The sequence below is a fragment of the Macaca fascicularis genome, chromosome 7, assembly GCF_037993035.2.
Source record: "Macaca fascicularis isolate 582-1 chromosome 7, T2T-MFA8v1.1".
NCBI classification, from domain to species: domain Eukaryota; kingdom Metazoa; phylum Chordata; class Mammalia; order Primates; family Cercopithecidae; genus Macaca; species Macaca fascicularis.
In genome coordinates, this window is record NC_088381.1 from 31,658,966 (window position 1) to 31,780,861 (window position 121,896).

Genomic DNA, 121,896 nt, shown 5'->3' on the forward strand with positions numbered 1-121,896 from the left:
CTGGAGTGCAATGGAGCAATCTCGGCTCAACGCAACCTCTGCCTCCTGGGTTCCAGCGATTCTCCTGCCTCAGCCTCCCGAGTAGCTGGGATTACAGGCATGCACTGCCACGCCCGGCTAATTTTGTATTTTTAGTAGAGATGGGATTTCTCCATGTTGGTCAAGCTGGTCTCGAACTCCCAACCTCAGGTGATCCACCCACCTCGGTCTCCCAAAGTGCTGGGATTACAGGCGTGAGCCACCACGCCCGGCCACAATTCTTAATCTAGAGAGTTTCAGACAAGCTCCAACCCAAAAATCTGTTTTCCAAGGTAGCCCACCTTCCCACATGGCAAATCTGTCCTTCAACAGCACTGGCTTGGAGAAGATTCAAGAAGCACAAAGGGACAGTTGCTAAATATTGAACTTACCATCTAGACAAGTCTGGGAAGAAACGACTTTCTGAACCACCTAATGATTTAAGTTAAATGGAGCATGAAAAGGAGTGCCTCCACAGTTTACTCAATCTGTAGGATTTCTACAGAGAGCTATACCCAGAATAAGAAATTTTTAAGTAATTAATGCAAAGTTACTTGCCCTGCAGGCATTTGGATTTTAATACAGTGCTTACAGAGGATTTATTCCTAGACATCTTTTTTAATCAACATCTCCTAACCCATCTGCGCTTCTGCAGTGAGGTTTCTAATGCTGAAGTGCTATGACTATTTCCATTTGCTCCATTATAATTATGCAAAACCATGTGTTTTGTTCTGCCTGATCCCAGTTCAATTTAAACGCTGATTAAATTGGAAATAAATTAATGTGGTGCAAGTGTTGATGGAATCATCATAAATCGGCACTTACCCCTGGAAACAAACCATCCTCTAATGAATTAATTGTACTCTTTATTTGGGGAGAACATTAGATGTAATCAAATGGAGTGCACACACATTCACAGGCCCAAATAAATGGGTATGTTACAAGTATGACAGTAAATTAAGTTAATTTCAAGAGGCTCTCTAGCATAGGATACACAGGCTGTCATTAGAAAAATAAGGAGTCCAGTAAAAGAGAAAACATATGATCTGCCTTGCCCATTTGATAACACCTTGTCCTTCCAAGGTAATGTGACTTTCAATCAAAGACAATGGGGATGATTAATTCCTTGATTAATAACAGGTACACATTCAAAGTAATGGAAATTCTAGATATTCACCAGAGAAAGTTTCTGCAGACACCACAGGAGTCTTCTACAAACCAGTATAATGCCACAGGCCCTGGGTTCCTTGCAGATAAAATTTGGAAGCTCCTTAAAGGTATTTTATGGCTCATCGTTATTCTCATGAGGGTCTTATAAAGAGGAGATAGCTAAATTAGCAAGTGCATTTCGACTCTTAGAAATCACGATATTCCAACCCAAAGAGTGAGACAACTCTACCCCAGCTTTTCTGGAGATGAACCTGCAATGGACCTGAAAGGGTGGAGTTCTCAGCAGTTGAGGCATTCTCTGTGCGCCCTGCCTATCTTTGGGGACCCTTGCTGAAGGATGGAAGGGGTCCTTCTAGCTTCCTTCAATTAGAACCCATGAACTTCTAAGAATACAATATTCAAAATAAGGAACAGATGACTTTCCTGGATGGATAGAGCTCACAATTAAGTGAGCAAGTACAGCAACCCATGTTATGGGAATAAACCAGGCCCAGGCATAACCCAGGTTCCATCCAAATAGAGGCATCACAGATACAGGCAATGAGGTGTGCACAGGTAAGGAGAGCAGTAGGAAAAGAAAAAAATGCCTGAACCGTTTTAGAAAAAACCTTCTCAGGCTGGGATGAGTCCAAAATTTAGCACCACGTTTTAAAATAGTTTTGTTTTTAATTACAAAGTCAGTACTTCTCATTTAAAGCAACATCTGAATTAACACAAAAAGAAAAATAACATTTAGAACATCCATAATGCTATCTATTCAGAAAATATTTGTCCTTGCAATGGTATTTGTAATTGTTTAAAAGAAAGATTTCTAAATCTCAGTACTACTGACATTTTGAGCCAAATGATTACTTGTGGTAGGGGGCCGCCTTGTGCATTGCAGGATGTTCAGCGGCATGCCTGATCGCTAATCACTAAAGTAGCACCAACCTCCACCCTGCTTGTAGCAAGATAAACTGTCTCCAGACATTGACAAATGGCCCCTTAGAGGCAAAAATCACTCCTGCTTGAAAACCACTCTTTTAGAGGAATCACATCATACAATTTTGAAACCAGCAATTTTCATTTAATGTATTGCAAGCATCTTTCTGCATCATTAGAAACACGACTGGAGCATCTTATTTAACTAGTCCTTAATAAGTCCTTAACTTTAACCAGTTCTTCTTTTCAATGTTGTGCTAAAAATATAGTGCGTATTTTTGTGCGTGCATATATGGGCACATAATTATTTCCTTAGGAGAGAGAGAGAGAGATATATATATATACACTTCTTTTTTTTTTTTTTTTTTTTTTTTGAGATGGAGTCTCGCTCTGTCACACAGGCTGGAGTGCAGTGGCGCGATCTCGGCTCACTGCAAGCTCCATTTCCCGGCTTCGACCCATTCTCCTGCCTCAGCCTCCCGAGTAGCTGGGACTACAGATGCCCACCACCACGCCCGGCTAATTTTTTGCATTTTTAGTAGAGACAGGGTTTCACCATGTTAGCCAGGATGGTCTCAATCTCCTGACCTCGTGATCTGCCCGCCTCGGCCTCCCCAAGTACTGGGATTACAGGCGTGAGCCACCGCGCCCAGCGGGATATATTTCTCAAGTAGGATTTCTGAGTCAAGTGTTTGTATGTTTTTTATGTCGTTTTTCTTTTAAAACTCTTGACACACCTTGTATCATTTTCTGTTTGTGATTGGTGTCAGCCTCTGTGACTTTTTCTCCCACACTATTCCATGAGTGCAAGGACTGCCATCTGTTCCATTTACTATAATATCCCCATCATGTCTAGAAGTGCCTGGCACATAGTAGCATCTCAATAATATTTACTGAATGGGTGAATGGATAAGTGAAAAAATAGCAGTTAAACTTTCAAACACTTTGCAGGTTGCTAGTTTTGTAACTCACTCATCTTATCCAAAAATAAACATTTGAAGTTGATCCCAAAGTAATAAATTGGCTATAAATATATCTTGCTTTCAGAGAAGAGGGAAGGGTATTAAGAGGTAGATTAAAAGTCCAAAACCTAGATAAGAGCAGTGGCTCACGCCTGTAATCCCAGCACTTTGGGAGATTGAGGTGGGTGAATCACTTGAGCCCAGGAGTTCAAGACCAGCCTGAGCAACATGGTGAAACCCCATCTCTACTGAAAATACAAAAATTAGTGGGCAGGTGGTGGCGGGCGCCTGTAGTCCCAGCTACACTTGGGAGGCTGAGGCAGGAGAATCGCTTGAACCCAGGAGGCAGAGGTTGCAATGAGTCGAGATCGTGCCACTGCATTCCAACCTGGGCAAGAGTGAGGCTATGTCTCAAAAAAGAAAATCCAAACCCAAACACTTGGGTTTCAAGGCTGCAGTTAGAGTGAAGAGACGTTGGTGGAGATAGGGAAGCAATGAACTATTTATTAAACCCCCATGGCTCCAGAGCTTTTTAAAAAAGTCATACTTACTACCCTCATGACTGTAGAGCTCCCTTCCTGGGAAGAAAATAATAAAGACAGAAAGTGGTTTATTTGTTTTTCTAAGTCAGCTAAGACATTCAGAAGATGCTGCTTTGACTAAATCATCTGTGTTTTGGGATGGAAACCCTTCAAAAGGAAATTGAATAGTTCATCTGCACTAACACACTATACCTGTCCATAGCTAACTAACGGACCTTGAACTCCAGTGTCATTGGGGAAACACAAATCTGATGGCAGAATGTCTTAGTCTGTTTGCTGCTGCTAAACAGACGACCTGAGACTGGGTAATTTACAAGGAAAACACATTTGTTTCTTACAGTTCTGGAAGCTGGAAGTCCGAGGTTGAGGGGCTCGCGTCGGGTAAGGGCCTTCTAGCTGTGGCATTCCATGGCAGAAAAGCAAAGGGCAAGAAAGCGCGTGGGAGAGACAGAGCCCATTCCCACAGCCATTTTTTTAAAGGCATTAAACCAACCCACAAGGGTGGAGCCTTCATGGCCTAATTATCTGGTAAAGATCCTGTGTCTCAATACTATTACAGTGGCAATCAAATGTCAGCATGGGCTTTGGAGGGGACAAACGTCCAAACCGTAGCAAAGAGGTTCTGATAAAACGCTTCAACTCATACTCCACTTTCTGCTAGGCCTGTCCACAGATGGTACCACTCACTTATCTTGGAATAAAAACCCCAATGTCTTCCCTGCATATGTCCTCTTCACCTCCTTTTAAAGTTAGGTGGGTGTGTGTGTGTGTGATAAACCACACACCAATGGAAGGGCAAGATGATGATAAGTGCCTCATTCAGGACTCAAGCATAAGTCTTAGCCAGGCCCTCATAACTGGGAGAATTACAGATAAAATACGTAGATCCTGGCAAATGGACCACGCAGTCCTCGCTGTTGAATTCCAAGGTCACATCGACCCAGAGAGAATTAATCAAACTCCCATAAAAAATGAAAATGAGTGTCTCTGTACCCTGTTTTACACCTCAAGGAACATCCAGCTAACTATTGTAGTGCAGTCGTATTAGGTACTTGGAAAATTATGTAACTGCTACTGAAGTTATCCAAGCATCAATCTAAAAATGTTCCCATTATTTTGGTGAGCCGTTTGATAACATCAAGAAATACAGTGTTTCACAAAATGCCTCTTGAAAAGGCACTATTTGAAAACACCTTTACATTAATTGCCTAAACTAAGAAATTCTAGCTATTACATAGATCAGTAGTTCTGAACCTTGGGAACACATTAGAATCACCTGGTAGCTTTTTAAAAATACCAGCACCTGGGCCCCAATCCCAGAGATCTTCATTTAATTATTCTGGGAGAGGCCCAGACACTGGTAATTATAAACCTGCCGGCCGGGCGTGGTGGCTCAAGCCTGTAATCCCAGCACTTTGGGAGGCCGAGGCGGGCGGATCACGAGGTCAGGAGATCGAGACCATCCTGGCTAACACGGTGAAACCCCGTCTCTACTAAAAAAATACAAAAAAACTAGCCGGGCGAGGTGGCAGTCGCCTGTAGTCCCAGCTACTCGGGAGGCTGAGGCAGGAGAAGGGCGTAAACCCGGGAGGCGGAGCTTACAGTGAGCTGAGATCCGGCCACTGCACTCCAGCCTGGGCGACAGAGCCAGACTCCGTCTCAAAAAAAAAAAATAAATAAACCTGCCCCAGATAATTCTAATAATGCAGTCAGGTTTGAGGCCTCTCTCTCAGTGCTACTGTAGCTCATCCTCTGTTGCTGTGACCCAAATCTTCCTGGATACCTAATCTCTAATGGAGACTTCTCAACTCAAAGAAAGAAAACTTGTTCAGTAAGGTAAACACTATTTCTGAGAGTCCATATAACTAACAGTGGGGATGAAATGTTGTCATGTGTGTGGTGCGTGGAGAGAACATGGTCTTAGATTCTTTGCCACATCAGTTGTTAGAAAGACAATTCGAATGGCACACTAGTAGTCAGGAGGATAAGGCAGGAGGATTGCTTGAGCCCGGGAGTTTGAGTTTACAGTGAGCTGAGATGGCACCACTGCATTCCAGCCTGGGTAACAGAGCGAGACCCTGTCCCTGAAAAAAAAAAAAAAAATTAATTTGTTTTTAAAGAAGAAATCAAGTAACACATCAGGCAACTTCAAAGCCGACTTCTCACCTTAGATGAACCCTGACACTTAGCATTCAAACTTTCATTCCCTGGAACAAAGACAGAATTCTTATTGGCAATAATCTCAACAATTTGGAGAACTTGAAAACTAGCACAAGTGCAATAAAGAACTACTAGATTTAAACGGTCCTAAAAGACATGAACTATAACTAGAATATACTTCCCCAGGATTCAAATTTCTCAAATATAACATGAACTAATTATTCTGCTGCTAAATGAGGCAAGCAATGCCTCACATACAGCAGACACACAATAAACGTGTTTAAATCTAATTAATGCTGAAATTGCTCATAAAGTGGGTATTGATAAAATTTAGAATTCTTATTTGATAACAAGATTAGCAGGCATTTCAGCGCTGCCTGTAAGACAGTTCTTCCAACAATTATACTAGAATTAATGTCATTGCTGTACTAATTTTTTTAAGAACAGTAAATTTCAAAAATCATCATTTCATTAAACTTGCTGTCTCAATTACACTTGACCTCAAATGATATCCTGTCAGTCCTGAAAGAACTGGTAAGAAAAAGTATCCATTCTTGTCACAAGAAAAATTAAACTATTCCATAAAATCTATCATTTCCCCAAGACATTTTCTTTTACTGCTAGATTTTTTTTTCCTCCAATGAACAAAAAACATATATTGAGGACCAACCCTGTGCCAGGCAGGCCCCATGCTAGATGCTGTTTAGGATATCGCCTGGTGATTAGGAGTCAGACAGACCGTGCTTGAATCTAAGCTCTACTTGTTAGTGATATAGATCAAGTTATTCAATGTTTCTCATCTGCACAATAAGAAGGGCTAACTTGAAGCGTTGCTGATATCGGGAGACAATATATGCAATATACCTGGCCTCAATTATTGCTCTATCACTGGATTCTCACAACTCTGGGACTAGGGGGTAGTATATCCTGTTTGCAAATGTGTAATCAAAGACACTGAGAGGTTGTGACCTAGATACTTTATCTTTTGAGATGTTTTCCCCCTACACTTTTTTTGTGGGGGCTTGGGGCAGACAACGTCTCTCAAATTTTGTTACCCAGGCTGGAGTGCAGTGGCGCAATCATAGCTCACTGCAGCCTTGACCTCCCGGGCTCAAGCAATTCTCCTGCCTCAGGCTCCCAAGTAGCTAGGACTACACACATGTGCCATAGTGCCTGGCTTTATTTTTATTGAGTCAGGGTCTCACTGTTGCCCAAGCTGGCCTTGAACTCCTGGCCTCCAGTGGCCCATCCAACTTTGCCTCTCAAAGCACTGGAATTACAGGCATGAGCCACCATGCTATTTCCATTGTATAGTCTTGTAATGCATCTTCTGGTAATTCTTGTGTCTTCTAGAAATAGATAAATTGTATCTCTACGGAGTCAAAAAGCTTCTAGCTCTTGTGTTCTGGCAGCATGAAGAATCTGAGAGCAGTGAAGAAAAACTCAGGGGACAGGCAATATTGATTGTGTGCAACTGTAGCTTAACACAGCACAAACAAGCCTTTCGTATCCTCATCTGCTTTGGGATGCCATGCCCTTTTACTTAGGTGAACTGCCTTTAATAGTTGCTTGCTGCCTGCGTTGCATTCTCTGATACCAGAAAAGGAAATATGTGACAAAATCATGAAGTACAGACTAAGAAACTGTATGGGGCAACTGATTAGAATAGCATTCTCACTGGTGTTCCTCTTAAGATTCCACGGCTTGGTGTCAAACCAAATGTATAGATACTTTCTAGAATGTATTATACTAAAGTATGTAACAGTTGGCATTCTGAAAACAAAGAGTTTCTTACAATACTAAGGAGCCAATGTCCTGTATTTTTGTCTTGAAGAAAAAAATGTTTCAACAGATTCTCCCTAATTCGTTCTCCTTATTTCTAATTTTATACTCTGGCTATGGAAGTAAAGAACTATTTCCATCAACAAAGCAAGCTCCAGACAAAAGTTCTTTAAGAAACTTGCCAAAAAAAACAGCTCATGCTGTCTTTCCTGGGATTCCTCGACATATGAATGCTCCAGCCAGACCCAGAAACGCAGCTTTGTTTTACTACCATTCGATAATGATCTAAACAGCAAAATCAGGTATGTAGCCCTAAAGCCAGCACTGCTCCCCAGCAAGCCTTTCCAACAGCGCAGATTTCATTACTGTCAGAGTCACACAGGCTGCTTCTGTTCTTGGTATATCTCTCTGTTGTTAATTTATTCTTTGTATCTTTCAAATTACTGGTTATTTTTAAAATAGACTAATGTAAAACCTAGCATATGTTTACTAGAGGGGAAAACACACTCATTTTCCATTTAGTTGACATTTACTGAGCACCTTCTATGGTCCTGGTACCCAATACCCATGCCTGGGATAGGAAACAGTCCCCGCATTCTTGGAAATTACGACAGAAATGCATTACCTGGGTATGCTGGAGGATGCCTTCCAGTTAAGACAAAAAGGAACTTATTTGCAGGATCATAGGGAGACACAGAGTCAATCAGAGGCTAAAGAAAGAGATCAGGTAACTGGTACCCCAGGGAAGATCATGTGGCAGAGGAATTACCTCTCCCACATGCTAGCTTCAATTGATTAAGATTAAAACAGGAGAGCTTAAATCAGAGGTCATCCTATAGCACCAGAAGGTAGACTCCTATTTAGCATAAGGAATACATTCTTCAGAAGAGGTAATTTCCCCCGTTGTAGAAACAATTCAAATCACATGAAGACATGCAAGGTATAATTTGTGGATCTCCTGTTCAATCCCACAACATAGTAATAAAGGAGTATAGACTGGGAAATCCTTCCAGAGTCCTTGAAATTTAGTTTTTATTTTAAGTGTTTAACGTTGATGTTTTTCCCCTTGTCTTTTCAACACAATTCAGCAAGCTGCCATGTTAACTTTTACGCAAAACTCCTCATTGGATATGAGAATTTACATTAAGCTGTGAGCAATTAAAGTCTGATGTCTTTTTCCAGATCTCCATTTAAAATGTAAATTAAAGGGCAGATGGAAAAATAACTTCCCTTATGTCACTTAAATTATCCCTTAAGATTACAGGAAACTATTCATTTTTTCAAACTAGGAGGAACCAAAAACGTATTTCCCCTTCCCACTCTTCACAACAGAAAATGCTGATGCAATGAGATGCTCTTCTTAATAATAGAACTTTCTGGCTGACTTAAAGGCTAAAATTGACATTTTAAACCATACATGTCCTTGTTTTTGTTAAGTGGATTTCACTCAATTTAGCCACAGTCATCCCCAAACCTTAACAGTCTCCACCCTTCTCCCAAGTCAAATCCCACTGCTGTTGTTAAGTTTTGTGTGGCCACACACAACCAATCCTAATAGCTAACATTTTAACACTAGCTTACTATGATGGTGGCCTTTAACTATTTCACATGTATTAACTGATTGAATCCTTGCAAAGAATTCCAGGGTTGGTCTTGTTACTATCTTCATTTTTTCAGATGAAGAAACCAAGTCACAGTCAAGTGTCGCTCTCTTAGCTGTTATCTGGGCTTGTGAAGACTTGATATACGAGGCTCTGGATAAAATCCTACATAAATGCAGGGAAACAGACGTGTATAAACACAAATCACTAACACCTTGATCTTCTAGTTCTGTGGTAAAGGAGCAGGTTACCTAGTCCTCAAATTCTTCTACCTATATCTTTAAATGGGAATAATGCTATCTGCTTCATGAGATATTGTGAAATAGGCCAATCTTCTCAAACTCTTCTGAACTCAAACTCTTCTAAACTTACTCTTCTAAACTCTTCTCAAACTCTTATAGATACAGAAGTTTATTCACAAGATAAACTTCTACCTAAGGTTTCTATTTTTAAGAAATAAGAATTTTTAAAAATAGTTTTTCTATATTCTGACAAGGTACTGTAAGGTATATGAGTTAAGGATATCCCTTCCCATGATTTCCAATCCTATATTGTTCCAACCTGGGCAACATGGTGAAACCCTGTCTCTATGAAAAAAAAAAATAAGACAAAAATCAGCTAGGCAAGCTGGAGTAAGCCTTAGTACCAGCTACTTGGGAGGATGAGGTGGGAGGATGGCTTGAGCCAGGAAAGCAGGAGTTGCAGTTAAGCCAAGATCACGCCACTGCACTCCAGTCTGGGCAACACAGTCAGACCGCCTCAAAAAAAAGGAAAAAATAAAAAAACAGTTCCCCGTAGTAAACATTTTGCTTTGTTTCACTACTAGCTACTCAGCACAGGCCTCTACCAAACAACCTGAAACAAAGTAGCCTAAAAGTATTATACCATAACAACCTCTCAGATACCATTTTCTTTTTTTTTTTTTTTTTTTTTTCAGACAACATTTTCATGGGAAGTGATCCAAACAGGCTTAGAGGGTTATGGTGGGATGGAAAAAAAAAAAAAAAAAATTATGGCATTTGTATCCATATAGTTTAGAATGAGATCTGGGTTCTCAAAATTCTATGAAATCATGAAAAGGAAGAAAACTGTTTGGATGCTAAACTTAAGATGCAACATCAGCTCTTCAATTCAGCCCAATTTCCCCCAAATTGATGGTCGCAAGGCACGGGCACCTTGCTCCTTCGCTGGCAGTGTAGGACACTTGTTTCCTAATCAAATGTAACTTTTAAAATGTTTATTTCTTTAAAAAATGAATATGGTATGTAGTAAAAACTCAAGAAACTTTACAAATGTCTTTCCTCACATGTATCATTTCCCCTAATCTTCAATCAATAATATTGTTTACAAAGAAAAATACCCAGGCAAAACCACACTGGAACTCAGCTCTCCTAACACTTGGTCCAGGCATTGGTCTATAGCTTTAGTTTTACTACCTAATACTGAAACAAAAAATGAGCCATTACTTTATAATTATGGAAGGCTAAGAATTAGTCATTTATTCTACATTCTACCTTAAAAAAAAATTACGCAAACTGATAGTTACTTAGTATCTTTAACATACTTAAAATTATAAACAATGTAAAAACACAGAAACATTAAGTATCTATTTCTCTTTAATTAAAAGTATCTCCTACTTAAATGGGATGTGTGGAGGAAGATTTCTTCTTCCAGATAATCAATACTTCATCTTTGTTTAGTGCCTTTAAATAATAAATATCACATTACTTTTTAAATGGTTTTATTTTACGTACAAATAATGAACATACGTTGTACCCATAAATTCTACCTTCCAAAATCAGCAGCTTTTTAAAAGAAAACCACATAATAACTTTTAAAAGGCGCTGGGATTCCTCTGCTTCTAGATCACTGCTGGGCTAGAAAAATAAAGTTTGTTCTACCAGGAATCACAAGTGAGAACTGAATATTCTCCAAAGTGGAAATTCTAGAGTGTAGTGGCACTCCAGGCAAAGATTATTCAGTTCTCATCCCCAACATCCACAACTACCTATCAGAAGGGTTAAACCAGGTCAAAACAGTCCAGCATAATTTAGGTTTCATCAAACAATGTCATTATGCTCTTCTAAGATGCAAATAAACCAAAACAGGAAATACTAAAACAAAAATAATATCTGATACTGCCATACAAATTGTTAGTTCCTTTTTGTATCCCCCTCTTCTATAACATTAACAAAGAGAATATTTTACCACAAAGAATATTTTATTTTATACATCACTAGCCATGAATTTTTGCCATTAGTTACTATACAAATGCTGCCTAGTGCCATTACCCAAATGGCATAACCATTTTACATCCACAATTCACTTCTATAGTTATAAGCAGAATTTTCATGATTTACTTAAGTACATCTATCAGTGAAGATTTAACACTGAGATGCAATCTAACATCCGTAATACCTGATGTTATATAGAAGGCAATGTAGGAAAGATGTATTTTAATCACTTTTCATTTAAGTGACCTTATGTAAAAAATAAGATAATTTAGCAGTTCCAAGTATCCAAAGGGTCTTTTCAAATGTACACAAAAGAAATGGTTACAGAGATTTTTAAGGAGCATCTTCCATGTCCACATCCTCTTGTAACTGCTGTACCATTTTCTCTTCCAACTGCTTCCCTTTGCCTTTAATAAAAACAAGTAAAAAATAAACAACTTAATTCAATGTGACCTTACAGAATTCACATCAACACTTTATAAAGGATCCTGCATGTTTTAAAGTAATATAAGCCATTCCTAAGAAATTTAATAACAGCTAAACTAACATAGGTCTTATGATATGTCATGCATCAAATAAACATTCTACATACATTTGCTCATTTCACCCTCCTAACAACCCCCATTTTAAATACGAGAAAACTGAGGCTCCAAGACAGATTAACTTGCTGAAGGTCACTCAACTAGAAAGTCATATAAGTCAAAGCGCTGGCATGAACTCCGGCCATCTGGATCCAAGGTCCCTGCTCTTAACACTGTTCTATCTACCTCAAAAACGATTACCTAAAAAATTAGATAACAATGGTTCCTTTCTGGTGCTTTTTGACTATCAGTTTGTTATCATGTATATGTGAAACAAATGCTCCAGAATTTTGTCTACTTTAATAAAATTTGGTACAAAAATAATACAAGTAGATTTACACAAACGTACTCAACATGTGATTACAGAATTTGACCTTTACTAACATTTCTTTCCCTTTAAGTGATCTACCTAAGTAAATTGCATAAGAGACTGTACTTGGTGTTAGCTGAGTAAAAGAAACAGTAGTCCAAATTTTAGTATCAGAATCACCTGGAATGCTACTGAACAGTGGCTCAGACTCAAAGAGCCTCGGCCTATGTATTTATACTAAGTTCCCCAAGTTGGTAATTCTGAGACCGACCAAAGTTTGAGAAACACTAATATAAAACATTGTCCAAAAATCATCTATAAAACTATTGCTCAAATAATTTTGCTTAACTTGGGGAGATACGGAACATAGAATTCAATGAAGGGAAAAAAAAACACCATATAAATAGATTACAACTGGGAAATACACTGAATAAATTACATTTTAATAGACCAAATCATATCATACATTTACTGGGAAAGATAGTATTTAAAGGAAAAAATACCCAAAGTTAGTTGGTACCCAAATACACAGACCACAAAAATCTAGATTTTTCATTTTTCTTTTTAAAGCAGTAAACTCCTGTGCAACATAGTACTCACCTGCAAGAGGGGCTCGGATAAGATGGATGTTTTGCTTGACTTCTTTGATATCCTGAACTTTCTGTAGCTCTTTATTTTTCTTCAATCTACAACAAAATACATTAAAGCCAAAATTTCAGTTGCTAACACTGCTTTAAGCGGCATCAGTTCACAATACAGCTTCTAAATGTTGTTACTTCAGTTAGCCCCACAGATGGGGAATGGAAACATGATGGCTGCCCTTCTGTTCACTCCCCTTTCTTCTCCCCACAACACCCCCCATCCAGCAGCAGCATCAACACCAAGTGAATAAAGAGCCTCTCAGTTCTCTCACATTATTCCCAAATGGCAAGTGGTGAACATAACCTAAAAGAGATGTATACCTTACACTTATTCCCAAATCTAAGGTAAGGTCACCTGTTAAGCCCTCACAAATGTACATTTTCTTCCCTAACAACTCAAACTTGTGGTTTTCTATTTCGTAATTAGCTCAAAATAGGATTCCTACCCTACCACAACACTTGTTCATGCATTCATTCTTTGTACTTAAGAATGGCACAAAATGGGAGCTCAATATATATTTGCTGAGTAAACGAAGGATGTGAGTCATGAAAAGAAGTAGTGCTTGGCTGGGCGCGGTGGCTCACGCCTATAATCCCAGCACTTTGGGAGGCCAAGATGGGCGGATCACGAGGTCAGGAGTCGAGACCATCCTGGCTAACATGGTGAAACCCCATCTCTACTAAAAATACAAAAAATTAGCCGGGCGTGGTGGCGGGCACCTGTAGTCCCAGCTACTAGGGAGGCTGAGGCAGAAGAATGGCAGGAACCCGGGAAGCGGAGCCTGCAGTGAGCCAAGATGGCGCCACAGCACTCCAGCCTGGGCGACAGAGCGAGACTCAGTCTCAAAAAAAAAAAAAAAGAAAAGAAGGAGTACTCTACTACATAAAACAATCTTTAACCCTTTAACTGTTACAGTGCCTAGATCTTTTCTTCTCAAAGAGATAAATCTCTGTTATATAATTTTTAAAAAACCATTGGGTAATTAAAAGAGCACAAAACACATGATATTCAATAAAAATGCTAACAGACTAGTCCTCAAACATTTTTCTGAAATGCTTTAAAATTTTTAAGCCACAAAGCTGCTGGCACGTGCTTCTTTTCCTTGACATATTCCATAGCAATTAATTTTAAAGCTAATGGTCCTGCTCTGAAAAGAATAGCTGATTCCAAGCTGGGGAAGGGGAAACATCTTGTTACCTATGAAACATGAATGCACTCAAAGAATGAGGAGAACTGTCAAAATGACATAACAGTCTGCCTGAAGGAACTCCCACAGGCCAAACGTGGGCCACTTAGAACATCAAAATAAATAATGACAATAAAGAATTATAACCCAATGTATACCATAAGAATCCATGAATACGGCCGGGCGCGGTGGCTCAAGCCTGTAATCCCAGCACTTTGGGAGGCCGAGACGGGCGGATCACCAGGTCAGGAGATCGAGACCAGCCTGGCTAACATGGTGAAACCCCGTCTCTACTAAAAAATACAAAAAAAGAAAAAAAAAAAACTAGCCAGGCGAGGTGGCGGGCGCCTGTAGTCCCAGCTACTCGGGAGGCTGAGGCAGGAGAATGGGGTAAACCCGGGAGGCGGAGCTTGCAGTGAGCTGAGATCCGGCCACTGCACTCCAGCCTGGGCCACAGAGCCAGACTTCCTCTCAAAAAAAAAAAAAAAAAAAGAAAAAAGAATCCATGAATACACACAGATGTAATATGAGTGAAGGAATAAATCTTGAAATTGATGGAAAAGAGAAAGTTCTTTCTTACATGAGAAAATCAACTAAAAAATGTAGAAGAAATGATGGAATTAGAAAAACCACCATTTGGCAACAATCACAACAATAGTAGTAACTGATTCAGGCAAGACTCTAATGAAAACCAAAACCAGTAGGTACAAGTTTGAGGAGTAATAGGCTTTTTACTGAATCTCTATGTATCTCCCCCAAGAGATGTACTGATTATAAGGAAAACAAACTAGTAACCTTCCAGTGGAGAAACCTAACAGACATCACCTTAATCAAATGATCAAAGTTAACATCACCAGAAAGGTGACATCACGTGCTTCCCGATATGATGCATGAGAAGGGTATGCCATCATTTCTGTGACATCCCTGCCAAAGGCGCCTAAACAAAATCTAACGAGGAAGATATCAGACAAACCCAAATTGAACAACATTCTATACAATAACTTCACCTATACTCTTCAAAACTATCACTGTCATGTAAAATAAAGAAAGATGAGAAACTGTCCAGATTAAAGGAGCCTGAAGAAATATGAAGGACTTTCCACTGCTATGGACGTAATCAGAATAACTGGTGAGGTCTAAACAAAGTTCATAGATTATATAATAGTATTATATCAATGTTAATTTCCTGACTGATAGATAACCACACTGTGTTTAAGAGAATGTTATTTTTAGATTACATACACTTCAGTATACTTAGAAGGAAAAAGCGTTATGGTCTTCAATACACTGTGACAGGGATAAAGTAAATGTAAAGTGCTAGCAGAATATACAAGAGTTCTTCATATTATTCCTGGAAGTTTTTGGTAAGTCTGAAGTTATGTCAAAACAAAAAATTAAAAAAAAAAATACGAATGCCTCTAAATATCTACTAGTAATTACTTTCCAAAAGTTACTCCACATAAATATTCATACCTGTTCATTATAAATTTAGCTTGGCGTTTCTGTTTGATCTCTTCAACTCTCTTCATTGCATCAACTACAAAAAAGTTCATAAGAGTTAGCAAATGTACGCACATTCAAGCAGTATGATCAACAACTGCATTAACAAGCACTTCTTTATTATTCTGATTTAGAAATGAATTTACATGAAAAAAAATCATTACAAAAACAATCCCTACTCAAAAAGCTGAAGGTATATACTCATGGCCATCATCACTCTCAACATTCTGTCTAACAAGTATCATTTCTCTAATTTTTATTTGACAAAAGTCTCTGTTGCTGTTAAATTTTCCTTCCACTTTAAACCAATCCAATGCTTTTCAAATTTTACTATAAAGAGAACTTGGACTATTGACAACTAATCTCATTCTTAACTTGTAATTTCCATGAATAAAGACAGCATCTTTCTGGTTATGAACACTTAAAGTGCCTGGGATATGGTCAGCACATGATATTGGCAGAATGAACCAATCAATCAATACTAATATGTTCTAGACCACAAAAATCCAACTGTTTTAGAAAATGTCTACAGGAGCGCTGGCTAAAAGGGGGCTGAGTTCAACTATGCTCTAAAATCTCTATTAGTACTATCCAATGAAAGACAAACCACATATGAAATTTTAAATTTTCTAGTAGCCATATTTTTTAAAGTAAAAAGGAACAGGTGAAAATTTAATGATACATTTTATTTAACCCAAATTTTCCAAATACTGTCATTCAACATGCAATCTATATAAAATTATTAGTGAATTATTTTATTCCTGTTTTCATATTGTCTTCAAAATCCAGCATTCATTTCACATTTACAGCACAACGCAATTTAGACTAGCCACATTTCAAGTGCTCAGTGGCTCAGACACCACAACTTCTGATCTAGCTCTTTACAGTGTAGTCTGCAGATCTACAGAATAAGATATTTATATAGTCTTAAAGTATCTCCCAAAAGTACACTTATTCATTAAAAAGAGTAAAACGGTAACACAGGATTTCAGGCCCCACACAAACCTGTATCTGAATCTACATTTTAACAAAAACCACCAGGACAATCTTTAAGACCTCTAGTATTAAAGCAACATTTACATAAATAATTCTAAGAAAATGTCAACTATAAATCTGCATATGCTGTAGCTCAGAATTAATAATATGCTGGATATGTAACTTTTTTTCTTTGTCTTTCAGCAAAAATAAGGACAAGTTCTAGTACTCAGAAGCATTTCCACACTTTAAACTTATTTAGAAGGGAAATAAACACAAGTGGCAGGAAAATCCTTTCCAAAGAGTAATATACTCTTTCAAATTTCCAAATATTCCAGAAGATTGAAATATTTTGAACCTAAGAAGCATCTGACTGTACAATTCACAACTACAAAGATATGGAACCAACCTAAGTGCCCATCGACCAACAAGTGGGTAAAGAAAATGCGGTATTTATACATGATGGAATAGTACTCACCCAACAAAAGGAACAAAACAATGTCTTTTGCAGCAACTTGGATGGAACTGGAGGTCATTATTCTAAATGAAGTAACCCAGGAATAGAAAACCTAATACTGTATGTCCTCACTTACAAGTGGTGGCTCAGCTATGGCACGCAAAGGCATACAGAGCAATATAATGGACTATGGGGACTCAAAAGTGGGGGTGGGGTGGGGTAAGGGGTAAAAACTATATATTGGGTACAATGTACACTACTCAGGTGATGGATGCACTAAAATCTCAGATTTTGCCAATCTACAATTAATCCATGTAACCAAAAAAACCACTTGTACCCCAAAAGCTACTAAGATTAGAAAAAAGTTCAACAAAAATAAAATAAGTAAAAAGTTAAAAAAAAAAAAAACCTGAAGACATTAAAAATTCACCTGCAACACAGACAGCCATGAGGGATAAAGTGCAAACTACTTTTCCTGGTATTTTTGAAATTCTAACATACTACTGTTTCTACAGACATCAATACCTTAACAAAGGTTGTTCAATCCATGTCCTCACATAATTTGATAATGTAAGTAATGAACATACAACTCTTGTCAACAGATTAGTTTATAGACCAAATGATATTGAAATATGAGGGGTGTGGAGAATCAATAAATCTCTTAGAAGAATAATATATTGTTCTGGAACAATACTGAAAACAACTTTTATTAATTGTGTAAAACACCAGGAAACAATCTTAAATTCCAAAGACTCTCATCCTATATACCTAGCACTCATACTGTCCACTTAGCAGATCTTCTTAGAAAAAACTATTTTTAGGATCCCAGTAAAAAGGAAAGCAGAATCAGTGCAGGGAAAAAAAAAAAATCTACAAAGCACTGTTTCTTACAGAATTTACAGATGTACAAATGACGGGGGCAAGAGAATGAGACTCTGTAATAAAACCTAACAGAAACAATAAAATAGGAGTACTTAGTAAATGCACCTAGAGGGCAGAGACTGTGTGTGACCTGTTCATCTTTGTATACCACAGGCAGTGCTTAATAAATGTGCAATGAATTAAAAGAAAGTAAGAACTGCAGAGAACATTACCATTACAGCATGTGAAGTCATACAGAACACAGCAGTATTTCTCTCGAGCAATATAACACGAAACTAGCATGGTGGACCATAGAACTGATTATTCACGTATCACTGAAATTGGATATGCACCTCATTTCAACAACCACCTAAATACCCACTAAGTCAAAGCAGTCACAAAATATGTAAAAATGATCTGGAGCTGCCGTCTTCAAGCAATAACAACAACAACAAAAGCAAAGGTCAAAATGAAATAAAACTGAATGAAATCCAGAAATGCTTCAGGACAGGCACAGTGGCTCACGCCTGTAATCCCAGCACTTTGGGAGACTGAGGCGGGCGGACTGTCTGAGCTCAGAAGCTTGCCACCAGCCTGAGTAACATGGTGAAACCCTGTCTCTACTAAAATACAAAAAAAATTAGCCGGGAATGGCAGCATGTGCCTGTAGTCCCAGCTACTCAGGAGGCTGAGGCAGGAAAATTGCTTGAACCCGGGAGGCGGAGGTTGCAGTGAGCCGAGATCACACCACTGCACTCCAGCCTGGGCAACAGAGCAAGACTCGTCTCAAAAAAAAAAAAAAAAAAAGAAATGCTTCAGGACTTTCCAATAATGTCCTTGATAAGGATGCCTTTTGAAATCAATTTAATAATCCTATAAGTTAATCTCTTTAGAAATCCTTGAGTTTGAATAAGTGTTATTTCCTTATCAAATAAACCCAATAAAAATCAATTGCTTTTCAGAAATTAACTCTTCCTCTAATTATAAAGCAGAAGGAAAAGACTTTTAAAAAGGGGGTAGGAGAGACCCAAAGGGTACAATAATTAGGGCTAAGTATAGAAAAGGCAATTCCAAATCTAAACTCCAATTTCTCCACATGGTCCAGGGTAAACAAAGCTTTAGAACAAGCTTGACCAACCCACAGCCCAACATAAATTCGTAAACTTTTTTAAAACATAAACAGAGTTTTTTGCAATTTTTTTTTTCTTAGCTCATCAGCTATCATTAGTGTTAGTGTATTTTATATGTGCCCTAAGACAATTCTTCTTCCAATGTGGCCCAGGGAAGCCAAAGATTGGATGCCCCTGGTTTAGAAGGTGTAAATACTACTACAAAGGTCCACACATTTTCAATTCTTCCCCTGAAGTCTCGTGACTGACTGGAGTACAGAAAGGGATGCCCTGCCTATGATCTATTAGGAGAGTAATAAAGTTTGTGGAATTCTAAGCCTTACAGACTCTGGTTAACAAACCACATCACCCCCACACCCAACACTAGAAATGGCTACAGGCTGCACAAAGGTAACCATGGGAAGAAAAGAAGGCAGGGCCGGTGCCCGGCGTGGTGGCTCACGCCTGTAATCCCAGCACTTTGGGAGGCCAAGCCGGGTGGATCACTTGAGGTCACGAGTTCAAGGCCACCCTGGCCAACACGGCGAAAACCCACCTCTACTAACAATACAAAAATTAGCCAGGTGTGGTGGCATGCGCCTGTAATCCTAGCTACCCAGGAGGCTGAGGCAGGAGAACTGCTTGAACCTGGAAGGCAGCGACTGCAGTGAGCCGAGATCATGCCACTGCACTCCAGCCGGGTGGACAGAGCAACACTTTGACTCTCAAAGAAAAAATAATAATAATAATAATAATAATAATGATAATAATAAAAAGGCAGGGCCAAGGGTCCCAAACATCCAAACATACACAAATGTTGTAGAACCTACAAGCGAGCTTAAGGGATTAACTTTTTCTACATATGGGACTTTTTTCATTAAACTTTCTGCCTACTTCAGGGAAAAAAAGAAAAAACTAGGTATTATTGCTTTTAATTTCAGAAGATTACAACTTCATTTTTTACCTAAGTCAAACACTTAGAAATTCTCAGGACATTTGTAATGATGACCTTAAGCACTACACTTTTTAATTTTAATTATAAGGTATACAGAATACAAGTTTATATCCTAAACTATACAGTCTAAACATGTGAAGTGTGTTAGGTTTTGTGTGTATTTTAACTGTCCCACACTCACCCTAAAACGGTATTTTCCTTCTCTATTTTTTTCAGCTACTTGTATGTTTTTACACCTCTGTGTGGGCACTTCAAGTAGTATCAAAGTGAATAATTACATTATTTTAAAATGAACACACCAGCCAATTGTTAAAAAAAAAAAAAAAATGATAAAAGATATGACTACAACAGAACCATTAAAATGAGGATAAAATAATAAAAGCCAGGCGATGACAAATGGAAAATTCAATATTTAAACAACAAGCTGACACTTAAAGTTATAGTATTATCCCAAACCAGTCTCTCCTCAAAATTATTGGTATTTTTCTGTGACTTACTAGTTTTATTCCATAGCTCTCGCTGGTATTTGATAGGTTCATTTCTACGTTTTTCAAATTCAAATGAATTATCCTGTAAGAGGGAACAGAGGAGATAAAAATAAAGTTTTAAGAAAAGTAGAAAGGAAATATTTCTTAAAACATCTTCCTTTTCATAAGTGTTCTGAGTGAACATACATCAAGATTCACCCGTCAGGGTGATCTCAGAGAATACAGGTTTTCAAACTTTTTCTCCTTTCACACCTCCCTACTGAAAACATAAAACGGTGATTCTCAAAGAGAGAGGAGGAGTCGGTAACACCTCCATCCCTCAGAATGGCGTATGACAATTACAAGGATTACAAACTGAAAAACCTTCCCCATTTCCATTCCCAGATATGATTCAAAGCCAGAAAACTCTGAATTACATTGAACCATATGAAACTGCCATTTTTCACAGATCAAAAAAAGTCAACATCAAGAATTCCATGTCCTTCCTGTAGGAGACAGAAAAAAAGAGAGAGAAAACTTCATATGGTTCAACCAAATATCTATCTGTTATAGCAAAAAGGTATGAAAACTATATATATCTTCAAACAAATGAGGTGCTACTCTGCAGAATATAAGTCAGGCCCTACATTTCTTCAGATCTCCTCCAAAGACTGTTACCATTGCTAGTGGCTGGTATTTTTACAGTTAATGATCCTTTTAATCTTAAAACAATTTTGGAAAAGCTACAGGTATTTCTTGGTTTTCAAATCTATCTGACAGGCATATAAAACAGCACCACCTCTGGATTTAGCTACTATTTCTTTTATATATACACACCTTTATTCGGAGCATAATAACCTCAGCCACAAGCTAAATAGTAATCAGTAAATGTGACTGGCAGTCTTTCCTCAGGCAGCTGCCACTTGCATTTAGGCTGCTATGCTTCTTCTCGTCCAGAATGAAAATTATTTTTGTGACAGTAATTATGATTTGGCCTTGCATCTGGTCAAACGATACTCTTTACATTCACCGCAAAGCTCTGGTATTAAGGAAGCCAGGAAAGGGCTTGATGGAAAATGCTTGCAGATACTGACTGCCCTTTAGCAATAAAAAGGTGGGAAAGGGGTCATAGGTTTGGTGGGTAAAGGAGGCCATGGACGAAGGGGATAGTTTAAAAGATCTTCCTCCCTCAAAGGTAGCCTGTACTGCATTTTCATCTCCTTTCTTTACAGGGACTGAACGTGGACAGCTTCAAAATATCCTTTTATCAATTCAATGTAACAATATAATGATGGAGGCTCACTCCATTAAATTTTCTTCCCCCTTGACTTAGCTCTAGTCCTCCTCACACCAACACTACTAATTTCTCTGCTCTCAGATACAAAGCCCTGCTAAGGAAATCCAGAAACCAATAAATGAGTCTATTATAAACTTCACCTGAGCCTTGACTGCTGTTCAGAAATCCTTTCTCTTAACTTCATCTCAAAATCTTTCAGTAGCAATTCCCAACTTCATCTCAAGCCATTTAAATGATTTTCCTTTCTCTGCAAGAGCTAAAAATAGTAGCTCCACAGAATTACAGTTTTCAGGACCATGTGAGAATGAGATTATTTCCAAAGCCAAATACAAATAAGGCACTTATTAATCATGTTATAGGAGGCCTTGCCATGACTGATTAAATGACATACACCCTTCAAATACTAAAACTGTGAAACGTGTAAAAACTCTATTGATAGCTAACTGTACTCACCACTGTAAGCTCTTTACCAGCCGCTTTCCGGAATGCCTTGGTCCACCTAACTTTGCGAGGATTGCGCTTCTTTTTAAAGTTTTTATGACATTTAGATTTGCAAAATCTGAACACCTACAAGAAAAGTTAAAATATTGAGAAGTCAACATTAAAAACTTTTCTATCATAAGATGTTACTCCTGCTACACAAAAAATACATGCCCTTCTACTTAAACTGCCATTTAGAAATGTGTAAGATATATCAGATTAAATGGAAACAACTATTTTTTGACTGTCAAACATCATCCCAACCAAAGGCTAAGGGCCCTGAAAATATTATTTTAAATTACTAACCATTTGTATAGAATAACAGAAAAATTATTTCAAATAAAGGGAATAGTTTAAGTAAAGTCACTTAAGTCCTTTCTTAATTCAGGATAATTTTCAAAATTCACTGTCTCTATACCTCAATGGGAATAAAAGTTTCAAACAACCATTCTGAAATCTCCTTTTGAGTCTTTCCGTCTTCCTTGTTGAAAGCACAAAATAATTTCAAAAGCAGCTAAAACTGGTGCTCTAATAGATTTGTTTTCAACTTATCCATAGATCTGCCAACAACATTCTTTACTACTTTAACCCTCCATCTTCATCCTAAAAGATTTAATCCTTTAATAGTGCTAACTTACAACTTGATGATGCTTCAACATGTTCCTGAAATGGCTTATTAGGACTCATTTTATAAATCTAACAGTATTATTTTGTTATTTCGTAATGCCTTAGAACACACTGCAATTTGTGTATGCCGCTGGAGAAAGTGGGAAGACAAAAAGTAATTATTTGGGGTTTGTGGATCTTGGTAAAGAAAATTAAGTTGAATTATACCTAGAAGGTATGACAGATAAATAGGTCAAAATAAACAGTACAAACACTTCAAACTAAATAAGCCTGTGTGTGTATCACAAATCATACCACTTTTCACCTTCTATATATGTTGCCCTATGGGGAACCTCAAGTAGGTCACTTACACACAGTAGGACAGTTTTCTTAGAGACTGTTGCTATTAGTTTAATCCGATCCAGGCCCATACCTCCTAGAGAGCCTTCTCCTAAGAGACTAGAGTGAAAGCATGTCTATATCCTTGAGTTAATTTCAAATGGACTAGAAAATATAAGAACTACTAAAATCTCCTGGAGTAGCCTGCTATGAAATCATAAATAAAAAATGAATACATTAAAATCATTGTGAAACGAAATTTCATTTGCGTATTTTCAGCCCAAAATACTATTACCTTTTTAAATAAAAGCCTCCCACATTTAATATCTATTAGATGACCCTTAGGCAAATTCCTTTTTCTACTATTTATCTAGCAGGAGGACTAAACTTGATTTGGCTCCTCTCAATTCCAAATAGATCCAATGAGGAATCTACTTGGTTCCTTATCTAATAGGTATTACCTGAAAGGCACAATGAAGGATCTAAAGAGACTTGGAACCAGAGGAGGTGTGAAGGGGATTCAATCAGCAAATAAGGAGTATCTATGTGCCTGATGTTGTACCAGTGCTAAGGATACAAGAACAATTAAAATTTGGTACTCTACCTTGAAAAGCTTAGTCTAGCAATGTGATAGTCTCACTTTGCGATCAAGAAAGACCGAGATCTGACTAGGATATAAACAATGGGATAAAGCTATAATCATGTATAATGTAACATGTAAACACATATGAGGAAGTGATTAAATCTATGGTGGTGTAAGAGGTGGATGGCTTATGTGTCAGGCAAAGCTTTATGTTCTCAAGTTTCTCTTTTAATTTAGTCCCCTAAATGCTAACATGCTAACAAATGATCCCCCATACCTTGGACTCAAAGGTCTTCAAACTTTTCTTATTCCACTAATTCAACATGTTTTTGTTTTTTTTTTTTTTTTTTTGAGTCGGAGTCTAGCTCTGTCGCCCAGGCTGGAGTGCAGTGGCCAGATCTCAGCTCACTGCAAGCTCCGCCTCCCGGGTTTACACCATTCTCCTGGCTCAGCCTCCCGAGTAGCTGGGACTACAGGCGCCTGCCACCTCGCCCGGCTAGTTTTTTGTATTTTTTAGTAGAGACGGGGTTTCACCGTGTTAACCAGGATGGTCTCGATCTGCTGACCTTGTGATCCGCCCGTCTCGGCCTCCCAAAGTGCTAGGATTACAGGCTTGAGCCACCGCGCCCGGCCTCAACATGTATTAAACCCTCATTAAGACTGTATTTTTCCTGTTTGCAAAGTATGTGCAAATATGGAGAATTAGCATTAATTCTACCCTTAATCCATTTATGCCTAAGAAGAGTAAAAGGTGAAGTTTCTATTAACAACAGTCTCAGAAACTAAGAGAATAAAGGCAGAAAGACTAGTTAAAGCCTGGGAAACATAGCAAGTCCCTGTCTCTACAAAAAAAAAAAAAAAAAAAAAAAAATTTAATCTCCCCGTCTCTACAAAATTTTTTTTAATGTTGGGCATGGTGGTGCACACCTGTAATCCCGGCTACTCAGGATGCTGAGGAGGTAGGACTGCTTAAGCCCAGGAGACTGAGGCTGCAGAGAGCCATGATCACACCACTGCACTCCAGCCTGGGTAACAGAGAGTGAGATCCGGCCCCCAAAAAAAAGACTATGTAAGAGGCTATAATAGTAAGTGCCTAATCTGAACTAGGGCAGGAAAGCAGAAAGAAAGCAAAGACACCATTATTTTTTCAGAGGCAGGATAGGTAAGTCTTGATAACTAGATACAAAAGGTGAAAGATTCAAAGATGACTCTCATGTTTCTAGCAAAACTATTTGGGCACTTAAGAGTGGTATTAATTCACAGAGCAAAAAGATTTGAGGTACTAACGAATTCTCTTTCAGTAGGCCCACTGTGAGGTACATCCAGTGGAAAATTCAGATTTGGAGCTCAGGAGATTTAGACTTGGAAATCAAGAACATAAAAAAGGTGAGATACTTTTTCTTTATTAGTGCTTCAGGCCCTCTATCTTTTATTTCCTCCATCAACTCTCTTCTGGATCCACTGGTCTTCCTTAGGCCAAGCTGACTCCCAACCAACTCAACATTGTCCTTATTCTTCATCAACTTAACTTCCACTGTGTCTACCAAATTAATACCCAGGTCTTGACAGCTCTCACGATCTGTCGTTCTAATTCCAGTATCCAGCTGACAAGCACCCTGGACGAAAATCACAAAATCGTAACGAGATCATGTATAAAACCATACTGCCTACTCTGAATTAGACTCCAACCTGGCAATCTTTTGGTCCATTTTTATAAACTTCTTATCATGTTCCTGAGAGCAAGTATTCAAAACCTTCTACGTTCTTTTACCTTACCACACATAGCTTTGGTCCCTCATTTTCAGCTGAATCCCTTGCATCTAATTAATGGGGTCAATATCTTTGATCTGTTACAGAGATATAAAGTGAAGTCAGACTTGTAATTCTTTAGCATGTCAAATTCACCTTAATATACAGATTCTTAGACCCTCTTCCCCTCCCCTAAAGATTCCAAGCCAGTAGATCTGGTGGAAACCAGGAATCTGTAAACGCCCAGTAATTCAGAAGCAAACTTAAGAAGTCAAATTCTGAGCAACAATGTGTTTCTCTGAGAAAGAGAGGAACGGGATTCATTCTGTAATGACAGGACAAACTCATGTACCATTCAAAACGTCTTTCACAACTAGGACTCATTTAGTATTTACGTTTATACATTTACTATAATTATACTTTGTAGCCCTACGCCCAAGGCTCTATCATCATTTCCAATCCAGTCACTTACTCAAACAAGTGGATTTGCACCGTTCTCTGCCTTTTCTCAAAATGTTCACTTTCCTACCACTTAGAAGGCCCCCTCCGCTCTTTCTCCCGCAAAATTCAGGATCCAAGATAAATATCACCTCCATTCTGAGTCTTTCCGTACGGGACCCTCCCCAACTCACCCGCAGTACCTAATACAGTACTACCTGCAGTAGACTTAACAGATAAGTCTACTATTAAGCAATACGGAACACTTCCATCAACCTCTACACTTTAGTATGGACCTTAGCATAATGCCTGACAGCGTATACACTCTACAAAGTTTACTGGATTCAAGAACGTGGCCCACGTACACGAGTGGCCAAACAGCCCTCACAGACATCCAAGATTCCTGGTAGGCGCCAGCTGGGATCGCTCCTGAAGCTCCACGCTGCCAACGCCACCCAAGGGTGGCCTGGTAGCCAGCGCCACTCGGGACACCGGGAAGGAGAAACGCCCGAAGCGGAACGCTGAGACCGGAGACCCAGTTAAGCCACCCTCCCACGGGAACAGGGGGAGCAACCAGGGCCAAACCCGGCAGACGCAGAAGCACCCGGCACCTAGTCGCCGCGCCCAGGAACCGCGGAAGCTAGGCTGAAGCGCAGACTGGTCTCGGTCGCCTACCTTGCAATCGTTGCGGACGAACATCATGCCGTGTCCAGGGTAGATGGGCCCCGAACAGAAATAACACTTCTCGATACGCATGTTGAACCCGCGTGGGACCCCACCAAACAAACGCCAAGCTTGAAAGGAAGTGACGTAGCCGCGTCACCGGAAGTGACCTTCTTCCCCCTTCCCCCGACCGGAAAAAGGCAAGCGTCCTTAGTTCTCGCGGGTCAGTTAGACGAGAAGCGAACACGACTGTGCCTGCCGCGGCCGTGCGGTCAAAAGCGCTGCCGTTTGACGCAGGCGCAGAGCTGCAAACTAGACCTGTTCGCTCTTACTTTGGGGAAATACGGTTTTGCGCCACCTTCTGAACTCGCTCTCACAGCGCCTATTTTTTTTCTCTCTGTATGTCGGCATTTACGCACGTTTTATGTATCTTTGGTTTGTGCTTTGCTCCGGAGTGCTCTCGAGTGCGCTGTCTTAACTCGTTTGTCTACTGCCTGCCCTAAACCAGCCCTCGATTCTCGTCCCATGGTGACTTGCAGGGTGTAAGCGGCGAAGAACCTGCAATCCAGCGTTGCTTCTTCAAACATTATAATGAAAACGGTTGAGTCGTTGATGCTCCAAGGACTTTACCAGCAATTTTTTAAAATATAAAATCGTGTTCTCCGCCTCCCGCCTCCCATTTTAATTAATATACATATGTAGTAAACAAATACTTTCGGCTGGGCGCGGTGGCTTACGCCTGTAGTCCTAGCACTCTGGGAGGCCGAGGTGGGCGGATCACCTGAGGTCAGTAGTTTGAGACCAGCCTGACAAACATGGAGAAACCCCGTCTCTACTCAAAGTACAAAATTAACCGGACGTGGTGGCGCATGCCTGTAATCCCAGCTGCTCGGGAGGCTGAGGCAGGAGAATCGCTTGAATTCTGGAAGCAGAGGTTGCGGTGAGCCGAAATCGCGCCATTGTACTCTAGCCTGGACAACAGCAGCGAAACTCCGTCTCAAAAACAAAAAGAAAAAGAAAAACAAATACTTTTGCCAGAAACTACCTCCTTTCCTAGACGTGCTGTCTTCCTCCCCAGGGGCAAAACAGTTCCATTTGTTACCTACCAGAGCTTTTCTGTGCATAGGCAAACATGTATATTTGTGTGTTTCCCTGTCTCTACCTCCTTTTCTTTATAATACTAGTTAATATACTATTTACCCTTTTCTGCATCTTGCTGTTACCTTGTCTCCATTGGAATGTGAGCTCCATGAGGGGCAGGGATTTCATTTCGTTTGGTTTGCAACTACATCTCAGTATCTAGAATAGTCCCTGGCACATAATAGGCATTTGATACACATTTTACTGTAAACGGGTATTTAACATTCGTTTTCATATATATATATATGCCATTGTACGAAAGTATTTTAATTGGTCACTAAGCGATAGTCATTCTTATCTTTTGGTATAATAAGCATCTTTACTGACACGCCTTTTCAAGAGAGGGTTTATGTAGAACTGCTGGATCAAGAGGAGCTGGATATAGATATCTAATTTTAAAATTTGGCAGATAATACTAAATTGCCTTCCAAAAGTTTTTACCAATTAACACTCAGCATCAACAAATAAGATGTCTGTTTCACTACACCCCTATGAAAAGTGATCTTTGCCAACCGGAGATGAAAATTTATCTTCTTCTTATTTCAACTTGAATTTAATGACAAATGATGTTAAGAATCTTTCACAATGTTTTTCAACTTTTTTCTGTGAATTGCCTGTTCAGGTCCTACACAGTTTTCTATTGTTGATTTTCAACAGCGCTTTACACGTTAAGGTTAGTCCTTTGCTGAAATGCATTTAGAAATTATTTCCCTATTAATATTTTAAGCTTTGCTCATGGTTTTTTCCATGCAGAAATATGTTGTTTGTATATTCAGATGTATCCAGTTTTTTATGATTTTGGATTTGGTACTTTCCTTTAAACTGCACTTCTCCAAAATTGTTTTTCAAAATGTTTTATCTTACGTTTTGTAGTTTCGTTTTTTTGCATTTGAATTTTCAACTTGTCTGGAATTTAAGTATAAATGACATAGGACTCCAGTGTCTTTCCCTCAGTGCTATATGTTGATAAAGCATCCTTTCCCTCACTCACTCAAAATGTCACATCTATAGCTCCATTTCTGCACTCTGTTCCATCGTTTTACTTGTTAATGTGCCAGTGCCCAAATATTTAAATTATTGTAATTTTTTAAATAACTGGGTTTACCTCCTCTCCCTTTCTATTAGTTTTCATGCTGCTGATAAAGACATACCCTAGACTGGGCAATTTATACAGGAAAGAGGTTTAATGGACTCACAGTTCCACATGGCTGGGGACGCCTCACAATCACAGCAGAAGGCAAGGAGGAGCAAGTCACATCTTACATGGATGGCAGCAGGCAAAGAGAATGAAAACCAAATGAAAGGGGAAACCCCTTTAAAATAATCAGATCTCGTGAAACTTATGCACTATCGCAAGAAGAGTGTAGGGGAAACTGGCCCCATGATTCAATTATCTCCCACCGGGTCCCTCCCACAACACATAGGAATTATGGGAGCTATAATTCAAGATGAGATTTGGGTGAGGACACAGCCAAACCATATCACCCCTCCTTCCTTGTCCTCCTTATTCATTATTTATCTGGCTATTCTTCAACATTTATCTTTTCATTTTAACTCTAGAATCAGTTTGTATAGTTATAATCTTCAAATACACACATTTTTCCTTTTATTGGATACTTTTTCTTGTCTAGTTATTCAACCAGTAATTCCAGAGTAATGTTAAATAACAAAGGCACATACCAGAAATTTTAGTAATAAGCATCTGCCCGATACTTTATTGTCAACCAAGAGACTGAAAATTATTTTACATTTCTTTATTCTTCCTCTCCTATCCTCCTCAACAATTACGGAAGAGGCTTACCAGTCTTTGCAACCTTTACACAATTCCTTCCCAACTCTCAGTTTGTTCCTGCTACTTCACCAAGAAATGTTACACTCTTCCCATACACATGAACACCCAGGTCTACCCTCTTACCTTTGATGTCAGAGGCCACATCCTTTATCTGTGTTCTGAATTCCATACCTTAAGGCTTCATCTGAGACTTTGTTCCCTTCAGTCTATGAACATACTCAGTGCTTCACTTTAGATTGAATGGGTGTGTAGCCAGCCTTAGAACTGTTTTCTTTACACCTATTTTAATGGAATACGAGATTGAACTGAAATCTTGGAAATATGATTCCTTCTCATTTTTCCTTCTTAGGGTTTATGATTCCTAGATCTAAGGGTATGTGTCTTTTATTATTACTGGAAAATTCTCAGCTAGTATGTTTTCATATAGTGCCTCTTCCTTCAGTTTCTCTAATTTCTCTTTCTGGAATTCCAACTAGATATAAGTTGGAGCGTTTTTTCTTCCCTCTATGTCTTTTAACCCCTCCAGGACTTTCTCCTTATCTCTGTTTGCTGAATTGTGGGTAATTTCCTCTGACCAGCCTTCTAGAATTTTCTCTTCAACTCTGTCCAACCTGTCATTTAACCTCTACCATTAAGTTTTGAATATCAATGGCTATATTTTTCATTGTTGGAAGTTTTTGGGGTTTTTTTTTTTTTAATTCAAACCAGTCTGGTATCTTTAATATTGTCTTCTTTTCTGGATTTTTTAGTTCCTTTCATGTTTGTGATTATCTTAAACACTTTGACTTTATGGTCTCCTTCTGATAAGAATATTATTTGAGGTTCTTAAATGCCAAATCCTGCTGGCTGTTTGGTCTGCTGGCCCTTGCTAATGATTGGAGGTAAGGATGAAGAAGAAATAGATTGTAATTTTTCATTGTAATCTCATCCATAGTAGGGTGTATTTTAGCCTGTGCAGAAATGTTCCATCTGCAAACATTTTTGCTGTGCTTCCACCAAGTAATCCAGAACAAATCACTTCTTTAAAATGTTAATTTTTGTTAATTTCTTGATTTGACATACCCAGAAAAATTAGGTATTATATACTTTAACCCTCAACCTGTGTTCAAGCAGACTTGTGATTGTAAATTTTCACAAGAGATTAAGGACATAGACGAGGTCGGCCAGGCATGGTGGCTCACGCCTGTAATCCCAGCACTTTGGGAGGCCGAAGCTCAGGAGTTCAAGAGCAGCCTGGACAAGATGGTGAAACCCCATCTCTATTAAAAATACAAAAATTAGCCGGGTATGGGTGGTGGGTGCCTGTAATCCCAGCTACTCGGGAGGCTGAGGCAGAGAATTGCTTGAACCCAGGAGGCGGAGGTTGCAGTGAGCCGAGATCATACCACTGAACTCCAGCCTGGGTGACAGAGCAAGACTCCATCTCAAAAAGAAGAAGAAGAAGAAAAAAAAAAACAGACCAGGTCCTGGATTTCTGTGCGTTTGGGGACAGAGGGCTGCAGTTTCAGCACCCTATTCTCAATAGGCCCAAGGTTTTCTTTATTAATTCTTTGTAGCCATTATAACAAAGCATCCTGATTACTGATACTGGCAAAACCAAACCAAAAGCAAACCACATTCAGCATCAGGTTGTTGTAAGTCCCCTCTGTTGTCTGTTTTCAAGGGTAAGAAGGTGGTCTTAGGGTATTGACCATATTTTTTTTTGAGAAATCAACAGTACATTTAAAAAAATATGTTCATACTTTATCCAGCATTATCTAAGTATTTTATAATGGAAGAGCTTATTAGTTATATAAACACCTATATTACCAATAACAGAAGACCTGGAAATACCACCATAGAGATTTCCAATTTATAAAAATACCAAGTGAAACACGTCTTAAATAGATTGTTAGTAATCTTGACATCAACTTCAAAAGATCAGAATTTATTTCTCAGAATTTTTTTTTTTTTTTTTTTTTTTTTTTTTTTTGAGACAAAGTCTTGCTTCGTCACCTAGGCTGGAATGCAGTGGCAAGATCTCAGCTCGCCGCAACCTCTGCCTCCTGGGTTCAAGCGATTCTCCTGCCTCAGCCTCCCAAGTAGCTAGGATTACAGTCATGCGCCACCATGCCCAGCTAATTTTGTATTTTTAGTAGAGATGGGATTTCTCCATGTTGGTCAGGCTGGTCTCGAACTCCCGACCTAAGGTGATCTGCCCGCTTCGGCCTCCCAAAGTGCTGGGATTACAGGTGTGAGCCACCGCGCCCAGCCTGATAACATTTTAAATTACTTTTCCAGAATATGTTGTCTTGGCTGGCCCCTCAGTGAGCACCTAATGGAACGTGTATCCCTGAATTTCATTTCCTTTGGCATTACAACCTCTGGTATGAAACTTTGTGATAAGAAATAAAGTTACATTCACACACAAATTTGACAGACTAGACCACTTTATTATAGCTTAATTGGCACATGGTTCACTGAAGATACACTTCACTTTTACATAGGCTTGTAAATAGAAAAATACATTGATGCACAAAAAATATAGTACTTCAATACCAAACTAAAATGATTTCCAAAAAGAATACAGGTTATTTCAATAATTAAAGGTGGCTCTTGTGTGTGCACTATATCATGTATACACTTAATTGTATGTTTAAGGCCAGTGGAATCTATAGCTAATTACTTGGTTGGTTCTTGAAAACTGAAACATGCAAACATTCTTACGTTTAAAGACATTTAATGTGTTATTCTAACACAAATACACCATATAAAATATGCCCTGATATGTAGCTGTAAAATTATGTTGTACTCCACTGAAGTGTTATGGCAACTATAGAAGGCACTGCTGTGTGATTATGACCCTGCTCTTTTTTTTTGAGATGGAGTCTCGCTCTGTCTCCCAGGCTGGAGTGCAGTGGCGCTATCTCAGCTCACTGCAACCTCCACCTCCCGGGTTCACGCCATTCTCCTACCTCAGCCTCCTGAGTAGCTGGGACTACAAGGCGCCCGCCACCATGCCTGGCTAATTTTTTTTATTATTATTTTATTTTTAGTAGAGACGGGGTATCACTGTGTGAGACAGGATGGTCTCTATCTCCTGACCTTGTGATCCGCCCACCTCGGCCTCCCAAAGTGCTGGGATTACAGGCGTGAGCCACGGCGCCTGGCCGACCCTGCTCTTGAAATGTCTAAATCTTTTCCTCACTAGCATATACAATTCAAATGCACAGGCCTCAGTGACTTCTTTGGAATTTAAAAGAAGCCTTCACTTCAAGGATAGAAATATGCAAAATTTTACCACCCATGGCTAAGTATGTTATGGGAGCAGTGGAAGGACAGTGGAAAAAAAAATAATTTTTCATTATACTTATATTTTTCCTTTTTTAAAAATAAATTTAGGGGGTACAAGTACAGTTTAGATACATGAATATATTGTGTAGTCGTAAAGTCTGGGCTTCTAGTGTAACCATCACCCAAATACACTTGTTTTTTTCTAATTACAGTTCTACCAAACATTTGCCACCACAAAATTTATTTTTATTCTTTATTTAAATTATAGTGAGTGATATTTCTTCCTAAATAGCCATTAAGATCTCTGGAAGTTTTGATCTACTTTATTCAAACCACTTTAATAAATAAGACTTTTCACTAAATGAAATACCTTTGAATTTTATAAACAACTTCCATGAAACATATATTAAAACCACCTTAAATTTGGTATGAAGACACTTTGGCAATACAGCAGAATATATGATCTTGGCAAGATCCAGCAAGTACAGTAAATGCTCATGAGCTCTATGAAAAATATAGCTACAGAATACTTCATTTTTCTTTTATTGAACTACAGTACAAATATAACTGCTTCAATATGAACTTCTATCTTCCACCAAATAGCAAACAGGCATCTTATGTAATTAAAAACTAATTACTTCAATTCCACCAATGGAAAAGCAAAACAAGTCGCAAATATCAACAATACAGAGCCTGCTGGTAAAGACAGAGATGAGTAATTTATAAGCTAATTAAGCTGCAGCCTGAGGATGCCAGATCAACATTATAAATATGAAGAAAAAGAAACTAAATATTTACTCATCACAAATAATTCGGCATAAGCACCAGCTGTGTTCAGATGTGGCCAGCACATGGGCCAAGTATAAATGTACAATCACAGTGAACTAAAGCCATAAAATCTAGTTTCCTGACCCTTCAATCAACCATTCAGAGCAATGGGAATATAGCAGGGAGCCAGAAGTCCCACTTTGGTTGCTCATAATACATTAAGCCACCCTGCCCCACCCCAATCCCTTTCCCACCAACAACAAAGTCACCGTGAACATACAATTGGTCAATCCAGTTTATCCAAGGTCTATAGATATGTCCATGATTTGTCTTATATTCATGTTAAATAGAATGCTTACATAAAATTAATACTCAAAGACATTGAGCTGATGTGCATGTATATCCTTATTTAACACTCAAGTGGCTTTAATGGGATTTTAGAATGTCACCTATGACATGAGGCTTTAAATCTGGACTGAAGACTGTGGCAGTTTTATAATTGCATGTAAGATCGTAAATGTAAGACTCTGGGCCTACCTACATTGAGGCAGGTGACAGTACCCTCATTCATTCTACATAATAAATACACTCTTCTGTGACTGCAAAATTCTAAATTCTTGAATGATTTACTATAATAGGCTAAGGCTTTATAAGGCACTTTTGGCTCTGAAATATTTCTCCTAACTCTCAGGCTAAATCTTAAAGAAATATTTCAAAGCTACAACAAATTTATTTTAAAACCAGATGCTTTATTGGTAGGTGTAATGGGGATAGTGAGAAGCAATTTGTACACAATGCCCATTAATCTCTTGCTGTGCCATGTATCAATCATAGAGAAGATCCCAGGCATGGGCCACCTCAACTACTATGTCACTTACTTGACTTCTCAACAGCCACATGCCCCTTTCTCCTTTTCTTCACTTAACTGATCCATAGAGGCATGACCATTTGATCGCACCACTCCTTCAGGAATCCAAGACTTGTCCACACACCGCTCCATTCGCTTCATTATCAGGTCCAGAAGCATCTCAATTGCTTGGCTTATGTTTGTCCCATTGGCAGCACTAGTTTCAAAGTAGGGGATTCTGGAAGACAGAGACAACTCAGGTAACAACATGTGGAGGGAAAGGACAGTGACCTTTGCTCTTGATAATTCAAATTAGAGAATCGATAGAATACAACTATGCAAGGTGACAAACATTTTACCACCCCAGAATACATTAAAAAGTGAAAAAGACAATAAAATACTCACACTGCATTTCTAGTAGATATGCAAAACTGGAAATTTTAGACTCTTCAAAATATCAATTTTCGGTTGGGCACAGTGGCTCACGCCTCCCAGCACTCTGAGTGCCCCCAGGCAACTTCGCAGGCATCGATCCTCCCACCTCAGCTTTCCCAGTAGCGGGGACCACAGGCGCACACCACCAGGCCCGGCTAATTACTGTATTTTTTTGTAGAGACAGGGTTTTACCATGTTGCCCAGGCTGGTTTCGACTCCTGAGCTCAAGCTGCCCACCTGCCTCGGCCTCCAAAGTGCTGGGACTATGGGTGTGAGCCGCTGCACCCGGCCTAGTTGTAAGAATTTAAAACTTGATTCTTGGTATGAAAGCTGTTTAAATTCCTCTATGTGAAAAGTAAAACTTGAAAACTGTTAGAAGAAAAATAAGAGACTATCTTTTTGACATTAAGACAAGAAAGGATTTCTTAATATAGCCACAAAAGCTCAAACCACAGAGAAAAATTTCGATAACAATGTTAAAATTTAAAACTTTGGTGCCACAACATATATCATAAGCAAAGTTAAAAGATAAGCGACGGGCCAAAATACATGATATTTCATATAACTTACAAATGGGTTAACATCCAAAAAAATAATTCCTCAAATGAATTAAAGTAATAAACAAGATAATACGAAATAGACTAAGGATATGCACAGGAAATTCTAAGAAATTACATTTATGAAAAAACGTTCAACCTTACCCAAAATAAGGGAAATGCACATTAAAATAATGGTATATTAACTCACACCCATCAGATTGGCATACATATAAAAATTTCCCAATATCAAGTATTGCCAAGAAGAAGAAAAGAGGAACATGCATTTACTGCTGATGTAAGTATAAATTGTTGTAACTACTTTGGAAAATAGGACGGTAATATCTGGTAAAACTGAAACATGCACGCACTATGACCCAACAACAGCCCTTCTGGGTATACACCTAAAGCAAAGCCAAGGCATGCTGATGGGCAGGAAGTGAGTTACAGGGATACCTGAGACATCAGCAGTCCCTCAGTCCTTAGGGCAACTGAGAAGGTCTTAGGGCAGCCAGAGTCCCTGAACCAGTCTCCTCCAACCTTGAGCAGCCTTATCTATTTATCCCGGTGAGCTGCACAAATATTATCATTTTCTGCAGGTGTCATGCTATGAAAAATATTGAGAAACCCTGTCCTGGAGCAGCACTATCCAACACAACTTCCCACAATGACAGGAACTTTCCATATCTGTGTCATCCAGTACAATAACTACTAGCCACATGTAGCTATTGAACACTTGAAATGTGGCTAATGCAACCAAAAACGTGACTTTTTTTTTTTTTTTTTTTTGAGACAGGGTCTCATTCTGTCACCCAGACTGGAGTGCGGTGGTGCAATTTCAGCTCACTGCAACCTCCGCCTCCCAGGTTCAAGTGATTCTCGTGCCTCAGCCTCCCAAGTAGCTGGGACTACAGGCACATACCACCACTCCCAGCTAATTTTACCATATTGGCCAGGCTGGTCTCAAACTCCTGACCTGAAGTGATCTGTCTGCCTTCCCTCCCAAAGTTCTGAAATAACAAGCGTGAGCTACCACACCTGGCCAAAAAACCTGAACTTTTAATTTTAACTGAAATAACTACATGTGACTAGTGGCTATCATACTGGATAGCGTAGCCCTAGAGAAGCTCTCATATATGTACACATGGCATCGTCTAATGGAATAGATATTGCAGAACTATTTGTAATAGGGAAAAAATTAACCTAAATGTCCATCTATAAGTGCATGAATACTGATATTTTTGTACAATGAGCTATACAATGCTCAAACTGTATCAACTTGGCAAAAATTAAATGTTGAATTAAAAAAACAACTTGTATGATACAAGATCATTTGTGTAAAGAACACAAAATAATTACACATCATTATAAAACCATCTATGTAGTAAAAGTATAACTCCTTGGACTAGAAATATGTAATTTTGACTGCTTTTAACTAAAAGTAACAGAAAATTGTGGCTCAAATTGGCATGAATCACAAGTAGGAATTTATTGTCATGCATAATGAACACAGACCTAGAGTTTCCAGTGTTAACTCGGTTGCCGAACAGTAGAAACAAAGAACCTAGATTCATCTCTTCCTTCTGTTCTGCCATCCTCCACGTGTCACCTTTGTCCACAGTCTGACTCCCTTCATGACCCCAGAAGTTAAAACATTCCAGGCATCACATCTCAACACACCAAAGCTCCAAGGAAAAAGGGACTCTCTTCCTCTGTGTGCCTCCCTCAGGAAAGAGGAAATCTTTCCCAGAAGTCCCTGGCAGACTTTCCCTCATGTCTCATTGGTCAAAACTGTATCACATGCCAATGCCTAAACCAAACTCTGGCGAGAGGAATGGTACACCCCCATCACTGGCTTAAACCAATCAGTCTGCCTGGACTGGGGACTGGCACCTGCCTCTCTTAAGTAGGACGTCCTCTAGAAGCAGAGTAGATAGCTAAAGGAAATTGGGATTCTATAAAGAAAGGCATGAATATTGTCTAGGCAACCAACAACATCTGCTATAGGAAGTAAATATAGTGTGGTTCCCTCTGAGGAGGTAGGAAGGAGAATGGAATCAGCAAGGAATTTTATAAGGAGCTTCAATTGTATCTGTAAGAAAACTTTATTTTTTATTATGCATAATATCGTTTCAGAGTCAATATGATCATTTAATACATTGATATAACTTGTAAAGATGAGTATACTTGGGGTAGCCATAATCTTAAATATTTGTCTTTTCACATAGAACGATTTAAATTTTTCTCTCCTAGCTATTTCAAGATGTACAATAGATCGTTGTAAACTATAGTCACCCGACTGATCCATCTAACAGTACATCTTATTTCTTCTGTCAAACCATATATTTGTACCTATTAATCAAGCTCTCTTCATCTTCCACTCCCTCCTACCCTTCCTGGCCTCTGGTATTCACCAATCTACTCTCTATCTTCATACGATCCACCTTCGTAGCTCCCACATATAAGGAAGAACATGCAACATTTTTCTTTCTGTGTTTGGCTATTTCACTTAACATAAGGATCTACAGTTCCATCCCAGCTGCTGCAAATGACAGGATTTCATTCTTTTTATGGTGGAATAATATTCCGTTATATATATAAACCATATTTTATTTATCCATTCATCCATTGATGGGTACTTAGATTGATTGTGTATCTTAGCTATTGTGGATAGTGCTGCAATAAACATGGGAGTACAGATAGCAAACATCTTTTTGATATATCTGATATATATCTATATATATCTTTTGGAGATATATATATATATCCAAAAGTAAATAAAGCTTACATAAAACTTATGAGAAAACTTCCACTAATATATATATACACATATATACATATATACACATACACATGTATATATACATACACATATATATACATATATATACATGCACATATGTATTAGTGGAATTGCTGGATTATATGGTAGTTCTATTTTTAGTTTTTTTTAAAAAAACATGCATACTGTTCTCCATAGTGCTTATACTAATTTACTTTCCCACCAACGATGTACAAGGGTTCACCCTTTTCTGCCTCCTCACCAGCATCCACTGTTGCCTGTATTTGGGTTGTTTTTTTTTTTTTTTGGCAGGGGTGGGGATTACTGCCTATATTTTGGACAAAAGTCATATTAACTGGATGAGATGTTATCTCATTGGGGGCGGAATTACTGCCTACATTTTGGATAAAAGTCATATTAACTGGATGAGATGTTACCTCATTGTAGTTTTGATTTGCCTTTCTCTGAGTAGTGATGTTGAGCATTTTTTCATGCACCTGATTGCCATTTGCAGATCTTCTTTTGAGAAATGTCTATTCAGATCTTTTGCCTATTTTTAAAACAGATTATTGGTTTTTGCTATTGAGTTATTTGAGCTCCTTTTATATTCTGGTTATTAATCCCTTATCAGATGGGTAGTTTGCAAGTATTTTCTCCCATTCTGTAAGCTGTGTCTTCATTTTGTTGTTTCCTTTGCTATGCAGAAGCCTTTTAGCTTGATATAAATCCCATGTGTCTAGTCTTGTGTTGGTTGCCTGTGTTTTGTGGTCTTATACAAAAAGTTCTTGTCCAGACCAATGACCTGGAGTGTTTCCCAAATGTTTTCTTCCAGTAGTTTCATAGTTTCAAGTTTGATATTTAAGTTTTTAATGCATTTTGAGTTGATTTTATATATGGTGAGAGGGGTCTAGTTACATTGTTCTGCATGTGGATATCTAGTTTTCCCAGCATCATTTATTGAAGAGAATGTCCTTTCCCCATTGTTCTTGGCACTTTTGTCCAAGATGAGTTGTCTGTAAAGGTATGGATTTATATCCGGGTTCTCTGTTCTGTTCCATTGGTCTATGTGTCTGTTTTATGCCAGTACCTGATTTGGTTACTATAGCTTTGTTGTAAACTTTGAAGTCAAGTAGTATGATATCTCCAGCTTTGTGCTTTTTTCTTCAGGATTGTTTCGGTTATTGAGGGTCTTTTGTGATTCCATATAAATTTTAGGATTTTTTTTCAATATTTGTGAAGATATTATTGGTATTTTGATAGGGATTGCACTGAGTCAGTAAATGGCTTTGGGAAGTGTTATTTTAACAATGTTAATTATTCCAGTCCATAAGCATAGAGTATTTTTCCATTTTTGGTGTCCTCTTCCATTTCTCTCATCTGTTTTTATAGTTTTTTTAAATAGTTTTCCTTGTACAGATGCTTCACTTCTTTGGTTAAATTGATTTCTAGGTATTTTACATTCTTTGTAGCTATTGTAAATGAGATTGTTTTCTTGGTTTCTTTCTCAGATTGTTCCCTGTTGGTGTATATAAATGCTAATGATTTCTGTATGTTGATTTTGTATCCTACAACTTTACTGAATTCATTGATCAGTTCTGTTGTTGTTGGGTTTTTTTTGTTTTTTGTTTTTTTTTTTAGTGTAATCTTTAGGTTAGAAAAACATTCTTAAAGCAGGCCTGTGGCAAGGAAGGCCCAGAAAAGTTAAGCGGTCTGATCAACGTCATTCAGCTAATAAATGACAGAGAAGCAAGCAGGTTCTTCCTGTTTTCCTATACAGCTCCTCATATACTATACTACATCTTGTAAAACAAAATAGGAAATGTCTTCTCAGTGTTTAGTTCATAGATTACTGATTTCCAAAACTATTAACTAGAAGAAAAAAAATTGGGTGAATTCAAATTTTGCAACATACTATTTTATTAAATGAGTTTTCTGGACTATAACTTTTTTTTTTTTTTTTTTTTTTTTTTTTTTTTTTTTAGCTTTTCCCTCTTTTTTGCTTCAGGGATTTCTTGCATATTCTCTTCAGAGTGTTCTGGTTTGCCTGAATTGAAACAAGCTGATATATATGAGTCATTTAAAATTGAAGAAAATAATAACAAAAATTATTTCTTGAGCTACCCGGTACTATGTGTCTTACATGCATGATTCACTAAACATAACCCCTACTGTATTCAGGAACACAGTATTCCCATCTCACAAATAATTAAGGCTGAGAAAGATGAAAGGAACTTGCCCAATTCACAATGCTACAAAGTAGTGGAGTTAGGATATGGGTCCACAGCTAATTCCAATGCAGCCAGTTTAACCATAGGTTCTACTGGTTCCAAACTAGTATGAGGGCTTTGAAAATAAATAAATCTTATGCACCACACAAGAAAAAAACGCTGGCTTTGGGGAGTAATCAGAGGTCACTGGCCGCGTTTATCAAAGGCTTTGCCACTTACCAACTCCAGACTATATTTCTGGACCATACACTTGAAGACATTCTGAATTTTACAGCATCAAGATCCTCAAGAGCATCAAATCTTTTTTTTTTTTTTTTTTTTTTTTTTGAGAGAGTCTCACTCTGTTGCCCAGGCTGGAATGCAGTGGCATCATCTTGGCTCACTGCAAGCTCCGCCTCCCGGGTTCAGACCATTCTCCGGCCTCTGTCTCCCGAGTAGCTGGGACTACAGGCGCCTGCCACCATGCCTGGCTAATTTTTTGTAATTTTAGTAGAGACGGGGTTTCACCATGTTAGCCAGGATGGTCTTGATCTGCTGACCTCGTGATCTACCCGCTTCGGCCTCCCAAAGTGCTGGGATTACAGGTGTGAGCCACCGTGCCCGGCCCATCAAATCTTAAGTATACATTTGTTTTGTTATCCAGAGACCTGTGGTACAGGGGTAATTTTTAAATAACTCCCAAAGCATTGCTTCAAAACTGTATGGCTGTTTTTCACATAATCTTGAGAAATCAGTCTTCTTGTCGAAGTCATCCTTTATACATTTGAGATGGTCTCTGCAACAGGATTAATCACCTGAAAAATTCATCTTGCTTTTCAATAAAGCCATGAAAGTCGTGATAACATTGTATTTCCTTCAACCGTTGACTTCATTGCGACCATTTGTGAGCAATCTAACCAAAATGCTCTTGGATATCAAAACAACAAAGCAAAGTTATTTTATCATCTCAGGGAGTCCTGCAGTTGAATTCAGTAAAGTATTTCTTAAATTTATTAGAACTTTAAAGTCCTCCACGATTACTTTTCTTAAAGAATGTTTTTGTTTTTCTGTATTCTCACAGCATGTTAACAACTACGTCAGTGACTCTGATTACAATTTACTTTACTCTTTTATTCTTTCTTGGCCAGTAACAGCTTCTATATGAGAGCTTGGTAAAGTTTTCTTTTTTAAATTCTTAATGCTTTTACAGATCTTTTCAGAACTCTTTCAATTCTGACGTTTCTAAGAAGCATATTTAGATTAGGGGTTCCCAATCCCCAGGCCACAGACTGGTACCAATCCATGGCCTGTTAGGAACCAGGCCACACAGCAGGAGGTAAGCAGGGGGCCAGCGAGCAAGCAAAGTTTCATCTGTATTTACAGCTGCTCGCCATCACTCGCATTACCTGAGCTCTGTCTCCTGTCAAATTAGCAGCATCATTAGATTCTCATAGGAGCACAAGCCATATTGTGAACTGTACATGTGAAGGATCTAGGTTGCACTCTCCTATGGGAATCTAATGCCTGATGATCTGTCACTGTCTCCTATCACCCCCAGATGGGACTGTCCAGCTGCAGGAAAACAAGCTCAGAGCTCCCACTGATTCTACATTATGGTGAGCCGTCTAATTATTATATGCTATAATGTAATAATAATAGAAATAAAGTGCACAATAAATGTATTATGTTTGAATCATTCCAAAACCACCCTCACCTCCACTGGTCCATGGAAAGATTGTCTTCCACGAAACCGGTTCCCGGTGCCAAAAAGGTTGGGGACCACTGATTTAGAGGATATACGTGTAGGGACATAAGGCTATTTTTCCATTATGATTCCTCAGTAATGCTGTCTTATTATTTGATAACTTCCTCCAGGAGGTGATAAGGCCGTGCAACTGAAACTCTGCAATTCTCTGTTTTAGCACAGCTATTAAAAACTGGTTCAGAAACTATCACCTCATTTGAGTGTTTATCCACCCACCTGTGAGTTCTGCAAGGCAGAGTTGCTCCACTAACTCTACCACGCTCATCTTCTGTCATCCTTTTATTTGCTGACTCTAAAATATCTTAATCAGAAAAAAAGTTTGTTGGGAAAAATGACATGGTCTTAGCAGTTTTTAAACTTCCTGCTTGCCTCTTAGTTACTGTCAATCTTTTTTCCTCCATCTTCATCTATCGCCTTGCCCACAAAATGAAGATAATGCATCTCTGTCCCCCGCTAGTCACATGTAATATTTGATTAACAACTTGAAGAGGCAATCCTTTGTGACTGGAGTCAATATGTGTTTATTTATCAAGAATCTATAATATTATTGAGCTAAAATCCTAGGGATAGTTTGTGATGCCATTGCTACAAGAATAGAATTTTAGAACAAGATTTTTCAAAATGTAAATAGTTACATTTTCTTCATTATGATCTTTCTCAGTTATAGCCATTAAAAATCAGTTAATGTCCACAGAACATTTCTTATACTTAAGGAGAGGGCTTGACCATTCTATCACTTTTCAGAAATACATTACATGAAAAAGCAGTTGAAAAACTCAGATCTCCCCCAACAGAATAAATTGGAAATATTTTTAAAAGTAGTTGAACAGTAAACTTTTTAAAAATACTAAATCACAATAACGTATACTTCATTTTAAAAATTCTCTCAAAATCAGTTATAAATATCTTTCCAACTCCAGAGTCTCCAGCCTCATTTGATTCCTTAATTTTCCTCCACGGCTCCTAAAAATTACCTCACCATCATTTTTGAGGAATAAATGAGAAAACATAGTTGAAAGTACTTTGAAAACTATAAAACCTATTCATGGAAGTTATCGACAGCATGAATCAATGGTTAAGAGTTATAACCTCAGGCCGGGCATGGTGGCTCATGCCTGTAATCCCAGCACTTTGGGAGGCTGAGGCAGGTGGATCACCTGAGGTCAGGAGTTCAAGACCAGAAAGCCCGTCTCTACTAAAAATACAAAAATTAGCCAGGCATGGTGGAGGCCTGTAATCCCAGCTACTCAGGAGGCTGAGGCAGGAGAATCACTTTAATCTAGGAGGCGGAGGTTGCAGCGAGCCGAGATTGCGCCACTGCACTCCAGCCTGGGCAACAGAGGGAGACTCTGTCTCAAGGAAAAAAAAAAAAAAAAAAAAAAAAAAAGTCATAACCTCTGGAGTCATGCTGCCTGGATTCAAATCCTGGTACTACATCTGACCGACTGTGATTCTGACAAAAGCTTAACCTCTGTGCCTCCGCTGCTTCATCTGTAATACCAAACAACATCAGTGTCTTCTTGTAAGGATTAAATGAGTTAATATTTAAAGCACTTAACATCAGAACCTGACACATAGTACAACCAATAAATGTTTCCTATTTACAACACAGAATTGGGTTAGGTGATAAAAGCTTATTTGTAATTATGTTGTTTAAAACTCAGAACACAGCCAGGCACAGTGGCTCATACCTGTAAAACCCGGCACTTTGAGAGGCTGAGGCAGGTGGATCACCTGAGGTCAGGAGTTAGAGATTAGCCTGGCCAACATGGTGAAACCCCATCTCTACTAAAAATACAAAAATTAGGTGGGCATGGTGGCATGTGCCTGTAGTCCCAGCTACTAGGGAGGCTGAGACACGAGGATCTCTTGAACGCGGGAGGCAGAGGTTGCAGTGAGCTGAGATGGTGCCACTGCACTCCAGCCTGAACAACAGAGGGAGACTCTGTCTCAGAAAAGAAAAACAAAAACTCAGAATACATCATCCCAAAAATGCAATGTCACTAGCAACATGGTAAACATTAAATTCTCAGTCTGTGTGTTGTGTGAAATAAAAATAAAAATAAATTTGCAGACTAACCAACAAACATTGGTTTAATCCACAATGTAGTTGATCTATAAAATCCACAATACTGCTCTAATTCTGGTACCTGGGACCATGCCTCCCTACATCAGAGATGCTGCACTCAGACCCGTCCTGGCCAAAGTGCTTCATGCCCCAAAGCATTTGCCTCCCTCACTCCTCATCAAACTCCTCAATTCCCAAGCAATCTTCATTAAATGCTGGAAGAAAATGGATCTTACTCTACTGATTAATACTGAGGTCTAAATGACTGATGCTTCTAGCAGAGCTGTGAGCTACTGTCCACTGTTTATTAACTTAAGCAAATATTTAATTGGCATAATTTCAAGGTATAAGAGTTCTAACTTTTCAAGTTACTCATGCTAAAAGATGCACAATATTAACAAGACATAGTTTAGACTTGTAACTCCAAATTCAAGTAACAAACTTCTTTCAATTAAAAGTATTATTTTCTTGCCATTTGTAAACCTCTAGGTCATGGGACCACGAGTCAGGTTAACAACTTTAAAATCTTTAGAGTAATCATTCAGAGTTTTCTGAGCAATTTGAGGCAGTAAGATTTTCATTTCTACAGGAATAAGTGAATAGAGTTCACTCCACTCTCAGCACTGTGCCAGAGTAGTATTGAGCTACAATCTCATCTAGCAAACTAGATGAGAGCCATAGAAAAGACCCTGAATTAAGACTTTCTTTCCACAAGAAAATCATGTTCCAGGCTGGACGCGGTGGCTCCCCTGTAATCCCAGCACTTTGGGAGGCCGAGATGGGTGGATCACTTGAGGCCAAAAGTTCAAGATCAACCTGGCTGACATGGTGAAACCCCATCTTTACTAAAAAAGAATACATAAAAATTAGCTGGGCATGGTGGTCCACATCTGTAGCCCCAGCTACTCAGGAGGCTGAGGCAAGAGAATCGCTCGAACCTGGGACGCAGAGGTTAGAGTGAGCCGAGATCGTGCCACTGCACTCCAGCTGGGTGACAGTGCTAGACTCCAACTCAAAAAAAAAAAAAAAAAAAAAAATCAAGAGAATGTATTGTCCCCATTTTAACCATAGAAAGAGTGCTATTGTTCCTTCTCTCCACATGGTGGTGCTACATTAGCACCACCATGGAGCCCTACTGCGAAAGCCAAAAAAATTCAGTGCTGCTAATCGTATTATCAGTCTGTAAGCGGCCACTTAAAGGCCATTTGGAGTACATGCAGACCATCAATTATATAATGCATTTTCCAAAACTAGATTAATCATAAATTTTTAAATAAAAAATTTAAGTAAACAGATTCAAATCATTGAGAGGGGCATGAGCATTTGCAGTTTTTCACCAAGATCTTGCTTGTGGCGTAGGTCAGCATTCTGATTTCTTTTCCATTATTTATTCTCACAAAACTAGAAGATCCTAAATCTCAGTCAGAGGTTGCCAGGAATGACAGCAAGTAGGTTTGGTGGTCAAATGGCTCTAGATATTTGGCTCCCATGCGGATCTAGAAATTATGAAGAAATGTCTCACTGAAGTGAGAAGTGAGTTTCACACTACTTTTCATAGCCTGTTGGATGCTAATTGAACAACATTTCCAGGAAATAGCTGGTGTGCTGACTGTTTGAACCTGGGAGATTGTGGCAAATGAAATCCAGATCCTCTACTGAGTTAAATGGAGCTCTGCAAATTAGTCTTTTATGTTTGATTATGGCTTATTTGTGTACTTTTTGAACATGCCCAATGCTATAACACTAAGTTATTTCTCAAATCAAGAAAAGATGTAATCAAGTTTGTAAAGAATTAAACTATTAGAGATCAAGCTATTTGTACCACATTTCATCTAGTTCAAACTAAGGAAGACACGGAGCATGCTGTTGAACTAAGCTACTTGAAATCCCTGAAACGATCCATACTGATATTATTAATGTTGTAAATAAATATTTTTAATTCCTCTTTCATTCCAGAAACTCTTGAGCATCTTCCTCAGCAATAACCAGCAGCCTTCAGTAGGGAGAACAACATCTTAAATTTGCTGCCCTTTTCTTTGCACAGCACACAAAATATGTACATTCAGTTGTCATTCTTAGTTCATATTCTTTTTTTCTTTCTTTTTTTTTTTTTTTAAGAGACGGAGTCTCACTCTGTTGCCCAGGCTGGAGTGCAATGGTGCGATCTCGACTCACTGCAATCTCTGCCTCCTGGGTTCAAATGATTCTTCTGCCTCAGCCTCCCAAGTAGCTGGGATTACAGGCACCCTCCATCATGCCCAGCTAATTTTTATATTTTTGTAGAGAAGGGGTTTCACCATGTTGGCCAGGCTGGTCTCGAACTCCTGAGTTCAGGTGATCCACCCACCTCTGCCTCCCAAAGTGCTGGGATTACAGGCATGAGCCACCATGCCTGGCTTTAGATCATATTCACATTTTTCTCTATTTTCCTCAACCCTGAATCAAGAACAAAGGCTTATTATACCACCAACCATCCTCTGTGAATAAAGTGTGGACAGACATTTCAGTGCAATCACATTTAGTCACAGAGTGAAGCCCTTGTCTGCTCACTTGTGGTTGGTGCTCCTTCACTACCAATGCCACAGTCCCTTCCCAGCCTACATCATAAGGGATGTAATTAACTGGGAGAGAAAAAAATCTTCCTCTCTTTAGCATTGATTTTCCAATGAGAAGTCATTGAGCATATTTCACTCATTCATGCATGGCACAAGTAGACAACTGGTTCATATCCTGTACCAGATTGACTTTGTCCAAAGAAAATATCGCTAGCATGCTCACCTGTCAAGCAAAATATCTGCTAGCGTGCGTATGTGATAGGAACTCAAAGCGTTGTCTTGAACCAGCAGCAGCAACATCTGGAAACTGATCATCAGTGTAAATTTCTGGGCTCCAACCCAGATCTACTGAATCAGAAACTGTGGGGGCCAGTGTTCAGGTGACTGATTCGGATGCACACTGAAGCTTGAGATCGAATAGTACCTTCTAAAAGAGGAATGTTGCCAATATTTCATTCTGCTTTCTCTTCTATTTGTCACTGACTTCGTAGCTATCTTTTTAGAGTGTTTCAGGAACCATGTGAACTGTAATCATTTGGCTGGCAGGAGTGCAAGTTTGAACAACTTTGTTTTGTTCTCTTCTCTAACTTCATTGACAATATCACTCAATATAATACATTAGAAACCATTATGTCGCATTTGTTCCAGGAAAATTCAATTGGTTTACCATAGAGATCACTTTGATTTGTTACGAAGTGACCTGAGAGCTTCATATTACAATTTAACCAAGTTTCACAGCAAAAACAAAACAAACAAACAACAACAAAAAAAAAAACATGGAAAATTAGGGGTAGACTCAGGTCACAAATTTTTTTTTCTGATATTCATTATCGTGCATACAATTTGCCCTTTACATTTTTGTCTGTTGTAGGAAGTCCTCATTCTCAAATTTACTTGTCCCAGCACACACAGATTAATATTCCATATTCGTACTGCAGTGTTCTTCATTAGGCTTACAAAGTTCTTCTGAGACATGGTTTTTGATTCTTTGAATGCATGTGTATTCCAGAGAACCACTTGTAAACCAATGATCTGGGGGTTTTTTTAGTTTGTTTATTTTTGTTTGTTTTTTAAGACCAAGTTTGGCTCTTGTTGCCCAGGCTGGAGTGCAATGGTGCGATCTTGACTCACTGCAACCTCTGCCTCATCAGGGTTCCAGCGATTCTCCTGCCTCAGCCTCCTGAGTAGCTGGGATTACAGGTGCCTGCCACCACACCCAGCTAATTTTGTGTATTTTTAGTAGAGATGGGATTTCACCATGTTGGCCAGGCTGGTCTAGAACTCCTGAACTCAGGTGATCCACCTGCCTTGGCCTCACAAAGTGCTGGCATTGCAGACGTGAGCCACCACACCTGGCCCCAATGATCTGTTTTTATGAATTGAGAATAGAAGACAGCAAAATAGTAACAAAATATAATATAAATTTATCAAACAACATACAAATTATATGAAGACATGCCATAAACTTTATCCTGTTTTCTGACTGTTAGCACATGGTTAAACTGAACAACATAGTCCTTTAGTGCATGTGCAACCAATGTAAATGTTATAAGAATAATAATTATTTTCACAGGTGTTTTGTTTCAAAGTTATATGCCATATTTGTGAAATGCATGTGAACCAAATTGTTCCATCGTATTTTCCTCTGAAAATGTCAAACAGCCTACCGAACTACATGTTATACTTTCTGTATATCCTAAGGGACTCTGTTTCCAGCCCTTTTCTTTCTTCAAGAGTTTCAATCATTATCTGCTAAATCACCTTTTCTCATTTTAATCCAATTCAAAAACTATAGATTGAGCTTCTCTCTATGAAATACTCCATAACCATGGTGACCTGGGCACAGGTCATCCCTCACATACCCCATATGACAGAAGGCAAGGTTAGGTTCTGTGATACCAGACAGGCTGTGGAATCCTAAGAACCAGGCACAGGAAACAAGCAAAGGGCTGAAAAAGCCCACAGGGACAAGAAGTCAAGCCTGACCCTCCCCCAGTACTTGAGAATATACTTGAATGTGCTTGTTTGATCTAGTTAACTCCTCTAACTGCCTTTTTCCTTTTTTTTTTTTTTTTTTTTTTTTTTTTTTTTGCATTTACTGACATACTCTCAAAAGAATGCTCTAGATCCATGGTTTCCATTGCTTCATCACTTACTTCCTCCTTACCCATTGCAACACACCTCACAGCTTCAACACTTCAGTATTCTCTGTGGTAATTTGATCTCTCCCTGTTTCTTTTCTACTGCATTACATGAGTGCCTCTCAGGGGAGCAGGGGGGCATTTCAGAATGGCCGGTAAGGCTCTGTCAACCTCCACCTCAGAATCACCTAAGTCACGGGTTCTCAACCATTGCACATGAAGATCACGTGGGGAGCTTTTAAAAGATACCAATGCCCAGGCTTTGTAATAAGTCAATTTGGCTAGGCTAAACAACATTTCCCAGAATTCCCTTTCTGGTTAGGGTAGGCCACAAAAGAGATTTGGGGGCAATTTTGGGGGTGGGAAGTGAAGCAACATCCATTTCATAGCCCTCATACATTGTCGCTTATCTGCTGACTCATCTTGTTGGCATAAACCTGCAACTAGACCTGCACCTGGGCCAGGTGAATGTTGTTAGCCCTCTGACAAAGGGCCCCAGTTTCTGCAGGACACCCACACCAGCCAGGTCAGAGGCAACAGGAAGTGACATCGGTTTTAGTCCCTCACCATGGGCACCAGCTGGCTCTCACTTTTTCCATCTATCCCCCACTTTACATTCTTCTTCCCTTCCTGTCTGCCTGTCCTGTCCTTCAAACTTCAGCATCAGACACAAAGACAACACCTTACAGAGACTACTTACCCAGCTCCCACAACTGCATATGCTCAAATTCCTGTAACAGAGCCCTTCATGTATAGGTACGCTTCTTCAGTTGAACCCTGCCCGAGAAACTCCTCCAGACCAATTATGTCTGATGATCAGAGGTGAAGCCCAGACATGAGCATGGGTTAAAAGTTCTCTGGATGTTTCTAACATGGTTAAACACCGTCTGCCCTGGGGTAAAAACCTCTACATGCAATTGCAAATCCTTGCCAGAGTAAGCCTATAGTGGAGGGGAGTCCTTCAGCTGAGCCAGACGAAAAAAACCTAAAATCCTGCCCTACTCTATGTGTTTTTCCTGATTTATTCTTCCTTTTCCTTTTTCACAAAGCTAGCCTCTGCCCACCTCACAGACCACTGCAATCTATCAATCTCTAGTCTTTCCTCTCTCTCCACCTATATAGCCTCTAGACTGATCTGGAAATGTAAACATAACATCCCTCCATGCTCAAAGGCTTTCAGCAACTCCCTGTCCCCCAGGGATCAAATCAAATCTCCTTACCTGGTATTTAAACTTCTCTGGAGTCTGGCTTCTTCCTACCCGGCCAACCTATCCTCCCCGTCCCTTCGCAGTAGAAACCCTACCAGCTTTCTGAACCTCTATCAACCAAAGAGAGAATAAAGAAGATCACACAATAAAAAGGGAAAGGTTTTTCCTTGGCCTCCTTGGATTCTGCCAACCACCAAGGCCACAAGCTGGGTAACATCCCCCACGCCATCTACACCATCTCTATTTCCCTCCCCTCCCTTCTCAACGCACTTGCTTCCTTCCTCTTTTAATGCTAGTAAGGGTTTGAATTTACATATGGGTTCTCATTGTATGAGAGGTAGAAAGAAAGTAAAGTACAAATTCCTTTTAGAGGCACCCTTAACACTAATACTTTAATAAGCAGCAGCTGACCACTTATTTCATGTCCAATTCATGCTGCTGCTGCAGCTATGATCCTATTCCCAGAACTCAAGGAGAACGACAGTATTTTGCCGACCCTCCACCACAAGACCATAGACTAAGCTGAAGGAGATCTCACACTACTCTCCCAGCATAGAAATTTCAAAACCAGCACCTAGTCTGCAATAACCAATAAGATCTTCTTATATGCTAGCGTTCTCTATAATAGTATATAAAGTGGCTTTGAAATTTCCTTGCTGAGGCTGGGTGTGGTGGCTCATGCCTGTAATCCCAGCACTTTTGGAGGCTGAGGCAGGTGGATTACAAGGTCAGGAGTTCAAAACCAGCCTGGCCAATATGGTGAAACCCCGTCTCTACTAAAAATACAAAAATTAGCCAGGTGTGGTGGTGGACTCCCATAGTCCCAGCTACTTTGGAGGCTGAGGTAGGAGAATCGCTTGAACCCGGGAGGTAGAGGTTGCAGTGAGCTGAGATTATGCCACTGCACTCCAGCCTAGGCAACAGAGTGAGACTCTGCCTCAAAAAAAAAAGAAAAGAAAAGAAAGGAAAAGAAAAATGAAATTTCCTTGCTTAACATGGAGGATTTCTTTACCCCAGGAGTCTCCTATTTGCACTTTGGAAAGAAGACCTTACACTCTTAAGGCGTCTCTGAGACAACTCAAAGTTGTCTCTCTGCAAATGCCAAGAGCTTGAGAAAATGGGACCAAAGCACTGAAGGAAGCCCTTGCCACATGCATTTTCAAAGGATCCTACTATCACACAATATAAAAAGGAAACATTCAACATGCCCCAAGGCCTACGGCTGAGGTTTTGCTTTAATTTCCCACTTTTGTCTTTTTCATTACCATTCTCCTGCTAATGTTTATATCGAAAATGCTTTCTCTAGACTTCTCCACAAAAATACTCACCCATATTTCTCTGCGAGTGCTACGGCTTCCTCTTCTTTCACTGCTCTCTGGTCCTCCAGATCACTCTTGTTTCCACATAGCACAATATCTGGGTTTTCACAATATGCATGCATCTGTAGCTGGCCTATTAATATAGGAAAGTTTATTATATACGTAAATAATAATGTAAGTGTATGATCAATGAACAAAACACGCAAAAGTGCTTTGAAGACTGTAATGTATGTATAGATATTGGGAATTGATATAATGCTTTCAAAGCATCAATAATCTTATCTGTAAAGCTGAATAGTTGGGGCAGAAATATAAAACCATTCTTAAGCACATACCCCAGTTTATTGACATCAGAGAGTTGATAAGAGAATGTGCTACCTCTCAAGTGTGAGGGCCTACATGTGCACACACACATGTGCACACACACATACAAAACACCCTTTTTTATGATGGCTATTTGAAAAGAAACTTGGAGGAGTTCCTAGGGTTTATTGCTAATCTTAAAACTGTTTTTATGTGTCTTTTTCTCCATAGCAATGACATTTCTAAAAGAATTGTTTTTCTCCAAACTAATCTATTTCTATCCAAAATGTTTTTCACATGTTTCTATTATCCTAGGGCAGAATCAATTCATTTAAAACAAACAAGATACAGGCTTCAATGAGAAGAAAAGACCCAGAATAAACAGTAAATGATTCTGTCACCAAAACCAAGTGGAAGCAGAGGACTGTAATTCTTCTTCCACAGCATTTATTTCACCTGAAAACCTGCAAATAGGCACAATTATAAAAAGCAATTGACTCAAACCAAAGAGCTTCACTAAGCTAAATAGTTTAATCTTTCAAAGCAGGAAAATAACACCTCATTTCTTATTCATCAACCCCAGAATAAAATTAAGGCCTAAACTTTCACAGTAAGTCATACTTCAAAGTTTATGGCCTAATTTATTTTTTCATCATGGTTAACCAGAAAAGTGTGGACATTTTAGTTCCTCATTATGAAGTCGTGTTCATTATATCTTATCATGAGAAAGTCAAGGAGGTAGGTGTTTACTGAGCATTAGCACAGGCTTGATACTCTGCGTGGAATTTCACAACAGTTCTTTGCCCTCATGGGGCAACTGGGGTAATAAGACCTACAGAGGAGAGACTAAACTGTGTACCATTTCATGAAAAGCCATGCCCTTTCTTTCCTCCAGGTTGTTACACATGCTGTTCCCACATCGTTGAATACTTAACCACAACCTTCCTTCAAGACTTGCTTCATGGTTACCTCATTATCTTTCTGGTCTCCAGAGTGGTTCTGTGCTCTGTTAATGCCTTATAAGGTGTTATAGGGTCCATGCCCAGTGTGATGGCTATGGGCAAGAACTCAGAATCCAGTGTACCTAGGGTTGAATCCTGGCTCTGCCATTTACTAGCTGTGTGACCCTGATGAAGCTATTTGACTGCCTCAATTTCCCCATCTGTAAATGGTGATAATGATACTACTTACTTTATACAGTCAAGGTAAGGATTAAAATGAATTAATCCAGCAATTCTGCAGGTAAAGACTGTGAGCCACCAGCCTTAGCATAACCTAAGAATTTATTGACATGCCAAGTCTCAGGTCCCACCCCAGCTCTACTGAATCAGGAATGCTGGAAATGGGGCTAGAAATCTGTGTTTTAAAAAGTCCGCCAGGTGACTGAGATGCACATTCACATTTGAGAAATACCAAGTTAATATATTAAAGCATTTAGAAGAGCATGTAAGTATCACCAGGAATTCTGGTTAACAGTATTTATTTTGGGCAGTCTAGGAAGCATGATTATTGGTGATCTCTTCTTTTTGTCTCATTTTTCCTAATTTTTCTACTAAGATTGTGCTTATCTAAAAAGTGAATTAATCAGTTATTTTAAAAACTTCACTAAGAAAAAAGTCACCTACATAAATAACTACCATCTGGCACTGGACGTGATAAGGATCCTATAAACAGTATAAAATGTAACAGGGGTTAAGAAGAGGGAAAAAATCTAACACAATTAAGGTTATCACAGAAAATCTCACAGAGGCCATCTTTGCTAGGTTTTAAAGAATAAGCAGAACTCCAGTTGGTTAAAAAATGGGGGCAGGTGACCGGGCACAGTGGCTCAAGCCTGTAATCCCAGCACTTTGGGAGGCTGAGATGGGCGGATCATGAGGTCAGGAGATCGAGACCATCCTGGCTAACATGGTGAAACCCCGTCTCTACTAAAAAATACAAAAAACTAGCCGGGTGAGGTGGCGGGCGCCTGTAGTCCCAGCTACTTGGAAGGCTGAGGCAGGAGAATGGCGTAAACCCAGGAGGCGGAGCTTGCAGTGAGCTGAGATCTGGCCACTGCACTCCAGCCTGGGCGACAGAGCGAGACTCCATCTCAAAAAAAAAAAAAAAAAAAAAATACGGGGGCAGGTGTGGAAAGGGTTTTTCAGATAGAGAGAATAATGAGAATAAAAAATAAAGAGGTAAAAATATGTAAAATACATACTGTTGGGTTCTTGCACCACTTACGTGAGTCTACAGAAGAAAGTTTAGAAATGTAGGCTACTTTAAAGTTTCCTTAGGAAACACACTAGCACTGGATGAAGAGTGACTCCGGGAATGACTTGCTTACTCCTCTGAACTCCAGGAAGACAGGGCAGTGACTACCACACTACCAAATTCCTTTCAGATTTCAATCCAGGCCCAGAGGACTGAGCCTCTGTTCTGTCTCCTCAACTGAGTGGGGCTTACTTTAGACTTGTATCACCCTTGTCAGGAGGGCATGGAGAGACTGAGTGAGAGGGAAGGGTCTGCAAGGAGCAAAGGAAAAGGGGAGGGTATATAGACCTGCTCTCCTCTCCCAGGCCAATCAGGGCCCACGAGTCAGCTACTTCTTTAATGCAACACTGCGTTCTGGCACTCACCACTGATTTTTATGTGTGTGTGTTGTGTGTGTGTGCGCGCATGTGCGTGTGTGTATTTGTGTGTATTAAGCTATTATTTTAATTAAAAAATAAGAAATGGGCCGGGCACTGTGGCTCACGCCTATAATCCCAGCACTTTGGGACGCCGAGGCGGGAGGATCACCTGAGGTCAGGAGTTGGAGACTAACCTGGCCAACGTGGTGAAATCCAGTCTCTACAAAAATACAAAAATTAGCTGGGTGTGTTGGTGTCCACCTATAATCCCAGCTACTTGGGAGGCTGAGGCAGGAGAATCACTTGAACCCAGGAGGCAGAGGTTGCAGTGAGCCGAGACCACACCACTGCACTCCAGCCTGGGAAACAAGAGCAGAAACTCCCTCTCAAAAAAAAAAAAAAAAAAAAAAAGATAACAAATGAATGATCCTTGTAATAGTCAAAATGCTTACAGGAAGAAGAAAAATTGAAAGTACAGATAATTAACAAATGTTTATTCCTAATTAAGATTTGATATTACCACTTCTAACACTGAACATTATACCTTTTTGTTTAAATGGTAGGGGGTGCAGAATACTTTCCATTAAAGACATAAAATCCTCAATACATATAAGTGTTCTTTATCTAATTGAGCAATAAGGATTCTTTTACTAAGGAAAACAAAATGCATCAATGTGTATACATATTTTCACATAATTTTGTTCTTTATCCAACTAGTTAGCCAGGATAGGCAATATTTATCTAATGTCTCAGAGTTTTAGTGTCTACCTGTGAAAAACAGGTGGGCTATTTTTCGATGCTAAGATTCTATGAGCACTCTCCAGTGATCCTTGTAAAATGGTTGATTTTAAAAAGCCCCACAACTTGTTCTGATGATGCAAAGGAGGGATGATGAGCATGGACTGAGAGTAAGGGACCATAAGTAGCCACTGTCATTCAGCTACAAGGGAAATAATGAGGTATGCAACTCAGCCAGGCATCTAGCGAAGTGAAGTCCCAGTAAGCATTATTATATTTGGGGAACTCATATTTAAAGTAATTAATAGCTCTTCAACTCTTAGTGGCCAACTGACCTGAGAACGGTCATAAAAGTCCATTAAACTGACAGCCAAAGCTTCATATCTTTGGATAAGTCTATTACTTTTTAAGGCTCAATGTCCTTCTCCTGAAATAAGGACGCAACACTGACCTGAATCTTTGCCCAGGGTGATTGTGAGGATCAGACACAAAGTATGTGAAAACCACAGTGCACTAAATTATTTTTAAACTCATTTTTAAAATAAGGTTTTCTACTATCAAAACTACAGCCAATTACCCTTTCAAAATCCCAAAACAGTAAGTAATTTTTAAGTATCAGGTCTTTTTAAATCGGTGTTTCATAGATTTAGACATTAAAAATTTAATATTACAGGCTTCTCTAATAGCTTCTCTAGGGTTACACTAATATGACCAAATAAGGAAAACATACATTTGAAAGCTGTTATGCAGTCAAGTGGCAGAATTCTAAATGGCTACGAACCATTTAGGAGGTTAAAATCTCTCCAAAATAAAGGTTGACATACATTGCACTGGGGACCACTTTTACCAATGCAGTTGTAGAGTTTTCCATGGCAGAATCCTTCTGAAAGATGCTCTAACCCTAAAACCTAGAAGGGGACTCTAAGCACAGAAAAGACATGAAGCCAGGGGTATGAACCATTAAGTCTTCAAAAGCTATCTGCATCTATGTAATATACATGTAATGCCCAGAGATGATAGAAGAATTGATAGCATACAATAGACAAGCAGATACTTAGAGATTTAACTTCTCTAGGCTTCTACTTCCTCATCTATAAAATGGGAAAAAGAATCTGTTCTGTGGGATAGACTGAAAAGGAGAGCACACATAAAGTGTTGCCTTGTACCTGGAGCACAGGAAGTACTCAACAAATCAGTTATCAGTACCAGGGAGAAGCAGCGTATTTCAATTATCTTTGTCCCTAAACTAAAAACCTTGCTCCTTAAAATAGTATTTGCACTGAGATCTCCTCCAAAACAATGTATCACAGAAGTAGAGCTTAAGAGGGCATTCTATAAATAAGAGAGGAGTGTGTAGCAGGACACTGGGGAACAATAACACTTACTTATCCAGTTTCTGACATTGAGGAAACTTTGCTCGTTTGTCAGATCAAAAAGTAGAAGAAAACCCATAGCATCTCTGAAGAATGCTGTTGTTAAGCTACGAAACCTAGGAACATAAAAGCAGAATGGTAAGTTAAACCATCGCCCCACTCCTGAAATATAAAGCTACAAGCAATGCCTTCAGCCTCTTACAAAAGTTTACTAATGACAAGCTACATGGTGATATTTCAAAAGTGTAGAGGATAGTTATCACTTTTATCAGTTTAAGTGTTAACAGACCATGTGATTTGAAAACACAGCCTGCTGGACAGGGATGACAAGAACCAGCTTGTGATCTTAGTCTCAGCCAAGAATTTATTGTACAATTATGAGTTAATTTGGCCAAATGCAATAGTGTATGTTTTCCTTCTGTGAAAGCTTGACTTAACATTACAATGTGTTCCATGATCTTTTAATTTCGGAATATGCAGAGATCTCTTATCTCTGATTGCCCTTTGTTTGACTTGAAGGTAAGAATGTCTTGACTCAGACCCTATTCTGTCTTGGTACTCTGCCTTCCAAGGCTTTATCCTCCTGTCTTCTCCGTCTTCTCTCTCTCTCTCCCCACCCCCAATCCCACCCCACCACCAATCAGTTTCCTCTGTCTTTGCCTATAAGTAAAATCTGTAACTGACAGGCAGGCTCTAGGGAAGAAAATATTGGTATGAATTTGTCATCTAATCAGCAATATTAGGTTTTTCTCAAATACTTTTCATCAATGTTTTTATTTAAAACAGTTCTTGGCCAGGGGCCATGGCTCACGCCTATAATCCCAGCACTTTGGGAGGCCAAGGCGGGCGGATCCCTGAAGTCAGGAGTTCGAGACCAGCCTGACCAACGTGGAGAAACCCCGTCTCTACTAAAAATACAAAATTAGCTGGGTGTGGTGGTGCACACCTGTAATCCCAGCTACTCGGGAGGCTGAGGCAGGAGAATCACTTAACCAGGGAGGTAGAGGTTGTGGTGAGCTGAGATCGCACCATTGCACTCCAGCCTGGGCAACAACAGCGAAACTCTGCCTCAAAAAAAAAAAAAAAGAGTTCTTATCTTTTAGAGCTACATACCACAAGTATTACAAATGAAATAATATGTCTGGAATTTGCTTCCAAATTATATGGCAAGGGGGTGGGAGTGAGAAGAGGTAAGGGGTATAAATGAAATTCTATTGGTCACAATTTCATAATTGTTGAAGCTGAGTAATGGGAACCTGGGTTTATCATATAATCCTTCCACTTTTGAATATCCTTGAAGTTTTCCATAATAAAAAGTTAAAAAACAAATCCTTCAAGGTGGTTTTGAGAGAAAACAGAAGTTTTAGCTAACTGAAAGAACTTTATATCAAGATTTGATGTGGCTTATTTTGGTCAAGTATTCTCTGGTCATATGAATTAATTCCAACCAGATTTCCCACTAGGTTTCAACAATCAGGTAAGAATAACGCATGTAACTTGGCCACTTTCTTGTGGTTGAGTAAACAGCAAAAGGAAATGGAGCAAAGTGTCTATGTCAAAAAATTAAAAGAAGGAAAAGAAAAAAGTCCCCAAGTAAGAATCCTAACCTCTCCTTTGACCCTGTATGAAATAAAGCCACCATTCTCATCTCAGACTGACAAATTTCCTGCTAATTTGGCAGCATTCTTTATCCAAGTACAAACCAATGAATTGGCTGGCTTTTTCCTGCTCAGGTCACTGTTTAAAGAATGTAACTATTTCTCCCTTTCCTTCGGTAAGGAGCACATAACTGAAGATCTCATACCTCTCCTGCCCTGCTGTGTCCCACAACTGCAGGTGGATTCTCTGGCCTCTGCCAATGGCTCCATCCGGCCCATTGGCTCTGTACACCTAAAACAGCAAAGTGAAAGAGAAAATAAAAGAGAACTTCTGACACCAGTGAACCCTTCTCACCTTTTTATTCAGTACAAATCCCTAAGGCATCTAAACTTCCAAAGAGAATCCCATATGGAATACAACCATGTTTGTATTTATGTCAAATAATTATATCCAGGTAATGTAATAAGTTATACTGAAATATATGTATATATTTTATAAATAGATTGTAAAATATGTATAAAAAATAACTTGTATAAAATATAATATAATTAGCTTATCTTTCCTCAAAGTTCTCTTGGGTCACTAGTTTCAGGAAATATTACATTTCTATGGCTTTTTCCAATCTCATCTTTTTTGTTGGTTTAACCAGGGGGTACACATGCAGGATTGTGACATAGATTGCATAGTGCTGGGGTTTGAGCATTTATTGAACTCATCACCCAAACAGTGAACGTAGTACCCAGTAAGTAGTTTTTCAGCCCCTGTCTTGCTCCCTTCCCCCTTTTGGAGACCCTAGTGTCTACTGTTTCTGTCTTTATGTCCATGCGTACCTACTGTTTAGCTCCCACCCTGGACCGTTAAAAATTTCTTCCTCTACAATAGCAACAAAAACACTGGTAAAAATTGTCCACATCAACTTTTTCAGTACTCCAGAAATTAACAAAGACTTGCAACATTCCAAGGAGCATTTATTCAAGAAAAACAGCTGAATATCAGTAAAAACAGTAAGCTTTGAGGTGTTTTTTTACCTTGCCCCAGCTTTTAGAAGACTTAAAAACCACTTGCACAAATGTGGTAGTTGTGAAAACATCAGCCTAGCCACCACTGTGGACAGCGGAGGCACAATAGGTTTGGAGCTCCCTAAAAGTCCCATACTGAGAAAAATTGTCAGGAAGCCCCTTGGAAAGCTCCATGCCCCAGCTTTGTTTTTATTTGACCTCACTCAAAGCTTGCTCTTTGAGAACAGCCCTATCCCCAAGGGCATTTGTTGAAAACTATTAGCAGTAATTTATTTAACATCACAGCTACCAGAGGTAGCAATACCAGTTAGGGCTAACAAAATTCTAACAACAACAACAACAACAACAAAACAAAATTTAAAAACAGAAAATGAGATTTCTATAATGCTCCCAAATATTTCTTGGAAGCTATAAGGCCATGTTCATGGGCAGGGCTCTATAAATGCCCAGGAAAGATCTAAAAAGGTCCTAATCTCTCACTTCTGACTGACTTTGAGGTTCTTCTCAGGCAGAAAATAAAAGCTAAGGCAGAGTTGTAAACTGCCTGCAGTCGTATTAAACACATACCCCAACACACACACAGAGACTCTCAGAAAAAGCTAAGAGACTTATTGGTTCAAGGAATTTAATAAACTTCGTCCACTCATTAGCTGTCCACTAAGTTCATTGAGCAGAGACTTCAGTAGCTGCCTACAAAGAATACAGATTTTGCAGAATTATCCTAGAAACATTATCAAACAAACAAACAGCAACAACAAAAACAAATAAATATGCAGTAAAAACAAGAAACCCAGGTAGGGGAAAGAATCCTAGAATAGACACATTATTTTAAATGTCCAGTTTTCGGCAAAACTTGTAAGACACACAAAGAAACAGGAAAGGATGGCTCACGCACAGGAAAAAAGCAACTAATAGAAATTATTCCTGAGAAGGCCCAGATGTTAAACTTATCAGACAAAGACTTTACACCAGGAATTATAAATATATTCAAAGAACTTAAAAATCAGTAACATAGCTGTCCTCTAAAATTAAAGGATAAATTAAGACAAAACCGAGAAAAGTCATCTCTAGCAGACCTGCCCTACAAGAAATACTAAAGACAACTCTCAAGACTGAGCTGAGAGGACACTAGACAGTAACTTAAATCCACACAAAGAAATAATGAGCGCCAGTAAAAATGTAACTGCATGGTAAATATAAAAAACAGTATAAACGTTTTTTTCTTTGTCGCCCTTTTCCTCCACCAGATTAAAATTTAACTGCAGGCTGGGAGTGATGGCTCACGCCTGTCATCCCCCAGCACTTTGGGAGGCTAAGATGGGTAGATCACTGGAGGCCAGGAGTTCAAGACCAGCCTGGCCAACATGGCAAAATCTCAGCACTACTAAAAACATAAAAAATTAGCTGGGCATGGTGGCGAGTGCCTGTAATCCTAGCTACTTGGGAGACTGAGGCAGGAGAATTGCTTGAACCTGGGAGGCAGAGGTTGCAGTGAGCCGAGATCTCACCACTGCACTCCAGCCTGAGCAACAAAGACCCTGTCTCAAAAAAAAAAAAAGATAAGATAAGAAAAGAAAAATTAACTGCATACAGCAATAATTGTAAAGCTGTGTTGATGATGGGCACACGATGTAGCAAGATGTCATTTGTATAGCAATAATGGCACAAAACAAGGGGAGAAAACAGAGCCATATAAGAGCAAAGTTTTACACAGTATTAAAATTAAGTTGCTATTAATCAAAATTAGATTGTGAAAAATTAAAATAATTGTAATCCCCAAAGGAACTATTAAAAAAGAACTCAAAAATATATAATTTAAAAAAGGAATTAAAATGATACACTAGAAAATAGAAAAAGAATACAATATCTATCAACAGACAAATGGATAAACAAAATGGTGTATCAATACAAAAGAGTATTATGTAGCCATCATAAGTAATGAAGTCCTGATACACGCTACAACATGGAAGATCCTTGGAAACATCAGGCTCAGTGTAAGACGCCAGACACAAAAGGCCATATATTATTCCATTTATATGACGTGTGCAGAAGCCAGATAGAAAATTCCTGGTGGCTAAGGGGAGGTAGAAAGAGGAATGTCTGCTAATAGGTATGAGGTATGAAACTATTCCAAAATTCAATGGCTGTGATAGCCACACAACTCCAAATATACTAAAAACCACTCAATTTTTATACTTTAGATGGATGGATTTCCTTTTCTTGTGAATTATATCTCAACAAATCTATTTTTTAAGTTATAAAATAAGTAACCAACAAAAATAATCACATACATATATACAGATTCTATCAACTATACGTCAATACTAAAAATTTCATTAGGGCCCTATTGTTATTCAGTGGGTCTTAATCTCTATAAGACTCTCTGGTAGTAGAATAAAAGACCTAGAATGGGCAAAAGAGAACGTTCTTCTGTCCTAAAAGCCAGGGACCTTTCCCCCCTGACAGAATGTGATCCATTAAAGGACCTTTGTCATTAATTTCCTGACCACTTGTTTACCTGCTTCATGCTAACAATGGATTTTTCAGCAACAAATGTAATCTAAGGAGAAGGCCGTCTTTCCTCATCTGCAACTGTGACACAATGACCTTCTGCCTTCCCCTCCAACACTAGAATAACTTTCAGTCTTAAAGTCCTTAAAAAAATAAGTAAATAAAAGCTTCTCTCTTTAACATTCTGCAGAACATCACATTCACTACTGGCATTCCCCATTCCTACTCCAACCTCACCCTCCTGGCAGCAGTGATGAGTTCTGCCAGTTAGTATTCCATGCAGAATTGCTGAGATTTTATTAGGAGAAATGCCATTAAAAATAATAAGATACCAAAGGTGGAAGATACAGCCCATAAAACAAGAGTATGAGGGGCAAAGTGGCTGGCAGGCTTCAAGACAAAGGTAGACAAATAACTATTGGAGTCCAGAAGAGAAGACACAAGCCAAAAGAGTACCAAGGTGACATTTTAAAGAACTGTCTACTTCCACTTTGTCTGCCTGGTTTTATATGAAATGTTGTCAGCACAACCTTTTCAATCATGTTGCCTGGATTGAATATAACTCACTTTCCTACGTACCTTTTAATTTCAGATCCCGACCTTTGTCCTCCTAATTCCTACAAAGTAAACTAAACAGACCAGCAAATGTTGACTCAAAGATTACATTTTTACACAGAAGGATACAGAACTTACCACTCTCTTTTCCCTGAAATCAATGCCCACTGTTGTGATAAATTTGGAGTTAAATTTACCATCTGTATATTGGTAAAGTACACTGGTCTTCCCTACGCCAGAGTCTCCCAAAGCTAAAAACTTGATGAGGTAATCATAATCTCCATCAGACATAATGAAGAACTCAGTGGTTCACCTGTAAAATACACACAAATTTTTTTAATTAAAATCCATTAGAAAACATTAATTATCCATTTAAAAAATGATGACAATATTCAGCTTAACACCTAATGTTAACCTGTATGTCTACGGGTTGTATGAAAAGAGGGTTACATACATATTGGTCACCATCCTTGAAGACCCAATAACTAGCTAGATGAGAAGCTATTGAAATAGTAATTAACAGTGTAGTTTTAATTTAACATATATGTAATCCCAGCACTTTGGGAGGCCAAGGCAGGCGGATCACCGAAAGTCGGGAGTTCGACACCGGCCTGACCAACATGGAGAAACCCCATCTCTACAAAATACAAAAATTAGCAGGGCGTGGTGGTGCATCCCTATAATCCCAGCTACTCGGGAGGCTGAAGCAGGAGAATCGCTTGAACCTGGGAGGTGGAGGTTGTGGTGAGCCAAGATTGCGCCATTGCACTCCAGCCTGGGCAACAAGAGCGAAACTCCGTCTCAAAATAAAAAAATAAATAAAAATAAAAATAAAAACATACATATTATAGTATCAAAATAGGACAAAAATTTCAAGTGAGAATGATAATCAACAAGAAAGTAACAGTCACTAAGTCTTATCTGCAGACTATATAGAATAAAAACTAATACAAGAAAAATAGAGGAAGGAGAATGTTACAAGGAATAACAGTAATTGTTAGAGTACAAGTGGTTCCAATTTCCCCTCCTTTTTCAAAGTCTCCTAGTGCTACAATTTGCAATTGCAAAAATAAGGAACCAGTCCAAATGCTCACCAATCAATGAGCAGAAAAAGAAATTGTGAGATATATATATATATACACACACACACACACACACATATACACACACACACATATACATATACACACACACACCATGGAACACTACTCAGCCACAAAAAGGAATGAAATGATGGCATTCACAGAAATCTGGATGAAATTGAAGACCATTATTCTAAGTGAAGTAACTCAGGAATGGAAAACCAAACATCGTATGTTCTCACTCATAAATGAGAGCGAAGCTATGAGGATGTAAAGGCATAAGAATGATACAATGGACTTTGGGGACTCGTTGGAAAGAGTGGGAGGGGGGTGAGGGATAAAAGACTACAGATTGAATACAGTGTACACTGCTTGGGTGATGGGTCCTTCAAAATCTCAGAAATCACCACTAAAGAACTTACTCATGTAACCAAACACCACCTGTTCCCCCAAAAACCTATGGAAATTTTAAAAAAGAAAGAAACAAAGTCTCCTAGTGCTAGAACCTTGCCTTTTCTCTCTTTTTACATGGACATCTAGGCAATTTCATTTATTCTATTCATTTTCACATGTTATTACAGTTCCTTCAAAGACACTGTTATTTCACAAGTAAATTTACTCCCTGCTTCCTTACATATTACTATTAATATGTACTACATGTTATGTCAGACTTCTTTGGAATATCACTGCTCACTTGGGAACTGAGTTCCAGATTTAAACAGTCACTGCTCAGAGACCATAGTCCCACAACCAAGGGCTCGCTTACCTATATTTACCTGGGTATTCTATCAAGAACTGCTAAAAATTCAGCTCTTCAATACTGACTAAAACAAAAGTCTACCTTAAGGAAGAAAAATTCATTTATATCAGCAATACCTAACCATGGCTATTTTTTAGTTCTTTGCAATCAGCACTTTTCATGATTTGTTTTTACCCTCTAAATAGATTCAAAACCAAAATATCAGTCCAACTAGAAATGGGATCTCTCTCCAGGGAAGGTTTACTTTTTTATTAAAATTTTATTGATACATAATATTTGTACATTTTTATGGGGTACATGTAATATTTTGTTACATGCATAGAATGTAATGATCACATCAACACAATGTTACATGCACAGAATGTAATGATCAAGGTATTTAGGGTATTTATTACCTCGAGTATTTATCATTTCTATGCATTGAGAACATTTCAAGTACTCTCTTCTAGCTATTTTGAAATACACAATACATTTTTGTTAACTATAGTCACCCTAGTCTACTGTTGAACATTAGAACTTATTATTTCCATCTAACCGTATGCTTGTACACATTAACCAACCTCTCTCCATTCTCCCCAATGCCAACAAACTCTCCTGAAAATCATAAAAATAACTATCTCATTAACACTGACAACTCTACATGACTATTCAAAAACATACATATTTATCTATCTATATACATGCCAGATGTCCTGCATTAGATGCTACTGAGTCCTGGCATTATATCCTTTTTACCCAGCCCCATATCCAGAAACTTGGCTGCCATACTCAGTGCTTCCTATAGGACTATTTCTATGTATCCATAAAATTAATAAAAACTCAGACAAGAATACTGACTGGTTTTCAATGTTGCCTCCCTTACCCTATCCTCAACTTGGTGACTCACCTTATGCTGAAAACTCCTGAATGCTGAGCCCCAAGAGCCACTGCAGGGTGTTTCCTCAGAGTGCTTCAGTGCAGATCTGCAACCTCACGTTTCAGGTATGGTCAGCCCGTGGATAAGGGCAGAGCCTCTACAAACATTCAAAATTCTATTTGCACACCATAAAGAGTGACACTTCACAGATGATGCCTTACCTATCTTTATAGTTGGGTATTTGCAAGTGTAGGTCACCAGTATTAATGACATATAACAGAATTCCTCTCCAAAAACCGACAACTTGGACGTCAACATTATGGCATGTCACATCACAGCATCACACCTGGCTCTAAGTTATTGGAAATAAGAGCTAAGAATTGAAAAGCAAGTCCAGATAATGTTGACTCATTTGGGGGCTTCCCCTCAAACTGAATGGAGCAGCAGAAAACAATACCGATCCTGCAGTGAGAATGATGCAAGAAGACACTGTGGCTACCTTATTTCCTCTTTATTTTTAATTTGAAAAAAAAAGTTGGTATAACTATGTTTTTTATATCACTTAAGGTACATGAAAAAATGCTGTCACTAATGGCATCATATTCTAGAATTCTCTAAACCCACTTAAGTGGAATTCAAAGACTTAAACTATCTTTAATGTGTTTCATTTCCATGGATAATCACACATGTAAGTCTACAAGTGATCTTCATGAGTTTTGTTTTCTATTCCCAATAGCAATAGTGGCCAAGTAATCATAAAGGGACTATTAACAAACCAAATACCGCAAACTGAAAGTATAGATACCACCATCAATATTAATCATAGTTCGCACTTTTCAGATTGTATCTTTAAGACAATTATCTGCTTTCTTGATCTGAAAATAAATGTTCAGACCTTCCACTCTCTGGGTTCAGTTTTCTAAAGGATAAAACAGAACCCAGAGAAGCAGACTGATTTGCACAATCTGGAATCTAGATCTCCTAGTTCCAAGTCCAATGTCTGTTCTACCCCAAGCTTCATGTCCGTTACTCATTTTTGTTACAAATGCAATATTGGGCTTTAAAGTGACCACTAGTATGGTATTTTACAAGGTAACCTAATAGGAAACTCATAAAATCAAGCAGAGCTGGGTTTGAAATCCCAAATCTCCCAGATACCAATTACTTGGATGTCTCTGAGCCTTAGATTTCCAGGTTTCTGTTCTATAAAAAAGAATACATACTACACCTCACACCATTGTTCTGAGGATTCAATGAGATACCGTTTATGGAATGCCCAGCACAATGGTTGGCATATACTGGGTACTTAACTGTTAGCTCACTTATTGTCTCCATTGTGGACATTCAGACTGAGTCTGAAGACCTAGAACAATTTTCAAATTGACTCTGGCCAGCTTAAAACATGTTTTTCTAGCACAAAGTATTGCTCACTGGTTCAAAGTGGTCGGCTGAGTTAACAAAGATCACTTTCAAACTAATTCTGATCTTTTTTAGCTGGTTCTAACCATTTGCAATTCATTTAATAAAGATATGTTTATTTCAAAAGAGTCCTAATCAACTTTAAAACAGGTTCAAATCCATATAAAACACACCCATCCATTTCAGCAAGTTCATAGTTGTTCAAAAGAATCTTGTTCATATTATTTTAGGGTGAGTTAAAAGAGGTTCTCCTATAAAACTACTTTCTGACTCTGGCTAAAACCTGATATATCTAACCAAAATTATTGGAGTCTCATTGTAATTAGCTTTAATTGCTTCAGACTGGTTTTAGCTAGCTCAAATAGGCTCTGACTTGGACATGCAGGTTCTGACAGGCTCCTATAAGTTTTAGTTGGTTCTGAGTATATTTTACTGGATCAAACTCTGCTGACAAATTAAATCTACTTTCAACCGAGTCACACTTGCTCAAACTCTATTAAACTGCTGGAAACTTGTTTGATAACTACAGTTATCTATAAAATTGTTCTTACTTGTTTAGACTGATATAGACTGGTTCAAAACAGTCTGAAATGTTTCAAATTAATTTCAGATGTCCCAACAGTTCAAAACTAGAAATGTAAAATGACAATCGGAAGCACCAAAAACAACAGTGTGGTGCTTAAAACTTGTGCCAAACCAACAAACTTCAAATTCTATTTTTAAATTACCTCATTTGTAGGTATTCTGTATCCAAAAATGTATCTCCACCATTACATACTGTATCGCCACACTCGAACAGCATGTATGTGTTCGAGGACAGTAAAGGATTGGGAGAAAGGAGCACTGGCATAGGAGATGACGACAGATAACAGGGAAAGATGTGATGAGTGACACAGACTTCCTGGGTTGAGAATTCACCTCCCATCTTACCTCAAAGACCCGGCAGAAAAACATTCACCCATGACCCAGCAATGAAGACTGCAATTGGGGAAAACCTTCAGCAAATTTGGATGCTGTCTAGAGTTTGTCCAAAATTGATCACACTGACCAGGCTGGTCTGGGTTAACAGAGACCAGAATTCCAAAGAATAAGAAAATTTCAGAGAAATAAAGGGAGTTGGGGGCAGGCAGGTTTTCAAAATAACAGATCTTTCAAGGTTTGGGCATGGTGTTCAGGGTGGCAGCCTTCTTATCTGAGCTTGCAGTCCAATTAGTGAAAGCCTGGAGTTAATGGAATTACCCCATCTTTCAGCAGAAAATCATTCTAGTCCATAGCAGACTATACTCCCAACTCCATCTTGCAATCCCTTACCTGGTTTTCTCATCACTACTTATCACTACTAGGTGAAGACAACTTAATGTTAAGTCTCAATTGATGGTAGATTTTCATATAAATAATTTTTTTTAATTTATTACTCAAGTCCTGAGTGGTATTCCTAGGGCCTGTTTTCCAGGAAGAAAATACTCCACTCCTCAAATACAGAAATCTAATAATGTAAATGATTTTTGTGTCGGCATTTCAGAGGACAAAGGGAAACAGTGAGAACACATAGTACCAGAATTTGACATTGGTGGCACCCAAACAACATTGTACACTCACCATTTCCTACTTGTACTCCAGCCTACTGAGGTTTGGGAAGCCATTTCAGAAGGACTTCCCTGTGACACTCTCTTGTTGAAAATGTATCTGAAGCCTAGGTCAGATGCCCACATGTCAAGCACTTTACACACATTAGTACAACAATCCTCATCACTGCCCTAGAGGCAAGTTGTACATAGCATATACACTGTCTCCCTCAGAAAGATCTGGGGCTGTTCTATCATGAGTGCCGCAACGAGGGCATAAGTAACTGGGTCTTGGCCAGTCTACCCACATATTAGCATAGGCTCAATTCCAGTGTATTGTTGACAGGAGAAAAACATGGAGGTTAAAGGCAGAAACTCTACAACCAAGCCACCTGTATTTGAGTCCAGTCACGTAACTTTCGAAAATTTATTTAATCTCTTTTGTCTTGGGCTCCTCGTCTGTAAAATAGGAATGAGATTCTATTTTATCAATTCTAACATGCTTTCTTATTTTAACTTCTTTAAAACTGGGGTGCATCTTACATTTCAGTCTTACAACCCAAGACATCTTGCAATTGCTATTATAAATCAGGTGTCACTAGAGATACAGTTGTGTGAAAGTCTTTTGTTAGCATCTTCTAGCAAGGTCAAGAATGCATCATCAATATATTTTAGACTTAATGAAGCACAATAATAAAGCTATTTCTGAGGGCTATTGTGAGGATTGAGCTAGGGTATACACACGAAGTTTGGAACAGTGGACAGGACATATAGTAAGTCCTATGTAAGTATTAGCTGCTATGAGCAGCAGCAGCATCCAGCAATCTGGCTTCCAAGGGTCAATATGCAGGCAATGATCTTTTCTTTCCTAGAAGTATAAGAAAGTACACTGAACCCTTAAACTGAAAATTAATTTTTAAAAATAAGGATGTGCTAAGAGTATTTGAAGCCAAGGTTACATATTTAAACTCTGTACCTTCTTGAAAAAAGTGCTGTCTACCTCAAGGAAATGTCTTCTAAAAAGCCAAGAATGACCTTAATTTGGGATACGCAAAAGACTTTCTTATTCAGCTCACTTCTCTCTCTCCTCCTTATACAAATATTTTTTCAAAGTGCTCTCCACCCTCACTATCATCAGATTAACAATAGAAAGCAAGGAACACCCACTTCCTCAACATGTACTATGTGGTGTTAATTGCCCGGTGAGAGAAAGTCTATCATCTTCCTTATTTTTAAAATAAAACATATTTTCACCTGTAATACCAGTGACTGAGGAGGCTGAGGCAAAAGGATAGCTTGAGGTCAGGAGTTCAAGACTAGCCCAGGCGACTAGTAAGACCTATCTCTTAAAGAAAAAAAAAAAAAAAAAAAAAAAAAATATATATATATATATATATAAATAAATAAAAAATTAGCAGGTGTGGTAGCATTAGCCTGTAGTTCTAGCTACTTGCTTGGGAGGCTGAGGCAGGAGGACTGCTTAAGCTCAGGAGTTCAAGGCTGCAGTAAGATATGATCACATCACTACACAGCAGCCTGGGCAACAGATTAACATTCCATCTTTAAATAAAATTTTTTAATAAATAAAAATAACTGCACATGTACCCCCAAACTTAAAATAAAAGTTGAAGGAAAAAAGCACTTAAAAAAATTTTAAGTGTTTTCAAAAATACTTTTTAAGCTTTTCTTTAGGAAACAAGATAGAAGAGAGTAGATTTAGTTAAGAGCAAAGGGAAAATATCTAGTTCTATTTCTCCCTCTCTTTCTGTCTTTCCTACACACACACACAGACATATCACAGCCTGGATTTTCCATGAAGTGTCATATTAAAGTCAATCATAGACTCCAACCTTAGGATCCCCTACTATTAGGAAGAATCATTCTAAAACTACTCCAGACAGGTCAGCCATCTTTTGAAAGCCAAATTTTCCCTCTATTACTCATATTTAGTGCAGAGCAAAAGAAAGGGGAGGAATAATATTAACTGAACAACTACATGTAATAAATATACTTGATTTTATTTTATCTGCTCATTATCCTTAAAAAGAACTTCATGTCTGGACAAGACTCATACTATATAGAGAGTGATGTTTTCTCAGTGTGATGGCAAATAGGCTTGAGTTCAGATTCTGACTTTTCTACTTTGTAGGACCTGATCCAAGTTTTTTAAACTAAGCCTTATTCTTTCAACTGTAAAATGGAGATAATAACAGTACTAATCTCACTGAGTTGTTTTAAGGACTAAGTGAGATAACCCACAGAAAGCTTTTAGCACATTGTTTGCCCTGTGCTAAGTGTTCAATAATTGAAACTTATTAACAATACTACTAATAGTTTCACCAAGTTCTTTATTAGCAAGGCATGTAATTTTATAACCTATTCTTAATGTAACCAGTACCTGAACCTTCAGAAAAATCACAGAAAGAAATTCAATGTAAATACAATGACTTTGGGGTGCCCTACCCATCACAAAATCTACTTTGGCATTCCAATCTAAGAATGAGTTGTATCTGGGTGGTTTTTGGTAATTTCAGACCTAGGAGTACCCATGAGTTGAATGCTCTAATTTCCAGAAGAGGAAACTGAAACCCAGAGAAGGCAAATGAATAGTCTGAAATAAACCAGTTAGATATGGGGCTAGTCTAGATCTCAAGTCTCCTAAATTTCAGTCATGTATGCGTATTTTTTCGTCTGTCTGTATTCCTTCCTTCAGAGCGAGAAACCTCAGTTATAGCTTCTTGAATTCAAGAAGCAAAAGTTTTCTTCAGTGCCAGCAGTTATAGCAGTGATAAACTGCTTTACGATTAAGGCTTGGGCTGTTACAGAGGTTGGGTTGAGGGATCTGTACTTCTGTCCTCAGAGCCCCTCTGTCAAGAAGCCCTTCCTCCTGATGAGCTCTGCCAAGGAGAGAAGTCATAAATTGGGAGCTTATCTGCTTCTTGTTGGTCATTGCAAATCCAAGAAAAAAACAAAACAACAACAAAAAAAAACTCTTCTTGATACTTGTACCATACCTCATAAATCATCTTTCTTTCCTATGGTTTCAAAATGAAAAGCAAGCAGAGTAATCATGAAATTTTCCATTTCCCTGTAGAATTGCTCAGTCCCTTAGTATTTTCCTCTCAAATAAGATTATTTTAGGCTGGGTGCAGCAACTCACACCTGTAATCCCAGCACTTTGGGAGGCCAAGGCGGGTGGATCACCTAAAGTAAGGAGTTCGAGACCATCCTGGCCAACATGGTGAAACCCCATCTCTACTAAAAATACAAAAAATTAGCTGGGCGTGGTGGTGGGCACCTGTAATCCCAGCTTCTCTGGAGGCTGAGGCAGGAGAATCACATCAAGATCGCACCATTGCACTACAGCCTGGGCAACACAGCGAGACTTTATTTTCTCTGACATCATGTCTCTGTAAGGATACTTCTGACCCTCTATCTTTTACCTTCATTCAATAAATATTGATTGAATGCTTACTATATGCTGGGTGCCAGCACACAATGGGGATCCAACTCAGTTATACTCAATGTGGAAAATGCATCTCTTACTCCTTGCCTACCTTAGACCTTATGGTTTTAGCCATGCCCCAGTCTAACTTCTCCCAATGACTATACCTGCTTTTGGGTTTTCAAATAAGCCAATCTTTCTGAACATTTTAAGCTTCTCTCATAAACATAACACAACATGACATCAAAATTCATATCCCAAGTCAGATGTTTCACAAAGATGCAAAAGGAATAAACATGCAAAAGGAATAAAAAGGTGAAGCTCAGATGGGCATGGTGGCTCACACCTGTAATCCCAGCACTTTGGGAGGCTGAGATGGGCGGATCACTTGAGGTCAGGAGTTTGAGACCAGCCTGGTCAACATGGTGAAACCTCATCTCTACTAAAAATACAAAAATACAAATGGCTGGGCATGGTGATGGGTGCCTGTAATCCCAGCTACTCAGGGAGGTTGAGGCAGGATAATCACTTGAACCTGGGAGGTGGAGGTCGCAGTGAGCAGAGATGGCACCACTGCGTTCCAGCCTGGGAGACAGAGGGAGTCTCCATCTCAAAAACCAAGCCAACAAACAAACAAAACAAAACAAAACAAACAAACAAAAACACGTGAAGCTCAGTAGAGAATAAAGAGACAGCCTCAACCTCCTGGGCTCATGTGATCCTCCTGTCACAGCCTCCCATGTAGCTGAGACCACAGCAGTGCACAAAACCATACACCATGCCCAGCTTTTTTTTTTTTCTTGTAGGTGGGAAGATGAGGTCTCCCTATGCTGCCCAGGCTGGTCTCAAACTCCTGAGCTCAAGAGGAGAAATATTTAGAAAGAGAAACATAAGGTATATTAAAAAGAATGTTTTATCTGAAAATATTTTTAATTTTTTAGAATGTTTAATAAAATATTCGAGTGTTCCTGTGTAGCTTATGGACTTCAGTTCTTGCGGCGTAAAATTATTTTTGCAGAGAAACAGGAGCAGGTGAATACAACTATCACTTTTCGGGTAGCACAGAACATCAGCATTTATGTGAATTACAACACCACATGTTCTTTCATATAATTTAACAGCCCCTTGTCCAGGGATTCGTTTGGAGAAAATGTTCATATACAAATGACTGGCATAGAAATATAAAGCTTATCAGTGCTTTTATGTTTAACGTTAAAAGCAGTAGGCTTTTCTTATTTTTTTGTTTGTTTGTTTTGTTTTTAACGATGCCACTGTGGACCCATACGTGGCATTCTGGAAGGAAACACATAACAGAGACACCAAAAGCAAGGAAGAGAAGTCACGTGGCATGAGGCAGGATAGAAGAGGCATTTTATAATGTACCAAGATATTTGAGTAGGGACAACTTGTATTTACCAAATGAGCCCTGGCCACAACTCTCACAGCCCATTACAATTCCTACACCCTGAGGTGAAACACAGCTACTTTCACTTCAAAAGCAAGATGCATAGTGCCCAATAGCAGGAACCCCATTTCCATAAGTGGAGACAGCCTATGTCTTCTGTGCAGTTTACTCATCTCAACTTCTGGTCTAGATGTGTGTAGATATGGTCCTGCCCTCCCTAATATGTCAAGAGTGGAAAAAATGACGTTATAAACAAAGAGCTTGTCTTGTTTGTGCAAAATCTCAGGCGTAGAGAAGTGGAAATCTAACACCTTTGAAAAGTAGAAGGAAACAGGAATATGATTTTTCCTTGTTTCTTATTAAAAGATGAGTTTGATTTTATCTAAATTCAGAATATTAGATAACTGCATTTTATATTCACCTATAACCTAAGATTCATAAGTGCATTCCTATCAGTACAGTGTTTTATAATAATAACATAAGTCCATCCTTAACAGTGATGTTGAGGCAGCAGAGAAGTTCACAGCTAGAAACTGTTGAGATTTTAAGGTGTACAGCATTTGGCTTAATATTTACAAATGCACCTGCTACACAGGAATATTCCATTTCCCTCATTTAAACAAAGTGAAAACTTTTAGACCAAATGCTAGAAAACTGCTAGACCAGCTTCTAGCAGATGGTGATATTCCAGTATAGCAAGTTCTTCAGACAAAAAATAAAATTATCTGCAAATAGTGTTGAATTAAATATCCATTTCTAGGTCGGGCATGGTGGTTCATGCCTGTAACCCCAGCACTTTGGGAGGCCAAGGCAGGCGGATCACTTGAGGTCAGGAGTTCAAAACCAACATGGCAAAACCCTGACTTTACTAACAATACAAAAAAATTAGCCTGTAGTCCCAGCTACTCAGGAGACTGAGGCAGAGAATTACTTGAACCCGGGAGTTACATGTAATAAACATATACACGTGTATATACACATATATATAACATGTAAATATATACATATAATACATATATACACACACACACATTTCTAAATGCTTCCAAAACATACCTCATTTTTAAAAGCATCTTCCAGATGTTCATAATTTTTCTTAAAGAGAAAGACCAGGATGAAGAAAAAGTAAGCAGTCATAGCCCAGAAACCCATGAACTATTTCTGAAATGTTACCATCACCTCAGTGGGTGACCAACATAACCCAGTAGGCAAATAACACAAACAACTATATGTTAGGAAACAAGAGGGCATTGAAATGATTCCTGAAAGCAGAAGAGGTTGTGGAAGACCAATGTCAATGACTCAAAGGAGATATCGGCTTTTTTTTTTTAATTTATGGAAACCATTGACTCATTTACCCAAAAGACATTATTTGTTGCCCAAGGATCAGAATATGAATGTTTATAGAGATTTATGGAAAGTAAATGCATCAAAACACTGGGTCTTATAGGACTTACAGTTTGTGACAAGTACCTCTTGCTTTATAAATATAGGGTAATAGAAAAGAAAAGCAAACATAGAATATATGCCATTGGTAAAACATAGGCAATACAGTGGAAACAGGTGTGGCTGTTTGGTTTGCTTAGTAATATCTCAAATAATGTGACAGCAGTCTCAGAATGGACACAACCACACAACACTGCAATAGTCTGCTCAACCCATAGCTAAACATGCCTCTTACCACCACCAAGAAGCAAGCAGCCTCCAAGAATTTGGAACGAGTGCAAAATCTATGAAGTATGCTCCCACTGAGTGGTTGCTTTTTGTGAGCACATAGAAGACAATGAAACACAGACTTCGGAGTCAAGTTCTCCTAAATTCAAATAACAGTACACCACCTCCTACCTGTACAAAGTGAGCAGCAAAATGCCTGATGAAGATCAATGAACCATAGCTATTCTTATGATTATGACAGATTAAGGCTTAAATCAGGCTTGAGCACTGAGCCTGGTGGTTTTTCCACTCTACCTTCAGGATGACACTGAGACTTCATAAAGCTATCAAAGAATGGAGTGGAAATATTTCCTGAAAATGAAAAAGAAGGAACAACTTAAGCTACCTGGAAGGTGAAACATCTGCAAGCCCAACTGGTAAGTACAGGGAATTCTGGTATTAACAAGCTCTGAAGAGGTAAAATGCAGAGCTTTGGTTATCTCAGAGTGCCACCAAACTCGTAGGCTCAAGGCTCAAAGGCAGAAAAAAATAGAAATGACAGCACAGCCAGGACTGAGAGAATTACAAATCAGATAGCATTCAAAAAAAAAAAAAAATCAGCACTCAAAGGACTTCACATCGCAAAGAGAATTTCCAAGTTGCAAAACGCAGACCTAAAAACAGTGTCAAGGAATCTGCCAAGACTCATCTTCCTGCAACAAGAAACGTGCATGGAAAACCTTTGACCAACACAGACTGACTCCCTCTTGCATCTCACCTTCCTCAAGTTTTTTGTTTGCTGCAACACAGGAAAGATGTTAATCTGTTAGGGAAACACACCAATTCAAAAAGCAAACCCTTTGCTTTCTGAAGGAGCAATGATGCTTCCTTCCTTCTAAGAAAAATGTTGAATTAGAAGCAGCCAGACCTGTTAAAGATGACTGTCCAAATAATAAAAACAATTAGACAAATGTCCACGAGTTGACAGTAACTGGGGAAGAGAGGGGCTCATTTATCATTGACTTTTTAAAAAATGAGAATATGAGTACCATCAGTTTGGCACATAGATACTTAAAAAGACTACTAAGAGGCACCAAGTATGGCTTCACACCTCCCTTGTCCTGCCTACCCCACACCCTCATCCTCACTAACCACATTTTTTTTTTTTTGAGACAGAGTCTCGCTCTGTTGCCCAGGCTGGAGTGCAGTGGTGCAGTCTCAGCTCACCGCAAGCTCCACCTCCGGGGTTCACGCCATTCTCCAGCCTCAGCCTCCCGAGCAGCTGGGACTACAGGCGCACAGCACCACGCCCTGACTACAGGCAGTAACCACATTTAAGCAGATACATTCTCTGCCCACAGGAATATGTTCTTCAGGTACGTGGTTGCATGCTAAAGCACACAGGACTTCCATCTCTTCACAGCTGATTTTCATTTCCATAGTCAAACATCCGCCCTACCACACCCCATGCTGTGTTCCAACAGCCTCACTTCCAACCATCATCTGGGTGCCATAGCCTCTCTACTTTTAGTCTTTTTCCTCTTCTGGCTTTCCTGTCCCTCATCTCCAGGTACTGTTGCCAACTCCAGTTTGCATGTGCAAAAAGTGACATGAAACTAACAATGCCAGTGCTTTTCTTGTTACACACTGAGTTGCTATGTGAACTTCAAGGTGTGCAACTCTCCTCAATAAACTCATAATGTTGCTGTGTCTTCAGGGACTCCCACTTTTCCAATCAGGAAGAGTTTTTCCCCTGTAAAGTCTGGGAAAAAAGCCATTCTGGAAACCCAAGTGCTTCTTAGTACTATGCCAGTTTGGGCTTTACCATAATGTTAATGAAAAGGTAGCATTCTGATACAAACAGGTCACGCGTTTAAAACATTAGTATCTATAAATATGTTTATTATATCCCAACTTAGTTCTTTTAAAAACAGTAAACTAGGCTCAGAAAAATCAAGGCTTTTCCTGATGTTTTAATACCACTAAACCAATGATGCCAGGATTCTTAGCTTCTTCCATTTGGTGTCAGTACGCTGTAGACAGCCAGCTATATACAGGTCTTTTTGATTTTTGTCAAGTCTACTGTCTCCATTAATATATATTTACAACACATGTTTAAATGTTCCCTAAATATCATATTCTTTAGTAACTGAACCAAAAAAAAAAAGAAAGGAAACACCTAATGGACAAGGTCAAATCAAATATACTTCTTATTGCTTCTCAAAGTCTTTCCTTATTTCACCTATTATTCAGTATGCAGAGTCTCAGAACTGACTGCATTTCTACCAGCAGCTGTTTATAGAATGGAGTGTGACTTGTGTTTACTTATGCAAAAGGACTGAAGAACAACAATGCACACTCATCCAGCCAGTTTCTAACTCAGCCTGTCAGATTACAGTTGGCTTTTTTGCTATTACTGTTGTCCATCTCTAATTTTATTGCACTGTGATTGCTAAATGTGGTCTGCATAACATCGAATTTGGGGGAATTTAAGAGGAATTAAGTTTATTTATTTAGAGACAGGGTCTCACTCTGTTGCCCAGGCTGGAGCGCACTGGCGCAATTATGTCTCACCGCAGCCTTGACCTCCCCAGCTTAAGCAATCCTCCCATCTCAGCCTCCTAAGTAGCTGGGATCACAGGTATGCACCACCAAAAATGGATAATTCTTTTTCAGTTTTTGGTAGAGACAAGGTGTCACTATGTTGCTGCCCAGGCTGGTCTTGAACTCCCAGCCTTAAGTGATCCTCCTATCTCAGCCTCCCAAAATGGTGAAATGACAGACATGAGCCACCATGCCCCACCTTAAGTTTTATAAGTGTTCCATGATTATGTGAAAACAATCTGTACACCCTGTTAACTGGATGCAAAATTACATACATTCTAGTCAAACTAGTTAGTTGTGGTTTTCGATCTGATATACCCTTATTTATCTTTTTTCTACTTCATCTGTTTCTAAGAAAGGTGTGTTGAAACTTCTAGATCATATTCATTTTTAGAAAATAAGCCCAAGGTCATCTCTTAAAGAGGATGAATATAAAGCATAATAAAAGAGCAAGCATTGCAGTCTTTATTCAGAGAAGCACTAAATCTGTGCTTTTCAGTTTGCATTCTGTGAAACTCTAGGGTTCATGAAAATACTTTAAGAGTTCTGTAAACTGGGGCCGGGCGCGGTGGCTCAAGCCTGTAATCCCAGCACTTTGGGAGGCCGAGACGGGCGGATCACGAGCTCGGGAGATCGAGACCATCCTGGCTAATACGGTGAAACCCCGTCTCTACTAAAAAATACAAAAAACTAGCCGGGCGATGAGGCGGGCGCCTGTAGTCCCAGCTACTCCGGAGGCTGAGGCAGGAGAATGGCGTAAACCCGGGAGGCGGAGCTTGCAGTGAGCTGAGATCCGGCCACTGCGCTCCAGCCTGGGCAACAGAGCCAGACTCCGTCTCAAAAAAAAAAAAAAGAGTTCTGTAAACTTATTAAAATTTTATTTTTCTACTGTTTGTTTTTGAGTTTTTTTGGGGTTTTTTTGTTTGTTTGAGATGGAGTCTCACTCTGTCACCCAGGTTGGAGTGCAGTGGTGTGATCTCGGGCTCACTGAAACCACCGCCACCTGGGTTCAAGTGATGCTCATGCCTCAGCCTCTCGTGTGGCTGGGACTAAAGGCCTGCGCAACCACGCCCGGCTAATTTTTGTATTTTTTAGTAGAGGTGGGGTTTCACCATGTTGGCCAGGCTGGTCTCAAACTCCTGACCTCAAGTGATCTGCCCACCTCAGCCTTCCAAGGTGCTGGGATTACAGACATGAGCCACAGCGCCTGGACTTTCTATTATGTTTTTTAAAAACTGGAATTAAAAAAAGTATATGGTCAAATAAGTGATATACCAAATTTAGAGACCTCCAAGTTGCTTATTTATGCTACTTTAAGTTATTTACGTCTGCCATTAGCATTTACATGTTATTTGGAATTCCTATAATTATTAGTGGAGAAGCCTGTAATTTGCACTAGACTTCTCTCCTTTTCTTAATCAGAATGGATTCATTTGTCTATTGTTGTAAAATTATTTAAGGAAGCACATGTGAACTACATTCAAGAAACGGCAGTCAAGGCTCAGGCACACGTTTCAGCACGTTTGCTTTCATCCTGTTACAACAGTCAATTGAGCAATAAAGAACGAACACAATATGTTGCATCATAACATTTTATTACAGATCACTATAGAGATTATTCTTTGGGAAGTTTCTTGTCTGACTTCTAGAAGCATGAAAGGGCTATTCTAGGTTTGGGCTACTTCTTTTTCACAGCAGATGAGTGTCTTCAGAGCCAGTTCCTGCATAGGAAACCTACATAATGTCATTGCAACAAACCTTTCATTGCCTCAGAAAACTGCTCTGGTCCAGCTGGTTGCAAACTTTCTTTAGCAATAAAACTGTTTCTTCAAATAAAATCTTACATGGCACCCCAACATATAAAATAGGTGGCAGCAGAATGATTCTAATGAAAGGAGTGAAGGTTAAGACACCAGCGCCCATAGACCCACCAAGGACATAAGAAGAATCTCACGGTACACATTTGGAAAATCATTGCAGAAAGGTCTACCTACAATGCAGCTCTGAATCATCTCCTTTGCCTTTGGCTTTGTCCCTAAACACCTCCTCTCTGCCTAACCACTTCAGTTGACAGCTCATTTGTAAGGTCTGCCACACTCTTTATTCAGCGTCTCCTATACCACCTTAACACACTTCTTATGTGGGAAGGATCTGAAATGCTTTGGGTGTCCCTGGTGAGAACTGCAAGAGGAGCTATCTAAAGCTTGAGAGAATGAAATGAGACTACAGGAAGAGTCTTGAGAACAACCATAACTGGGTCATTCCCAGGGAATGTGTCCCGGAAATGAGTCCTGGAAAAATCTAGGCCAAATTGCCCAAAAGGGAAGCAGCACTGACCATGGGATAGGAAACTGGTGTCCTTAAAGGCGCAAGAGAGAAAACTGTTGGGAGGATGTTTGTAACCAGCTACACTGGTGATCCTTTCTTGTATCTAAATGGACACTTTGAGGCCATCAGAAAATATGACCAGATTAGTCCTGACGGACTCAAAAATCTATATATGGATGGAACCCTCAAAAGTCAAGGTATGGTTTGAAGAACACAATGAAATGTTGGTATAGCAACTTTAAGATAACTGAGAACATATTATTTTGAGCTGTATCAGAGTCACTTCATACTAAATTATAGCACAAAAGAGCATAAAGAGGTACAAAAAATTTTTTTTTAAATACTGATCAAAGTAAAACTTCAGATTTTCTTCTTTCTATGAATTCAGAAGAAATTTCTAGTATTAGGCTCAGCTAATGGCTGTGTCAGGAGGAGTGTTTTACAAGAAAGTACCCTTGCTTAAAACCATTACAAAGTTCCAGGGAAGGAGAAAGGGGCAGGAGGTAGAGGGGACAGAGAAACCCCTGGCATTCCCTACCTGGCTTTATGTCAAGGCAGCACAAAAATCAACTCAAATCCACAGGGATTAAGTACAAAGGGAGTTTTCAGACAGGTATTCAAAGTCATATCAAGGTCAAACACCAAGAGACTAAGGAGCACGTCAACAAAGGGAAAGAGTCGTTTATGGATCTGGGAGTCTCGGAGGATAGCATTCCAAGAATTCAAGAGGACATCTGGGCAGACAACACAGTTCATTAGAGCCCACAGTAACAGTAGCTAGAAAAGACTGGGGGAGAGTGGTGAGGGATATAAAAACTACATATTGGGTACAACGTACACTATTCAGGTGATGGGTACACTAAAATCTCAGAATTCACCACTATATAATTCATCCAAGTTGCCGGGCACAGTGGCTCGCACCTGTAATCCCAGCACTTTGGGAGGCCAAGGCAGGTGGATCAGTTGAGGCCAGGAGTTCAACAGCCTGGCCAACATAGTGAAACCCCGTCTCTACTAAAAAATACAAAAATCAGCCAGGCATGGGGACACGTGCCTGTAATCCCAGCTACTCTGGAGGCTGAGGCACGAGAATGGCTCGAACCCAGGAAGCAGAGGCTGCAGTGAGCCAAGATTGCACCACCGTACTCCAGCCTGGGTGACAGAGCGAGACTCCATCTCAAAAAAATATAGAAAATAAAATAATAATTCATCCATGCAGCCAAACACCCGAAAAGCTATAGATATAGATAGATAGATGTAGATATATGTATCTATTTATATATACCAAAAAAAGACCCATAGTAGTTGTTGCTTTATCAAAAGCCAGAGAAATTTTCTAACCTTCTAAGTTACAGCAATTTATTCGGTCAACTTGCTTTCCCCTATTCTGCCCATCCAGTTTGAAAGACTCCCTGGCCAGGCACGGTGGCTCACACCTATAATCCCAGCACTTTGGGAGGCCAAGGCAGGAGGATCATGAGGTCAAGAGAGCAAGACCAGCTGGCCACCATGGTGTAACCCCAGCTCTACTAAAATTACAAAAATTAGCTGGGCATGGTGGCATGCGCCTATAATCCCAGTTACTTGGGAGGCCAAGGCAGGAGAATTACTTGAACCCAGGAGACGGAGGTGCCAAGATCGTGTCACTGCACTCCAGCCTGGCTGACAGAGCAAGACTCTGTCCATTAAAAAAAGAAAAGAAAGGCTCCCTAACTGGCCAGGTGTGGTGGCTCATGCCTGTAATCCCAGCACTTTGGAAAGCCAAGGCTAACAGATCACCTGAGGTAAGGTATTCGAGGCCATCCTGGCCAACATGGTGAAATCTGTCTCTACTAAAAATACAAAAATTAGCCAGGCATGGTGGTGGGCGCCTGTAATCCCAACTACTCTGGAGGCTAAGGCAGGAGAATTGCTTGAACTAAGGAGGCAGAGGTTGCAGTGAGCCAAGACAGTGCCACCGCACTCCAGCCTGGGTAACAGAGCAAGACACGATCTCAAAGAAAAAAAAAAAGAAAAGCTCCCTAACTACTCCAACTAGGTTCCTTCACTAAGTTTCCTTTTCCTGACTAGGCAGATGGAAAGGCAAGCATCCAGGTTAGAACTTAGTCCCCCAAGGCCATACCTTGTCTCTGTCCTCAGCTAAGCCTGTGATAAAGCTATCCATGGAAACAAAGCTCCTATTTTCTTAACATGCCTCTGAGAAAGACATTTGAAGCCTAGAGGTTAAGAACATAAGGGCTAAAATAAGCAGGCAAGAGGGTGGCTCAGAAAGAACAAGAGCCTTGTTTAAAAAAAAAAAAAAAAAAAAAAAGTCGGGGAATAAACCTCAATACAGATTTACTAACACAGAAATAAAGACTTTGTGTTAGCAAAGAGACTATGAATCAGCAAGAGAACAACCCAAGAGGATAAAGGAAATTGTAGACAAGACGAGCATAAACCATAAAGACATAAGTACCCACGTGTTTATAACATGGATAATTGATAAGCAATAAGTAAGTCTTTAGAAACTATGAGTGTTCAGGGGAAATCACAAAAACAAGCGACATTACACTTAATTTTTTAAATGAGGGTGAAATGAGATTCTGCATGAGACAGATAACTGTAAAGTAGTAAAAAAAGTTTTCAGAAGTCACACATGAAAATCAATCTCATAATTCTACAATCACATTTTATTATGTCCACATTTTAAAGTATAAAGTTAGCCTTTATATACCAACAAATTTGGCTGCAAAGGTTGGTTGAGTTTTGACCTCGAGAAATACCTTCCTATTTTTTAAAGAAAGAAATATTATAATGATATTCCTTTTATTACTGTCCTATATATACTTGCTCATCATATAAAAAATATAATTGCTATATAGCCATCAAGCATTAAAAATAAACCAACACATCTAACAATAGGCCTCAATGGTACCAATCTATTTTCCTAGATGTATCACTCTAAAACCATATATGAATGTTCAAGAAATGCAAGTTTTTTATTTTTCTTTTAGAATCTACAGCATAGAACATGATAGATAAAATTATTCCATATAGAAATTATGATTTTTAATTAATTTGAAATAATTTCCATTAATTTCTGATGCTTGTAAGCATTTTAGATATACATTCCTTTAGCTCTTGAAATACAGTTCTAAATTGTGAAAAATTCTGACACAGGCAGGAACAGATGTCAAAATTCTATTACTTTTAATCTAAAAGCCCTCCATCTTACGTTCTCTGTAGGAGACAGAAACTCACAAAAGAAAATGTGTTGGCTTCTACTATTAGGAAACTGGACATTTTTCACATATATTATAGTGGAAGCAGTTTTACATTTCATTCAGGCACAAAATATTTACGAACTCAGGAGCAGCCCAAACATAAAGATAAAATGCAGCATGATTTTCCAAACCAAAATCTGGGGCTTATGTCTACGGATTTTTGTGACCCTTTGGGAAAAGGCAGAGTTGGAAACAGAACTTAGTTGTCCAAGTATTAGAACTTTTAAAGCATCTCTTTGATTTATGAAGAAAATGCACAAAAATATGTTAAAAAAGTACCAGAAAATCCAGCAAGTTGCTCATCACTACACACCTCCATGCACAGATGACATGAGCAATTATTTGTCTTTCTTTCACTTCTGACTTCCAGGGCTCAGGGCTGAGGTCCTAGTGACTGCACATAGTAGAAGAAAGGGAAGAGAAGTTGTTTCAATGGCAACATCCTCACCTACTTACGTCTCTTTTCTCACGGCTCCAGTAATTAACGGAATGATTATAAACTGAAACCAAACTGCATCTCTATCCCTTCCATTTTCACCCTGGAAGCCTGTTCTCGTAAATCCATTCTCCTCAGGGTATTCCTTTAATCAGTGTTTCTGAATATGAATGAATGCTTTGGCTAACTTGTACAGGTCATCTGCCACTTTTAAGTACTCCATTCCCACCTCATGGGTGTGTCTCACCTCTTCAGTACAGTTGCATATTTCCTGAAGAGTCTCATTTTGTGTATTGCTTCTCCACTACCCCTCACCACTGGACAGACAACTGGCCAGCTGCCACTCAAATGCTAATTGTGACTACCATCTACTTTCTCTAACAGCCTTTTCCTTCCGCTGGTTCCCTCCATTCACTGCCAATTTTATTTAGGAGAGACTCAAAAATGTTTTGGGACTCCACTGATAGCTGTGCTTTTCTGATAATTAAACCATATTTACATCCAACTCAACAGTATTTGGTAAGCAATTACTACCTATCCATTACTGTGCTAGCAACTACGAATGTCATGAAAGAAACATATGATCCAGCTACTCCCTTAAAGAAGTTGGTAATCAGGGTTAGGTGGAATGATGTACTCATTTACAAAAAAGGACGGATAAGACAATATTATCAGGGAGAAAAACGTCTAGTACACCATGTGGAGCAGCCAGCACAAGAAATCAAAAGTGAAAGGGGCTTCAAGTCAAAAGACCTGAACTATGCTACTTCCTTCCCAGCTATGTGTCCTGTGGTGAGCCAGACAGCCTCCCCCTACTGTTTCCTCAATATGGGAATATTTATCTAGCAAGATTATTGGAAGGATTAAAGGGTCCATTACGTGAAATGCATTTTATAAACTGTAAACTACAGGGTACATGTAAGATGGCTGTTTTATAAGTCAAGTAGAGCCTGGGAGGTCAGAAAAGGGGAGCAATCTGCCAGGCATGGTGGCTCATACCTATAATCCCCCCTATTCAAGAGACTGAGGTGGGAGGATCACTTGAGCCCAAGAGATCAAAACCAACCTGGGCAACATAATGAGATGCTGTTGTACAAAAATTTTTCTAATTAGCAAGGTGAGGTGGCTTGTGCCAGTAGTCCAGCTACTCGAGGTGGCTTGTGCCAGTAGTCCAGCTACTCAGAAGGCTGAGGTGAGAGGATCACTTGAGCCCAAGAGTTCAAGGCTGCAGTGAGCCATGACTATGTCACCACACTCCAGCCTGGGTGACAGAGTGAGACCCTGTCGCAAAAAAAGAAAGAAAGGGAGCAATGTGACCATGACTCAAAGCAAGAGCCAGGACCTGAGCTGGGCATCTTCTTCAAAGCCAGGCAAGATTTAGCTAGAGAGTGAGGAATAGGATACACAGCACGTTTCATACAAGGACATATTTTGACTTCCATTTAACAAGTATTGAGGAGCTTGCTAATCATTTCAAAGGATACAAATGTGTTTAAGATATAATCCTCGAAGTACAAAACTGGCTGTAAACTCAAAGGAATGCTTATGAGGTAATGTGGCAAGTTAAGGAGAGCAGGACGACTAATCCGTTGGTATATGGGGTTCCTCTACCACCATCTGTGTAGACCCAGGATAGGCCACCATCACTCTGCAGGCCTTGTTTTCTCTAATATGAAATAAGAGGTTTCACCTCAATAGTCTCTTTCCAACACAGACATTCTAAGCTGTATGATTCCAGGTTCAAAGTTCAAAGCTCAGCCATGAGAAATTTAAGTGGGGTCATGGTGACAGCTGTCCCTTCTATCACCTCTCACTCCTTGCAGATGAGGGCCTAGATGAGGGCGGCCGCATGGGGATGGGAAGGAGAGGATCCAAGATACACTAATTTTAAAATAATAGAACAGAGTTCCACATCAGGTAGAAAAGGATACAGCCAAGAAAACACCAAAGAATAAAGCCTAGAGAGCCAGGAGGCCAAAATAATGCTGCCGACAGAAGCAGGACATGTGAAGTGGGGAAGGGAAAGAGTTGGAATGGCCATGAGGTATTCGTGGGTGGTATCAGATTTTTGGAAGGGAAGGATGATGAGATTGGATTGGGGCAGCTTCAGTGCGAGAGATCATCAAAGCCACATGACCGAGAAATGCTTGAAAATCATCCCCATTCCCTGGGGCCCACATTTACCTCTGTCCTTGAGACAGAGGCAGAGTAGCCAACAGTGAAAGCTCCAAAAAGACCATGACTGTACAAGCCACAGAAGACGGAACATGCTGTTAGTTCAGGATGAACAAGACCAAGCATAACAGCAGGGTGCTCTCAGCCAAACTCAATACACAGGACATGATGGGCAGTCCCGGCTGTTCTGATTAAACTTGGTTTCCAGATACTATCTCCCTGTTGTAAAGTTCTTTATCTGCCAGTGAGTAAAAAAGGAAATGTCAGGGAAGACAGCTAGATGTCCCACACGGCACTCACTCATTCACTCCTCTTAGAAGACTGCAATAAGCACCTCCTCAGATTCCAAACTTAGGCCTTGCCCATCATCATCCACCACCCATCTGAATGTATCTCAATGAAAACACACACTAGCTGGGCATGGTGGCTCATGCCTGTAATCCCAGCACTTTGGGAGGCCAAAGCCAGCGGATCACCTGAGGTCAAGAGATCGAGACCAGCCTGGCCAACATGGTGAAACCCCGTCTCTACTGAAAATACAAAAATTAGCCAGGCATGCAGGTGGGCACCTATAAGCCCAGCTACTCAGGAGGCTGAGGCACGAGAATGGCTTGCACCTGGGAGGCAGAGGTTGCAGTGAGCTGAGATCGCGCCACTGCACTCCAGGCTGAGGCACGAGAATTGCTGGAACCTGTGAAGCGGAGGTTGCCAGTGAGCTGAGATCATGCCACTGCACTCCATCCTGGGCAATACAGTGAGCCTCAAGTCTCAAAAAAAAAAAAAAGAAAAGAAAAGAAAACACAGGAAACACAGTGGAGAGGAGTTGTAGTATTATCACCTTCTCTGCCTCTCTCACTCTCCTTGAAACCACTGACACTAAGAAATAAGAGGTTAGAACCCTTCTCTAATTACCCTTATCTAATTACTTAATGTCTCTGTGTTTTCCTAGAAGAAGAATTCAGTACCTATACCAGATCTACCATGTTTTTGGTCTCACTTAACACTGCTATATGTATGTGCATATCTCCTAATGCACACCAGCAAGAGTTTCTCTGGAAAATTGCTTTTCAACCTTGTTCATGATATTTGTATGACCTACCAGGACACATGCTCTTGATCAAAGGCAACAGGTCTGAGGGCCCCAGAAAGGCCAGGCCCTGTCCAGCCACCCTGAGGGACAAGGGGTTCAACATCTCAACACAACTGAACGAATTCGGCACACAACTGAACGAATTCGGCACACACCACGGGGAGATCACCTCCTCTAGGGTAGGTGTCAAAGCGTGAAATTCCTGGGCTATACCTATGCACACATGTTCAGTAATAGAAGATAATATCAAATTGCTGTCCAGCATAGTTGTTTCACACACTCCCAACTTCATATCTTCACCAACATTTGGTGCTTGTTGTCAGACTTCTCAAAATGGTAACACATTATGATCTAAATTTGCTAATGAGTGTGAGCATCTTTTATTAGTTTCTTGGCCATCTAGTTTCCTCTTATTAAAATGCACATTTGTATCTTTCTCCTATTTTTCTATTGGGTTCTTTTTTTTTAAGACAGAATCTCGCTCTGTTGCCCAGGCTTGTGGGCAGTGGCACAATCTCATCTCACTGCAACCCCCGCCTCCTGCGTTCAAGTGATTCTCACCCCTCAGCCTCCCAAGTAGCTGGGACTACAGGCACGCACCACCATACCCGGTTAATTTTTGTATTTTTAGTAGAGATGGGGTTTCGCCATGTTGGCCAGGCTGGTCTCGAACTCCTGGAGGCAAGTGATCTGCCCACCTCAGCCGTCCAAAGCGCTGGGATTATAGACACAAGCCACCACGCCCAGCCAGGTTCTTTTTACATGGATGTGCAGCTCTTCATATATTCTGGATACTATTTATCAGTCACGTATGTTGCAAATATATTCTTACCGTTTTTGGTTTGTCTTTTCACTTTTTTAGTGTCTCTTAATCTTAAAGTCGTCAAATTTTTTCTTTTTTTATAGTTACTTTAATTTATATTATGATCAAGAAAGCCTTTTTTTTTTTTTTTTTTTTTTTAAATGGAGACAAGGTCTCACTCCAGTACAATGGCACAGTCATAGCTTACTACAGCCTCAACTTCCCAGGCTCAAGTCATCCTCCCATCTCAGTATCCCAAGTAACTGGGACTACAGGCATGGGTCACCATGCCCAGCTAACTTTCTTTTCTTTTTTGTAGAGACAGGGTCTCACTATGTTGCCCAAGCTGGTCCTGAACTCCTAGTCTCAAGTGATCCTCCCACCTCAGCCTCCCAAATTGCTAGGATTACAGGTGTGAGCCACCAGGCCCAGCCAAGAAATTCTTATCTAAAGCGATAAAGATATTTTTCTATATTATGTTTGTAAAGATACTGCCTTTTTATTTACGTCTTTAATACACTGATAATTCGAGGAATATGTAGGGATCCAATTTCATTATTTTTCCCTTAAGGATACACAATTGTCATAGCACCATTTATTGCATAAAATTATCTTTTCCCCAGTGACATGCAATAAATGAACGGATCTGTTTCAGGGCTTTACATTTGGTTTCATTGGTCATTTTGACCATCCCTGGGCCAGTGCCACAATGTCTTAATCACTATGACCCTAAAATATAACTTCATATCTGGTAGGACTGGTACCCACCTTACCAGGGACATGCACCCTTCACACTTCCATCTGAGTTCCTCAGAAACCATATGGGGATTTTTATTGAGATTGCATTGCATTGCATTGCATTGCATTGCATTGGGATTGCATGAATCTATAGATCAAATTAAGAAGACTGACATGTTCATGATGTTTAATCTACCTACCTAAGTACATGCATATTTCTCCATCTATTTATGTTTCAGTGCTTTTAAAAATATTCTCAAATCTCACAAAAGATATACAAATGGCAAATAAGCACATGAGAAGATGCTCAACATCATATGTTATTAGAGAATTGCAAATTAAAACAAGAATGAGATATCATTATATACCTATCAGAATGACCAAAATCCAAAACACTGACAACATCAAATGCTGGTGAGGATATGGAAACCCAGAATTCTCCTTCATTGCTGGTAGGAATGCAAAATGGTACAGGCCCTTTGTTATAGACAGTCTGGAAGTTGTTTACAAAGCTAAACTTACTCTTACCATACAATCCAATCACATTCTTTGGTATCTACCCAAATGAAGGGAGAACTCATGTCCACACAAAAACCTGCACACTGATATTTATTATAGCAGCCTTATTCATAATTGCCAGAACTCAGAAGAAACAAGATGTTCGTCAGTAGGTGAATGGATAAATAAACTGTGGTACATTCAGACAATGGAAAATTATTCAGCACTGAAAAGAAACAGCTATCAAGCCATGAAAAAACATGGAAGAACCTTAAATGCATATTACTACCTGAAAGAAGTCAATCTGTATGATTCCAACTACGTGGCATTCTAGGAAAGGCAAAACTATGGAGATAGTACAAAGATCAGTGGTTATTAGTGGTTGGAGTGGGGGAAGTGAAAGAGATGAACAGGCAGAGAACAGAGGATTTTTAGGGCAGTGAAATTATTTTGTATGACACTGTAACATAGATAGATGTCATTATACGTTTGTATACACACCCATAGAATGTACAACACCAAGAGTGAACTCCAATATAAACTATGGACTTTGGATGATAATGTATCAATGTAGGCTCATCACGTGTAACAAACGTACCACTGTGGTATGGGATGTTGATAGTGGGGGAGGCTGTGCATGTTGTGGGTTTTGGAAAGGAAGGGAATATATGAAAATTGTACCTTCTACTCAGTATTGCTGTGAACCTAAAACTGCTCTAAAAAATAAGCTCGGCCAGGCATTGTGTCTCACAGTGGCCTGTAATCCCAGCACTTTGGGAGGCCAAGGCAGGTGGATCATGAGGTCAGGAGTTCAAAACCAGCCTGGCCAAGATGGTGAAACCCCATCTCTACTAAAATACAAAAATTAGCCAGGCACAGTGGCAGGCACCTGTAATCCCAGCTACTCAGGAGGCTGAGGCAGGAGAATTGCTGGAACCCAGGCAGCAGAGGTTTCAGTGAGCCGAGATCACGCCACTGCACTCCAGCCTAGGTGACAGAGTGAGACTCTATCTCAAAAAAAATAGAAATAATAAATAAATAAACTCTAAGAAAAGAGTATTTTTGGCTGGGTGCTGTGGCTTATGCCTGTAATCCCAGCACTTTGGGAAGCCAAGGCAGCCAGATTATGAAGTCAGGAGTTCAAGACCAGCCTGGTCAACATGGCAAAACCCCATCTCTACTAAAAATATCACAAACAAAAAAGAAAAAAAAGTTAGCTGGGCTTGGTAGTGTGCGCCTGTAGTCCCAGCTACTTGGGAGGCTAGGGTAGGAGAATAGCTTGAACCCAGGAGGCAGAGGTTGCAGTGAGCCGAGATCGCTCACTGCGTCTCAAAAAAAAAGAAAAGAAAAGAAAAGAAAAGAAAAGCATCTTTTCAAAAAGTTTTTGGGCCAGGCACAATAGCTCACACCTGTAATCTCAGCACTTTGGAAGGCCGAAGTGGATGGATCATGAGGTCAGGAGTTCGAAACCAGCCTGGCCAACATGGTAAAATCCTGTCTCTACTAAAGATACAAAATTAGCCGGGCATGGTGGCGTGCACTTGTAATCCCAGCCACTCGGGAGGCTGAGGCAGAAGAATCACTTGAACTCGGGAGAAAGAAGTTGCAGTGAGCTGAAATTGCACAACTGCACTCCACCCTATGTGACAGGGCGAGACTCCATCCCAAAAAAAAAAAAAAAAAGTTTTCAATAAACACTTTTCATGAAGATCTTGTGTATCTTTCAACTTATTGATACTTTGTTTTTGTCACTACTGTAAGTGATAACTTTTAAACATGTATCTTCTATTTCTTACACAGCCATATTAATTCCAGCAATTTGTTAAACATATTAGGTAAAAATAAATTACTTCTTCCTTTCTAATCTTACCTTTTAGTCTAATTATAAAAAGTCAGCTGGGCACAGTGGCTCACGCCTGTAATCCCAGCAATTTGGGAAGCCGAGGTGGGTGGATCACAAGGTCAGGAGATTGAGACCATGCTGGCTAACACAGTGAAACCCTGTCTCTACTAAAAATACAAAAAAATTAGCCGGGCGTGGTGATGGGCACCTGTAGTCTCAGGTACTCAGGAGGCTGAGGCAGGAGAATGGCGTGAACCCGGGAGGCGGAGCTTGCAGTGAGCCAAGATCACACCACTGCATTCCAGCCTGGGCAACACAGTGAGACTCTGACTCAAAAAAAAAAAAAAAAAAAAAAAAAAAAAGCTAATTATACCTAATTATACCTTTTATTTATATTTCTTGTCTTACTGTACTGAGAATCTCAAAAAAAAAAAAAAAAAAAAAAAAAAACAGTGAATACACATGGTGATACAGGTAGTCTTATCTCTTTTTTTTCTTGTCTTTTTTTTTTTTTCTTTTTGAGACAAGATCTCACTCTGTTGTCCAGGCTGGAGTGCAATGGCACAATCACAGCTCACTGCAGCCTCGGCCTCCCAGGCTCAGGTGACTGTCCCGCCCCAGTCTCCCTTGCCCAGGCTGGTCCGGAACTCCTGGGCTCAAACCACCCACCGGCCTTCCAAAGTGCTGGGATTATAGGTGTGAGCCAGCACGCCCAGCCCAGTCCCGTCACGTCTTGATTCTAACGTTTCACTGTTAAGAATAACATTTGCTGTAGACTTTTGGTACACATTTTTATCAGATTAAGGAAGTTCATCTATCCTAGTTTGCTAAGCATGAGAATTAAGAATGGGTGTCAACTTTATCACATTTCGTTTCAGCATGTATCAAGGAGACTGTTACTTTTTTCCCTTAATCTGTTAATTTACCAGCTTTTACATTTATTCTGCCTTTGATATTTTTCTTTCCTTTCTTCTAGTTTCTTCTCTCACTTTACTGGTTTCTGCTCTTTTCTCATACTTTCTACCTAGAATTTCTCTTTCAAAGTCATTCTGTTTCTCCCTTTTGCATTCGCCAGGGGGTTGGGAGAGCGAAGGGAGGTAGTTCTCAGGGTAATTAATAAATATTTGAATGGCTAAAAGGTGAAATACCTAATAGGTACCAGATCCTTGAGGTGACCTTATCCAAAACCAGTCTTCAAATGTAACATATTACATTTATATAAATTGTTCCTGTCTTGGGCTCAAGAAAAAAAAAGTTACTTGAGATGCAGTCACTAGAGGGAGAATTATAGTAGAATGTTTTAAACAGAAATGGTGTTTTACCCTCTAGAGAAGCATCGAAAATGCATTAGCTATCATCCGAATTTTCTTTTGAATACAGTACTATATTTAATTTTAACTACTAGCACTTGGGTTCCCCCATTTAATATCTAGAAAGTAGGGTACTAGATTATAAAAATGGCAAGTATCTTAAGAGAGACAAGGAATAACGTTTATGCATTCTGTAATTCAACACTGTATGTTAAAAAGGCCAGCCCATGTCTCTTCTTAATTTTCAAATTAAAGAAGCCAAACCCAAATCTCTGAATTCTGGCTAATAGTTTCGGAGTCACTTTAAAAAACTTTGCCAAGTTTTTTCATTAGTCTATATTTAATTGTCCTAAAGTCTGTATTTCATTTAACTCCATGAAATGCATATATTTGAGGAAAGATGTTAGAGTAACCATGACCTAGAAATGAAAAGGGCACTTACACAAAAGAAACAAATCAGCAAACAACTCTGTAACAGAATTCTGGAGTCTTTAGTCTTACAGAAAACCACGTTAAACATCATAAGAGAATACGACACTTAGTCCACACCTGACTCCAAAGAGTCCCTCAACTACAACCAGGATTACTTTTTTTTTTTTTTTTTTTTTTTTGAGACAGAGTCTCTCTCGCTCTGTCGCCCAGGCTGGAGTTGGAATGCAGTGGTCTGATCTTGGCTCTTTGCAACCTCTGCCTCCTGGATTCAGGTGATTCTCGTGCCTCAGCCTCCCAAGTAGCTGGGAGTACAGGCATGCACCACCACATCCGGCTTATTTTTATATTTTTAGTAGAGACGGGGTTTCGCCATACTGCCCAGGTTGGTCTCAAACTCTTGACCTCAGGTGATCAGCCGGCCTCGGACTCCCAAAGTACCGGGATTGCAGGTGTGAGCCACAGCCCCTGGCCAAAATCTTTACTTTGTGATTTCTACAAACCTTTAATCACTTTTAGATTTTAAACATTTTCCAACCTCTATAAGCTAGAATAGATGGGGATCTGTTTTTTAACAGAAATTTTAAGCTGTTTTAGAGAAAAATAAACTTGGCTCAAATGACAAATGTGAAAATATCAAAACTACAAAGCATAGGAGGATGTGGGAAAGGGCTGTAGTGTTCTTCATGACACATATGAAAGTATTTCCCAAATATATATATTAAATGTCCTTCAAATATAACAGAAGTTAAATGCAAAATAGCATACATATACCTATCCAAAAGCTGTTAGTAATTTTAAATAAGGTTTGATAAGTAAATTGGCCTCCACCAAAGATCCAAAGATATACTAGTAAAGCTTGATGCCACTAAGGAGGGAGAGAGCCTGGTTTAAATGACTGAAATTCAGGCAGCAGCTTATGAGCACATCAATTAAACATCTAACGAACAAGAACTGGGGATGTGCCACTATGTTAAGCACCAAGAATGTGGCTCTAGAAGAGCAACAGTCTAATAGGTAAGCTATTTGTGGAAGTGCCCAAGGAAAATGCATGGAAAAAAGAACTATAGGGCCTGGCATGGTGGCGCATGCCTGTAATCCCAGCACTTTGGGAGGCCGAGGTGGGCGGATCACCTGAGGTCGAGAGTTCAAGACCAGCCTGGACAACATGGAGAAACCCCGTCTCTACTAAAAATACAAAATTGGCCAGGCGTGGTGGCACATGCCTGTAATCCCAGCTACTGGGGAGGCTGAGGCAGGAGAAACATTTGAACCCAGGAGGCAGAGGTTGCAGTGAGCTGAGATCGCACCATCGCACTCCAGCCTGGGCAACAAGAGCAAAACTCTGTCTCAAGAAAAAAAAGAAGAACTGTAACAGAAGTATGAGCAAGCCGTTGGGGAGATGGGAGGTCTGGGGAGATAGCACAAGAGGGAGGAGAAGGAGCCCACGATGTCTAAGGAGGGAATCAGAAAAACTTCACATAAGGGCATCTGAGTCAAGGACTGAAGTCAGAATGTGAGTGTCCAGGCACACAGAGGGACAAGTGACAAATGTGAATGGACAAAAATTACACAGTGCACCAGATAATGTGGGGAAGGTCTTTACCTCACATGTCAGCCAAATAAGCATTATCCTTTCAAGATAACAAAAACTGTAAGCAAATAATTCTTGATGCCAATCCAAAACATGTAATCGAGTTTTGATGGAATTTGGTAAGGAATGCCTGATGTCCAAAATTAAAAAAAGAAATAGACCAGGTTTAAGTCCTTCAGGAGGGAACACATCTTGGGCTGACTGATGCGGGTGAGTAAGGGTTTGAGGGTTTGTACTTGCAAAGGTGTAGGAGGCTAAGGTTACTTAGGATGCATGAAAGGACCTCAGCAGTGGACGTGGCTGAAAGGATGCATGGAGGTAGGGGAGAAGGTATCCAGAACAGAGGCTGAAAACATGGGAAAGTGTTGGAGACCTGGGCCTAAAGGGACTGTGACATGGCACTAAAAAGTTTGTGTGTTCAATGAGATACCATCTCACACCAGTTAGAATGGCAATCATTAAAAAGTCAGGAAACAACAGGTGCTGGAGAGGATGTGGAGAAATAGGAACACTTTTACACTGTTGGTGGGATTGTAAACTGGTTTAACCATTGTGGAAAACAATATGGCGTTCCTCAAGGATCTAGAACTAGAAATACCATTTGACCCAGCAATCCCATTACTGGGTATATACCCAAAGGATTATAAATCATGCTGCTATAAAGACACATGCACAGGTATGTTTATTGCGGCACTATCCACAACAGCAAAGACTTGGAATCAACCCAAATGTCCATCAGTGACAGACTGGATTAAGCAAATGTGGCACATATACACCATGGAATACTATGCAGCCATAAAAAAGGATGAGTTTGTGTCCTTTGTAGGGACATGGATGCAGCTGGAAACCATCATTCTCAGCAAACTATCGCAAGAACAGAAAAGCAAACACCGCATGTTCTCACTCATAGGTAGGAATTGAACAATGAGATCACTTGGACTCTGGAAGGGGAACATCACACACCAGGGCCTATTAGGGGGAGCAGGGAGTGGGGAGGGATGGCATTGGGAGTTATACCTAATGTAAATGACGAGTTGATGGGTGCTGACGAGTTGATGGGTGCAGCACACCAACATGGCACAAGTACACATATGTAACAAACCTGCACGTTGTGCACACGTACCCTAGAACTTAAAGTATAATAATAATTAAAAAAAAACCAGTTTGTGTGTTATCCTCTGGGCAAGGGAAGACTACCATGGGCTCTTTATGCAGGAGAGGACCATGAAATGTGTGCCTTTCAAAGATCTCTGTGGCAGCCACATGGAGACTGGAAATACACACAGCATCAGGAGGCTCTAATGTTACCGAGTGAATGTTTGTGTCTTCCCAAAAATGGTATGTTGAAATCTAATCCCCAATGTGACGGTAGAAAGAGGAAGGTCTTTGGTAAGTAATGAGGTTTTGAGGATAGACCCTTCATGAAGGGGATTAGTGCCCCTATAAGAAGAGTCCAGAGAGCTACCTTTCTGCCTGGTGAGAATACAGTGAAAAGTCGAGTGTCTGCAGCCTGGAAGAGAGCTCTCACCAAAATCTGAGCATGTGACCACCCTGGTCTCAGACTTGCAGCCTCTAGAACCGTGAGAAATAAATGTCTGTTGTTTGCAAGCTATCCAGTCTATAGTACTTTGTTGTAACAGTTTGAACTGGCTAAGACATACGGAGAGAGACTCTGAGGGTTTGAATTGTGTTGGAGACAGTAGGGATGAAAAACAAGTGATTAATTCGAGATATATTTAGGAGGTAGAAATCAATATAATTTCTTGATAGACTAGTATAGAAATTAAAGATAACCAAAACTTTTAGTTTGGTAAATAAATGGTACATCATTAACTGAAAAAGGAAAAGATTGTCTGAGAAGATGATAATTATTATAACTAACACTGAGCACTATTCTAAATCCTTTAAAGCACTGACTCTTTTAGTCTTCACAACAACCGTATAAGGTCCCTAATCTACAGATGGAAAAAACCAATGCACAGAAAGGTTAATAAATTTGCCCAAGGTCACACAGCCAGAAATGGCAGAACCAAGATTTGAACTCAGACACACTCTCAAATACCACATTACACTGTACGGTACCCAACCAGTTAAATGTCTCCATGTCTGAGGGACATCAAGGGAGTTGTATTTAATTCGCATTTGGAAAACAGACCTAGGGCTCACAAGAATATGGCTATGAATTTTAGTGTCATCAACATAATTCTATTTCCTGAGGCCATGGAAAAAATGAGATGGACATTTAGAGTGAAGAGAGAACCAAAATGTAAGGCGCAGCAAGACAGATCCAAGAAGGACACTAGGAAGGAGATTTTTCAACCAGTGATCATCCACAGGCTGGCTCAGTTGCCATACCACAGAGGTACAAACTTGAAGTGGTCTGGACCTTCTCCGTGTGAAAATGGCGAACCCATTCACTATTTGCTAGATGAATGAATTTAACATCTAGCTATTTGCTGGATTTACCATCTAGCTAAAGAATAGCTAAAAGATTCCAGCTTAGATCATGTCATCAAGAAAGGAGGCCTGATAGAGTATGAAACGGGGAAAACAAGAAAAACAAACAAAAAAATGGATGCTCTCAGCTCTTGAAAGGATGATTTATACCCGTGTTTGAGCAAAGTGACTTCTGCCTTCAGAGAAGCAGCAGCAAAGCTAGCTCCTCTCTCAAGCAGCACCCCATCTCATCCATCACCCACTTCCCCCACCTGCCCCCAGCCTACACCGTAAGAGGGCCCCAGCCATGCTGCAGCAACACCAGGAGCGCACAAGAAAACGTGCTGGCGCATAGACAGCGCAAGTAAATAATGGCTCCTGTGATAATCAGCTTTTGTTTTTAATGGGCTTCACATGACTCATCAGCTATCATGTGTGCTATAGCCTGAGCTCTGGCTCTAAATCAAACAAGTTCAAAGGGAGGAAGAAAGGAATAACAGCAAAAGATGAGCAGATATCTCAAGAAGCCTTAATCCTACAGAGGAAAATCAGAAATGGAGGCAGGGAGAAGACAGTTTCCCCGTTGAGCACCCAGGTACCGAGGGTCCAGAGAGGGCGGAAGCTGAACCAGCTGCAGAGAGAAGCAGCCTAGTTGCCATGGTGCCATCCTGCCAGCCAGCAAGGTTTCATCAGACCATCCCCTTTCTGCCACAGTTCCTGTCTTGTGGGCAGCAGAAGCACCAAGAAAGAAGAAAAACAGTTGTTTGTATTCTTATGGCCGCAGAGTCGTAGCTCTACGACCTATTTCTACAAGTGACAAGGAGAAAGAGCTAAGAAACAGAGAAAGCAGCCAAACTCCTTTGGAATGTATTTAATCTAACTTCATTCTATGGATAAAATGCCCTCGTGAATAAACACTCATCCCCAAAACATCTTTCTTTTTTTTTTTTTTTTTTTTTTTTGGTATTTATAATCCAAGAACCTTGACACAGAATGTCCGCTTTTTATCAAGGCTCTTTCCCACAATGACTTCTGATAATGGGGCTTGGGGCTCATTCCCAGGTGAAAAGCATGAGTTTGTGGCAAAGAAAACAGTATTTTTTGGTCACCACACTGGAATGGAAGCCAGGAGACTCTGAAGGATGACTTGGCACTAATACAAATCAGCAAATGACTTTAGCACTTCTAAGCCTCAATTTCTTCATCTGTAAAATGAGAAGAATGGACTGGGTGAACACAAAGTCCTTCCACTCTCTTAACCTATGCTCATGGGTGCTCAGGGCAAGGGAACCCTTCCAGGTATCTCTTGTGATATTAGGCTGTCCATGTGTCAGGACCGTGATTGTGCCTCCAGGGACACACAAGTGTGAGAGTGGCTACAACTCAGTGGAAGGAATAAGCAAACACATACACACTCACAAAGTTAGATCCCTGTATTTGATTAAACCATGGGTTAGTGGACAGGAACCATGTCTTACACATCTTTACACACTCGATATCCAGCACTTACCAGGCACTGGGCTTAACAAATGTTTACTGCATGCAATTTGAGGCAAATCTTTAAAATATCATATTATGAAACTTTTCAGACTGCCAGTTACGGATTGAATTGTGTTCCCCTAAAATTCACATGCTGAAGCTCTAATTCCCAGTACCTCAGAATATAATGTTTTTTGGAGCTAGGACCTTTATAGAGGGAATCAAGTTAAAAAGAGGTCATTAGGGTGGGTCCTAATCTTCCCTCATGGTCTCTTCACAAGAAAGGAACTGTGATCACAGATATGAACCCAGGGAGGATGGCATGAAGAGACATAGGGAGAAGACAGCCATCCACAGCTAAGCAGAAAGGCCTAGAACGGATTCTCCCTCACAGTCCTCAAAAGGGACCAACCCCACTGACATCTTGATCTTAGACTTTCAGGCTTCACAACTGTGAGGAAATACATTTCTGTTTTTGAAATCACAGTTTTAAAGCCACCCAGTTTATGGTACTTTGTTATGGCAGCTCTAGTAAACTAATACAATATCCAGAAGTAGAGAGAACTATATAATGAAATCTCCCATCACACCACCCAGATCTTTCACTCCAGCATACTTCACTTTGCATCTCTAAAATATATGGACATTTCCTTACATAACAACAATACGCTTATCAAACCTAACAGAATTAACACTAATTGAAAAGCAGATTTAATTCCCAGAAGAAATAAACCTTACACTAAAACACACACACACATTCCTCCATTAAAACTATTAACACTATTAGGCCGGGCACGGTGGCTCATGCCTATAATCCCAGCACTTTGGGAGGCCGAGGCGGGCAGATCACTTGGGGTCAGAAGTTTGAGACCAGCCTGGCCAACATGGTGAAACCCCATCTCTACTAAAAATACAAAAATTAGCCAGGCATGGTAGCTTGGGGTCCCAGCTACTCAGGACGCTGAGGCAGGAGAATTGCTTGATCCTGGGAGGCAGAAGTTGCAGTAACCCAAGATTGTACCGCTGCACTCAAGCCTGGGCGACAGAGCAAGACTCTGTCTCAAATTTAACAAAGGAAAGGGAAAGGGAAAGGAAGAAAGAAAGAGAAAAGAAAGAACGCTGTTAACACTATCAAAAACAAAACACCAGTAAGCTTGAATTTTTGTCAAACAACCCTCAGAGGATAAGCAAGACTCTCAGAATAATTCAATTTCTTAATCAGCTCTCATATTCAACAATTACCTGAAAGTAAAAACCTGTGTTTCTTTATTCACGTACAGAAAAGAAAGGAAAAATGCAGTCCAGTATTCGTACCCACTCCCTGGTCACTGAAAATTCACTTTTCAAACTAATCCCTAGAAATTTAGTAGACATCATTAAGTCTTTAGTTTAAAAATAATATGTGCACTGGTATTGTGTGTTATATTGCACATAATTTAAGCGCATGAAAATTGACATGACAGAGCTCAAAACCACTACCAAAAAAAAAAAAAAAAGATAAATACAAAACCATACCTTGCCAGGGTAGAGAACCGCTTGTTGTAATTTTCTAAAACGTTAGAGACGGGAGTTACCAACGCTTCAACAATTGACAATTTCCAATCACATGTCCTCTTCAGGAAGGTTACTTTTTGTCTGAGGTTAAGACAGGGAGAAATGTTAAAGTCAGAATGGCCTACTTAAAAAGGTTTTCAAAAGACTCTTTTGAAAAGCATTCGCTCCATCAACTTTCAAAACAGGCATCGCTGTAAAAACCCGCAATCCAGCTAATTAGTCTCAGCTGTTTGTCATATGGCACTGCAGACCAGTCAAGTGATTTTTGCCCCTTTCAAGCTTACCAAGTTCCAATTCGACTGGCCACTCAGAGGGCGGCTTTATTAACCTCTTCTGGTATTAGAAGACTCGTACTTCAGCTCTTTCTTCCTCCCCCCTACCCCGTGAATCAAAAAAGTAGAACATTTGTTTTCTCGAGAAAATATTTAGAAAAGTATTGTATTCTCAAGGCCCTTGAAGGTTATATTCGTATTGTTGCTTACAAATACAATGCCTCATCCAAACAAACGATATGGGAGATCAAATGGAAGTGGCAGGAGGAAAGGGGCTGGATTACTTACCAGACCTTGCAGCTGGCCTCCAATTCCATAAGTAAAACTGCCTACAAGGGAGTCCACCCAGATATCTTGCTGGCATCTCAATCCAACATGTCCTGTACTCACCTCCTTTGCTTTTCTCCACAACCTTGCTTCAATCCCACTTCTCTTCCTGTGTCTTGAATCACACAATCCCAACACACACAGCCAGAAATCTGATGGTTCTCATTAACTCCTCCCTCTCTGCCCCTCCCACTTCCAATTGGCCAGCAGGTCCTAAGGATATTCATCATCTCGCCTTTACTCCAAGTTTTGATTATTTCTTGGATGGCTATAATAAACCTCTTATTTGGTTTTCTGATCCCCACGTATTCTTGACTCTGATCCATCCTCCACACCACACCCAAAGTGATCTTTCCAAAAGGCAAATGAGAGTCCATCACTCTCCTGTTAATGGCTCCCCACAATCTCCACAATAAAATTCCTACTCCTTAAGCTTCTGCCTTCAGTATCACCTGCCTCCTGCCTATAAGCTGCTAGAGTCCAGCCATCAGAATTCGTTGTAATTCTCTAAGTTAAGTGGTTCTCAAACTGTGGTTCCAAGACCAGTATTACCAGCATCTTCTAGGAGCTTACTACTTTTGCACATTCTTGGGCCCACCCCACTGAATCAGAAATGCTGAGGATAGGGCACAGCTGTCTGTGGTTCAACAAGCACTCCAGGTGATTCTGATACACACTAAAGTGTGAGAGCTGCTGCTCTAACTGCACCAAGCTCTGTTCACCAAGAGAAGCAGCTCCTTGGCTCCTTGTGCCAGCAATGCTGAGCTGGATGCACCTTCCCTGTGCTTAGTATTTCTACAACTGGTCACCCCTGTATGCTAATTATTCAGTTTATTTCTTGGTCTTTATTGTTGGTTTGTGACGATCTTGAAGACGGGGTTGTATCTTGTTTTTTATTCATTCACCCCCCAACGAGTTATTGAGCACTTATTAATTATTGGGTGAAATGTTGGACATAGAACTAATCAATGTATCCCTTACCTCTAGGAGAAGCTACGCTTTCATTTTGGCAGCTCAACGTGTGACTGAAGACTCAATCTGTCCAATCTAAAAAAACTACCACCAGCCTCAAGAACTGTGGGCAGCTAAGAAAAGTCTGAGCACAACCAGTCTGACATCTCTTCTCATGGTAAACGAAATGGAAGTTTTGTTTCATACCTGATGAAAATCTCATGAAAATGCACCCCTTTCTCTTTTATATCTCACAGCAACCTCGAGAATTTTGAGAACAATTTAGTAAGAAAAATGTATCAAGATTTTTAAATCCCAGATTAAAATTCATTAGAGTTAGCTTCCTTTAATTACAAGTTCATATTAGCACTTCTCAAGCCTCAAGATATATAGGAATCTCCTAGGGATCTTTCAAAATGCTAATTCTGATTCAATATTCACGTAGGAGGAGATCAAGACCTTACCGGCTAACACAGTGAAACGCCGTCTCTAGAAACACAAAAAATTCGCTGGGCGTGGCAGTGGGTGCCTGTAGTCCCAGCTACTCGGGAGGCTGAGGCAGGAGAATCGCGTGAACCCGGGAGGCGGAGCTTGCAGTGAGCCGAGATCAGGCCACTGCTCTCCAGCCTGGACGACAGAGCGAGACTCCGTCTCAAAAAATAAAAAAATAAATAAATAATTTCTGTAGGGGGCCCAGGAGTCTGTATTTCGAGTAAGCACCCAGGTGATGCCCAGGTAATACCGACATTCCTAACTCTGGAACTATAATTTGAATAGCAAGTAAAATTATTACAACAATACCATTTTTCGTAGTCTGCTTAAAGCAACAAAACCTTTTTTGGATGCTTTTGCATTAAAATCTTTCTAAAATATCTTTCAGACTTCAGAATAAAGATGGCATGCTCAGCATGTACATGTGGTTCTGCTTCCTCCCAAAATCTCACTAATATAACAATAAAGAATGTTTTATTTCTTTTAGACATAAACTCACAAGGACAAAGATCAGGTAGTGGAAGCAACAAAATGGTAGAGGCTAGAGAGTAGATGGACTAGAGGTAACTGATTAACAGATCTCGGAAAGCTGACTCTTCATCTGCCAGTAGGGAAATCCAAGAAGGAACTCATCACAGAATCTCCAGAAAGTCTCAGGAATTCAGAACCTCAAAACTTCTGGAATTTGGGGGACCGTAAAATCGGGACTCAAAACAGACAGAATGGTGGTCATCTGCTTAAAAAGCAGCTCAGCTTTTTAAGAGAAGCAAAGAAAGAAAGAACTACCAAATAGAAAATAACGAGCAAAATGGCATAGTCAGTCCCTATCTATCGATAATTACTTGAAATGTGAATGTATTACATTCTCCAATTAAAAGACATAGAGGCTGGGCATGGTGGTTCATGCCTGTAATCCTAGCACTTTGGGAGGCCAAGGCGGGCAGATCACTTGAGCTCAGTTCAAAACCAGCCTAGCCAACATAGTGAAACTTCGTCTCTACTAAAAATACAAAAAAAATTAGGCAGGCATGATGGCGGACACCTGTAGTCCCAGCTACTCGGGAGGCTGAGGCAGGAGAATGGCGTGAACCCGGGAGGCGGAGGTTGCAGTGAGCCTAGATCATGCTATTGCACTCCAGCTTGGGCAACAAGAGTGAAACTCTGTCTCAGAAAAGAAAAAGAGGCCGGGCGCGGTGGCTCAAGCCTGTAATCCCAGCACTTTGGGAGGCCGAGACGGGTGGATCACGAGGTCAGGAGATCGAGAGCATCCTGGTGAACATGGTGAAACCCCGTCTGTACTAAAAAATACAAAAAACTAGCCGGGCGAGGTGGCGGCGCCTGTAGTCCCAGCTACTCGGGAGGCTGAGGCAGGAGAATGGCGTGAACCCGGGAGGCGGAGCTTGCAGTGAGCTGAGATCCGGCCACTGCACTCCAGTCCGGGCGACAGAGCAAGACTCCGTCTCAAAAAAATAAATAAATAAATAAAAACAAAAGGCATAGAATGACAGAATATATATAAAAAATAAGATACAATTATTTGCTGCCTGAAAGAGAGTCGTTTTAGATTTAAGGGCAGACAGACTGGAAGTGAAGGGATGGAAAAAAATATTTCATGCAAATAGAAACCAAAAGAAAGCAGGGGTGACTATACTTATATCAGAATAGACTTCAAGTAAAAAACAGTCCCAAGAGACCAAGAGGGTAGTTATGTGGTGACAAGGAGGTGAATTCATCAAGCAGATATAACAATTGTAAACATGTAGGCACCCAACATCAAAGTACCTAAATATATAAAGCAAATATTAACCAAACTGAAAGGAGAAATAGATAACCATACAATAATAGTAAGGGATTTGAATACCCTAATTTCAACAATGAACAGATCATCCAGATAGAAAATCAATAAGGAAATGGCAGGTCTGAACAATATTATAGAACAAATAGAATTAACAGGCACATACAGAACTTTCTATCCAACTATAGGAGAATATACATTATTCTCAAGCGCACGTGGAATATTCTTCAGGATAGAACATATAGTAGGCCACAAAACAAGTCTCAACGAATTTAAGAAGATTGAAATCATACTAAATATCTTTTCTGACCACACCAACACATAACTAGAAATCAATAACAGGAAGAAAACTGAAAATTTCACAAATATGTGGAAATTCAGTAACATAATCCTGAACAGCTACTTGGTCAAATAAAATCAAAAGGAATTTTTTTTAATCTCGAGATACATGAAAATAGAATATAACACATCAAAATTTTATGGGATTCAGCAGACGCAGTTTTAAGAGGGAAGTTTACAGTGATAAATGGCCTCCATTAAGAAAAAAGAAAGATCTTCAGTAAACAACCTAAGTTTATACTGCAACAAACTAGAAAAAAGGGAACAAAATAAGCCCAAAGTTAGAAGAAGGAATGAAATAATAAAGATTGGAGCTAAAATTAAATAGAGACCAAAAAAATTAAAAAAAAAAAAAACACAGAAAAGAAAGAAAAGATGAATAAAACTAACTATTTTTTGAAAAAATAAAATTGACAAAACTGGCTGGGCGCAGTGGCTCATGCCTATAATCCCAACACTTTGGGAGGCCGAGGCGGGTATCACCTGAGGTCAGGAGTTTGAGACCAGCCTGAACAACATGGCGAAACCCCATTTCTACTAAAAATACAAACATTAGCCGGGCGTGGTGGCGGGTGCCTGTAATCCCAGCTGCTTGGGAGGCTGAAACAGGAGAATCACTTGAACCTGGGAAGCAGAGGTTGCATTGAGCTGAGATTGCACCACTGCACTCCAGCCTGGGTAACACAGCAAGAATCCGTCCTCAAAAAATTAAATAAATTTTATTTTACTGAGGCGGAGAGAGAGAGAAAGAGAGACAGAGAGAGAGAAAACTTTACCTAGTCTAAAAAAAGAGTAAAAACTCAAATTAATAAAATTGTAAATGAAATAGGAGGTGTTACAACTGATACCACAGAGGTACAAATAATAATAAGAGATACTCTAAATAATCCAGTCAGGTGCAGTGGCTCACGCCTGTAACCCCAGCACTTTGGGAGGTCAAAGTAGGTGGATCACTTGAGGTCAGGAGTTCAAGACCAGCCTGGCCAACATGGTGAAACCCCGTCTCTACTAAAAATACAAACATTAACTGGGGCATGGTGGTACGCACCTATGATCCCAGCTACTTGGGAGGATGAGGCAGGCGAATCACTTGAACCCAGGAGGCAGAGGTTGCAGTGAGCTGAGATTGCTCCATTGCACTCCAGCCTGGGTGACAAAGTGAGATTCCATCTAACAAAAAAAAAAAAAAAAAAGTGTGATTACATCAAACGAAAGCTGCTGCACAGCAAAGGAAACAATAAAATGGAAAGGCCACTGGCTGGGCATGGTGGCTCACACCTGTAATCCCAGCACTTTGGGAGCCCAGAAGGCAGATCACTTGAGGGCAGGACTTTGAGACCAGCCTGACCAACATGGCAAAACCCCATCTCTACTAAAAATACAAAAATTAGCTGGACATGGTGGTAGGCACCTGTAATCCTGGCTACTCAGGAGGCTGAGGCACGAGAATCACTTGAGTCCAGAGGCAGAGGTTGCAGTGAGCGGAGGTCGTGCCACTGAACTCCAGCCAGGTGACAGAATGACACTCCACCTCAAAAAAAAAAAAAAAAGAAAAGAAAAGGCAACGTATAGAAGGAAAAAAATGTAAATCTGATAAGGGTTTAATATCCAAAATATACAAGAACCTCATACTACTGAATACCAAAAACACACCCAAAAGAAAAAAAATTTTAATGGGCAAAATAGCTGAATAGACATTTTTTCAAAGAATACATAAAAAATGGTCAACAAGTATATGAAAAAGTGCTCGACATCACTAATCATCAGAGAAATGCAAATCAAAACCACAATGATTTTGATTACCTCACATCTGCTGGGATGGCCAATTAGAAAAAAAAAAAAAAAAAACAAGAGGTAAGTGTTGGCAAGGATATGGAGAAAAGGGGCCCTTGTACACTGTTGGTGGGAATACAAAGTGGTACAGCCACCATGGAAAACATTATGGAGGTTCTTTAAAATAATTTTTTCAAAAATTTTAAAAATAGAATACCATAGGATTTAGCAATCCTCCTTCTGGGTATAATACATCTGAAAGAATTGAAATCAGGATTTCTAAGTGGTATCTGTACTCCCATGTTCATTGCAGCATTATTCACAATAGCCAAGACTTAGAAGCAACCTAAATGTCCATTCACAATGAATAAATGAAGAAAATGTGGTCTATACATACAATGGAAAAGTATTCAGCGTTAAAAAAGAAAGAAATCCTGCCATCTGTGACAATACGGATAGATGTGGAAGCTATTAGACTAAGTTAAATAAGCCAGACACATAAAGAAAAATACTATGTGATCTTCCATATATTTAATATATAGAATCTAAAATGTCAAACTCTCCAAGCATGGTGGCGGCTCCTGTAGCCCCAGCTACTCAAGAGGCTGAGGCGCAGTGATTGCTTGAGCCCATGACTTCAAGGCTGCAGTGAGCTATGATCACGTCACTGCGCTCCAGTCTGGGCAGCACAGCAAGATCTTGTTTCTAAAATAAAAAAATGTAATTTAAAAAAAAGTACTCCCAGAAGCAGAGAGCAGAATGATGGTTGCCAGGGACTGGGAGGAAGGGGAAATGGGAAGGTCACAGTTAAGGGGAACAAGTTTATGCAAAATAAATAAGTTCTGAAAAGCTATTATACAGCACCTAGTGTCTATATAATACTAATACTGTATTAGATACTGAAACCTGCTAAGAAGATAGGTCCAGTGTTAATTGTTCTTAAAACACACACACACAAAAAGCAATAATAATAATAAAGGAGGCAGGATAAAACTTTGGGAGATGATGGGTATGTTTATGGCCTTGATGGTAGCGATGGTTTCATGGTGAATAATTATCCCCAAATTCATCAAGATGTATATATTAAACATGTACAGCCTTTTATCTGTCAATAACACCTCCATAAAGTTATAATAAACTGTTGAGTAGGGGAAGGAAAGAATGAACAAACAAATGTAGGAACAAATGAACAAACTCAGGTAAGAAAGAGGAGATGAAAATGGTACACTTGTAGCAGGGGTGGATGGAGGAATGAGTTAAATTCTCTTCTTCGGTAATAAAGTATCTACAGATAATGACTAAAACTGAAAAACTGACCATAGGAATAGAAACATGTCATTTAGAGACTAGATGTGTAACCTACTGCAAGAGTTCACTGGTTAACTCTGGGGAGCAGGAAATGGGCTGGGGGAGAGGAGTCTACTGGTTTTTTGTAACAGGCGTTGTAGAACAATGTCCACATATAACTTTGGTAAATTTGGCAGGGCATGGTGGCTCATATCTGTAATCCCAGAACTTTGGGAGGTAGAGGCGGGCAGATCACTGGAGACCAGGAGACCGAGACCAGCCTGGCCAACATAGGGAAACCCCGTCTCTACTAAAAATACAAAAATTAGTTGGGTGTGATGGCACACACCTGTAATCCCAGCTACTTTAGGAGGCTGAGGCAGGAGAATCACTTGAACGAGGGAGGCGGAGGTTATGGTGAGTCAACATCACGCCACTGCTCTCTAGCCCGGGTGACAGGGCGAGACTCTGTCTCCCAAAAAAAAAAAAAAAAAAAAAAAACCTTTGGTAAATTTTTAAAAATTAATTATTACAAAATAAAATTTAATGCCCATGTTTTTGTTTTTTTTTTCTCCTTGGAGGATTCAGGACATCACAACAAACCTCACTAACTTGCCATGCTACGTCCTGAAGACCTAGGACCTACATTGAAGTAGGATGTTGAGGATCTGAGCATTGGAGACAGACTGTATGACTTTAATTCTCAACTTTACCACTCACAGGCCATGTGACCTTGAGCAAATTACTTAACCTCTCTGTCTCAGTTGCCTCATCTGTGGACCAGGAATAATAATAGGATTACTTTGCATGGATTCAATTATGTATACCTATAAAATGCCTAAAACTGTGTTTGACACAAAGGAAATGTTCAATAATAGCTATTCTTTTTAATGTATGTTTGCCTCCATAATAAATGGCTCCTGACCGCTGTATTGATTTTGTGTCTTTTGTTAATTTATATTTCCTTCTCCCTGCCCTCACCTTTGCTATCAGTCAGGCAGCTATCCCTCACCACAGTAATCAGTGCCTTCCTGGGTCAACCCCTACCCCTTCCGATGCACTGTTTTTAATTGACAAGGCACCTGGGAACCAAATAACCAAGATTATTAGAACTGTGTATAAAATCAAGAAAAACGGGCACCAAAAAATGTTCTGAAAGTTGCTCTGTGAGGCAGGTTGGCAATTTTCAGTATATTAACCAATGTCTAACTCAGAACCCTTTGGCCTTACTATTAACTGTGGGTCAGTAGGTTGGGTGACACTTGGTGGGACCAACCAACCCAGTTTAGTGGAGACCATCTGAGTTATAACACTGAAAGTCCTGAATCCCTGGAAACCATATCCCAGCATTGGGCAAATTACTTCATCCTCTTGAGCCTGTTTCATCATCTGTACAATGAAGGATAATATCTGCTTTGTAAGATTCTTGAGGATTAAATGAGAAAGTGTTTGTATAATTCTTGACACATATGGTAGCTGTAGCTATTATACTCACTTGCATATTGTTATTATCAACTCTAATATCAGGTAGAAAAAGAAAGTATTCTTAGAAACATAACCTATAATTTGCTTTATATATAGTGGACTTCAGGAAGCTGCAATGTTTGCTTTTGTGAATTTCCTTCCCATTTTGTAATACACATTTTGTTTCAGGGACTAAGACATATTAAAGAAATTTAATAGTTTAACATTTCTGATTTCTCTACTGGACAAAAGCCTGGCCAATTTCCACTATCTTTTCATAGACATGACTCTTTTACATTATGGGATCCCTGGGTTATTTATGTTAGTAGCTGCTTCTAAACTTGTAGACAGAAATCAGCCTGTCACCTCACAAAGGACATCAGGCGTCATATCTGAAATTTGTTTTTAATTTCCATTTCACTTTTTTCCTTCATAATAGCACCAGATTATTCAGTCTTCTAATTATTTAGTGAATTCAGTACATTTGCGTGGGGCCAAACATCTGCATCTGCATTTCTAAGTTCTAAGCCAAATCATTCACTATGTATGTCCATTCTATCCCTGAAAAATAAGGGCTTTTATCACCAAACAGATGAAATACCATTTCTGACCTCAAAAGCTGAAGCAACTCCCTACTCCACAGTTATTAATGACAGCCTGAAGGAAATGGCTCACATCTATGCACCCCACAGACACAAGGGCAAAGTTGCTATAAGAACAGTTACAAACTTTGGGATAGATAATGGAAAGCATCACAAGTTACTCAAAGCCAAAATATGGCCTAGGAACCCTCTAAGAAGCAGCAGAGACAGCAGAAAAAGCCGGGCAGATAAGACTCTTAATAAAGGCTCCCATGGCCTCTCCTCCCATACTCATATCTCTTCTCCAACCAGTGTCCAAGGCCTGTGAGCACAAAACACAGGAGAACACAGAACTTCAGAGAAGCCTTGAGGGGCAACTGGTCAACCAATTAGGGCAGGTGAAAATGGATCTAGGACTGGCACAGAATCACCTAGGGTATTTGAGGAAAATTCAAAATTCTGGGTCCCATCCAGGCCTCCGAATTAGGATCTCTGCAAGGGAGGCCTAGGGAATTTGCATTTATAACAAGCTTCCCAGGGGCGTTCTGGTTATACGCAATCAAGCTTGTAAGCCACTGTTCTAGGGAGACAACAGATGGCAAAAATGTACTACTATAGTTAGGCAAATAGCCTGTACATCAAGATCATATCTAACTTCTACTAGCCTCAGATACCAAATCTGTAAAATAGGGATAATAACACTGACCTAGCAAGGTGGATGTGAGAATTAAATGAAACAAATAATAGCCTCACACACAGTGCCTCACATACGGCAAGTGCTCAATAAAAGTCCATTCCCGGCCGGGTGCGGTGGCTCAAGCCTGTAATCCCAGCACTTTGGGAGGCCGAGGTGGGCAGATCACAAGGTCAGGAGATCGAGACCATCCTGGCTAACACAGTGAAACCTCGTTTCTACTAAAACTACAAAAAATTAGCCAGGTGTGGTGGCAGACGCCTGTAGTCCCAGCTACTTGGGAGGCTGAGGCAGGAGAATGGGGCGAACCTGGGAGGTGGAGCTTGCAGTGAGCTGAGATCACCCCACTGCACTCCAGCCTGGGCGACAGAGCGAGACTCCGTCTCTAATGAAGACTTACGACAATAGTTCCTGTTTTGAATAAATATCACCAAGGAAAGCAGATAGCTAGGAAAGTTAAGGCCTCAATGTTAATGACTCATCAACTACAAAGGCCGAGGTCAGCAGCTTTAACCAGCGATTGAGTCATGAAATGTACCTGCAGACAGTGATTCTCAAGCTTTGGGGTGCATCCAGAGTCACCTAGATGGCTTTAAAACACAGGCTCTAGGCCCCACCAGAGTTTCAGATTCAGTAGGTCTGGAGTGGGGCTGAAAATCTGCATTTCTAAGTTCCCAGGTGGTGCTGATGTTACTGGTCCTAATCTGACACTTTGCAATAAAAAAACAAAACAAAACTATGCTGTGTATATTTCCTGTTTGACACTAGACTGGTTAGTTACATGTATATACAGGAGAAAACTAAGAAACCAACAATTTCCAAGGCTGTGCTGCCTCTGTCCCCTGAGAATCTTACTATGTTGTTTGAACGATGCAGACAGAGGACAGGGAGATTTGAATTCTATCTTCCCACTCACTTGCTGTGTGACTCTGCATGAGACATATGATCTCTTCCAGCCTGAGTTTACTCATGCTGGAAGTAAAGGTGAGCTAGGCACTGGTTCCCAAACCAGGTTGTCCACCATCAATCACTATAGCAGTATTTTAAATAAAACATAGATTCCCGAGCCCTCACCACAAACCTAATAAATTAGAATCTCCAAAGGAGAGACTGAAAAATGTGTTGTTGTTTCTTGTGGGTATGTTTTTTATTATTATTATTATTATACTTTAAGTTCTAGGGTACATGTGTACAACATGCAAGTTTGATACATAGGTACACATGTGCCATGCTGGTTTGCTGCACCCATCAACTCAAAATTTACATTAGGTATTTCTTCTAATGCTATCCCTCCCCCTCCCCTCACCCCACAACAGGCTGCAGTGTGTGATATTCCCTGCCCTGTGTTCAAGTGTTCTCATTGTTCAATTCTCACCTATAAGTGAGAACATGTGGTGTCTGGTTTTCTGTCCTTGTGACAGTTTGCTGAGAATGATGGTTTCCAGCTTTATCCGTGTCTCTGCAAAGGACATAAACACCTCCTTTTTTATGGCTGCATAGTATTCCATGGTGTATATGTGCCACATTTGCTTAATCCAATCTATCACTGATGGACATTTGAGTTGGTTCTAAGTCTTTGCTATTGTGAATAGTGCCACAATAAACATATGTGTGCACGTGTCTTTATAGTAGCATGATTTATAATCCTTTGGGTATATACCCAGTAATGGGACTGCTGGGTCAAATGGTAATTCTAGTTCTAGATCCTTGAGGAATCACCACACTGTCTTCCACAATAGTTGAACCAATTTACACTCTTTTGTGGGTATGTTTTAAACAAAAGCTTCCTGTACAATTTTCACATCCAGCCAGTTTTGAGGAGCCATTAACATGGTAATCTTTCTCCAGCATCAAAGCTCTTGGGTCTTTTTGATTTCCAATTCACTGGGTGCTGAGTCTATACTTACCCAGTAGCTTTCTCCTTTTATATTTGCTTCACCTGGATATTTTTCCTATAGGAAGCATACGCTGTCTTCAAAGAAAGGAATCTATTATGCTTAGCAGTTCCATTTCTCATGTATCAATAAACTGGCATTCTGATTTTATTTTAAAAATAAAGTCCAGGATGGGCGAAGTGCTCACAGCTGTAATCCCAGCACTTTGGGAGGCCAAGGCAGGCAGATCACTTGAGGTCAGGAGTTCAAGACCAGCCTGGCCAACATGGTAAAAACTCATCTCTACTAAAAATACAAAAATTAGCCCAGCATGGTGACATGTTCCTGTGGTCCTAGTTACTTGGGAGGCTGAGGTAGGAGGATCCACTTGAGCCCAGGATGTTGAGGCTGCAGTGAGCTGGGTGACAAAGACAAGAAAGAAGGGAAGGGAAGATAGAAAAGAAAGGAAGGGAAGGAAGGGAGAAGGGAAGGGGGAACGGAAGGGAGAAGGGAAAGTAGGAAAGGAAGGGAGAAGGAAAAAAAAGGAAACCAGAGGCCCTTACAGACCACAGCTACCTATGTGGATCTCACACCTACTACAATGAAAGCAACTAGGGGATTTTAAGCAGAAGGATATGACCTGAATTCCTTTAACTTTTTAAAATTTTGTTTCATGCTCCTCAGGAGTGTGAATTCCTTTTTTTTTGGACATCACTGGCTTTGTGTGAAAAATGGGCTATGGCAGGGAGGCGCAAGAATTGGAACGGAAAAGTAGCAGTACAGGCCTTTAACCAGCAGCTGGCACAGAGAAGGCACTTGGGTATTTCTGCACTGCTTTAACACAGGGAAATCATGATATACTTGTTTCGCCTCCTAACATATTTCAGAGGAGTTCAAGGAAGAGACTCTGGGTGTTAGCAAAGTTCCATCTAGAAGTCACTTCCTTTGAACAACACACACAATTTTGGATTGTCCACAGTACCACTGGTTCCAATCAAGAAATATTAGAATAAGAACATAAAAAGAACACACCAGGGAACCAGCAGACCAGGCTTCTGGAACCATCCCTGCCATCAATGAGCCACGTGACCTGAGGTACAGCTCTGGACTTCCGGGAGGGGAGCCTGAGCTACAATTTCCAAGGTCCCTACAAGCTCTTAAATTACACAATTCTGTAAGTGTAACAAATGTGGTTTCCTTATCTGGGTGGCAAAATGGGCTGATGACTCAGGGTGAGGTTTTTTGTTACTGTTTTTCAACCTCCCAGAGAAGCTCTAGTGAAGCTAGAATCAGGGTGTTAATAAAGAAACTGTCCCTTTTTATCATTTCCTTTCCAGGGTATGGTGGTCAGCCAGAAATCTGGGAAGTAGACATTCCCGGCAGCTGAGAGCTTATCGTGCAGAGACTGAGAGCCCAAGTCCCTGTGTAACCCTTCAGGTACATGTTCTCTGTGGTCCCTCACGCATGTGGCTTCTGCTCACGTGGAAGCACGCAATAGACAGGCCTCTCACTTCCGCCTGCTGGTAGGCTGTTCCGAGAGGGTCCACTCCTCTCTTATGGCCAACCTGGCACCTCCACGGGAACCCCATTTCGCATGATGCCTGGGGGCAGTGGTTCTCAGCCTCAACTGCAACTGCCCATCAGAAGCCCGTGTGGAGACAATAAATAAATAAATAAATAAATGACAGGCTGAGCCCTACCCCATATTTACTGACTTAGAATTGGGGTGAGGGAGAGGTTAGAAAGACAACAGTGGTAGAGTTAGGCTTAGTTTTACATGATGGAGTGAACGTGTAACTTGGGAAACTGCAAGCCAAAGAGGTTTGTCTAATGCAGGGTTTCTTAGCCTCGGCACTGTTGACATTTTAGGCAGGATAATCCTTTGTTGGGGGCTGTCCTGTGTACTGAGAATGTTTTGCGGCATCCCTGGCCTCCACCCACTAAATGCCAGGAGTAACTCCCCAGTTGTGACAGTCAAAAATGTCTCCAGGCATTGCTAAATGTCCCATGTGGGGTGGGGCAGGGGAGAAAATCAACCCCAACTGAGAGATACTGGTGTGATATCACATAGTTAATAATCAGGAATATGGAGACTAAAAACCGACCTACTGATTCCTGACTGTGTTGATTCTTCCACATTCAAGCAGGAGCTCCGGGAACACAGGAATGAGCCACCGCCTGAGGAAATATCACAACCCACTTCACTACACAGCGCTCTGTGCCTAGGGCAGACGTGGGGCCTGGGACAGCTGACCTTGTCCCTAACGAGAAAAGTCACATTAGGTCTCTAGTATTTGACTGTGAGGACAATGCCTTATCTTTTCAAGGACCGCTAGACCTCTTCACTCATTCTTGGAGTTGTTTCCTTGTAATGATGAGATTTATTATGAAAATCACTATTTTCATAATGATTTCTTAGCAAGAAACAAAGAAATCCTGACCACAATCATAGGTTACATTTTAAAACTCTTTGGTATTGCAAATGAACATTTAAGCCATGACCTATTTCTGTATGTTTCATTTCCCCTCTTATTAGGGCTAGTACAGCAAGAATAAAAGTATCCTATTATCGTGTTTAACTAGCTGATTTAGACCTTGTCTTTGCTTTTAAAGATACAAATACACAGGAGATTAGTATTCAGCCATACCCTGATAGGACCTGACCAGCCTCCCATGAAGTTGGGATCAGGCCAAGGTAGATAAACTGTAGCAAATAAGGATGAACAGGTTTTTCAGTCTCTTGGCAACCAATTTTATTATTATGCTTTGACCTGGCAGCTGGTAAGACTTTATATGAATTAACCAACGAGACTATGAAAAAACAAGATTAGTGGTTCTGAAATATGGTATTCAAATAGCAGTTACAGAAAGCATGTTCACTTTCAAGGCTGCTTTCTTTTAAAGAGGTACAAATAATTGTAATAAAAAATAATAAAATATTGTTTAAAAAGAACAGATCTCTAGTAAGCAAGTCACATATACCTGTCTATCTACCTTGGTCCTTGTCATATGTATATCTTCCATATTTATTCTACCAAAATAAAAAGGGGTGAGGAGTTTTGTGGGAATAGGCCACTTAAAGCAAGCAGGCTTCCCATAAGACAACACTTAGTTGTTGTGGAATTATACTCAGTAAGACCACCTTAATCAAAGCACCTTACAATAAATACTCAAGAGGGTCAAAAGTGTTAACAAAACCATAAACAAAATAAAAATAGGCCGGGCGCGGGGGCTCACGCCTGTAATCCCAGCACTTTGGGAGGCCGAGGCTGGCAGATCACAAGGTCAGGAGACGGAGACCATCCTGGCTAACGGGGTGAAACCCCGTCTCTATTAAAAAAATACAAAAAACTAGCCGGGCGAGGTGGCGGGTGCCTGTAGTCCCAGCTACTCGGGAGGCTGAGGCAGGAGAATGGCGTAGACCCGGGAGGCGGAGCTTGCAGTGAGCTGAGATCCGGCCACTGCACTCCAGCCTAGGCAACAGAGCGAGACTCCGTCTCAAAAAAAAAAAGAAAAGAAAATACAAAAAAATTAGTCCAGCATGGTGGCAGGCGCCTGTGGTCCCAGCTACTCAAGAAGCCGAGGCAGGAGAATGGCGTGAACCCGGGAGGCGGAGCTTGCAGTGAGCCGAGATCCCGTGCCACTGCACTCCAGCCTGGGCGACAGAGCCAGACTCCATCTCAAAAAATAAAAATTAAAAAAAAATACATTGAACTACAGGCTTTCTGGCATAACAGCAGGGAAGAGAACCACGTGGGGCTTTCAACAGTCATGCAGCCCTCAGAGAAAAGTCGAGGTGTCTCATGAGAATGGCTTTGGCTGCCACATGTTGGATCTGGGGACTGAAGGACAGTATGATAATGAGGTGATCTTGAGTGGATGGCTACAGATGTGATTAAAGGTCAACATGAAAACATAAGCAATTTTTTCATGACCTCTTAAGGGACGGGATTATGCAGCAGAACCACCGCTGGTCCCAGAGTCCCATGTCTAGCTCTGCCACTAACTCTATGTGACTTTGACAAAGTGACTTAACCTCTCTGGAGTAAATTCCCTTAACTATAAAAGACTAGAGATAAATGAAATGTTCTCTAACTTCCTTCTAATTCTAATACTCCCTGGGTTTACAAATCCTCTCTTTTGGATACATGCACAATCACTAAAAGTCAGCCATGGCTCAATCATTCTTTGGACATTTTCACGATCGATGCAATTCCTATGCATAAACATAACCTCCAACTAGCGCTGCCAGACACAAAACAAGACACCCAGTTAAATATGCATTTTGGATAAAGAACAATTTTTTAGTAAAAGCATGTCCCAAATAATGCATAAGATATAGGAAACAATTATTCAGTGTTTATCTGCAATATTTAACTTTTTTTAGTTTGCTAAATCTGGCACCCCACCTCCATCCCCACATTAGAATCAAAACTCTAACTCCATACACATGGGAGGTTGGCTGACTAAAGCACTACATGGTAAACTTCTGTTTAAGGGCAACATATACAGAGGAAAAACAAACAAACAAAAAACAGGAAAGGAGGAACAAAACTTTCAGCATTCCTCTTGAGTAAGAGAGGCATCTAATTTTACTTGACACTAAATCAAGTATGAGTGTTACTAGACCTCAATCATACAAGTACCTGCACAACCAGAGTGTCCAAACAGAGCTGAATGCTCTCTACTCCACACACCTTACCCTGTGAACACAGGTAAATGACAGACCCCTTATTTCTGCCTCCAGCTCAGGGCTCCTGTCTGCACTTAGCTTAAGGGAAACCAAATCATAAACTCAAACTTCCTGACCAAGAAGCAGAAGAACAAATACAGTCCAAGCAAAATCTGCATGCGGCATAAAAAGTGAAGGCTATAGAAAGGAAAAATTACTGTCTTCAAGAACCAATCTTGTTTTAGCAATTTCCCTTCGCAGGGGCCTGGCCAACATGGTGAACCCCCATTTCTACTGAATAAATAAATAAGAAATGAATTTCCATTTTCTTAAATTTCCAAAAAACTTCACTCTTTCTAAATCAGCACAAGAGGACAACACCCTGGAGATAGGCACTGAATGGCCCTGCCCAGTTTGCCCAGGATACAGACAGAGGGTTCCGGTCTGCCACCGTGGAAAGGACCAACAGCCTCACCTTTCTACTTATTTGAACTTCCCCTTTTTAAGGAAGATAAGACTATTATTTTGGGGAAAGTAGGACAGAAGATGAGAGACTTAGGAGATGCTGGTGTATCTATAGACATTGCTGCTCTTAGAAAAAAAAATGGATAGAATAGTAGGAAAGAAACAGCAGAACACTCTACAGACATACCAGCCTGAATGCACCTGTTCTCCTCTGATCTTGGAAGCTAAGCAGGGTTGGGCCTGGTTAGTACTTGGATGAGAGAAATGGCAGAATGATCCCTATTGCTCCGTCTTCCGTTCCCTTTTTCGTTAGTTCAGCACCTATCTTTTTGAGCGCTTAATGTATGTCAGAAACCATTCTATGTGCTGTGGACATCACAGTGAGCAAGGCAGATTCCTGGCCATCACGGAGCTTGTCTTCTATCAGCGAAAGACAAATATCGTGTGTATGTGCTGGTTTGTGTATGACAGTATTATAAATACTCTAAAGAAAACAAGGCAAGGTAAGGGGGCAGAAAATGATGGGATGGGTGAGGGATACTATTTTAGATGCGGTGGTCAAAGAAAGCCTCTCTAGAAAAATGACTTTTCACCTGAGTGAAATAAATAAGAAAGCCACACAGATATCTGAGGGGAAGAGCATTCCAGGCAGAGGAAACAAGGGCAAAGGTCCTGAGGTATGGCTGCAGCAGAAGTCAGCAAAGGAAAGAGTGAGAGCAGATGAAGCCACACTCCATGCAAGGGCTGTAGAGACCATGGTGAGGACTCTGTCTCTTCTGAGATAAAAAGCCATTGGAGAGTTTCAAGCAGAGTGACATAATAGACCCTGGCTGCTGCCTTAAGAATAGAGTGTGCAGCAGTAAGGGTGGAAGCAGGGAAGTCCTTTAGGAGGCTTTTGCAGTAATCCAGGAGACAGTGATGATAAGAACTTGGTGGAAGCAGCAGAAGTGGTGGAAAATGCTTATCATCCTAGATGTATTCTTTTTGTGGCCGGGCGCGGTGGCTCAAGCCTGTAATCCCAGCACTTTGGGAGGCCGAGACGGGCGGATCACGAGGTCAGGAGATCGAGACCATCCTGGCTAACACGGTGAAACCCCGTCTCTGCTAAAAAAATACAAAAAACTAGCCGGGCGCGGTGGCGGGCGCCTGTAGTCCCAGCTACTCGGGAGGCTGAGGCAGGAGAATGGCGTGAACCCGGGAGGCGGAGCTTGCAGTGAGCTGAGATCCGGCCACTGCACTCCAGCCTGGGCGGCAGAGCCAGACTCTGTCTCAAAAAAAAAAAAAAAAAAAAAAAAAAAAAGATGTATTCTTTTTGTTTGCTTGTTTGTTTGTTTGTTTGTTTTGAGATGGAGTCTCAGTCACCCAGACTGGGGTGCAGTAGTCCCAACTACTCGGGAGGCTGAGGCAGGAGAATGGCGTGAACCCGGGAGGCGGAGCTTGCAGTGAGCTGAGATCCGGCCACTGCACTCCAGCCTGGGCGGCAGAGCCAGACTCTGTCTCAAAAAAAAAAAAAAAAAAAAAAAAAAAGATGTATTCTTTTTGTTTGCTTGTTTGTTTGTTTGTTTTGAGATGGAGTCTCAGTCACCCAGACTGGGGTGCAATGGTGCGATCTTGGCTCACTGCAACCTCCGCCTCCCAGGTTCAAGTGATTCTCCTGCCTCAGCCTCCCAGGTAGCTGGGATTACAGGCACCCGTGACCATGCCCGGCTAATTTTTGTATTTTTAGTAGAGATGGGGTTTCACCATGTTGCCAGCCTGGTCTTGAACTCCTGACCTCAGATGATCCACCTGTCTTAGCCTCCCAAAGTGCTGGGATTACAGGCGTGAGCCACTGCGCCTGGTCAGATGTATTCTTAAAGTAGAATCAGTGAGATTTGCTGAGGAATTTTTTTTTTTTTCTTTTGAGATGGAGTCTTACTAGGTTGCCCAGGCTGGAGTGCAGTGGTACCATCTTGGCTCACCGCAACCTCTGCCTCCTTGGTTCAAGCGATTCTCCTGCCTCAGCCTCCTGCCTCAGCCTCCCAAGTAGCTGGGACTACAGGCATGTACCACCATGCCCAGCTAATTTTTTGTATTTTAGTAGAGATGGGATTTCACCGTGTTAGCCAGGATGGTCTTGATCTCCTGACCTTGTGATCCGTCCACCTGTCTCCCAAAGTGCTGGGATTACAGGCGTGAGCCACCACACTCAGCCTGCTGAGGAATATAATGTGGGTTATAAGAGAAAGAATCAAGAATGATTTCAGGATGTTTGGTGTGAGCATCTGGAAGAGTGAAGTTGCCATTCACTAAGATGGAGAAGACTAGGGGAAAAGCAGCTTTGGGAGAGAAAACTCAAAAGTGTGGCTCCTAGAGATTGTTGTTCACTTCAAAACCCTTACATCTATTCTAGAACCAAAACAACAGAAATTGAGAAGCTGACTTTAAATTTCATATGGAAGGCCAGGCACGGTGGCTCATGCCTGTGATCGCAGCACTTTGGGAGGCTGAGGCAGACAGATCACCTGAGATCGGGAGTCCGAGACCAGCCTGACCAACATGGAGAAACCCTGTCTCTACTAAAAATACAAAATTAGCTGGGCATGGTGGCACATGCCTGTAATCCCAGCTACTCAGGAGGCTGAGGCAGGAGAATCACTTGAACCTGGGAGGCGGAGGTTGCAGTGAGCCGAGATCGTGCCATTGCACTCCAACCTGCGAAATAATAGCAAAACGCCGTCTCAAAAAAAAAAAAAAAAATTCATATGGAAATTCAGGGAACTGGACAGTCAAAACATCTTGAAAAAGAACAAGGCTGAAGGACTCACATATCCTGATTTCAAAACACTATGTAGCTACAATAATCAAGGTAGTATGATACTAGCTTGAGGACAGACATACAGATCAATGGAATAAAATTGACAGTTCAGAAAGAAACCTTTACATTCATGGTCAATTTATCTCAACAGAGGTGCCAAAACCATTCAAAGAGGAACAGTCTTTTAAACAAATGGTGCTGAAAGAACTGGATATCCACACACAAAGGTTGAAGTTAGACCTCCTACCTCACACCATATTTAAAAATTAACTTAAAATGGATCAAAGAATGAAATGTAAGAGGTAAAACTATAAAACTTTTAGAAGAAAACATAAGTATAAATCTCATGACCTTGAATTTGACAATGTTTTCTTAAATTTGACATCAAAAGCACAAACAACAAAAGGAAAAACAGGCTGGGTGTGGTGGCTCCAGCCTACAATCCCAGCACTTTGGGCTGATGCAGGTTGATCACTTGAGGTCAGGAGTTCAAGACCAGCCTAGCAAAACCCTATCTCTACTAAAAATACAAAAATTAGCCAAGCATGGTGGCGCATGCCTGTAATCCCAGCTACTCTAGAGTCTGAAGCAAAAGAATCACTTCAATCCAGGAAGCAGAGGTTGTTGTGAGCCAAGATCATGCCACTGCAGTCCAACCTGGGTGACAGAGTCAGACTCTGTCTCAAAAAAAAAAAGGAAAAATAGATTAAATATACTTCAATGAAATTAAAAATCAAAGCAGGTCATAGAAATTAAGGAAGGAGGGAAAAAAGCGAGGGAGGGAGGAAGAGAGAAAGGTACAAAGGAAGAAAAAAGTAGGAATGAAAACATAAAACAACATAAACCAACATCAAATACAGAAAATAATGATCCTCAGTCAAGTTCCTTCGGCATTATATTAACCTTTCTTCACTTCTAACCATCTGCAGAAACTGTTTTCCAGGTTGTATTTTCCCTCTAAAGCAAGTTTTTAAGAAGGCCGGGAAAAAAAAAAAAAAAGTAACAAGAACAGTGAGTGGAGAATCAACAAATTTAATTAGCAATGATTAGAGAAAACGTACATAGCGCAACTCTATAATCCCTCTACCCCCAACTCCAACATCTGACTGATCAACCAACCATAAAAAGTGATAATCCATCCGGAAGGAAAGAACAGCTGTTAGCTGCAGGGGTAAGGAAGAGGACCCAGTGGCAGAAGACCCTGAGGCCATGTAGGCGCAGGTGGCCAGCAGGAGCTAAAAGGCTGGGAAGGCTCCTCAGTCCAGGGCTCACAAACTTCGCTTCGCTTCAGGCCTGCCTTTGCTGAGCTGGTGATCTACTGGGACAGAGACAGGCTTTGGCAATAGTTACTAAAGCCTGTCATCACATCAGCCCACCACCAGTCCCGACGGCAGGGCCTGGCCGCCAGGTAGAGTTTGCTGTCTAACTGACAGGAGAAGGGAGAGCCCCTCCCTCGCAGCCAGTCTGCAGTCCAGACCCTCACCAACGAGAGGGCAACCGGGTTAAACAGTTAAACTGAAAGCTAAAGAGGAAGGAATGAACTGGGGGGCGTGCGGGAGGTCGGGGACTTTCCTCCTTTCCCTCCAGGAAAGTTTCCTACCCCTGATGGGCACCCTCGCACCTGGATGCAACCCGGAGGCGACCTGAGACCCTGGCCGGACCCCGGACCGCACCTGACCAGCACCAGGCGGTTGTCATCACTGGGGTCTGCACTGAGGGCCTTGGAGAGAAGCCACTTTTCCGGCGGGCTCGGGTGCCAGGAGGCGAGGAGAAAGGGCGGCGCAGCCTCCGACCCCAGCCCCAGGACGGCCCCACGGGGACGCCTCGCTCGGTCCTCCCGGAGGGACCGAACCCGCCGCGAGCCTCCCGCTCCTCAGGCCCCTCACCTGGCTCGCCCCGCAGTCCTGTCCCCGCCCGGCTCGAGTCCCCGCGCGCCGCGTCCACCCGCCGCTGGCCTTTTTTGGGTTCTTGGCGGGTATTTTCCGCCTGGCCCCACATCACTTCCCGTAAAGGAGAGCGAGGTGGGGCGGGACCTTCTCTCCTCCACCTCCCGCCTCCTCCTGTCACCTCGGGAGCGGCCCCTGCCCGGTTGGCGGGGGTTGGGGGACTGTCGCGCTCTCCCCCGCCGCCGCGCCTCTGAGGGGTCCTCTGTGAGCCCCGAAAAGGCCCTGCTCGCCTCCTTTGTCCCAACACTAGTTTCCACTGCCCCGTTCTGGAAGGTGCTAGAAGATAAAGGGGTGTTTTCGTTTTGAGACACGGGGGTGACATTTACAAAGTGCACCAAGAACCAGTATGCGGCGAGGTGTCCTTTGGGGACTCTGCCCTATTCACCTCCCCCAAAAGCCATGTTCTAAAGGTGTTTTCCAGGGCATCAGATCGCGGTCGCCACCGTAGCAGCCGGAGGTGCCGGGCGAATGCACGCCGGCCCCGCCCGGGGTTCCCGAGTCCTCGCGGCTCCTGAGGCGGCTTCCCGGGCCCGGCCCTGCCGCCGGCTTCCCACCCCTGCGGCTCCTGGCTCAGGTCGGCCTGGACACGGCCTTTCCGGGGCAAGGGAAAGTCTGGGATTCCTGGAAATAACATGGGAGAAAAATAAGTAAAAATTTTCGCAGGAAAAACATCAATGTAATTCTGAGAGGAAATGGCAAACGGAGTCTCTGCTCACACTGTCTAATTCAAGAATATAAAACCACTGTAAATTTCTAAGAGTGTTAGAGCAATGAGTTTAAAAAGAAGGAAACTACAGTATGTTAAGGAACCGCCTCTGTCGGAAGAAACCTGCGTGCTTTTGCTGCCACCCAGTGGCTCTCTTTTCCCAGCGCCGACGGTGTTGCTCCGGCCTGCGGGATCGTGAACCTGGGACTGCGGAGGGGATCTGGCCTCCTGGTTCCCACTCAGAGGCAGCCAAGGTCATCCACCTCAGTGGCCTCGAGGTGTGAACAGCAGGCCTTGGGCCTGCCCCTATGGAGTCTAAGGCAAAGGCCCTCTGAACCAAATGTTTCCACTTCTAAGTAGAGTAAAATGTTGAGAAGCCTTAGTCTGGCTTGTCTTCTGCCTTCTAAGCCGTCTTGCTGACTTGTGTCTACCTCCACCGCAAATTCCAGCTGTCCCAGGCCCACCTGGCCAACTCCATCACCTTTCCAATCTGTAGCTACTCACAATTTGCATTACAGTAGTTAGCTTGTCAGATGGGTCCAATTTACAAAAGCACG

At 40.3% G+C, this 121,896-nt stretch overlaps 2 protein-coding genes across 6 annotated transcripts; both read right to left on the bottom strand.

Moving 5' to 3' along the window:
- Positions 1 to 10,880: 10,880 nt before the first annotated feature.
- On the bottom strand, positions 10,881 to 26,728 carry RSL24D1 (ribosomal L24 domain containing 1). The gene is made up of 6 exons (XM_045395484.2): positions 26,601 to 26,728; positions 22,184 to 22,297; positions 20,464 to 20,536; positions 15,583 to 15,646; positions 12,882 to 12,967; positions 10,881 to 11,797 (listed from the first exon to the last, which is right to left on the bottom strand). Exons 1-6 carry the CDS (start codon positions 26,679 to 26,681, stop codon positions 11,724 to 11,726), a joined length of 492 nt encoding a protein of 163 aa, XP_045251419.1. The 5' UTR covers positions 26,682 to 26,728; the 3' UTR covers positions 10,881 to 11,723.
- A 5,203-nt stretch (positions 26,729 to 31,931) lies between these two features.
- On the bottom strand, positions 31,932 to 120,671 carry RAB27A (RAB27A, member RAS oncogene family). 5 transcript variants are annotated; one of them, XM_045395486.2, is made up of 8 exons: positions 120,574 to 120,671; positions 98,866 to 98,985; positions 64,866 to 64,992; positions 62,276 to 62,450; positions 58,258 to 58,343; positions 56,466 to 56,569; positions 51,434 to 51,557; positions 31,932 to 34,646 (listed from the first exon to the last, which is right to left on the bottom strand). In XM_045395486.2, the coding sequence occupies exons 4-8, from the start codon at positions 62,426 to 62,428 to the stop codon at positions 34,448 to 34,450; spliced, it is 666 nt and encodes a 221-aa protein (XP_045251421.1). In that variant the 5' UTR covers positions 62,429 to 62,450; positions 64,866 to 64,992; positions 98,866 to 98,985; positions 120,574 to 120,671; the 3' UTR covers positions 31,932 to 34,447. The 5 variants fall into 5 exon arrangements, with proteins under 5 accessions (XP_045251421.1, XP_005559671.1, XP_015308339.1 ...); XM_005559614.4 differs by lacking the exon at positions 64,866 to 64,992 and adding an exon at positions 82,834 to 82,914; XM_015452853.3 differs by lacking the exon at positions 64,866 to 64,992 and adding an exon at positions 82,800 to 82,914.
- Positions 120,672 to 121,896: the final 1,225 nt, after the last annotated feature.

Coding starts and splice junctions, on each gene's coding strand:
- RSL24D1 (XM_045395484.2), bottom strand. CDS start 26,681: ATGCGTATCGAGAAGTGTTATTTCTGTTCGGGGCCCATCTACCCTGGA. Junction 12,968..15,582: donor GCTAAATTTATAATGAACAG/GTATGAATATTT, acceptor ATTTTGTTGTAG/ATTGAAGAAAAATAAAGAGC. Junction 11,798..12,881: donor TATCCGAGCCCCTCTTGCAG/GTGAGTACTATG, acceptor TTTTTATTAAAG/GCAAAGGGAAGCAGTTGGAA.
- RAB27A (XM_045395485.2), bottom strand. CDS start 62,428: ATGTCTGATGGAGATTATGATTACCTCATCAAGTTTTTAGCTTTGGGA. Junction 56,570..58,257: donor GACACAGCAGGGCAGGAGAG/GTATGAGATCTT, acceptor TTATGTTCCTAG/GTTTCGTAGCTTAACAACAG. Junction 51,558..56,465: donor CAATGTCAGAAACTGGATAA/GTAAGTGTTATT, acceptor CTATATTAATAG/GCCAGCTACAGATGCATGCA.